Source organism: Pseudorca crassidens, chromosome 2 (genome assembly GCF_039906515.1).
Source record: "Pseudorca crassidens isolate mPseCra1 chromosome 2, mPseCra1.hap1, whole genome shotgun sequence".
Lineage (NCBI taxonomy): Eukaryota > Metazoa > Chordata > Mammalia > Artiodactyla > Delphinidae > Pseudorca > Pseudorca crassidens.
Genome location: NC_090297.1, coordinates 19,159,792 through 19,290,352, shown reverse-complemented (window position 1 = coordinate 19,290,352; position 130,561 = coordinate 19,159,792). Strand labels below are relative to the sequence as shown.

The 130,561-nt window shown below is 40.6% G+C and overlaps 1 protein-coding gene across 2 annotated transcripts; it reads right to left on the bottom strand.

Moving 5' to 3' along the window:
• Positions 1–40,917: 40,917 nt before the first annotated feature.
• CLIC4 (chloride intracellular channel 4) lies at positions 40,918–127,139 on the bottom strand. 2 transcript variants are annotated; one of them, XM_067724516.1, is made up of 6 exons: positions 126,881–127,139; positions 84,214–84,323; positions 67,163–67,288; positions 59,697–59,803; positions 45,181–45,362; positions 40,918–44,482 (listed from the first exon to the last, which is right to left on the bottom strand). In XM_067724516.1, the coding sequence occupies exons 1-6, from the start codon at positions 126,950–126,952 to the stop codon at positions 44,318–44,320; spliced, it is 762 nt and encodes a 253-aa protein (XP_067580617.1). In that variant the 5' UTR covers positions 126,953–127,139; the 3' UTR covers positions 40,918–44,317. The 2 variants fall into 2 exon arrangements, with proteins under 2 accessions (XP_067580617.1, XP_067580628.1); XM_067724527.1 differs by lacking the exon at positions 126,881–127,139 and adding an exon at positions 110,376–110,397.
• Between the last annotated feature and the right edge of the window lie 3,422 nt (positions 127,140–130,561).

Sequence of the window (130,561 nt, the reverse complement as noted above, 5' to 3'; positions counted from 1 at the left end):
AATTCTTTGAGAAGCTGCCATAGTGGGGATGGAGGGGGTGGGTATTTTTTAAGTTGATTTACAATATTATATTAGTTTTAGATGTACAAAATAGTGTTTCAAAAATTTTATAGACTATACTTCATTTAAAGTTATTATAAAATATTGGCTATATTCCCTATGTTGTACAATATATCCTTGTAGCTAACTTATTTCATTAAGCATAATACTCTCCAGGTCCATCCACGTGGTTGTAAATGGCAAAATTTCATTCTTTTTTATGCCTGAGTAGTATTCCATTGTATATATACACCAAGCCTCCTTTATCCATTCATCTGTTGGTGGGCACTTAAGTTGCTTCCATATCTTGGCTGTTGTAAATAATGCTGCCATGAACATTGGGGTGCATGTATCTTTTCGAATTAGTGTTTTCATTTTCTTCAGATGTATGTCCAGGAGCAGAATTGCTGCATCATATGGTAGCTCTATTGTTAGTTTTTTGAGGAGCCTCCATACTGTTTTACACAGTGGCTGCACCAATATACATTCCCACCAACAGTGTCCAAGGGTTCCCTTTTCTTCACATCCTTGCCAATATTTGTTATCTGTGGTCTTTTTGATTATAGCCATTCTGACATCTGTCAGGTGATATCTCATTGTGGTTTTGATTTGCATTTCCCTGATGGTTACCATGTTGAGCATTTTTTCATATTCCTGTTGGCCATCTGTATGTTTTCTTTGGGAAAATGTCTAGTCAGGTCTTCTGCCCATTTTTCAATCGGGTGTTTTTGTTTTTTTTTTTAATTGAATTGTGTGAGTTGTTTATATATTTTAGGTATTAACCCCTTAGCAGTCATATCATTTGAAAATATGTTCCTCCATTCAATAGGATGTCTTTTCATTTTGTCAACGGTTTCCTTTGCTGTTCAAAAGCTTTTAAGTTTAATTAGGTCCCATTTGTTTACTTTTGCTTTTGTTTTCTTTGTCTTAGGAGACAGATCAAAAAAAATATTGCTACAATTTATGTCAAAGAGTGTTATCCCTATGTTTTCTTCCAGGAGTTTTATGTCTTACATTTAGGCCTTTAATCCATTTTTAGTTTATTTTTGTATATGGTGTGAGAAAATGTTCTAATTTCATTCTTTTACATGTAGCTGTCCAGTTTTCCCAGCACCACTTACAGAAGAGACTATCTTTCTCCATTGTATATTCTTGCCTCCTTTGTTGTAGATTAGTTGACCATAACTGTGTGGGTTTATTTCTGGACTGTCTAGTCTATTCCATTGATCTATATGTCAATTTTTGTGACAGTACCATTTATTTTGATTACTGTAGCTTTGTAGTATAGTCTGAAATCAGGGAATGTGATACCTCTAGCTCTGTTCTCCTTTCTCAAGATTGTTTTGGCCTGCCATACTGTTTTTCACAGTGGCTGTACCATTTTGCATTCTCACCAACAGTGAACAAAGGTTCCAATTTCTTCACATCCTCACCAACATTTGTTATTAAAAAAAAATAAAACTATCACTTTTGAGACAAAAAGAGAGATAACTCTGCGGAGGTTCAGTCTGCAATGCAAGCTGCCCTGTTATTTAAGTCATGTAACTAAGAAGATTCCACGGTGCTAGATAAGGATATTGGGCAGAGTCTTTGGCAATCCCCAGTAGAAGAGTGCTGGTGCACACTCCTTGGGTTTTCTGCAGCAGAGAACTACTCTTTTTTTGTGATAATTTCTGGCATTCTCCTGGATCCTAATAGAGACTGCATGCCTGACCATGAGACACCCAGCAACTATACCATCTGAGCTCCCCTTGTGAACTGGGTATTATCAAATCCACCAAGTCATAATATTAGGAGGGCCCAGCATCAATCCATTATAGAATGGAAATGGTATATCTGGAATTGGGACTGATCAGGTCCCAAAGATCCAAGCAGGTTCCATGAAGAGGTGTGCCAGGCCCATGCTGCCCACTTGTGTTGCATCTATACCTGTCCCTCCACACACTCCTGTGACTTCATGGTCATAGTTCCCTATGGTCAACTGTCAGAAGAGTCAAGGACTCAAGTCTGGGTCATGGGCTGGCACACAGCAATGAGCGATGCATGTGGTTGTCCCCTTCATGTGGAGGAAGAAGGACTACCCGTTGGCACTAACTCCCAAGCTGGGTGGTCAGCAGCCTGAAACTGCAAAATTAGAAGATCTCAGATGGCACGGCTGGGAAGACTGGCCTGAGCAGGATGTGTGGAAGACTCCTCAGGGGCCCCAGTGGGTGAGTCCATTTACAAAGCGTCACCAGCCACAAATCACTGGATCTTGGGACCCTGTGAGGTGGGTCCCTTCGTGGCTCCCCTGGGCTGGGTTCCTGCATCAGTCCTGGCCACAGCAGGCTCAAGGTATGGGTACTTGTCTCAGGTAGGGCTGCCCAGAGTAGACTTTTAGAAGAGGTTCTATGTGCAAGTGAATTTCTTAAAGAAGTGCTCCCAGGACAAGCCATGAACAGAGTGGAGGTATCTGGACCTGGAAAGTGAACTAGTCAGCTCAACCCTGACCTATGGAGGCCTCTGAAGTGTCAGCTGCACCTCAGAGTTTGTTCCCAACTGGAGGCCAGTGAACTGGGCTTTCATACTCCTGCATGAGGACCAGCCAGTCATTATCATGCTAAGGCTGCCCTGGGGACAAAAATGCCCAGGCACTTCTGGGTGTGTGTGTGTATGTGTGTGTGTGTGTGTGTGTGTGTGTGTGTGTGTGTGTGTGTGTGTACGTGTGTGTCAGCAAAACAGCTCTAGTAGCTCAAGGGGAGGCCCCTGAAGAGAGCCACAGGTGCAGGCTGTTAGAAGCAAAGGCACCCGGGAGGGTCACAGAAACAGAATGTCAGCTCCAGCCTCCTTCCCTGTGTCAGCTCTAGCCAGCTTCCCAAGAGCGACAACTTCTCACCTCAAGCATTGGGTTTCACGGTGTCCCTTCCAAAATTCATGTCCTTCCTGGAACCTCAGACCTTATTTGGAAACAGGATCACTGCAGATGTAATTAGTTAAGACGAGATGGTAAGATCTTCATCAGATGAGTAGGGTGAGCATTTCATCTACTATGACCGGTGCCCTTATAAGAGGAGAAAAGACACAGAGACAGGGACACAGGGAGAAGAGCAGGTGAAGATGAAGGCGGAAATTGGAATGATGCATCTGCAAGTCAAAGGACACCAAGGCTCGCCAGCAGCCACCGGCAGCTAGAAGAGAAGCACGGAACAGATTTTCCCTCAGAGCCTCCAGAAGGAACGAACTCTGCCAACAATCTGATTTCGAATTTTTAGTCTTCGAAACTGTGAGAGAACACAGTTCGGCCGTTTTAAGCTACCCAGTTTGTGGTCCTTTGTTACGGCGGCCCTAGGAAATGAATGCACCTGGAAGCACCTGGGTGACGGGCAGCAGAAGCAGCACATGGAAGCCCGGGGCTTTGATGAGGAGGCCAGCAGGCCTGCACTGTCATCATCTGGCCAGAGAGACTTGGAAAGAGACTTACGTTCCAAAAGCAAAACGAGCAAAGGAAAAACCACACGCTTCCATCACCTTCCAGGAGGTGAGGAACTGCCACCCCACCCGACAGGAACCTGAGTCTGAGCTGTGGACAGGAGCACCATTAGTCTGGGCTGGAAACACATCCAAATGCTCCTGAGGTTGTTTTTGGAACTACATTGGCCAGATGGGAGAGGTGCTGGGCCTGGCAGCTGGACCAAGGCCCAGTTGGGGGAAGAGGAGGGAGCAGACGGGCACCTGGTGAGCAAGCAAGAGGGATGGCTCTTTGTTGCTCCTGGAGACCCCTTGTCCATGAATGCAGGTCTAGGAAGAGCAGGGGAGGTGAAACCTGGCTGGGACCTTGCCAAGTTGTCCCTCTGGGTGGGAGACCAACAGCCCTATCACCTCAGACCTGGCATCTTTCACTAAACAGAGCATCTTCCCAGGCCAGAGGAAATCTTCAAGGAACAAAAATCCACTAGAAACAGCATCTCCCAAACTTCACTCACTCAAGTATTGTCTCTCCACTTTTTCCCATATCTGGCCCATATCAGCTACACAGGTGTTTTACTTAACATTTTTCTTTAAAATATTGCCTTGGGGCTTCCCTGGTGGCGCAGTGGTTGAGAGTCCGCCTGCCGATGCAGGGGACACGGGTTCGTGCCCCAGTTCGGGAAGATCCCACATGCCACGGATCGGCTGGGCCCGTGAGCCATGGCCGCTGAGCCTGCACGTCCAGAGCCTGTGCTCCGCAATGGGAGAGGCCACAACAGTGAGGAGCCCGTGTACCGCAAAAAAATAAAATAAAATATTGCCTCTTTCTAGTCTCTTCAACACATGGTGCTGGGACAACTGGATATCCGTATGCAAAAGAATGAAGTTGGACCCCTACCTCACATCATATACAAAAACCAACTCAAAATGGATCAAAGACCTACATGTAAGCACTAAAGCTTATAGAGGTTAAATCTTCATGACCTTGAATTTAGCAATGACTTCTTAGACATATGACACCAAAGCACAAGCAACAAAAGAAAAAAGTAGATAAACTGGACTTCTTCAAAATAAAAAATGTTGTGCATCAAAAGACACTACTAGGAGAATAAAAAAGCAACCCACAGAATGAGAGAAAATATTTGCAAATCACATATCTCATAAGGGATTAATATCCAGAATATATAGAGAACTCCTAAAACTCAACAACAAAAAGACAAACAAACCAAATCAAAAATGGGCAAAGGACTTAAAAGACATTCTTCAAAGAAGATATACAGATGGCCAACCAGCACATGAAAAGATGCCCAACATCAAAAATCATTAGGGAGGGCTTCCCTGGTGGCGCAGTGGTTGAGAGTCCGCCTGCCGATGCAGGGGACACGGGTTCGTGCCCCGGTCCGGGAAGATCCCACATGCCGCGGAGTGGCTGGGCCCGTGAGTCATGGCCGCTGAGCCTGCGCGTCCGGAGCCTGTGCTCCACAATGGGAGAGGCCGCAACAGTGAGAGGCCCGCGTACCGCAAAAAAAAAAAAAATCATTAGGGAAATGCAAATCCAACCCACAATGAGATACTACTTTACATCCACCAGAATGGCCAAAATGTTTAAAAAAGAAAGAAAATGGCAAGTGTTGACAAAGATGTGAAGAAATTGGAACCCTCATACATTACTGGTGAGAATGTAGAATGGTGCAGCCACTTTGAAAAAACAGACTGGCATTTCCTCTAAAAGTTGTACACAGAGTTACCACATGCCCCAGCATTTCTGCTCCTAGATGTATACCTCAAAGAATTGAAAATAGGTATTCAAACAAGTACATGAATGTTCATAGTAGCACTATTCACATTAGCTAAAAGGTAGAAACAACCCTAATGTCCATCAGTGGGTGAATGGGTAAACAGAATGTGGTCTATCCATACAATAAACTATTATTCAGCCATAAAAAAGAGTGAAGGACTGGCACATGCTACAACATGGATGAACCTGAAAACGTTATGTTAAGTCAAATAAGTCCGACAAAGAAGATCGCATATTATATGATTCCTTTTATATGAAATATCCAGAATAATTAAATCCATAGAGACAGAAAGCACACGAGTGGTTGCCAGGGCTTGGGGGGGAAGGACTGAGGAGTGACTGCTTAGTGGGTACAGGGTCTCCTTTGGGAGTGATTAAATGTTTGGAACTAGATAGAGGTGACGGTGGCACAACCTTGTAAATGAACTAAATGTCACTGAATTGTACATTCAGTATACAATGAAATTAACAAGAAATGGAAACAATCCAACTGTCTATCAGTGGTTGAAAGGATAAACAAAATGTGCTGTATCCATACAATGGAGTATTATTTGGCCATGAAAATGAATCACGTACAACATGGAAGAAGCTTGAAAACATTATGCGCCAAGTAAAACAAACCAGCACATACTATATGATTCTATTTATCTGAAATGTCCAGAAGAGACATTGACATTAACGTTGTCTATTGTTCACAATGTTTAGAAATGTCTATCCATAGAAACAGAATAGATGAGTGGTTGCTAAGGGCTAAGAAGAAAGGGGGATGGGGAGTGACTGCTAGAAGGTACATCATTTCTATGGGGGGCAATGAAAATATTCTGGAATTAGTGGTAATGGCTGCATGACTGTATGACTATACTAAAAACCACTGAATTGTACACTTTGTAAAAGGGTTAATTGTATGATATATGAATCATAGCTTTTTTCAGAAAAGTGCTTTTGAGTCTGGAAAAACTGGGGACAATCTGGCATGACTGAGGCTTCTACTCTTCATGATAACAGCACCTACCTCACAGGAGGGATGGGCAGGCTGATAAGCTAATGCCGTGATTCTCAAATTTTACATTTTAGCAGAATCTCCTGGAGAGGTTGTTAAAATACCAACTGCTGGCCACATTCCCAGGGTTTCAGATTCCGAAGGAGCCCAAGGATGTGATTTCTAACAAGTTCTTAAGTGATGCTGATGGTGCTGCTGTCCCTGGACCACACTTGGAGAAGCACTGAATTAATTCTTGTAAAGCGCTCTGGGTCTGGCCTCTGAGCAAGGACTCACTATCACGTAAGCGCATTTTAATTATTCCCATAACCATAACTGGGAGGTTTGCAGGACCAGGGCTATTACCGTGGTGGTGAAATTGAGGCTTAGAGAAAGCAGTAACCACCTGGAGTCATGAGGACTGGAGGTGGCAGGACTGGGACTCGAGCCCAGATATTCTGGTCCGTGTACTTCCCTCTGAATTCCCCACAGTTCCTGAAGCACATGCTAGGTCCGTTCCAGACTCCCAGTGATCCAATCCACTCGCTCCATCTTCAGCAAACTTACTGCAATCTCCCTGCTATTCTGGGGTTTTATCTAAACCCTCTGCTCTCGATCCCCTTCAATCTGGATGCTGCTTCCGGCCACCGCCTCTGCCAGCTCCAGACCCGGTCTCAGCCTTATCCTCCCTGCCCCACCCACCAGAGACCCAGTCCTTGGTCCCAACAGGCAGGGTTGGGGTAGGGCAGCCTGAACCAAGTCACAGAAGGAAGGGGTGGTCCTGAGGTCTCCAAAGGGGTCACATAACGATGCTCTCAGTGAACCCCTCAGAGTTCCTGCGAAGCCATGTTGCATGCCATCCTAGTCGCTCCTGTCAATTTCACAAAAAGGGACTTTCTCAAGGGCAGGGAGTCAGGCAGGCTACAGGATGTAGGATGACGTCCCTCCACCAGGGTCTGTCATTGGCTCATTCATTTAAATATTTCCGGGGCACCTGCTCCGTGTCAGGGGTGTGCTGGGTTTTTTTGTTTGTTTGTTTGTTTTTGTTTTTGTTTTTTTGCGGTACACGGGCCTCTCACTGTTGTGGCCTCTCCCGTTGCGGAGCACAGGCTCCGGACGCGCAGGCTCAGTGGCCATGGCTCTCGGGCCCAGCCACTCCGCAGCATGTGGGATCCTCCTGGACCGGGGCACGAACCCGTGTCCCCTGCATCAGCAGGCGGACTCTCAACCACTGCACCACCAGGGAAGCCCGGTGCTGGGTTTTGAGGGAACACAAAGTTGCAGAAGGTCACAGCCAGGTTGGGAAGACGACACTGACCCCGAAACAGTCATTAGAGGGGTCTGTCTGAGGTGAGACCCCATAAAGAACACCTTGAACCATCCCCAGAGAGCACAAGCCCCACCTTCGTCTGCACCCAGAAAAGATGGTCCAGAAGCAGCCTGGTGTCAGAGCCACGGTTTCCCTCTCTTTCCAGGTCAGGGCCAGAGGTAGTAACACCCTGGAGATATGGGCAGATGCCACCTGTTTAGGGATGGGATGACCAGTGAGACTGCTGGCCGTGAGGAAACGGAGGCACATCTGCTTTACGGAGCTTAATCATCAAGACGAGCTGCTTCTCAAAGGAAACTGCTTCAGCAAGGAAAGATGTTCAAAAGTGTAACAATACACTGTAACTCAGCCATTCTAAGAGGCATGGTTTTTCACATTTTAATAGCTCTGAAATGAGGGTGCGTCTCTCAGTATCTGCTGGCCGGGGGCCCTCTGGATGGAGTCATTATTGCCTGCCCAGCACTCTGGTATGGGTTTCTGCGGCTTAGAAGAAAACCCTAGAGACAATAAAAGAGTATTCTTTTAACCTCTAGGAACCAACCGGTTGTGGGTAGAGGGTGGAGGAGTCAGTAAAGCAGACGTGTTCAGCCGCATTCCTCACACGGGGATCAAATGTGGGAAGAGCCACAAAGGCAAGGCCAGTGTAAGGACCCTTGGCTTTCAATTTATCTGTGAATTCTTGTAAGAAATGCTGCTTCAGAGAGGCTCCTTGGCGGAGGTGGGCTAGGGAGAGCACAAAGGGGCCTTCTAGGCTGCTGGAAAACTCTCTCCTGACCCCTACAGTGGTCACACTCAATGAGGTGCTCGTAAACCAATCTCTGAGGGGGGGAGGGGAGACCCTGAATTGTAGCGCTTGCCAATTTCCATGGTGTAAATATTTTCACCATGGCTCATTTTAAGTGACCAAGAGTTTAAAAACCAGTGTGCAAAATTCCTAGATATTTAACCATGAGCCCACCACTGATGTATACATACGTGGACAAAAACTCATCAGATAATCATATGGTTTTTCTTCTTCAATTTGTTAATATGGTGTATCACGTTGATTGATTTGCGTATATTGAAGAATCCTTGTATTCCTGGAATAAACCCCACTTGATCATGGTGTATGATCCTTTTAATGTGCTGTTGGATTCTGTTTGCTAGTATTTTGTTGAGGATTTTTGCATCTATGTTCATCAGTGATATTGGCCTGTAGTTTTCTTTCTTTGTGACATCCTTGTCTGGTTTTGGTTTCAAGGTGATGGTGGCCTCGTAGAATGAGTTTGGGAGTGTTCCCTCTGCTATATTTTGGAAGAGTTTGAGAAGGATAGGTGTTAGCTCTTATCTAAATGTTTGATAGAATTCGCCTGTGAAGCCATCTGGTCCTGGGTTTTTGTTTGTTGGAAGATTTTTAATCACAGTTTCAATTTCAGTGCTTGTGATTGGTCTGTTCATATTTTCTATTTCTTCCTGATTCATCTTGGCAGGTCGTGCATTTCTAAGAATTTGTCCATTTCTTCCAGGTTGTCCATTTTATTGGCATAGAGTTGCCTGTATTAATCTCTCATGATCATCTCAATAGATGCAGAGAAAGCTTTCGACAAAATTCAACACCCATTTATGATAAAAACTCCGCAGAAAGTAGGCATAGAGGGAACTTTCCTCAACATAATAAAGGCCATATACGACAAACCCACAGCCAACATCATCCTCAATGGTGAAAAACTGAAAGCATTTCCACTAAGATCAGGAACAAGACAAGGTTGCCCACTCTCACCACCCTTATTCAACATAGCTTTGGAAGTTTTAGCCACAGCAATCAGAGAAGAAAAGGAAATAAAAGGAATCCAAATCGGAAAAGAAGAAGTAAAGCTGTCACTGTTTGCAGATGACATGATACTATACATAGAGAATCCTAAAAATGCTACCAGAAAACTACTAGAGCTAATCAATGAATTTGGTAAAGTAGCAGGATACAAAATTAATGCACAGAAATCTCTGGCATTCCTATATACTAATGATGAAAAATCTGAAAGAGAAATCAAGAAAACACTCCCATTTACCACTGCAACAAAAAGAATAAAATATCTAGGAATAAACCTACCTAAGGAGACAAAAGAACTGTATGCATAAAATTATAAGACACTGATGAAAGAAATTAAAGATGATACAAATAGATGGAGAGATATACCATGTTCTTGGATTGGAAGAATCAACATTGTGAAAATGACTCTACTACCGACAGCAATCTACAGATTCAATGCAATCCCTATCAAACTACCACTGGCATTTTTCACAGAACTAGAACAAAAAATTTCACAATTTGTATGGAAACACAAAAGACCCCGAATAGCCAAAGCAATCTTGAGAAAGAAAAACGGAGCTGGAGGCATCAGGTTTCCTGACTTCAGACTATACTACAGAGCTACAGTAATCAAGACAATATGGTGCTGACACAAAAACAGAAATACAGATCAATGGCACAGGATAGAAAGCCCAGACATAAACCCACGCACATATGGTCACCTTATCTTTGATAAAGGAGGCAGGAATGTACAGTGGAGAAAGGACAGCCTCTTCAATAAATGGTGCTGGGAAAACTGAACAGGTACATGTAAAAGTATGAGATTAGATCACTCCCTAACACCATACACAAAAATAAACTCAAAATGGATTAAAGACCTAAATGTAAGGCCAGAAACTATCAAACTCTTAGAGGAAAACATAGGCAGAACACTCTATGACATAAATCACAGCAAGATCCTTTTTGACCCACCTCCTAGAGAAATGGAAATTAAAACAAAAATAAACAAATGGGACCCAATGAAACTTAAAAGCTTTTGCACAGCAAAGGAAACCATAAACAAAACGAGAAGACAACCCTCAGAATGGGAGAAAATATTTGCAAATGAAGCAACTGACAAAGGATTAATCTCCAAAATTTATAAGCAGCTCATGCAGCTCAATAACAAAACAACAAACAACCCAATCCAAAAATGGGCAGAAGACCTAAATAGACATTTCTCCAAAGATATAGTGTGCCAACAAACACATGAAAGAATGCTCAACATCATTAATCATTAGAGAAATGCAAATCAAAACTACAATGAGATATCATCTCACACCAGTCAGAATGGCCATCATCAAAAAATCTAGAAACAATAAATGCTGGAGAGGGTGTGGAGAAAGGGAACACTCTTGCACTGCTGGTGGGAATGTGAATTGGTACAGCCACTATGGAGAACAGTATGGAGGTTCCTTAAAAAACTACAAATAGAACTACCGTATGACCCAGCAATCCCACTACTGGGCATATACCCTGAGAAAACCGAAATTCAAAAAGAGTCATGTACCAAAATGTTCATTGCAGCTCTATTTACAATAGCCCGGAGATGGAAACAACCTAAGTGTCCATCATCAGATGAATGGATAAAGAAGATGTGGCACATATATACAATGGAATATTACTCAGCCATAAAAAGAAACGAAATTGAGCTATTTGTAATGAGGTGGATAGACCTAGAGTCTGTCATACAGAGTGAAGTAAGTCAGAAAGAGCAAGACAAATACCGTATGCTAACACATATATATGCAATTTAAGAAAAAAAAATGTCACGAAGAACCTAGGGGTAAGACAGGAATAAAGGCACAGACCTACTAGAGAACGGACTTGAGGATATGGGGAGGGGGAAGGGTGAGCTGTGACAGGGCGAGAGAGAGGCATGGACATATATACACTACCAAAGGTAAGGTAGATAGCTAGTGGGAAGCAGCCGCATAGCACAGGGAGATCAGCTCTGTGCTTTGTGACCACCTAGAGGGGTGGGATAGAGAGGGTGGGAGGGAGGGAGGGAGACGCAAGAGGGAAGAGATATGGGAACATATGTATATGTATAACTCATTCGCTTTGATATAAAGCAGAAACTAACACACCCTTGTAAAGCAATTATACTCCAATAAAGATGTAAAAAAAAAAACTCATCAGATATACTTCTGATTTGTGCATGTTATTATATGGAAGCTTTAGTGCAGTAAAATGTTTTTAAAAATAGAAAGAGAGAGTGAGGTCTGCGTCACCAGCGCTGGCCGACACAGAGGATGATGTCGTGTGAAAAAGCACCAGCCTTGGCCACTCTGAGTCAGAGTCAGATTTTGAATGTGAAGAAGTTTATTTTCACATAAATTTAGTTTCATATAAATTTCCTTTTATTATGCACAAGAGTGATATGTATATATATACATATATATGATATGCATCTAAGTCTAAAAGAGCTCTTTTACTAAGTAGGAAACAAAAAAATCCTAAGTGATAACGTATTGTGTCTTGGTTTAACTGACAGCATTTTTATATCCTAGGGTATATAAAATACTGATGTATCTATGTTCAATGATGTTGTGGATTTACTGAAATATAGTAATGTATTTTTTTCAGTTTTATAGCTGTTCTCAAGAACTGTTTAGAGCACAGGGCCAGGAATCAAGAGATGAGGTCTAAGTCTGGATTTGCTGCTTTGGGCAAGTCAGTTATCCTCTCCAAGCTTCAGTTTCCATACTTCTAAAATAGGGATGATAATATTGTCTACCTCTTCCAGCTGCTGGGAAGATTAAAGGAGATGCTGTGTGCAGCATGATTGAGCCTCATGCTTTTAGTGAGGCATAAAAGAGCTCAACAAAGGGCAGCAAATTGATGTCATTGTCATTTCTTAGCTTCTCTGAGCCTCCATCTATCAAATGGGCCCAAGTCCCAGGTTTGCTGGGAAGATCCCCTGAGCTGTTGCATATGTAAGTGCTATGCAAACTAGAAAGTGTTCTGCTAACGAGAAAGATTGTTAAGAACAGTCTAAGGAGTGTGTGCAATAGACATGAAACACATCAGAGCATCAAGACCACGACTGGAACACATCACCCAAGGGAGAGAGTGAAAAGGGAACCGTGAAAACACACGTCAAGGCTCAAACTCACTTCCACATGTGGAAACATCTGTCAATCTGTGGTTAGACCTCCCGTCCCAGCCTGGTCTCTTGGTCATTTCAGAATGGAGAAGTGGCCATGGGAACGGCCTCCTCGTCTGTAAGGGACTGACGTAGGGGCTTGGACAGAGGGCGGGGAATGAGGCACCAGAGATGAACTGAAAACGTTCCCAGGGAGGCATCCCATGCATTTCCGCCCCACTGCCCAGCTATGCTGTGCCAAGACCATGTGGACTGGCCCCAGGTCTTCACAGCCAGGGAAGAGGGTTCAAATCCCTGTCTGCCCCCCAGAGCCGAGTGGGCTTGGACCCTCTCCTCTCTGAACCTCAGATTCTCCAGCTGAGACATGGGGATAATAGTGCCTAAGTTCAGGTTATTGGGAGAATTAAACAATGCATGCAAAGCATTTAGTAGGTTAGCACTGGGGAGGCAAAGTCGTGTCCATCAAGCTCTGTGCTCCGCTGAATCAGGTGGACAAACGTGGAAATTCATGTGTGATGTGATGCAATTAGTGCTAAGTAGAGAAGGAGGCACGAGGTGCTTTGAACAGGCACAAGGGTAGCGTCACCCAAGATGGGTGTGCAGGGAGGTTTCCTGGAAGAGCTGAATCTCATCAGGTGGGCGAAAGTCAGCTGAGCAGTGGAGGGTGGGAAGGGCATTCCTGGCAGCTATGACAGCATGAGCAACGCCGGGAGGCATGAGGCGACTGTCTTACACAAAGGGCTCCTGCTCCAAAGACAAACCCTCATCTTCAGGGTGGGAGTCACAAACGTCTTTTCCTTATCCTGAGCCAACGTTCATACTCAGCAGGCAGTGAAATGAGCTGTTGCTGCTCCCTCTAGGATTAGAGAGTGAGCTCCCCAGCACCTGAAGCATTTAAGCACAGATAGTCACAGGCCAGTCCTGGGCTTGCATTCTCAAATACCTCCCTGTCTGTGTTGCATGGGCTGATGCCTGCGGGCTGCATTGCCCAGGCTGTCCTGCCAGCCGGTTTCCAGTTGGGTGAGGACCTGGAGGAGGGGGGCGTGAAGAGAGAAGCTGGACTATTCCTCCCCCGTTCAAGTCTGCCCCAGGTGGGGTCACTGGCGGCAGCTGCTTTTCCTCTGTGCTCCACCCAGCAAGGTTCCAGCTGGCACCAGGTAGCCCAGGATCCTGGCTTCTGCCCACCCCACCGCCTCCCCTGGTCCCTCCACCCCTGGGTGGTGGCAGTTTCCCACGGTGGATGACCTCTGGTTTGACTCATCACCCCTCTGGCCTCTCGGCTCTCCTATACACCTGGGTGAGCAACTCCCTGTTTTAAGTCCCTCTATCTGAAATACCTAGAGCGTGTCTGTTACTCGATTGGTCTGAAAGGACACAAGTCCTTCCTGAAGCCACAGGAAGAGCCTTGTCCTGACAAGTCATGGACAGAGGCTGAGCCGGGAGGTCCTTTGTAAGCCTGCGACTCTCACCCAGGAGTCCACAGCCCCCTGCCCGTCCCAGTGCCCACTTCCCTCTGATGGGGCATTGGACAGGCTGGCTCCACCCAGAGAGGTCCTAGAGCAGAAACGGAACCACCCCCAAGCCATCAAAAAGTCCAGTAGCCTTTCATTGTCACCAGAGCAGAGAGAGTCCTTTCGGATTGCAGGGAAGAATTGCAGGGCGCTGGAGAAGAGTCCTTGCCACGTTTTGTGGACTGGCATCTGATGCAAGCCAAGAAAGGCTGCCTGTGCCCTCTGGCCAGCATCCTCTTTTGAGGTAGAGGAAACAGGCTCAGAGAGGGGAAGTGACTCTCTAAGAGCCCAGGCCTCCTGACTCCTGGCCCGGGACTCTTTCCCCTCCTACGTCATCCTGTTCCCAGCCACCTCCCAGGAATCAGGGTCTCAGGTCTGCTGGTACCCTGATTGTGACTGGCGATGCTGTGGTCCGGCCAGTCCACCCTTGGGAAGGTTTCCTACGCCAGCCTAAGCGTATCAGTGCAGTGGGGTCACTGAAGCCTTGTTGAAAAGTGAAAAGCTGAAGATAAGCTAAGTGACATTAGTAGGAGGTCGGTCACAGAGCATGGCACGCCCACACTTAGCCCCCCGGGGTAGCCGTTAGACCAAATGCAGTATGACCTGCCTTCCCCTGTGTGTTTGGGGGTTCAGAGAACGCATAGCAGGGGTCAGTGTGGGGGGTGGGACTGAAGATAACTCGTTTTTCACAGTAAACCTTTCATGCTATTTACGTGGCTGCCTCAGGCACAGCATTGTTCTAAGAAGAGTTAATAAAGTTGTTTTTCATATTTCGTTTAAAAAATAAAAAAGAATGAGGTTGCGCTCTATGTGCCGACATGGAAACCTGTCCCTGATAAATGAACGATCACTATGTGTAGTGCTACCTTTGGGAGGAAAAAAGGTTCTCCACGTGGAAAGAAAAATGCCTTGAAGGAGACTCACCAATCTGTCGACAGAGGTTAAGATTTGGGGAGAGAGAGAGCAATGAAAAAGGGCTTTGCTTTTTACTCTATACACTTTGGAATTGCTTCACATTTTTACAGTGAGCTTGTTTCATTTTTGTCATTTAAAGATGAGAGGAAGGACTTCCCTGGTGGCGCAGTGGTTAAGAATCCACCTGCCAATGCAGGGGACACAGGTTCGAGCCCTGGCTGGGAAGATCCCACATGCCACGGAGCAACTAAGCCTGTGCACCACAACCACTAAGCCTGTGCTCTAGAGCCCGCGAGCCACAACTACTGAGCCCACGTGCCACAGTTACTGAAGCCTGCATGCCTTGAGACCATGCTCCGCAACAAGAGAAGCCACTGCAATGAGAAGCCCGCGCACCACAACAAAGAGTAGCCCCCGCTTGCCGCAACTAGAGAAAGCCCGCGCGCAGCAACGAAGACCCAATGCAGCCAAAAATAAATAAATTAATAAAAATAAAGATGAGAGGAAGAAAACATGTTTTCAGTTAAAAATGACGGTGGTTTGCCAGGGTCTCCTCTGGTCTCTGGGCACAAGGCTGACTCAGCCTGACCCTCCTCTGGCTAAGACCTCCATGCCTCAGACAGCTGTACCTGTGCTTTTAGGACGCCCAGAGAAAGAAAAGGATGAGAGCGAGAGAGAGCTGGCAAAGGTCATGATGTCAGGTAAGCCCACCTTATATGAGGATGCTGGAGGCCCCTGTATCTTCTCTGCATCCTGCAGCCAGAGTCTTGTGCTCAGCCCTGCATGGAAGAAGGATCTGGACAAACGAGAAGGGTGGGAGGTGGGAGATAAGAAGAGTGGGGGGCCTGGAGCATCCTGATGGAGAATGGCTGGGGGGACCAGAGAGCAGACCCAGATAACTGTAACTCGTACGTGGATTAGACGTGCGATGTGCTCCATGCGGTCCCAAGAGAAAGGACTGGAACCCATGGGAGGAGACCCCCCAGGGTATAGAGCTGGGTTCCACATCAGGAAGAACTTCCAACAGACCTGCCTAAGATGGAATACACTACTTTGAGGGGTGGGGAGTGAGCATCCTGTCATCAGAGGAGATCAAGCTGAGGTTGGCACTGCCCAGCCGGACACCACAGAAGTGATCAATTACAGGATGGAGGGGTGGATTCTTCGACCTTCCTTCCACCCTGAGGGTCCGTGATCCTGTGACTGGAGGACCCAGGGCCGGGACAGCCCCCTTTGCTGCTTCCTCACTTTGGCCCAAGTGCTGAGCAGCGGGCTGTGCAAACACTAGCGCCTCAAGCCTCACAGCAAAGCTGCGGGTGGGATGCTACTGCTTTCCTGTCTTCCAGATGAGGAAACGACTCAGGGAGCCAGAGTGGCACTGTCAGACTCCACCCCTGCAGGGCAGTGGATGGTACTAACCACCTTCCTGAGACGTCCCACGGGCACCCCTAATCAAACCAATTGCCCTGGGGAGAAAATGACATTTCTGGAAAGATCCATCTTGCTAAGGATCATGATCAGTGGCTGGGCATTAGACGTCTGCCTCTGCCCAGGGCACCTGGAAACCTGCCTTGGAGATGTGTTCCAGAGCCTCCCTGGGCACCCCCCGGACCCGCCTCTGGACCGCCGTGGGCTCCGCTCTCTGGGCTCCCCTCTGGGCCTGTGCACATCTCCCCACATCTGGGGACATCAGGCTCCTCTTGCGCCTTGATCCCCCCTGCTTTGCTCCCAGGCCCCATTTCTGACATTTAATCCTGCCTGGCCTCTCATCTTCCCACTGGAGCCGCTCCAGGGGACCAGGGGCTCTGGGCAGGGGCCTCCTCCTCCCGCCTCCCCAGGGGCCCTGCCCAGGGCTCCTGCTTTCTCCCCTCTCTGAGTGGGGAAGCCTCTCTCGGCTTCAAGGAAAGGACACATGTCCTCTGACACGTGCCCGCCTCCTGAGACGTGTACACAGACCCCACCAGATGGGCCCCCGGCCGGGCGGCGTGAGAAGTCACGTGCACAGCCCTGGGAAAGCCACCTACTGTCTTCAGGAGTCCTTCCGACTCCTTCCCAGCTCTCGCCGCCCTGGCCTTCCTCACCCCTCAGCCACGCCAGCTCTTCCCTTCCTTGGGGCTGTCCCTCTGCCCAGGGCACTTCCCCTAAAGAGCGTGACACGTGGACCTCCCACGTCTTGGCCGCTGTCAGATGTCACCTCCCCAGAGAGGCCTCCACCAGCCACCCGCGCAGGGCCCAGCCTCTGAGGCGGCTCCATCCCACCAGCACCAGCCCTCCGCCCCCCGCCGTGCCACCACCCATGAATCCTCTCACTGGTTTCCCTATTGATTGTCTGGTTCCAGCCCTGTAGGCCACCTTGGGGGACCAGGACCTCGTCTGTCATGAGAAGGGCCTGCCTGGCATGAAAGCAGGTGCATTATAAATGCACTTCTCGGGAATGAATAAGCAGCACTTTACAGTTTACACGGTGTTGTCATGTCCACAATACGTTCAATCCACAAGAGCCTGGCAGGTAGGTGGTTTCTCACCCTCTTTCGAAGATGAGCAAATTGAGGCCCAAAGAGGTGAAGGGACTTGCCTGAGGTCACAAAGCCAGGAAGTGGCAGAGCTTGGACACAAGCATGTCTTTCTGACGCCAAAACCCTTGCTCTTCAACACGATGTCATAAATTCTGTCCCTGGTAACATGTTCTTTGGGCTGTTTCTCCCCTTGTGTGAGGAGGCCGCTCTGCATCCTGTCCTACCGAGCCAGTTGCCCAGTGGCTGTTGTGATCAATATCTACTAAGGGACTAATAATCTCCCACAGGTCAGCTGTGCTTGGGGTCAGAATCGGCCTCAACCTTTCCTGGCTGTGTGAGCCTGGGCCAGTCACCCACTCCTCTGGGCTTCAGTTTCCTCATCTGTAAAATGGGCATCTTAATGATCCTCACAGCCTGCTACAGAGCCAGAGTTCAATAAATGGAGACTATTATTGTTATTTATTCATATACAAATATATTAAAATATTTTCAATACAAAAGTAGAACCTCAGTACATTTCTGTTACAAGAATATTAAAACATTGTAAATAAAGCTAAAGAGCTCCTAGCAACCGCCGTTCGTTTGGTGAGAAATTTCCAGACACTTTTCTCCTCACCTGGAGAGATGGGACGGGGTGGGGGGGGGGACAGTTGAAATAATGAACATCACCATCCTGTGTGGCTCAGCCTGAACTTGATTTTCCCATCAGCACTTCGTATCAGAGACGTCCTCATGCTTCATCTTTCATGGAGTGTTTCCCTCCCACCTTCTACCTTGAACTTCACAGGCCTGTGATGGGAGCTGGGCAGGCAATATCCCCATTATGCAGGTGAAAAAACTGAAGTTCCAAAAAGTAAATGACAATTGCCCCAGGTCACACAGGAGGAAGGAGTGGGGCCACATCCCAAAGCAGGAAGGCTGAACAGGTGCCTCCTGAGATGAACCACCCAGGCGGGGACAGACTGCTCAGCACATCTTCATTCACTCATTCGTTCACTCATTCATTCATTCAGCCTTTACCAAGGGCCTGTCACAAGCCAGGCCTCCCGCTGGGGTAGGGATTCCAACAGGGGCCTCGAGCAATTTCCACTCCAAATGAGGGGTGAGAAATCCATAGCCGCTCCGGAGACAGTGCAGGCGATTCAGACAAGAAGAGGCGAGGACCTTCGTGTCTGTGCCGTTTACAGTCTTAAAGACAAACACACATTTCTTTCGTTACTTGAAAAAAAAAGCAAGCACAAAGTGGGCGGAAGTCGTGACAGAGGTTCAGCAGGTAAAGCCGGGTGAGAAATGGGTGACTGGAGGACTCCGCGAGGCGCCCCAGAGCTCCGGGCTCCCAGCAAAGCCTTAGGTGCTGAGCAGGTAAAGCCGGGAAGCGTGGAGCTGTCAGCGGGAGCTCAGGCGCCATTAAAAAGGCCCCCAGACCCGAAGGTCATTTCCTCCTGTGCAGTAGATGTATTTATTTTATGGAGCTGGCCAAACGCAGGGGAGAAACCGGGCTGCCGAGCGGAGGGGCTGAGAGAGAGTCAGGGGGGGAAAGAAAACATCGTGTTTTACAAGCGGCATTAAATCCCCTCACACGATGAAGCACGCAGCCGCTAAGAAGACGACTCCGGAAAGTCTAGGGGACGGAGTCGGGGGAGATGCAGGGAGTCGGGGGAGATGCAGGAAATCGGATCACGGTGAATACAAATGCACATGTGCCACACACACGTATCTGCTCCGAGAAAAAAGGGGTTGGGGAGACAACACACCTGCAAGGTTAGAACTCTGGAACCATCCCAGCAGAGTCCCTTTGTTAGAACCCTCCAGGGTCATGGTCACCTGCGTGGAGCACCGGGTCTTACTTTATCGTCCTCCTGCCCCTCCCATAGGGCGTAGGTGTTGGGCCTGGCTGAAGACACATCTCTCCTTCACACTTGCACACTCATTTACACACACACCACTTTCATTTCTTTTCCTCTTGGGGGAAACATCTTGACCAACCATCAAAACCATCAAAAGGTCCTCCATGGGGGTGGGAGTGGGGCAAAATCGCCAGCGCGTCCCTCCCTCCCCCTCCCCCTCCCCTCCCCCCTCCCCCCTCCCCCTCCCCCTCCCCCTCCCCCCTCCCCCTCCCCCTCCCCCCTCCCCCTCCCCCTCCCCCTCCCCCCTCCCCCCCACCGCTGCAGGAAGAGACAGTTTTTCCCCACGTGGGGTTGGATGAGGGCCCGATGAGGCTTGGAAGAGCTTAGCACAGGGCTACGTACAGTCTTGGTAAATGGGAGGTATTATTTTTCATGTCATGTTATTATCATTAGCAGGGACCTTGGGAGAGCCTGTGTCGGGGGTCGGGAGTAAGGGGGAGAGAAGCAGAGGACCAAGGAAGCTGGAGCAGGCGTGGTCGGGGAGGGACTGCCGAGCAGTGTCCCGCCAGAGAACAGGCCTGTCCCGAGGGCCCGAGCTAGGGTCTGCAGTAGGGTTAGGGAGCTGGTGTGAGGCCAGAGTCACCGAAGGTCACCCAGACTGGCAGTCAGAAAGGAAAACTGGATGTGAATGAGAGCAGGGACAAAGCGGGTCCCCTGAGGATGGGGTCTGAGCGTCTACCACTGAGCGTGGGCGGGGGGAGGGGGGAATATGGGCTCTGTCACCAGGAGGAGGGACAGGGGGTGTCCTGGAAAGATGCCTGGTGTCCACTCAGTTGTACATAGAAGCTTTGCCTCAAACTGTGTGACCCTGGGCTCACCCCTGACCATTCTGAGCCTCAGTTTCCTCTCTGGGAATCTCAGGATCCCGCCTCCCCACAGATTTATGGCTCAGTCTGACGCTGCCCACTGGCCCCACCAAGAGTGTTCCCTGCACCCCCTGCCTCGCCCTGAGCCTCTGTAGCTCAGGCAGCGGCCAGGAAGTTCTACTAACTGTCTCTCCCTCCAAAACAAACCAGAAGGAGTCACGATCCAAGCGCGCTTTGGGTCTGCTGCTGGTCTTCCTGAAGCCCTGCCCGATTTCCTTGAGGCCCAGTTATACAAAATGCTACTTTATCTGACGATTGAGAAAGAGAACCGGGTTCTGATGTTTGTTGCAGACAGCAGGTAATCTGGCAAGTCGTAGACTGGTGAGTGCAGAATTGAAATTATTCAAGGCCGCACCCCAACCCTAAGCCCATACCCAGACTGTGGAGGGCCCGTAGTGAATGCGTCAAAGTTAACAACGGGTTCTGCCAGGAGGGAGTGCCCGTCAGAGCCCGAAGCCCCGGGGCCAGCTTCTGGGCAGGTGGGCGGTAAATTGTCCATTGTCTGAAGGACGGCTTGGGGGTGGTACCAGGGCCGGAGACCTCCGCACCAGCCCCGCCTCTATGCTCTCCTGCTCCTTTAAGTGTTGTGAGCTGGAGGCTTCAGGAAGCCCTCCCATCGGCCCCCACAGCTCCACCAGGGCTCCCCAGACCCCAGCTGTGGTCACGGCCAGGGTTAGGGAAGCCAGCAACATCACCCCGTTTCTGGGGGAGCCCAGGGCAAGTCATGTTCCCCAGTCCATTGTTATCGACCAGGGTTCTTGGCCTCCTTAATCAATAGAAATTGATCAGAAGCCAGACAAGAAATTCCTGCAAGGCTTTACTGGGGCCTCTGCAGCAGCGGCCGGGAGAGAGAACAAACAACAGTTTCCCTTGGTTGCTGGCTCCCCGATGCGGGGGCGGGGGGGGGGGCAAGCTTGTTCCTTATATGGGGTGAGGGTAGGGGTGTGTCCAGGGGTCTGGCCGGAGGGGTGGCTTAGGGGGTTTGCCCACCTGTTTAGTGGTGGTGTGTGCAGGGGGCATGCGCAGTACCCTGCTTTTGCTCCCGACCCCCTGCTTTTGCTCCAGGCTCTTCAAAAGTTGCAGTTGGGTTTTTTGGTCTCTTTGTATGTTTTGTCCAGAATTTGCCCCAACTGCGCATGCACACAGTTATTTTTAGTCCCATGCAGTTTCTTTGTATTTTGTTGCTGGAGGAGAGGTGCGTTCAGGTGCAAGCGCTGAAGCAAAGTGTTCCAGGTTCCAGCTTGTCTCACCATCAGGGGCTGCTCAGCTGGCAGGGTCGCCAGGACAGCTGGGTGCCTTTGTGGGTCACACCCAACCTTGCCTCCTTCCTGCCAATGCTGCCCCATGTCTGATGCCCCAGGGAGGGGGAGTGACAAGACTGGGGCCCTTGGTGGCTGCAGTCACAGAATTCCCAATGCCTCCTGATGCTCTTTGCACCTCCAGGTGACGAGACTTCTGCCTTGGGAACCTACAGGTCAGCAAACAGCCATCAACAGTGGCCAAGAGAGGGCTGGGGCCCTGGATTTCCGGATGCTCTTGCCACCCAGTGGTTACTAACGGGTGTGCGGTGAGTGACACATCAGGAACCAGGATCCCCCCAGGGTGGCTGGGGGACTCATTTGAAATTTGACTGCTCAGACCCCACTGCAGATCTACTAAACGAAACCCCTGATGCCCTGGCCCTGAATGGGGCTCCTAGGCCCCCTGACAATGCCATGTGGGGCACAGTTCTTAAGGTACAGTCCCAAGAACCAACAGACTCAGGGCAGAGCCCTGATTCAGCCCCTTATGAGCAGTGCAGCCTTGAGCAAATAACTGAACCTCTCTGAGCCTGTGTTCTCATCCCTAAAGTGAGGATGCTACTGGCACCAATCTCACCTCGTCGTGAATAAAACACAAGAGGATTCAAGACAGCACTCAGTGCAAGACTCAGCACAGAGTGATGCTCACTGAATGCCACCGTTGTCATTGCTGTTGCTGGGTGACAGGGAGCCCACTGTGAACCACTACCTTGCTCGCTTTCAGGCTGGAATCTCTCTCTGCCCAGCCTTGCTGACCAAACTGCCCCTCCCAGTCAGGGCTGCCAAATGTGGTTGCCTAGTCTGTGCACTGCACAAAGTGCTGTCATTGGCATTGGGGTTGAAATCCAACCTGACTCCACTAAGCCAGGTGCACTGGCATGTGAGCTGTGCCCACAAGGGGCACGTTTTCTAATCTGCCCAGAAGTACCACACAGGCAGTGAGGAGTTTTACAGAGCCCTGGCCACTTCCCGTCAACGGACCAGGATCAACGTTTGTCAAGGACTGTCATCCAGCCCCAGCTCACTGGAGCCTGGTTTGTAAAAACTATATATATATATGGAGGACAACTTGGGAAATTTGAAAATCCATTTATTATCAGATGATATTAGGAAATGCGTGTTAATTTTCTTAGGTGTTGAGCCTAAGAAATTATTGAATTATTTATGAGGGATATGGCATGAAGTTTACAACTTACTTTGAAATGTTCTAGCCAAAATATAGGGCTAGAGATAGAGAGATAGAGATATCATATAAATGGGTAAAACACACGTGGCCAAGTGTCAACAGCCATTACATCTAATGGTAGGTATATACCTATACATTGGACTAGTCTTGCATCTTTTCATTGAAATTTTTTATAATAAAAATATTTAATAACAATATCTTTTAAAAGGCAATGGTGAGAAAGGGGCTTCAGGGTCATCTGAGTCCCCATTTTCCTGTCTCCAAGGTGCACTGCTATCTTCACCTCCAGGAGGGAACCTCCTGGGCAGACCCCTGCCTCCTTCGGGGCTATCTAGGGGGTCCTCCCAGGGTGACACGGTAGAGCCACTCAGAACCCTCACCATCTCTGACTCGACCCTCCCAGGGTAGCGACAATACTCCTTGCTGTATTTGCATAATCAAAAAAAATGGAAATAGCCTAACTGTCCCTCACAGGGAGTTGGAGGTATACATTTAACAGTCATATATCTGCACCTTGTGACATGAAAGTATGTCCATGATATTCTGAGTGAAAAAGCAAGTTGCAGAGCAATATGCAAGGTATCATGCTTTTAAGAGAAAACACTCCCTATATATGCTCATCATGTACTTCCAGAGAAAGATCTGGAAGGTGGCCCACTGAACTATTCTCAGTGGTTACTTCTGGAGTGTGAGAATAGGTGACAGAGGAGAAGCTCACTTTTCATGTCAATCACATTTGCATTTTTGGAAACTGCTTACAATTCGACATAGCGCACATCTCAGAGCACTTACTACCTTCTGGACGGTGTAATAATACCACTACCCACATAGCCCTTACCACGTGCCAAGGACGTCATGCAGCTTAACTCAGTTAATCCACATACAATTTAGTCCACACATTATCATCTTCATCTTTCCCAGTTTAGAGGTGAGTGAGGCACAGAGCTTTAAGGAAGTTGCCCAAGGTCACACAGCCAGTTAGTGGCAGAGCTGGGATTTGAACCCGTGCAGTCCCTTTTCACCGGTGGTGCCATAACAACTCGATTATATCCGCACAGAGGCCTGTACACGTGTTGTTTCATTTCCTCCTCATGAAGCTCTCAGAGGGGCTCCTTGCCCGACTCGAGACTCCCAAGGAGCATGACCCGAGATGGCCCGGGTACTACCACGATCCGAAGCTGTGGGAGGCTCATCCCATCCTAAGAAGGAGAACGTGAGGGCACCTGAGAAATAAAGAAGACGTGGGTGTATACAGGCTACACAGACATCTCTGGGGCCGCACAGTGTTAATCCTGCAAATCGAAGCCCAGATGCTCATTTGACAGATGAGGAAACTGAGGTCCAGAGACAGGAAGTGCCCAAGCCTGGATGAGTTTGGTCAGGGCCTTGCAAGGGAAAGGGGAAGAATGAAGACAGTCCTTCCCACTGCAGGGTTCCTGGTCTTGCTCTCCATAGTCAGTGAGGACAAGTCTTGAAATTCTATCTGCTTCCCACGTGCAGCAAAAGGTGCGGCCGCCTGGGGACCCCATCACAGCTGGGACCCAATGGCTCCAGCACGCACCCTATCCAAGACATCACTGGGGCCTGGACAGAGGTGTCCACTGGCCTGGAACCACACCTTAGAATTCTGAAAATAAAAAGTGGCCCAGATATAGCCTCATCCACCAGAGGGCAGACAGCAGAAGCAAGAATAACTACAATCCTGCAGTCTGTGGAACAAAAACCACATTCACAGAAAGATAGACAACATGAAAAGTCAGAGCGCTATGTACCAGATGAAGGAACAAGATAAAACCCGAGAAAAACAACTAAATGAAGTGGAGATAGGCAACCTTCCAGAAAAAGAATTCAGAATAATGATAGTGAAGATGATCCAGGACCTCGGAAAAAGAATGGAGGCAAAGATCAAGAAGATGCAAGAAATGTTTAACAAAGACCTAGAAGAATTAAAGAACAAACAAACAGAGATGAACAATACAATAACTGAAATGAAAAGTACACTAGAAGGAATAAATAGCAGAAGAACAGATAAGTGACCTGGAAGACAGAATGGTGGAATTCACTGCTATGGAACAGAATAAAGAAAAAAGAATGAAGACAGCCTAAGAGACCTCTGGGACAATATTAAATGCAACAACATTTGCATTATAGGGGTCCCAGAAGGAGAAGAAAAAGAGAAAGGACCTGAGAAAATGTTTGAAGAGATTATAGTCAAAAACTTCCCTAACATGGGAAAGGAAATAGCCACCCAAGTCCAGGAAATGCAAGGAGTCCCATACAGGATAAACCCAAGGAGAAACACACAGAGACACATAGTAATCAAGCTGGCAAAAATTAAAGACAAAGAGAAATTATTGAAAGCAGCAATGGAAAAATGACAAGTAACATACAAAGGAACTCTCATAAGGTTAACAGCTGCTTTCTCAGCAGAAACTCTACAAGCCAGAAAGGAGTGACATGACATATTTAAAGTGATGAAAGGGAAGAACCTACAACCGAATTTACTCTACCTGGCAAGGATCTCATTCAGATTCGATGGAGAAATCAAAAGCTTTACAGACAAGCAAAAGCTAAGAGAATTCAGCACCACCAAACCAGCTCTACAACAAATGCTAAAGGAACTTCTCTAAGTGGGAAACACAAGAGAAGTAAAGGACCTACAAAAACAAACCCATAACAATTAAGAAAATGGTAATAGGAGCATACATATCAATAGTTACCTTAAACGTGAATGGATTAAATGCTCCAACCAAAAGATACAGACTCACTGAATGGATACAAAAATAAGACCCATATATATGCTGTCTACCAGAGACCCATTTCAGACCTAGGGACACATACAGACTGAAAGTGAGGGGATGGAAAAAGATATTCCATGCAAATGGAAATCAAAAAAGCTGGAGTAGCAATACTCATATCAGATAAAATAGACTTTAAAATAAAGAATGTTACAGGAGACAAGGAAGGACACTACATAATTATTAAAGGATCAATCCAAGAAGAAGATATAACAATTATAAATATATATGCACCCAACATAGGAGCACCTCAATACATAAGGCAACTGCTAACAGCTATAAAAGAGGAAATTGACAGTAACACAATAATAGTGGGGGACTTTAACACCTCACTTACACCAATGGACAGATCATCCAAACAGAAAATTAATAAGGAAACACGAGCTTTAAATGACACAATAGACCAGATAGATTTAATTGATATTGTGAAAATTGTGAAATAACATTGTGAAAATAACTCTACTACCCAAAGCAATCTACATATTCAATGCAATCCCTATCAAATTACCAATGGCATTTTTTACAGAACAAGAACAAAAAATCTTAAAATTTGTATGGAGACACAAAAGACCCCGAATAGCCAAAGCAGTCTTGAGGGAAAAAAAACAGAGCTGGAGGAATCAGGTTCCCTGACTTCAGACTATACTACAAAACTACAGTAATCAAGACAATATGGTACTGGCACAAAAACAGAAGTATAGATCAGTGGAACAGGATAGAAAGTCCAGAGATAAACCCACGCACCTATGGTCAACTAATCTATGACAAAGGAGGCAAGGATATACAATGGAGAAAAGACAGTCTCTTCAATAAGTGGCGCTGGGAAAACTGGACAGCTACATGTAAAAGAATGAAATTAGAACACTCCCTAACACCATACACAAAAATAAACTCAAAATGGATTAGAGACCTAAATGTAAAACCGGACACCATAAAACTCTTAGAGGAAAACATAGGAAGAACACTCCTTGACATAAATCACAGCAAGATCTTTTTTGATCCACCTCCTAGAGTAATGGAAATAAAACCAAAAATAAACAAATGGGACCTAATGAAACTTAAAAGCTTTTGCAAAGCAAAGGAAACTACAAGCAAGACAAAAAGACAACCCTCAGAATGGGAGAAAATATTTGCAAACAAATTAACAGACAAAGGATTAATCTCCAAAATATATAAACAGCTCATGGAACTCAATATTAAAGAAACAAGCAACCCAATCAAAAAGTGGGCAGAAGACCTAAAGAGACATTTCTCCAAAGAAGACATACAGATGGCCAAGAAGCACATGAAAACCTGCTAAACATCACTAATTATTAGAGAAATGAAAATCAAAACTACAATGAGGTATCACCTCACACCAGTTAGAATGGGCATCATCAGAAAACCTACAAACAACAAATGCTGGAGAGGGTGTGGAGAAAAGGGAACGCTCTTGCACTGTTGGTGGGAATGTAAATTGATACAGCCACTATGGAGAACAGTATGGAGATTCCTTAAAAAACTAAAAATAGGATTACCATATGATCCAGCAATCCCACTACTGGGCATATACCCAGAGAAAACCATAATTCAAAAAGACACATGCACCCCAATGTTCATTGCAGCACTATTTACAACAGCCAGGTCATGGAAGCAACCTAAATGCCCATCAACAGATGAATGGATACAGAAGATGTGGTACATATATACAATGGAATATTACTCAGCCATAAAAAGGAACGAAATTGGCTCATTTGTAGAGACATGGATGAATCTAGAGACTGTCGTACAGAGTGAAGTAAGTCAGAAAGAGAAAAACAAATATCGTATATTAACACATATATGTGGAACCTAGAAAAATGGTACAGATGAACTGGTTTGCAGGGCAGAAATTGAGACACAGATGTAGAGAACGAACTTATGGACACCAAGGTGGGAAAGCGGTGGGGTGGTGGTGGTGGTGGTGGTGTGATGAATTGGGAGATTGGGATTGACATATATACATGAATATGTATAAAATGGATAACTAATAAGAACCTGCTGTATAAAAAAATAAATTAAATAATTGGCATCGGAAAAAATGTTATAATAAAAATGCATAATAAATTAATGCCAAAATTAACTTACTCCACCTGTAATACAGGCTAATTTAGTACTATGTATTTCCATGTTGGCACTTTTATCTTTATATATTAATTTCAAAAAGTGGCTTTATATACTTGAAATAGTCACTTTCTAGTATTATTACTATTATTTAGACAAGAATGAAGATTCTTGCCTTCCTAAAATAAGGCCAGTAGAAAAGATTTTGTGAAAATAAATAAATAAAATTAAATAATAAAAAAAAAAAGTGGCCCAACACCCCTGAGGACACACCCAGATGTTCGCAGTGGCAGATGTGGGGCGTGAAATTGCAGGTAATTTTTATTTCCTTCTTTGTACTTTCCCACAGTTTCCAAATTTTTATTCGATGAACACACATCACTGTTAGAATTAGAAAAGAATTACCATGTTTCTTTTTTTCCCTCCAGGAGAAACCAAGGACATATCACACGAAGTATTTCAGCCAGTGAGGGTAACACATCCTTGTTAAACCAAGAAGAGGAAATAGGAGCAGGAGAGAGGGGGCGACCAATGTCTGTTGGGTGCCTAGCATGTTGCAAGCATGGTGCTAGGAACATCTCCTCTATTATCTCTTCAATCCTCACACCGACCCTGGCAGTTTGGTGCCATGATCCCCATTTTACAGATGGGGACGCGGAGAGTGAAAGCAACTGCTCTTTCCACTCACCATGCTGCCTCTCCACGAGGTGGCAGAAAACGCAATTTCAAGACCAGTTTGATTTACAGACATTCAGAGTACCTGTTATCTGGGGCTTCTTAGAAAAGAGTCACCAGTTCTTCACGATACAGCTGCCCCTCCAGGCATCACAGTATTGTATCCCAGAACAGTGACCGGTGTCTATTGTTTGCCATTTTCTTGATGACAGAGTGTCTTTTTATGTTCCGTGTACAATGTTTTGTCTGGTGGTGTTAATGCCTAATGTAGATAAAGCTGCAGTGGACTCCGTCTACCATTTGGTTGCCGGTAGCACTGAAAATCGGAACAATCCTTTTGGAAGCTGTAAGTGACAGTAAAGCAAGAGTCATAAACAGGTTGAGATCTTTTGACTCAGGAATTCCATTCCCAGGGATGTATTTCTAAGAACTACTTCAGCAGAAAAAATAGAAAGTGAGTGACATGCATAAATATGTTCGTGTCGATATTAACTACAACAGCAAATAACTTATAATACAACAATGTGATGGGAGATGCTATGAAAAGTGACCTTTTACAATGGATAGTTTATCCGTGTGTAGTAGCCAGCTTCCAAGGAGCCCTTCATGATCCTCACTTCCTGGTAGTCATGCCTTGGTGAAATTTCCCTCTCAATGCTAAATAGAGCTGACTTGGTAACCTGTAGGGTCGGGTGGAAGTGATCATGTATGACTTCCAAGGAGACGGCCTAGAAGATGTTGTAGCTTCTGCCTTGGTCTCTTGATCATTCACTCTGGGGGAAGGCAGCCACCACGTCATAAAGAAGCCCAAGCCCCAGAGAGGCACTGAGGCCTCTGGCTAACAGCCATGCAAGTGCACAATCTTGGGAACAGATGTCCAGCCCTGGTCAAGGGTTCAGATGACTGCAGCCCTACCCAATGTCTCAAGGGCAACCCCATGCAAGTGCACCATCTTGGGAACAGATGTCCAGCCCTGGTCAAGGGTTCAGATGACTGCAGCCCTACCCAATGTCTCAAGGACAATTCCATGCAATTGCACCATCTTGGGAACGGATGTCCAGCCCTGGTCAAGGGTTCAGATGACTGCAGCCCTACCCAATGTCTCAAGGGCAACCTCACAACAGATCCTGAGCCTGTACTACCCAGCTAAGCTGCCCCTGATATTCTTAACCCATAGAAACTATGAGAGATAATAAATGTCATTGTTTTAAGTCACTAGGTTTTGGAGTAGTTTGTTCCAAAGCAATAGACAACCAACGCCGCCCACGATGGAATACCATGCAGCAGTGGAAGTGAAAAGTGAATGAACTACTGCTACACACACAGTATGGGTGAATTTCACAAACATGATGGTAAGCAAAAGAAGCCAGATACCAAAGAGGATATTCTCTGTGATTTTATTGGCACAGAGATCCAAAACACTCAAGGTTAATCTATGCTATCCGAATAGAGTTCTCTTTGGGAGGCGGTTGGCGATGGTGACCAGTCAGGAGGGGGCCTCCGGCTGCTGGTAATGTTCTACTCCTCGATCTGGGAGCTGTAGAGTTTAGATCAAGGGTGTGTTTTGTTTGCAAAACTTCATCAAGCTGTACGTTTATGATTTGTGCTCGAGTCTGTATGCACACTCTATTTCAATACGAAATGTCTTAAATGATCATTTTATGGGCACTGTTTGAAATCTAGACACCTATGATCAGGCTCTGGTCCACAAAAGAGCAGAACCTCAGGAGAGCCTGTGCAATGATTTGCAGCCCTGTAAAATGCACACGCGGGAGACAGGATGGGAAGAACCCGAAATGTTTGTGTTGGGAGGCAGGGATTCTGGGTAACTTAAACATCTTCTAAGTATTTCATTTAGGAATGGGTTATACTGTCTTGTTGAAGAGAATGAATAAAGGGCCGAGAGGTATCATACATTTTCACAGGGTGTCTAACCAGAAACCAAAACATGGTCTTCTGAGGAGTAAGCTTTCTATTCACCAAAAATTTGGCCACCCAGAATAACTCCTTCCCAGAAATTTTACAAATTGCTCAAGTGCGGTTTCTCTAGCAGAATCGGGTTATTGAAACTGCCGTTTTCATTAAGCAGAAGAGTGGAGGCCTGCTCTCGAGGTTCGTGGTCCAGCCGGGCTGGGAGGGAAGCCACGGCAAGCAGAGAGGGCATGTCAGCGACGTGCAAACAGAGCGGTAAGTATTAACTTGCTGGGAAGTAAGGAAATGTGCGGGCCTGGAAGGGCCCTCTCAATGCTGATAGTATCAGAGCAGAAACATCACCCTCAAATCCCCAAACAGCTGCAGATTCAGAAGACAGTGGAGAAAATTCTCAAGTTTCACTGAGCTATAAACTTCGGATTTCCCATAACAGCTTTCCAGAATAGGTTCCACATTGTTCTCGGTAGAAATCACACATTCCAATATTCAGGTAGCATCTTGAAGACACAGACTCTGTTTGGCAAACTACTTCCATATGCCACCTCCCAGCTCAAAAACGGTCAGTGGATCGATCCCCCACCTGTAACCACGAGCCCAGCCTTAAAAGGTGTCCCTGATCTGGCCTCAAGTGACAAAGACAACCCATGCACCCCAGACTGTGTCACCTCTTGCCACCTGGCCAAGGGCCCACTGTATCCATCACCTGGGAACTCCCTTCACCAACTGATCTTTACATGGGGAAGGGCTTTCTAAGCTTCAAAGCTGTGGAAGAAACCACAAAAGAAATGCTTGACAGTCCCGCACTACATTAAAACAAAAAATTCTGGTGTGATTAAAAAATTCAAGCAAAATTAAAAGACAAACAACTGGGGGAAAATGTTTGCAGCAAATACCACAGACAGATGGTTAGAACCCTTACTTTATAAAGAACCAACATAAATCAATATAAAAAAATACAAAGATGCTCACAGATAAAAGGGCAAAGGACGTAATAAAAAGCAAATATAAGTGGCCAATAAACATTTTGGGGGAAAAAAGAACGCTCAATCTCTCTAAAGGTCAAAGAAATGAAAATAGAAATAAGATAGATTAAGTTATCCAAGACACTGCTCCCTGCTAGCTGAAGCACAGAGGGATGGCATTCGTGCACAGGCGCTGGCGGCGTGTAAATTCATGAGATATTTCTGGCAAGCCACTTGGTGATTATCAAAAGCCTGGAAAATGTTCCTACTTTTGGTTCACATTTTTTTTTTACCATTTCTTTAGAAACTTTTCAGCAAATAATTTGGTGATATTTATCAATCTTCTTAAGATGTTTGTACTTTTGACTCACATTTCTGATTATTTTCTCCAAAACCTAAAAGTTGAAATTCAGCCGAAGATGTATGTACGTAAAGAGATGTTTTCTGCAATGCGAACGTTTAATAATGAAAAGCTGGAAAGAACCTAAATGCCCTACAGTCCAGGAGCTGTTGAGTCAATTACCGTGTGTCCATATGACTGAAAGCATTGGGTAAAGAGCCATGTAATAGTCAAGGGTTCCAGATGACGTAGGTAAATGCTTATGATGTAATCGGTTTGCAATGGGAAGCAAGCTCTAAACTTCCTAAAGAAACAAATTTTAGCCAATAGACTGGAAAACACACTGCCTCGGTGGTGAATTTGGGGGAAATTTGTGTACGTGCTTCTTTACCCTTTTCTGTACTTTCCAAAATTTCTACAATGTGCAGAATTACTTTGACAATCACTTAAGCAGTTAAAAACCTGTAAAAAAAATTATTCTTGATACACTCTCAATTTTCCTAGTGAAAAGTAATTGTTCCCTTTATGAATCGGCACAAGGTAGGCTCAATAAAGTGAATGAATGAATAGTGCTTTTAAGTCTCTTGTGAATTGTTTCTCACCTTCTGCTTTTATTGCCTGGTTATTTGTGTTTATGTCTTTCTCCCTTGTGATCCTGGAAGTTCCCAGAAGGTAGAAATCACGTGTCTCCATTCATTCACATCCAGCCAGTGCCTTGCATCCAGGAGGAGCTCAAAGTGTTATTTTTTAATGAATGGAGCATCTCATAAGTTAAATGTGTTTTAACATGAGATAAAGATTCTGGATGCCAAGGACTATGTTAAACCCATGTCTTATGAAGTAAGGGGACTCCCTGAAAGCCATGGACAAGGGGATCAAGAAGGGGTTTTAGTGGCAACCCTGCCCCTATCTGGTAGCCATCATGTGTTTATGCCAAATCTGCTGTCTAGTCCTGAGAGCACTGTCCTAGGAGTCCCCATGCCGCAATTAACTACCTATGGGGTCTTGGGCAAGTCACTCATCCTTAGTTCATTCAGTGATGAACCAAAGGTGCTGGAGTATTTCTAGCACTGCTGTCACCATGATTTCTAAAATGCATCTGATAATGAAAGTTGGTTTGGAATAGCAAGGTGAAAGGTATCTTCAGAACATGGCAGAATTCTTCTTAAAAAGAAACCAATAACCCTCTGTTGATAATCAAGTCAGTAATGTGCATCTGTGAGCTGGGCTCCGCTTCACTTACATTTTGTCTTTATCTTCAATTTTTAAAATAATTCAATTAGGCAACCTTAAGGTTCTGGTAAGGTCCATGGGATTCCTGGAGCATCTGTGGAGATGAGGAACAATTCCTCTACAGTAAACGATTTCAGAGAATGAGATCACATCGCTGAAGTGCCAGTGAAGGCAGGGAATGGAGAGGGTCCTGGGCTCTTCTTCTCCAGCCCCTTCCTTGGTGGGGAAACCTCCCGTTCATCCACAGCAGGGTGACCTCTGTAAGGGTGACCTTACAGTGACCTCTGCAGACAGCAGGGAGTTGCTGCACATCTGTCTCTGAGCCAAGGAGGTGGAGAGCCCCTTCTGCTCTCCCTAGCTTCCCAGAGTCCCCCTCTCACCAAGCAGGACCCTCCTTATTACACAGAAATGGAGCGCCGGTCCCTGCACTTGGTACGTGGTATTAGAGCCCTTAGCTCTGCTTGCCTCGTTCCGACTTCCCTGTGCGCTTGGGAGGCTGGAGTGGGCATGGTGCAGCCTTCCTACTGGAAAAGTCTGCTTGGGGAGCTCCGGGCTGCTTCCACCGCTGGACCAAGAAACCAGCCTTCCTGAGTCCCCAACTTGAGCCCCTCCCAGCACAGGAGAGGTGACAGCACGGAATCCAGCTCCCTGATGGTTAAGCTCTGGAGCCAGACGGCCTCCATGCATTCCTGGCTGCGTGAGCTTGAGCAAATTACTGAACCTCTGGACGCTTAAAGTTCCTTATTTTTAAAATGGGGGTAATAATCATCCCTACCCCAAGATACAATTGACAAGATTAAAAGGCTTGAAACAGTTATATATTTTAAAACATATTTATACCTACATGTATATAAACTCAGTACGATAACTGGCGCATAGTGTTTAAGGAAAATCATTTATTTTTACTTGATTGAGGAAATCAGAGAACGAGGGAAAAACGGAAGCATGTTCATTTCTTATAAGAAATGGGATCAGAAACGAGTCACTGGCTTTCCCTTTTTTGTCCCCCAACGACAGCTCGCCTCCCGTGAGGCCACTCCTCCCTCCAGGACCGTCTGCAGAGGGGAACCCCCTCCTAGCTGTCACGTTCAGCTCACTGCGCAGGGCCCCTCTCGGGGAGGCGTGCGGGCGGTTCTCTTCCACGCCGGTGGCGGTCAGCTGGGCGCCGCACGGGGCGCCTTCGGGAGCTCGGCCCCGCGGCCCCGCACCTGGCGCGGTGGCGGCACGCGGCCGGCTGTGGCGCGGGCGAGGCGGGGAGGAGCCCCGGGACTAACCGCGGCAGCACCTCTTCCCCCCTTGTGCCAACTGCCACCAGACCTGTTAGTTTTGCTTCGGAGGCGCTTTCTCCAGCCGCCTCGCGGGCCAGCGAGAGCCGAGCGCGTGCACAAGTGCGAAAGGGCTGCGAAAAACGGGCGCGCGCGGCCCTGGCCAGTTAGGGGGGAAGCCGGAGCCCCCGGCGATCTGACCTCAAAGCAGGGTCCCGCCCCCGAAAAAGGTGCGAGGGGGGCCGGCCCGGCCTCCGGCGGGCTGCAGTCGCCGGGGTGTAGATTAGCGGCTTCGGGGGGAGCGTCCGTTCGCCACAGGAAGGAGGGAAGAGGCCGGAGGTGCCTTCACAGCGCAGCAGCCCTGACAGATCTGATAAAGAGGAAGGAAGCCCTCGAAGTGGCTGAACCGAGCTGCCGGCTCCCCAAACGGACGAGGTCCTGCAGCTGTCACAGCCCTGCTTGCACCCGCGGGGCAGAAAGGAGGGGAGCCTGCGCCTCCTGCCGGTCGTTTTAGAACGACCATCCCGGGCAAGGAAAGCCGGCAGGGCTTGGGGACGCGGCGCGGCCACTGCCTCCTGGGCAGGAGGTGGTAACGCCCTTGGGATGGTAAGTCCCCAGGGGAAGGCGGGGCTTGTCTGGGCCTGTATCCTCTACCTTCGCAAGAAACCTGCCCCACAGAAGAAACACAAGAATAGGTTTGCTCCAGATGGGCTCCGCTTACCTGGCAACCCAAGTCCACCCTAATGAGAAAAGTATCAATAAAAGCACGTCTCAAGATTGCAGAGCACGATCTGCACAGTGCTATATTTCTTGGCCTCTAATTTTGCTGTCACTCACTAGCTTTGTGACCTTGAGCAAGTTTCTTAACCTCCCTATGCCTCAGTTTCCTCATTCATAAAGTGGGAATCATAGTCTAGATCTCACAGGATTGTTAGGAAGACTGAGTTAATATATGTAAAGTGCTTAGAATCGTTCCTGGCTTACCGAACATATGTCTGTTAAATTAAAATGTTTAAATTTCACTGTAGGGTGTAGGCTTGTTGCACATGCTGTAACTGATTCCTTATTCTGGGGATTTTCTTGCTGTCTTTCAATCATACTGATTTCTAGTTCAATTCCACTGCAGTCAGAGAACATACTTTGTATGATGTCACTCCTTTGAAATTTGTCGAGACTTGCTTTATGGGCCAGCGAATGGACTACTTTGCTAAAAGCTCCATGTGCACTTGAAAAGAATGTGCATTCTACAGTTATTGGATGTAGTGTTGCAATGTCAATTAAGTCAAATTACTTAATTGAGTTATTCCTTACTGTGTGGGGGGGTGGGGGGTGGGTCTGGTTTATTTCCTGCTCATTCTGTCAGTAAGAGAGCTATGTTAAAAATCTCCAGTTATGGGCTTCCCTGGTGGCGCAGTGGTTGAGAGTCCGCCTGCCGATGCAGGGGACACGGGTTCGTGCCCCAGTCCGGGAAGATCCCACATGCCGCAGAGCGGCTGGGCCCGTGAGCCATGGCCGCTGAGCCTGCGCCTCCGGAGCCTGTGTTCCGCAACTGGAGAGGCCACAATAGTGAGAGGCCCGCGTACAGCAAAAAAAGAAAAAGAAAAAAACTCCAGTTATGATGGTGTATTTGTCTATTCCTCCTTTCAGCGTCATTAACTTTTGCTGTATGTATCCAAGGCTGTGTTATCAGGTGCATATAAATTTAGGACTGTTATATCTTCCTAATGAATAAAACTTTCATCATTATAAAAGTACATTATACATGGCTGTATTATAAAATGTCCTTTGTCTCTAGTAATACTTCTTGCCTCAAAGCCTGCATTTTATGGTAAAGTTACATCTGCTCTCTTGTGCTGTGTCAATGAATTAAATCCTTTAATTTCAACCTTTCTATGTCCTTATAAAGTTTGTTTCTTGTGAATGTCATATATTAGGCTTTGATTATTTTAAATAGTTTCATACTCCCTTTTAACTGGATTGTTTTGCACCCTTATATTGAATATAATTAATGGTGTAGGGTTTATAGCTAAACTTTTGCTGTTTTTCCAAGTTGTCCTGTCCTTTGTTCCTTTAGTCCTTTTGTCCTTTCTTTCGTTTTTTAAATTTTATTTATTTATTTTTGGCTGCATTGGGTCTTCGTTGCTGCGTGCGGGCTTTCTCTAGTTGCATCAAGCGGGGGCTACTCTTCGTTTCTGTGCATGGGCTTCTCATTGCGGTGGCTTCTCTTGTTGCGGAGCACAGGCTCTAGGCATGTGGGCTTCAGTAGTTGTGGCTCGCAGGCTCTAGAGCGCAGGCTCAGTAGTTGTGGCGCACGGGCTTAGTTGCTCTGCAGCATGTGGGATCTTCCCAGACCGGGGCTCGAACCCATACCCTCTGCATTGGCAGGTGGATTCTTAACCACTGCGCCAGTAGGGAAGTCCCTGTCCTTTCTTCTGGATTCATTGTTGGTTTTGTTTTAATTCCATTTTCCCCTTGAATCTTAGATTTTTAAGTTATTCTCATAATTATCTTAATATTACCTGTTTCCCTAGAGATTACAGTATTTATCTACAATTTATTCGTTTTCTTGAATTAGTACTTTTACTGCTTGCCAAATAATGAAAGGATCATACAAGTACATACACTTAAACCTTTCTTCCACCCTTCCATGGTGTTATATACGTATAATATATAGCCACAGTTATGTATTCCACATTATATATTTTTTAACAGTATATATCTTCAAGACATTACTGCTGCTTAAGTAGTCAATACTCTTTCATATTTGCCCATATATTTACCCTTTCCATTGCTCTTCATTCTTCCTTCTGGTTCTATACTACCATCTGGGGTCATTTTCCTTTGGGCTGAAGTACTTCCTTAAGTATTTTTGTAGCACAGGTCTGCTGGTGCTTAATTCTTTCAGCTTTTGTCCGTCTGAAAATGGCTTTATTTTTCCTTCCCTTTTGAGAATATTTTCACTAAGTTGGCAGATCTTTTTCAGTGCTTTAAAGATTCTGGCTTCCAAAGTTTCTGCTGAAAAGTCAGCCATCGCTCCTTCAAAGGTTACATGATATTTCTCTCTGGCCGTCTTTAGAATTTTCTGTCTTTGGTTTCCAGCCGTTTGACTATGATATTCTTAGGTGTGTTGTGTTTTGTTTTGTTCTGTTATTCCATAATGAGTTTGCTGAGTTTTATGAATCTGTGGGTTGATGTTTGTCAACGGTTTTGGAAAATTCTCAGCCATTATTTCATCAAATATTGCTTCTGCTCCATTCCCTTTTATGTCTGGGACCTCAATTACATGTTTCTTATGCTCTTTTGTTTGTTTTGTTTGTGCATTCTTTTTACTCTCTGCTTGGATTTTTTCTATTGGCCTATCTTCAAGCACTAATCCTGTCTTCTGCTGTGTGCACTCTGCTGTTAGACCCAGATGATGAATTCTTAATTTCAGATTTGAGCTTTTCTTTTTTTTCTCAAACAGCTTTACTGAGGTATAATTTACAAACTGTAGAATTCACCCATTTTAGATGAACAAAATTAAATGATTTTTAGTAAATTTATAAAGTTGAGCAGCCATTAGCACAATTTTTTTTTTCCTCTTTCCTCTTTAAGAAAATATTTTGGAAAACATTTAAATTGAACTTTAATTCAAATACAAGGGAAATCGACATCACTAACTTTGCTAATCAACCTGTGTATACACTGATTATCCAAAAGTTTTAAGCAGGCAGAATTGCCCCCGTTGTAATTTTTTTTAAATTGAGATATAACTTATATATCATAAAGTTTACCCTTTTAAAGTATACAATTCAGTGGGTTTTAGTATATTCACAAAGTTGTGCAATCATCACTATTGGCTAATTCCAGAACATTTTCATCAGTCCAAAAAGAAACCTGTACTCACTAGCAGTCACTCCCCATTCTCTCCTCCTCCAGCTCTTGGCAACCACTAATCTACTGTCTGTCGCTATAGATTTGTCTATGCTGGGCATTTCATATAAGTGGAACCATAAAATATCTAGCCTTTTGTGTCTGGCTTCACTAAGCATAATGTTTTCAAGGTTCATGTTGTAGCTTGTATCAGTACTTTTTTAATGGTCATGATATGGGTATGTTTATCCAGTCACTGGTTGATGGACATTTAGGTAGGTTATTTCCATTTGGGGCTACTATGAAGAATGATGCCATGAACATCTATGTACAATGATGTAGTTTTCATCTCTCCTGGTTATAAACCTAGGAGTGGAATTGCTGGATCATAGGGTAGCTCTATCCTTAACTTTTTGAGGAACTGCCGCACTGTTTTCCAAAGTGGCTGCACAATTTTACTTTCCCGCTAGCAATGTATGAGAGTTCTAATCTCTCCACATCACTGCACTTATCTGTCTTCTTAATTATAGCCATCCTAGAGGGTGTTTTTGATTTACACTTCCCCAATGACTAATAATGTTAAGCTTCTATGTATTTATTGGTCATCTGTATATCTTATTTGGAGACATGTATATTTAAATCCTTCCTTATTTTTTAATTGGGTTGTCTTTCTATTATTGAGTTGTAAGAATTCTTTATATGTTCTGGATACTAGACCCTTATCTACAATCCATGTTTAAAACAGATCACTCACGTCCATTTGTGGTCAATTCCCTCTCCCACCCCTAGTGACTGGCAACCACTAAGCTGCAGCTGCTTTCGGTGTGTTTCAGGTAAGCCCTCCCTCTAATGAAATTCTGTCTCCCAAGTATTGTGTCATCGTGGGAGATTTCACTATGCCTCTTGGAGGCCCTGGGCTTAGCTTCTAGCATGGCATGTAGAGCTCTGGAATTCAGCAAATGTCCTGTGAGCAAACCAGTCACATATTTAAGATGTCTCCGGTTTCCAGTATGCCCTATCACCAAGAGCCTTATGATTTTCTTTTACCCAGTAAAGCCCTCTCCATGGGCCAAACCCAATCCTCACTTCAGGGCCCAGAATCAGGAAATGCCCCCAAAGGAAAAAATGGCCAGACCATCAGTTCACCTCAGAAAGGCTTTCTCCTCTGAAATCCAATTCATTTAGTCCTTATTGCTTCCAGTTTTCTGATGTTTAAGAATAGTATTATAGTGTTTTAAACCAGTTTTTTCTGGTAGTTGCAGCAGGAGTGCTGTGTTTGTGTGACTTACTATATCCTACCCAGCAATTACTATAAGCTTTTAAGACTTTATATCTTGTCAAGCAAGTTTCCTTTCTTTCCCTCCCCCCTCCAGATATATGTTGGCTATTTGGGGGCCACACTTCTTCCATATGAATGTTTTAAATCCATTTATCTGTGTTCCCAAAAAGTCCTCTTGGGATTTTGTTGGGAAAATATATTGCATTTATAAATTACTTAAGACAAAATTGAAATTCTTATACTTTTACATTCTCCATCCATGAACATGGTACACCGGTCCACTGAGCAGATTTCTATTAGGTCCTTTGATAATATTTTGTACTTTCCTCCATAAAGGAATTGCACATTCTTTATTAGACTTGATCCTAAATATATTAGATTATCTTTTAAAACATTTCTAATTTTTTAGAATAGGTAATATATTTATGGTACAAATTTCTAAAAGCTCAAAAAAGTATACACTGACAATTTCCCATTTTTCTCAGTCACCCAGTTTTCTTCCAGAAGAAACCAACGTTACTAGTTTATTTATTTTTTTAATAAATTTATTGATTTATTTATTGGCTGTGTTTGGTCTTCCTTGCTGCGCACGGGCTTTCTCTAGTTGCAGCGAGCAGGGGCTACTCTTCGTTGTGGTGCATGGGCTTCTCATTGCGGTGGCTTCTCTTGTTGCAGAGCATGGGGTCTAGCCATGCAGGCTTCAGTAGTTGTGGCTCACGGGCTCCAGAGCACAGGCTCAGTAGCCGTGGCGCACAGGCCCAGTTGCTCCACACATGTGGGATCTCCCCGGACCAGGGCTTGAACCCGTGTCCCCTGCATTGGCAGGCAGGTTCCTAACTACTGCGCCACCAGGGAAGCCCTAGTTTATTTTTAATGTAGTTAATATTAGTATATAGAAATTACATTGATTTTTGTTCCTAAATCTTTTATCTAGTAAGCATCTGAATTTTATTATTATTTTTTTGGCTGCACTGGGTCTTCGTTGCTGCGTGCGGGCTTTCTCTAGCTGCGGCAAGCAAGGGCTACTCTTCGTTGTGGTGCGCGGGCTTCTCATTGCAGTGGCTTCTCTTGTTGCAGAGCATGGGTTCTAGGCACACGGGCCTCAGTAGTTGCAGCCCACAGGCCCTAGAGCGTGCGGGCTTCAGTAGTTGTGGCACATGGGCTCAGTAGTTGTGGCTTGTGGGCTCTAGAGCACAGGCTCAGTAGTCGTGGCGCACAGGCTTAGCTGCTCTGCGGCATGTGGGATCTTCCCGGATCAGGGATCGAACCCATGTCCCCTGCATTGGCAGGCGGATTCTTAACCACTGTGCCACTAGGGAAGCCCCTGAATTTTATTATTTCTAATAGTAGGTTATTTTGAATTTTTTATATATGCATCATCTGCAAAGAAGTCATTTGGTCTATTCTTTTCCATTCCTTATTCTTTTTACTGATTTTACTGCATTGGTGTAGGATGCCTCTAATAAAGAAGCTATGGAAAATAGCTGAATAATAGCTGTGACGGAAGGCAATCCTGTTTTATTTCTGACTTTAATGAGAGGGCTTCTGTTTCATATTTATGTATGAAATTTGCTGTAGGTTCTTGGCAGATGTCTTTATTGGGTTAAAAAAAGTTAATCTCTGGTCCTATTTCGCTAAGAATGGGTAGCATGAAAGTTTTTATAAATTATTTTATGCACCTATTGAGATGAACATATGGTTTTCCTCCTTTAATCTACTAAATGTGCTGAATCGCCACTCATGAAAAAAAAGTAGTCTCAAATAAAACACTTTTACCCCAAATTGTTATTTATTTTCATGAGGGGGTAAAAAAGAACCTTTTATGATAGTGAAAATATACTTTATTTTTTAATACAATAGCTGCCAGCAATATACTGGTTCCAGAGACAGAAAAGAAAATACAAGCATTCTATAAGCTTTCATTTTCCTTTTCAACTAATTTAAAGAAAATACTCCAATTCTGTTCAACATTATGATTTGGGGGATTTGAAATTTTTTTCCATGATAAAAATATAATTTTGAGCCCCAGCCTTAGTAATTTGTAAAGGATGGAATAAAAAAAACCATATATTATAACAATAATGAATGCTTCCCTCTCTTTGAATCAAATACTGATTATAACCAGTGTAAGAAATTGGTTAATCAACAAACTTGATGAAACGTGTATCAAAATGTTCATGAAAAAATACATTTCTATTTCTTCTCATTTTTACCATGTAGATATTTTCTAAATGGATATTTTAAATGCACAGAAACAAAAGCTATCTACATGCAACTCTGGAGAGATTCAAAACAACAGAAGTAAATATGCCTAAATTCAATCAACTGAGTGTAAGAATAAATGTCAGAAACCTCTTCATTGTATACAGATTGCTCAAGGGTTTAAAGACAGTTGTATTAAAAAATAATAATAATAAAGGTAGCTGTATAAACCAAAGTTACCAAGAAATAAAATCTTATATGAATTTTATCACTAAAGTCAACAATCCTAGTAAAAGAAAATAACAGAACTGTATAGAAAATCTGCATCTACATTTTTTAAAAAAGGAAGTTACATCAACTGAAACAGTAGACAGCTTTCCAAATGTTGAACACAAAAATTTCTCAGAATCCCTTGGAAATTAGTAAGATCTTCCATTCAGAGTCTAATCTTGTTTAAATGGAACAAAAGGGGTTTAAATGAAGGGGAAAATGATTCAGTAGTTGTAGAAATAATAACATAATTTCTACTGTGTCAACCCATATACCACATGAACTGCCATGAAAACTTTCGTGTCCCAAATCTCCCAAGACATGAAGCTATGATCTTTCCACAAATGTAAGATGGGGTAAATAGCATATTCTAGGATCATCTTTCTTAGTAGCTTTCGTTCATTTGCCAATCTCAACCTCATCTAATTTCCCTGATAAAGTAATAAGATTTGTCTTTCAACAGAAAAATAATTCCGCCTTCATCAAAATTATAACAGATAGACCTTGCCTTCCTTGGACATCCAGAGAGACAGCCAAGTACAATCAGGGGATAGATTTTTAAAAAGGAGAAGAAGAAGAGAATAAATATCCAAAGTGGAAAACACTTCACAACTGAGTTTCAGAATGTGCTTTTTCATCCTTTTTGAGGACTGTAGCTCTTTCCTCATTAGCCTTCTACTCTGTACCACTTAGTCCACTGTTCACTTGAAATAGACACCCCCACTTCTCTTGAATCTTTTCCATGCTTTAAGCTATGAGGCAAGATTCAATATCACCTGATGCCAAGTTACCACTATCGTAAAAGTAAGTGAAAAGTGAAGACGGCTGTCTGTGTATTGGTGCAGAGGTGACATATTCACCCACGGAAGCTACTGCTATAGAATTTCTCAATATATAACCTGATAATGCTTCTTCCTGGAACAAGATAAATCATCATCCAACATTTTATTACAAAAAGGTGGGTACCCAAACTTTTGATCAGCAATAAGGAGTTCTAAGAAAGGTAAAGCAAAGAAATCTCCCTGAGCCAAATGGACACAATATGGAGTTTTTCTTATCTTTCTATACCAAGCTAGTCACTGATAGGTTTAAAAAATGCAGAATGCTTATTAAAAAATCAAGCTGCTTCCGTAAAGCCAGTGCTTACTAAATGTTAGCATATCATAGGGAAGAAAACACTGCCATTTTAAAGCAATATACTTAAAATTTCCAAAAGCAGCCTATGAGAAATAGCATTTCTTAAACAGGTTAGTTATAAAAATTACCAAAACATTATTATAGTCACAATCACAGTCTTTGGAGTAGTAAATAGAAAGTCTTTTTTTTTTTTTAATGAATAAATACATAGCAAACTTTTGTTTTATTTTCACCAAGTTCATCCTCCCTTGTTACAACACAATTCCTGGTTTAGGACTTCAATTTAAGAAACAAACAAACATGAAGACTGCTATTCCTCAATGTGGCTGTAGGAAAATTTAACTGAAGGAAGTGCAATGATTGAGATTAGGCAAAACTGCAGTCAATGTGTAGTCACCATCACAACTATAGTTTAGTCCAAAGAAGTGAGCCATCCTCTCCCCAAAGTCTAACAGTAAATGGGGGTGGAGTGGTAATCTATGTGTTTTATCTTGTTTTTAATATAGGATGGATAATGCAGTCTTTAGATTATCCACATTAAATGTGCTTTAGAAACAAAATTCTACTTGATATTTTGACAAACCCACACTACATTCCTTAGGTTAGTTTTTACATTACTAACCATTGTACTGCTACAGCTAAATCAACTAAATATCAGTGTACGTAGTGTTGCTCAAACGATCTACAAACAGCAAGGCCGAGGCCTACCTAAAATAAGGAGCATTTTTAAAATAAAGGAAGAAAGTAATAATGTTCCAAATGAATGGCACTGGGCAAAATACATATAACCAGTAACATATTTAGACAGAGAGTATCGTGTGCCCATTGGTTTCTCTTATATGCATAAAAGGCTTGAAGAAGATCTTGCAAACATTGTTCCTCCCTCTAGACTTTTAGCTTCTACGTAGTGTCAGATATTATAATTGATATGAAGGATAAATGCGTTTAGGCAAAAGTAAAAATCCACATACAAAGTAACATAGCAATATCTGTAGTGACTTTCTGGAGAAGGCTCTCTTCTCTGGTGGTAACATCCTTTAGTACATATCCAGGATAGACTAAATTGAAACAATATTTTGATACAGTAGCAATCCTTTCATATACTCTTACTAAATATTATAAAATTCCAAAAATACATAAATATTCCTTGTACCGTGCATTATGCACCAGTTTGGGCCTGATGAGGTTGTGATTACTATTTTAACAGTTAAACAGTGCACCTCAAAAGTTCTGCCATCTGTACACAGTGAATGGAGACAGTGGTGAGGGCTCTAGAGAGATGGCAAACTGCCTTTAAAGTGAAAAGTTTTTATGGAGTGTCTCCAAATTAGGAGGATACGGGGTAGGGGAGGTAGGCAGGGTAAAAGAATTTTCAAATAATACTGCTTAGGAGTATATATTTAAAGATAGCTACTATACCTTGTCTATCCTTTATCCTAATCTGGAATAACTGCATGTTTGTGCAAAATAAAGTTTCTATTTTATAGGAAGAGGAGCAGTCTGTTAGGAAAAGCATGTTCTTAGGGGAAGATGTGAAGACATCTCTCTCGTAAGTGTTATTTTATTTGGTAAGTCTTTTGGCTACATCACTATATGCTATTTCAACCTCCTTATCACTGGGGCAGGTATTGGTGAACTCATCCCTACTATATGCGTTAGTTAAGTATCTCCAGATGCCGGTCATTCCTTTTGGAATATCAAAGTTGCGATATTTTTTGGCCACCACCTGAAATACAAAGAGATCAAAAATTAACATTTATATGCCATGTCTTATAAACCACACATATATCTGATTTCAGGGCAAATTAATTCTGTGAATCTCTGAAAACTGCTTCTGCCTGAAGTCTGTCACCTTCATTCTAACTAGACTTTTAAATAAGGACTGCACGCTACACCAGAGACTGAGAAGTGTGACAGTCATCGCAGATGCCTGCCTTGGCCATCCAGAGAAACAGCCAAGTATAATCACTGGATAAATACTTGAAACACACACACACTAGATCTCTGTTTTTCTTGATCTTGATCTTTACTGCACAACCATCCTATACAGCATAGTGTTTCACACAATAAATGCTCAATAAATATTTTCTGCCTTGAAAAGAAAAAGCCAGGTGATCAGAGAACAAAGTTTGATGCTATAAGTCAGTGTAGCCACCACTTCAAAGTTACCTGTTACATCTTTGAATTTTTCTGCAGTCGCAGAAAAAAAAAATCCTATTTCTCATATGCCTTGATTTTAAGACATAATTTTCCATTTAATCAACCCTAGGGTGTTTCAACTATTGCCTGAACAACATTAAGTTACACTATTTGGGGGGTGCTAAATAGTGCGTGTCAGAAGGTCAGCCAAGTTTTACACAGAGGAAGTGCTGCCTTAGTAAACAGATACTAGGTGTAATAGTGCCCCACATCCTGCAGGCCTACCTTGACAATGTGCAGTTTGGGCAGCAGGTTGCAATCAGCTAGTGTCATTTCATTGCCATCCAGAAATTTACGTGTGGAAAACTTAATGTCCTCCATACTATTCTCATCAATTTCATCGGGGAGGGGAGAATTCAGATATTCATCCAGTTTCTGCAGTGTTTTCAAGAGACCCCTCTCCAATGCTGAAAGAAAAATGGAAATACTCTAAGAAGAAAAACCACCCAAGCCCCAAGTAGAAGCATTACTCCTTCAGTCAATAACTATTTGTCAAATGTTTCTCTGACACAGGAGGACGAAACAGACAAGGTTCCTGCTCTCATGGAGCTTATTTACTTGGGGGAGAAAGATAAGACAAACAAATTTATAGATAAAATTATAGATAAATATTTTAAAAAGCATGATAATTTCAGATAGTGGTATCTATAAAAATTTGTTAATAACTAAATGCCCCATATACAAACACATCATGGCCCAATACAGTTGATATTTAAACTGGGGGAAAAAATGGGTGAGAAAAGGCAAACCTATTATTTCAAATCTAGGAAAGAAAATCTTGCCAAGACAGATTCTTGCCCTCAATTTTAAGTCCTGCTCCTGTAAACATATTTGGATTTATATCCATGAACTGTGTTAAGAAACTCCAATCTAAGCACTCCACTCCAAGCAGAGAAGCCTGAAGTTTTTGCACTGCCTTAATATTCGTAAGAAGCCAAAAATAGCACTATCTTATAATAACATGAAAAATAGAGGTCAGATTAGAAAGTTCAATTTACAATCTGAATTGGAGGCCTCATTAGCAAAATAGATCAAGATACTATATGTTATAATTCAGAGAGAAGCAGGATGCAGCCACCCTGTATATCTAGAAAGTCAAGGTTAGTGACCCTTAGCAAAGAGGGGATGCGAACATCATTAGAAAGGAATATGAAACTAACGTTAAAAAGACAGATCCTCCCTTATCCCTTTTTGTCTTTTATCCTCTCAACCCACCTTCACCTCCCACTCCCAGAATAGATGAGTTCACACTGATGAGTACAGTACTTGGCCATAAAAGAAAGTTAAAATCATGAGGTGACACTCCATATTAGTTATAACTTTGAATAAAGTTGGATCCATCACAGAAAAAGGCAAAGTTTTACATGCTGTATATTAGATATTTCACCAGCAACATAAATGTCCTAACCTTATACCTCTTCTTCCAAACTGCTCCCACTGACTCATCCCTTGATCCCTTCAAAGTAGTCCAGACAACAGATGGTAGTCTTAGCTAGGTAGGGGCTGTAGGCATTACAAGGATTTTATAAAGTACTGAGGAGATAAAAACCTACCGAGCTTGGAAACCAAACTGAATATGGAAAAAGGAGGATAGAAGTATTCAACAAAATACAAATGGAGGCCCTAGTGCATGCCAAGTTTTGTACCAAGCATCGTTAAATTCACTACTGAATAAAACATAAAAGGTTCCTACTCTCAGTTTATATTTTGGGGAATGAAAGTAGTATAGAGAAGCTCATCAACAAAAGATTCCCAGGGTGAACGCTGGTACCATTGCTGAGACATGTACCTTCCTAGAGGAGAAGCAGATTCAGGAAATGTGGAGATGAGTTCAGTATATGCTGACTTTGAGATGTCTGTAAGACACCTGAGCAGCGATGTCCACAGACAGTTGAGTTCTAGTCTGGAACAGACTAGGCTGGGGCAATATATTTGTACGTCCTGAAAGCACAAATGAACGCTGAAGCCATGGAAATGAAGGAGAAGCAGAGGGCCTAGGACAGAACCCTAAGGAACATCACTGACGGTGTTGTGTGAGGCAGATAATACATTTTTGTCATTATTTGGCATTTCATTATATGATTATAGAATAAATACGTATCCATTCTACTGTTAATGACATTTGTGTTGTTTACAGTTGGGGCTTCTTGTGCAAATCTCTTGGTGTGCATCTATTCATATTCCTATCAAAAATGGAGTTGTGGATGAGATATCTCATACCTGTTAGAATGGTCATAATCAAAAAGACAAGAAATAACAAGTGTTGGTGAGGATGTGAAGAAAAGGGAACACTTAGGCACTGTTGATGGGAGTGTAAATTGGTACAGCCACTGTGGAGAACAGTATGGAGGTTCCTCAAAAAATTAAAAACAGCACTACCATGTAATCCAGCAATATCAATTCTGGATATTTATCCAATATGGAAACAACCTAAGTGCCCACTGACAAATGAATGGATAAAGAAAATGTGGTGTGTATACACACATACACACACACACACACACACACACACACACACATCACATGCATACAATGGAATATTATTAAGCTACAAAAAAGAATGAAATCTTACCATTTGCAACAACACAGATGAAACTTGAGGGCATTATGCTAAGTCAAGTCAGTCAAACAGAGAAAGACAAATACCATATGATCTCACTTATATGTAGACTCGTAAAAGACAAACAAACAAGCTCATAGATATAGAGAACAGATTTGTGGTTGCCACAGGCAGGGGGTGGGCAAAATGGATGGAGTGACAATGATGTAATGTATAGCATGGCGACTACAGTTAATAATACTGTACTGCATATCTGAAAGTTGCTAAGAGTTGTAAATCTTAAAAGTTCTCATCACAAGAAAAAAAATTTGTATCTACATGTGGTGATTGATGTTAACTAGATTTATTGTGGTCATCATTTCACACAGTATACAAATATCAAACCATGCAGTACATCTGAAACTAATAAATGTCAATGATACCTCAGTAAAATTTTTTTTCAATTTTTTTAAAAGGAGATGTAGGTTATAGGGTATGTGTGTGTTCAGGTTTAGTAGAAACTGTGATCAGTTTTCCAAGTTCAGCACAGCAAGCAGCAGTGTATGGATGTTCCAGTTACTTCACATCTTCAACAACATTTGGTATTGTTGGTTTCTTTAATTTTAACCATTCTTGGGTATGACAAATTCGGTTTAACATATTTTCATATTTATTGACTCTTTGGATATCCTCTTTTTGTAAAGTGCTGTTTGCTCATTTTTCCTTTGGACTGTCTGTTGTACTGACTTGCAGTCTTTTTATATATGCAGATGCAAATCCTTTGTGGTTATATGTATTATGCATACCTTCCCCCTTTTCACTTGCTTAATGGTGACTTTTGATGAACGTTAAGTTACTAAACCTAATGTAGTCCAATTTATTTTTTTTCTTTTATGATCAGTACTTTGTGTTCAGCTTAAGAAACCTTACCTACTCCCAAATTATGAAGCTATTCCCCATTATCTTCTAGGAGATATATTATTTACCATTCATATTTATATCTACAATCCACTTAGAACTGATTGTGTATGGTGTGAGATAGGGATATTTTCTTGACTCTATATTCTGTTCCACTGTTCTATTTGCCTACCCTTCTGTTAATATCACACTGTTTTAACTATTGTACCTTTATAACAAGTCTTGATATCAGGTAGTGGAAGTTTTCAAACACATCTTTCTTCAAGATCATCTTGGCTATTCTTGGCTCCTTACATTTCCCTAATAAACTGTACAATTAGCATGTTAATTTACACACACACACACGCACATGCTGTTGGACTTTGGAATAATCTATAGATTCAACACAACCCCAACTTGAAAACTGGCATCTTTATAATTTTGAGTCTCCCAATCTATGAATATCATTTATTTCTTCTAAATTTTTCTTTTTATTTTATGAAATTGAAAGAAATTTCAATTTCTTTTGTTTTCTATGTAGAGGCCTTGCCCATTTTTGTTAAATTTATTCCTAAATATTTGACATTTTTTATTGTATAAATATTTTTATCACATTTTCTATTGTTTCTTGCTAACATGCACAAATACAATTGATTTTTATAATAGCCATATGCAACCACCCTGCTAATTCACTTTTTTTATTCTTATGGTTCATCAGTAGATTATTTTAGGTTTTCTACATGTACAATTATATTAAGAATAATGACAAATTTATCCCTTCTTTTATAAGTCTCATAGCTTTCATTATAGCTTTTTCTTTTTTCATTATAGCATTATAGCTTTTTCTTGTCTATTATACTGGCCAAGACCTCCAGTACAATGCTAAATAGAAGTGCTGACAGTAAGCATCCTTCTTCAGTTCTCAATCTCAAGAGGAAATCTTTCACTACTCCCCTATTATGATGCTTGCTGTAACTTTTCTGTAGATTCTGTCAGATTAAGGAAATTTCTTGCTGTATCTTTTTCGCAAATTTTTAAAAAATAAACATCTTAATCATAAGCATTAAATTTTATCAAGCACTTTTTCCGCATCAATTGAAATGCGGAATTTTTCTTTTATTTAATTTTTTTTATTCTATTACTGTGATAATTCGAATAGATTTTTGAATGTCCAAACAATCTTCCATTCTTGAATTAAACTCAACTTGGTTATGTGCATTATCTTTTCTCATATTGCTGGATTTGGCATATTTTGTTTTAGACTTTTACATCTATGTTTCAGAGAGACTGGCCTGAAAGTTACTTTCTTTTGATGTTTTTGTGTGGTTTGACCTCAAAAAGCAAGTTGGAAAGTATTTCCTCTTTTCTGTTTCCTGGAAGAGTATATGCAAGACTGATGTTACATCTTTCCCAAATGCTTAGAAGAGTGAAGCCATCTTTGTGAGACGGTTTTTAATTATAGATATAAGATGATTCACATCTTGAATCCGTTCTTGCAACAATTTTCTTACACTGTACTTTCTATAAATTTATGCAACAGTGTTTTCAAATTTATAAGCATAGGGCTTCCCTGGTGGCACAGTGGTTAAGAATCCGCCTGCCAATGCAGGGGACATGGGTTCGATCCCTGGTCTGGGAAGATCCCACATGCCGCGGAGCAACTAAGTCTGTGCGCCACAACTACTGAGCCTGGGCTCTAGAGCCCGCAAGCCACAGCTACTGTGCCCACGTGCCTAAAGCCCGTGCTCTGCAACAAGAGAAGCCACCTCAACGAGAAGTCCACACACTGCAATGAAGAGTGACCCCCGCTCACCGCAACTAAAGAAAGCCCAGGCGCAGCAACAAAGACCCAACGCAGCCAAATACAAAAATACATTAAATTAATTTTTTAAAAAAATTTATAAACATTGTCATAATATCTTCCAAAAGTCATTTAAATGCAAGATCTGTAGTAATCCCCTTTTATTCCTAATATTGGTTATTGCTGCCTTCTCTCACTTTTCTTAATTTTTCTTGTCAAGGATTTATCAATTTTCTTATTAGACTTTTCGAAGAACTAACTTTTAGCTTTCCAAATCCTGTCACATTTGTTTTCTTTTCATAAATTTCTACTTTTAGTATCTCATTCCTTCTACTTTCTTGATTTGCTGATATAACTAAACCCCTGAGGTGGATACTTTAAGGTTACCAATTTTTAGCTCTTCTTTTTGCCATTCATTCATTCATTCATTTGGCTGCACCAGGTCTTTGTTGCAGCAGGCAGGATCTTTAATTGCAGCACACGGAATCTTTTAGCTGCGGCATGCAGGATCTAGTTCCCTGACCAGGAGTCGAACCCAGGCCCCCTGCATTGGGAACACGGAGTCTTAACCACTGGACCACCAGGGAAGTCCCTTCTTTTTTCTAATATATGCATTTAGAGCTATAAATTTTCCTCTAAACACAGCTTTAGTGGTAGCATATAAATTTAGACACACTATATTTTCATCATGTTATTCTTCAACCTATGGGTCATTGAGAAATGCACTTCTTAATTTTCAAACATGTAGAAATTTTCCAGCTGTACTTTTGTTACTGATATCTAGCTTTTCTTTGTGGTCAGGGAAAATATTCTATATGATTTCAATTTCCATTTTTTGGAAAATTTTTCAGATTTGCTTTATGGCTCAGCTTTACAGTCAATTTTGTGTTCCATGTGCATTTGAAAAACAAGGGTATATTCTGCAGTTGTGGGGCACAATGAGATTAAAGTTATATATCAATGAGATTAATTCTTTCATTGTATTATTCAATTCTTCTGTATTCTCACTGAATTTTTCTTTTTGGCAGATTCTAAGTTACTAAGGGAGTAAGTTAAAATCTCCCACCGAGATTGTGGATTAGTTTATTTCTCTTTTAGCTCTGTCAATCTGGTTTATATATTTTGAGGGTAGTTATTTGGTTACACAAATTTAGAATTATTTTATTTTCCTGGTAGGTTCATCTTTTTAAATCAGTCTGAAACATGTTTCATTATCTCTTGCAATGATTCTTTCCTCAAAGTCTACTTTGTGCAATGTCAGCATAGTTTTGCCAACTTTCTTTTGGTTAGTATTTACACCATTTTACATTCAACTTTCCTGGGTCGGTCAGCCTATCTGTCTGTCTATTTATCTATTGGTGTGTATTTCAAATGTGGGAGGGAGGGAGGGAGGGAGGGAGAAAGAATTCCTTCTTGTACATAAGCAACACATTTTTAATGCAGTTAGGAAACTCTGTTTTCTACTTGGAGTATTTGAATCATTTACATTTAACGTAATGACTACAAACTTTGGTTTAGAACTGCCATCATATGTTTGTTTTCTATTTGCCCTCCTGTGTTCTCTTCTTCTTTCTTGCCTTCTTTTGGATTAAGGTTTTTTTTAATTATTATTCATTTCCCCCTCTACTTGTGTATCATACATTTTTTTCATATAATTTTTGAATTTTATTTATTTTTTTATACAGCAAGTTCTTATTAGTCATCATTTTATACACATCAGTGTATACATGTCAATTCCAATCGCCCAGTTCATCACACCACTATCCCCACACCCCCGCAGCTTTCACCCCTTGGTGTCCATACATTTGTTCTCTACATCTGTGTCTCAATTTCTGCTCTGCAAACCAGTTCATCTGTACCATTTTTCTAGGTTCCACATATATGCCTTAATATACGATATCTGTTTTCTCTTTCTGACTTATTCACTGTATGACAGTCTCTAGATCCAACCACATCTCAACAAATGACCCAATTTCGTTCCTTTTTATGACTAAGTAATATTCCATTTTATATATGTACCACATCTTCTTTATCCATTCATCTGTCGATGGGCATTTAGGTTGCTTCCATAACCTGGCTATTGTAAATAGTGCTGCAATGAACATTGGGGTGCATGTGTCTTTTTGAATTATGGTTTTCTCTGGGTATATGCCCAGTAGTGGGATTGCTGGATCATAGTATCACACATTCTTTTGCTAGACTTTGTTTCCTTGACTTACTAAAGCTTAATTATAACTTTTACCACTTCCAGGATAATGCAAGGACCTTAGAACACTCTAACTGTATTTGATTTCCCTCCTGTCTCACATGCTACTATTGTTTTGTGTATTGACTTTTTTTTTTTTGGACTGCATTGGGTCTTCATTGCTGTGCACAGACTTTCTCTAGTTGCGGTGAGCAGGGGCTACTCTTCGTTGTGGTGCTCAGGCTTCTCATTGTGGTGGTTTCTCTTGTTGTGGAGCACGGGCTCTAGGCACGCGGGCTTCAGCAGTTGCAGCACACGGGCGCTACACGGGCTCAGTACTTGCGGCTTGTGGGCTCTAGAGTGCAGGCTCAGTAGTTGTGGCGTATGGACTTAGTTGCTCTGTGGCATGTGATATCTTCCCAGACTAGGGATTGAACCCATGTCCCCTGCACTGGCAGGTAGATTCTTAACCACTGTGCCACCAGAGAAGTCCCTGGACATATATTTTAAATCCCAGAAGACACTACTGTTCTATACAGACAGTATTCATTTATATTTTATATTTATACTACTCTTTGCTTTCCCTTCCTTCCTGCACCTCTGGGTGTTCATCTGAAATCATTTTCCTTCTGCCTGAAAAACTACTTTTAGTATTTTGTTTAGTGTGAGTCTGCTGAGATGAATGTTCAGTTTTTGTTTATTTGAAAATGTCTATTTTGCTTTTACCATTTAAAATTCATAAATAAAAAACTAATATATTAATCATTACATTCTTATAGTAATTTTCAGTTGAAAAACTTGAACATATGTTAAGAGAACTGATTTTCAGAGCAGCCATGGGACATAGGATGGGTAGATATTATCCTATCTTATAGATACTGAAATAAAGAAGAGACTTTGCCTTTTCTCAAAATCAAAGAAAGGAGATCTGACATCTTGGAATTTGACTTGTTACGACTACCTGAAATTATAAATTGAACCGTGAATTTTAGAGGCTCACAGAAGAGGCAGTAAGAGAAAGCTGACTGGTCAACAAGTATACGGATCCAGGGCTGTAAATATAAATGTCACATCTTGAGGCAAAAATAAAATATTTGGATGTGTTTGCTTTCACTTTTGGAGGGTATTTCATGGCTTACAGAATTCTAATTCGTTTTCTTTTAACTCTTTGAAGATCTCATAACACTGTCTTCTGGATTCACTGTTTCTGTTAAGAATCAGTGCTCAGTCTTATTGCTTTTACCTTGAAGAGCTTTCTTTCTCTCTGCCACTCTTAAGATTCTACCTCTGGTATTCAGCAATCTGACTATGATGTATACAGGTATAGTTTTATTTGTCCTGCTTGGGTTTTGTAATGCTTGACTCCATGGCTTGTTATCTCTCATCAGTTTGGAAAATTCTTGGCAATTATCTAGCTACAGCTTCAATTCCATTTTCTCCTCTTATTCTGGGATTCCAGTTAGACACATGTCAAACTTTTTTTATTGTGCCCCACATGTCTTGCACTCTTTTCTGTGGTTTGTTTTTTTTTGCTGGATTTGTCTTTTTATCTCTCTGTGCTTCCATTAGCTACTTCCTTCTGACCTATCTTCATGTTCACTAATACTTTCTCATCATTGTCTACTCTGTTAAATTCATCTATTGAGTTCATAATTTCAGATATTGTATTTTTAAATTCTAGAACTTCCATTTGATTCTTTTTTATAATGTCCAGTCCTTTGCTGTAATATTCACCTTGTTCTTTTACTTTTGAATATATATAAGTTATTTTAAAGTATCTGATAACTGAATACCTTGTAGTTTTTAAAATGGTTTCATAAAATGTATTAGTTGTATTCAGTCCTTGATATGGGTACTTTCTATTACTATTAGATTTTTAAAGCTGATAAATTTTTAAACTCAGGGCTGGTTTATATTAAAATGATAGTCTACTAAGTCATGAACTTCTTTCTTCATATTCTTGTTAAAATTAATGCATCGTTCTTGCTCCCCAACCGTACTATATGTTCTTTGAAGGTAAAGTCTGTGTCTTGTGCTTTTTCTTCTGCATATCCCCTTAAATTCATGGCACTTTACCTCAGCATATGGTGGACACTTGGTCAATGTCTGGAGCAGACTGAGAAAGGCCAATAGTTAAGTATAAGAGTTTTGAGTTTCATAAATGTATGAAGTTCAAAAGGCAATTAGGTGAAAATGTAGAATAGACACTTTTCAAGTCAGATGATTGAAGATATTTATACTTGACTTTTATATCTTCGTGGGAAGCTGAGAATAAGGTATGTACTACATATTGCTATAGAGCACGTAGCCATTTAAAAAATGTAAAAAAGAACTGGTAATATTTTTTACCTAGGTAAATATCAAACAAATTGGAACGTGTTATGTCAAGTGATAGACAACAAGATTAAGATCAAAGAACTACCTGTTTTATTAATAGAAAGTCGCTCTAGCCATAGCCAGGATCAAGCTAGTTTATTTCTTAGAGAAAATAGTTAAGAAACAGGACAATAGAACCCAGTAAAATAAAGTTGACGAGTTAGGGGAGCTTAACTGCAACTGGGGAAGTGACAGGGAATCAAGCCATTTAAAGATAAAAGATCAAAAATACAAAGGCAATAAATATAACCTTTTATTAATTACATACAAGCTGTTAATAATGCATGCAGTCAGCTGAAATGTAAAGGTTATAAATTAACAAGAAAATGCAATGTGAGAAACAGCTACGTTAGTAAGGAGTCCAGGGCATGATGGAAAATTTTCACGGTTGCACTTAAAAAGAAAAAAAGGAGACAGCAGAATCTTAGGACTGTAAAAGAACAAACTTTTAAAGATTCAATATGCTTCCTGTCAAAAGCAGTGAATACAAAATAAACACATATTAGATATAAGGACTTGTTCTTTGATCAGATTACAATGAACAGGATCATGACCTATAATGAAGACAATACTGAATTCAAACACTGAAATAATGTCTCAAATGGCACTTGAGTGGTATAACAAGTGCAAGCAAGTTTATGATCTCTGATCTACTGTAAATTAATCCTTTTCCTGAATTAACTCTCAAAAGTATCCAATAGAGAAATAAAATATCCTAAATTTCCAAGGTTTATAACATACAACGCTTACGATCCTAGCTGTAAGGCATGGACTAAAATTCAGAAGCTAGCAGAACATTACAATTACTGCTCTATAATTTTGGACGTAGCAAAGTACCTGCAATGAAGTTGAACTGCTGTACTCGACCAGAGTGTTAGTGATTTTTCATAGTTAAGAATGTCAGGAAAAAAAAAAGAATGTCAGAGTAAAGGGTATATTAATGAAAACAAAGAAATGCTGAATTAGTCTGATACAATTTTTATCAAACTAAGGAATGGACAACAAAACAAAGAAAAACGAGGTAACAAAGTCTTAAAGACAAACCATCACAAAGGAATGTGAAACTGGTTAAAATAAAGAAAATGTCAAGATTAACCACTAGACGGCAGTAGCAGTCCATCAAAAAGTAGCTCTTTTTTTTTTTAGCTCCCTTTTTTTTTTTTTTTACATCTTTATTGGAGTATAATTGCTTTACAATGGTGTGTTGGTTTCTGCTTTATAACAAAGTGAATCAGTTATACATATACATATGTTCCCATATCTCTTCCCTCTTGCTAGCTCCTTGTCTTTTGTAATTAAAAAGTAGCACTATTATTCTCTAATACCCCTACTGTAGTAATGCTGTATCTCTAAGGAGGTATTTCAAAAGTTCTCAAAAAAATTACTAAGTACCCCAGAGGCCATACAATCAGTTTTTAAATTAACTGTGAAAATCAAAATATTAACATATACTCTCTCTCTCATACACAGACACACACAAACACACCAGGGTCAGAAGTGTGGGGAAATGAATACTTTCACATTAGTGGGAATAAAAACTATTATAGTCTTTGGAGAACAAAACCTTTTGACCTATTTGAAATCTAGCACAAGGACACTGGCAGCACAGTTTGTCATAATAAAAAACTTGAGGCAATCTAAATGTCTATCAGTAAGGAAATAGTTAACTAAAAATCCATATTATGGAATATTAAGCAGCATTTCTAAAAAATGAGGAAGATCTACATTTTGATATTAAAGTATTTCTACCATATAGTACATGATAAAGATAACTGAAGAATGTGTGTGTGTATATATATATATATATATACACACACATAAATACACATTTAAGTACAATGTGTGCATAGAAAAAAAGAAGGATACATACTAGCTGCTGGGGAAGAGTTTATATGATATGACTAAGAAGGGGCACTGAAATTTTATTAATTTCTGTACTATTTTAACTTCTTCAAAAAGCATGCATTATTCTACTACTTGTATAATTTGAGTAAAAGCGCAAGGCAAAAAGCATTAAATGTAACAAGACAGTTACTGTTGTAGAAAAACAATATAATTTACAGTGAAGAAAAAAATTATGAGCACTTACATGGACAAAACTATATTTTAAAGCTACTGCTAGTTTTAATAAAAGGGTAATCTTACACAAGCAATTTTTAAATGCCAGGTAACACATCAGTGGAAAACAGGGAGAGGTAATAAGTATTTAAACATGATTAAATACCCAACGCAGTTTCATTGCTACAATGATGAACAACCATCCTCTGATTCCACACACTTTTCCGGAGAGAGACAGAAAGAGAGAGATGGATGGAGAGAGGGAGGCAAGTAGGGAGGGAGGATAAATCTTGAATAAAAAGGAACCGATCAGAATCTAAAGATTCCTTGCCTCCATTTAAAAGTGGGAATTGGGACATTATGAAATATGCCTCGGAGGCTATAATGGCAGATTTCATCACTGCTAAATTCACTGATCTCTTAAGAATATTATAAACATCAACAGACTAATAAATTATCTATTAGTTACATTTGGGAGCTTAATAAGTTATATAAATGAATGAAATCACAGAACTGAAAAAAACTTAGGAGATCTGGGACAGGTCATAATGAACCCATCCCATAAAAGGAATTACCCATTAATTTCTCTTTTAATGCTTCAAAAAAAACAAGCTGTTACTCCCAATCACCTCAGACATGTTACCGAAAGAATTATATGTTTTATCTATCTATCTATCTATCTATGTTTCCTTTCATTTATTTTATTCTTTAAATCATACTTGCTTACTCTGTACCCCAACATAAGCATTGGCCCTTCTCTTTCACTTTCACTAGCCCAATTGCTACAGCATCTAGGCATCTAATCCCTTATTTAGATAGACTTAGCTCTTAAAAGGTCTTAAAATTGTCCAAACACATTGGATTTTGTAAAACATTTAATAGGTTTTTAAAACTAATCAAAGGCTTGCCTACTCTGATTTACCATGTAAAATGACAAATCCATCTTCATGTAAGTTGTTTATTGTTTGGGGGAATTAGGAGGTGGATGACTAAGACTTATTTAAGGCATTTAATTGCACTAAACAGACAGATAAGAGACCTGCAACAAACATACATAAGGGAGACCCGTTAAGCTCCAAAGTGATTTGGAATACTGTTTTCTAAAGTCCCAAGGCAGTGACAGGCCACTGTGGGGGGAAGTTGCTTGGTAACTGGAATTCTTATTTACCAATAGGTAATTTAATGTAAAAAGCCTTCTAAATTCTGCACTGTGTAATCCATTATGTTGTTTGTTCTTATTGGTTACAGCATTCTAAGGACAGTAAGTGTAGGTGGCTACTTAAGACAGTAACAAATTGATAGGAAAAAATAGAAGACAAAGTTATACTTAAATGAGTCACTTTCTCCCCTATTCTCTACCCCCATCCCATCCCTCAAAGCAATTGGTTTTGTTGGGTTTTTTTAAGCAAACACATTTTATTTCCCTCTCCTCCCCACCAAGTGTCAAAATAAATTCAACCACCCTCTAGTTTCCAAAAGCCACACAGAGAAATAAAAACATTATGACTTTAACTAAGAGAGTTCAAAGAATTATGCAGCAAGAGCATCTGGGTGTAAAAAGAACAGTCACCTGCAGGAAGGAGGGTAGAACAGAAAAGATACTGTCTGTGGATAGGAGGGGCTCCAGTATAACTGTTTACCTAGTATATAAAATTCTCAGACAGAAACAGTAGTCAGAATGAAAAGCCAATTACTGAGGAAAATTGCTCCCAAACTAAGGCAGCTACTGAAACACACTTAATAAGCCAGGCCTGAGCACTAAGGTTTTCCCTTTTTTCCCTTCGCTATAGAAAAAATAAAAGCCTGAATAGCTTGGAAATCTACCCACTGAAATAACATAAGGAAATCAGCAAATGTTTCAATTTTTTAAAATGTTTATTCTTGCTTAACCAGCACTGATATTTTTTCCCCTTTGGTATTCTTGCTCATTTGCTGCCATAAACTCTACCCAAAGAAATCCACCCAAGCTACCAAAGAGTCTAAAATTATGATGGATTATAATGTCTTCAGGAGTTGGCTCTTTGGTTATTATTGTTACTTATAATTAAACACTAATGCTCTCTATATATAGTTTTCCCCAGGAAGAACAATGCTTAACACCCTAAAGAGAAGAAAAGGGGAAATGACTGAATGGTGTCATTAAGACAAGGTTCATTAAATGGGACCTCTTTCTAAGAGGCTTCCCTTTACTATATGTAAGTTTGGTAAATGAAATAATAAGATAACGTCTTTTAATAAATAAAAGAAGGAAGTTGCATCTGTACTACCTAAACAATTCTCACCATGAAAATATGACTTGAAACTAAAATCTTAATTGTAGGATATGGAGAAATTTGGAAGGCTGGTGAGTCCAAATCTCTCTTAGAGCAACTCCAAAAACTGCTCTTAAGGGTAGTTAGCACACAAATCCACCCAGGCTGACTTCAGGTTGCTGGCACAGATAATAAACAAAGATTTGGAAACAGTTTAAATTGCACTGTATCCACCTATTCCAACCTCCTCAACCACCCAGGCCACTGTTCCTGAGGCCGTAGTTTTCTGTATAGCTCCCTTAGTGGTAACTTCTCAGAAGAATATGAGAACAAATTTATTCAATAAACATTTTATCACACATCTACTTTATGCTAGGCACGGTCCCACTAGCAAGAAACAGAGAAAAAAGCAATTTAAGGACTTACCCTGGTTTATCCTCAAATCTCTGATCAACTCTGAAAGCCAGTTTTTGATACTTATGGGAATGTCTGGCCTCCAAAGTAATCATTTATAATCACTGTCATAATAGGGGTTTTTGGTCTTTGTTCCTGTTTTTGTTTTGTTTTGGGGTATTTTTGCGGGGAGGGGGGAATGGTTCTACAGTGCTAATTCAATCATTTGGTTTTTTTTACCTTCATTAGCCTCTGGCCTTGAATTCTTGATATATGCAGAGAATTTGGCAAAGATGTCCATTCCAGCGGTATTTGATTCTGGGTGTTTTGGTGAAAGCTTTAAGTACCTAAATGAAAAATGTAATAACGGATTATAGATCCTCCAAAGATACATTAGCATAAATTCTCTCAATCAAACCATTGTGCTAGCAGTTACTAGACATCTTTTAACGATTATTACTCTAAGAAATGCCATCATCTGTTTTCCATGATATTTTTAAGATGTGTTTTTTCTTTAGGAAACAAAGTGCTACACAGTGTTTTTGTTCACATATTAATATTCTTGGCAACCAAAGCTCATCCACACTCCACCTCCATTTTATAAATTAGAATGCTGGGGAAACAGTCTACTTGTTCAGACTTGTGCCAAGCCCATGGGCGTCTTAGAAAGAGAACTCTAGAGCAGCGCTGTCCAAGAGAACGTTCTGTGATGATGGAAATGTTATATATTTGAATTGTCCAAGATGGTAGCCATTAGTGACTTGTGGTTATCTGAATATGAATTTAAATTAATCATAATAAAGTTAAAATTCATTTCCTCAGTTACACTAGCCACATTTCAACTGTAGAGCCTTCTCAAATAGGAATGCCAAACAGACAGATCTTGGGTATGCCACACACTGAGCCAGCCATGTAAAGCAGTACCACAGAACCCTGACAGGAGGAAGAGTCTAAGCTGCCCAAGCGCAGATTAAGGACAAAAACAGCAGGAGGCCGATCATTCACTTTCCTACACTCAGGATTTTCCAAAACCTCCCATATATTAAATATTGTAAGGGTGACAATGAGCAACAGAAAAATAAGACATCAGGAATTTTGCTAACAAGTGCTCTGTTGTGTTGTTACAAAGTCTTTCTACTTTGAGAAGAGACATTCATGACACAACAGCTTTTTTAAAAAAACACAAATGTGTATGTCATATACTTAAATTTTCAAACACACATACCCAATGTTTATTTCTTCCTCAAATTGGAAAATACATGTGAAAAAGCCCAATTCTTTACTTCGCCCTTCAGCAGAGCTTGTATCAGCTCCAGGGAGTCAGGACTAAAGTCCAGACTCTTGAGCACCACTTTAGGGAAGACTGATCAGCTTAAAAGCCCTGCAAAATGGGCTGGGGGCCGGTAAGACTACGGAAAAAATCTTACATTGAACTAGTTTAGATTTATTCATATATTTTAAGATGCTGTCTTACTACTTTTCTTTAAATTAAAAATGAAAGTGAGGTATTTTTAGAAAAAAATTTGTTCAGTTGTAAGCTGTAGTTTCAGGTTAGTTTTTATATTCGTAACTTTTACGTTTGCAATTTTAAATTCAAGAAAAGATATATCTTCTAAATTAGACATAGTACTATATTGGTAAGGAGAATATAAAATATCTATTGAATACCAACATGCTCAAGTTATTTTCCTGTTTAATATCTATTTTTAAGCTTAAAGAGTTCTTCATAATTAGAAATGAAATTAATTACATAACAAGCTTTTCAGTGAATGATTATAGTAAATTTCACCTGTGTGTGTATGTATGTGTATATTATATATATGTGTATATGTGTATATATATGTACTTTTTTTCCTGCTAACTATAGAAAACTTTACCTTCTCTTTTTATTTTCCCTGCCTGAGCTGAAACAGTTAATTCCAGCTTCAACATTCCTGAATTTCCCTTGACTATGAAAACAACCAGCCTCTAATCTAAATGTTTCCACCGCTTATAATACAGTACCTTCACTGACTCATTCCAAACAAAAAATAGTGCAAGGAACAAAATATACTGAAGTGCCTCTTCAATATATCTATGACTTTCTCTAGCCAAGTTTCCAGATTTACTCCTTTTCCCCAACCAATATTTAGCAGTACCAACTTTTTCTAATGAAGTTAACTTCATAATTCTCATAGGTTTGAATTACAGAGTATTTATATATCCATTATTCATGCATATATTCATTTATTCTAATTATTAAGTATCTACCATGTGTCAGGAATTGTACTAAGTACTGGGGTTGTAATGATCAACACAAAGAAGCATGCTTACTAGAGATCTGTTTTAATGAACAGGTAAAAATCAAAGACTTGCAATCAGCATATCCTTTATTCATATGGAAATAGATGTTGTTACAATTCTTAAGAAAAACAGTGTTCTCTAAAGCAGGTTAAACATGCCCTATTCTCCTCCTCCAAGACAATTAAATTTGTACTATTAATTTAATGCATACAATACTATAGTTACAAGAGACCACTCACCTCAATCTCTCATTTTGCCTAAAAGGAAATAATATTCCAGAAAGCTTACATATTTGGCCCCAAAATCACTGGACTAGTTAAAAGTATTGTCAAACTGAAACTCACATCTCCTGTCCCCAGGTCCAGTGTCGTTTTGTTTTTGTTTTATTAAAGATCAAGTTCTAAAAGATAAATCAAATGCTAAACTGGTAGGTCCAAAATCAGCTGTCAACTCTTTTTTGCATTCCCCCCAAACATTGGATTTTAATAATTCATTATTAGTAGTTTTAGCAAACTGCTTGATAAAGCAATACTTTTCAATTATTATGAGCATTCACTTAAACATTTAACAAAAGGAAGGCAAATAATTAATAAAAGGCTATGTGTCAACAACGGAATAGACATGCGCATCCAGGGTAGACTTTCAGATCAGTCCTTTATCACATCCTGTATTACATCACTGACTATTAATGGTAGACTAGCTAAGAATACTTCCATCCTTTAAGAAAGATCTCAAACATTTTCTCCTTCCTTGTGTTAATGAAAGAATAAAGTGTGGTTACACAGTCTATTAAATTATCCCTGTAAACTCAAGTTTCGTTATATTTCTCTTTAAAAAACAAAAAAAAAGGCGGGCTTCCCTGGTGGCGCAGTGGTTAAGAGTCTGCCTGCCTGTGCGTCCGGAGCCTGTGCTCCAGAACGGGAGAGGCCACAACAGTGAGAGGCCCGTGTACCACAAAAAAAAAAAAAAAAAATGGCTTAACAATAGTTTATAGAACTCTTCTCCAAAATTATCTAGCTTCCTCTATCCTTTTATCAGTAAGTTAGCCAAGTATACAAGCCTGCTTCAGTTAAAAACCCAAATTTCAAAGTTTTTTTGAAAGCTTTTTTTGGGCAAAGTAGTTCCTTCTTTCAAGCAAGGGGAACTGAAAAAAATATCCCTAGAAGAGAAGATAGTTTCTTCTTTAAAACCTATAGTTACCTAGACCAGCAAAAGTTCCTTGATGTTATCTTTTCATTAGTCTCTAAATTCTAAACAACTCTAGAATAGACAGTTGCCTGTATTTGTACTTGTCATGATTAAATCAGAAATGCTCACATAAAAACCCCTCTGTTCTCAGTATCATCAAATGCCAAAAACATGTTATTAGAAATGCTAGATTCTAGTCCACCAGCTTGTACAACTCTTCTGTCTTTTGTCCTCATCCTATCTGGAATCAAGAAGGCTTACAATCAGTGTGAGTAGGGTCAGCTAAGGACCTGAAGACCTCCTTATCCTACAGAGAAAAGGCAGACAGTCCCTGGCTGCCCTAGAACAGAAGAAAGGAAGAAGAATGTATGTGGTGGTCCCAGAAACACTTCCTCCTCTCATCCTCTAGAAGCAATTCTGCATGACAGAGAATATGCTGTTTGATCCGCATTTCACATTATGTGTTACAGAGCCCACTAAGGGCAAGGTACTCCCAATCCAAACATGCTGTTCCAATGCATATAAATAAAAACTCAACAGAAGTTAAACCTCATCTACTTTTAAAAAAGGATTCATTAAATTAAGTTTGAAAAACACCTTCAGTCCCACTTGGTCATCACAGTAGAACAAACTACCTTTGCTTTCTATATTACCCTTCCTCTAAACTTGAGCTAGCCTGCAATTTTGTACTCACTAAAGCACAATTACAATTGAAGACTCACATTTTACCTTTTATAAAAGTCAAACATAGGTTTTTGTTTTTACTTGGCTTTGAAAGTAAGTATGCCAGCTCTGCCACCATGAACTGTGAAATCTTGGACAAATTATTTGGATTACTCATCTTCAGTTTTTTCATAAAGTCTCTGAGAGAATCCACAAAATAATCCACAATGCACAGTGCATGGCACACAATTAGCACTTGAAGGTTAGTTAATAATAGCAGAGGCATAAGTAACATCAAAAATACTCCCTTCTATATAAAGTAAAATTTTAAACTTTATTTAGAAACGCTTCAGAATATAAACTTCAACATAAAAACAAGGAAAATTAACCACAGAGAGAATTTAGTGGATTATGAACCCTTTTATAACAGAAAGATCTCCAAGTTTTAAATTAAATTATTTAAACCAAAAGAAAAGATCATTCCTGGTTAGAGTATCTCTATGAATATGCCCAAATGAAATGAAGCTAAATTTTCTCTATATGAAAAGCAAAATGAGGGAATTCCCTGGCGGTCCAGTGGTTAGGACTCCATGCTCTCAATGCCAAGGGCCCGGGTTCAGTCCCTGGCTGGGAAACTAAGATCCCACAAGCCACACGGCACAGCCAAAAAAAAAAAAAAGAAAACAAAAAAAAGCAATGTGAAAATGTTTATTTTCAAGGTCCAATTCAAAAAGCTATGGTGTCTTACAGAGTACTGGATGCCAAAAAAATTGAATATTTTGATATTAGTTCTACTACTTCTGTTAATATTTATTCCCTCTGAGAAAAATAAGAAAGAATAATGAAAATTATTTTTGTTGCTGTTATTGCTGCTATTGTTGAAGCAGAAGGCTAGAAGAGAATATGAGAAAATGCCCATTTTACTGAAATGGTATATAATGTTATCAGCATACTGATTTCAAAAACGTAAATATCCTTGGAAGGATTTACACAACAAACATTTTAGACAATGCTTTAAAACAACATACAACTTCCTTCACAGAGAATGAATGTCATTCAAACTGTTTCTCTATTTTTTTTTTTTTTTTTTTTTTTTTTTGCGGTACGCGGGCCTCTCAATGTTGTGGCCTCTCCCGTTGCGGAGCACGGGCTCCGGACGCGCAGGCTCAGCGGCCATGGCTCACGGGCCCAGCCGCTCCGCGGCATGTGGGATCTTCCCGGAGCAGGGCACGAACCCGTGTCCCCTGCATCGGCAGGCAGACTCTCAACCACTGCGCCACCAGGGAAGCCCTGTTTCTCTATTTATAATTTAATGTTGATACAATGATCATCAGTTATGAGAGGACGATCACTTCCATTAGTGTCTGAGGATAAGATGGCAAATATGGAGCTGACAGACTTTAAGAATAAAAAGGGTAAAATATATATACATACATAAAAAGAGTAAAAGAGATCCAGTAGGTTCTATGATACAAAACAATATCTGAAAAGTTATTTCTACTAAGCTGAATGCATGTTCATAATAGTTCCTTACTTATGTGTGTACAGCTTCAATTTATATTTTTACAAGGATCCCAGTTTCAATTTATCAGTATTCTAACTATATACATGGCCTGGAGGAAAAGACAAATATGGTTTTATTAATGTTGGTCTAGAGAAACTTTACTAGGGATAGAAGGAAGGTTAGGACTCCTGGACAGTAGAGATAAAAAAGTTTTGAGGCTTACATATGGCTGAGTCACTTCACTGTACAGCAGAAACTAGCACAACATTGTGAAGCAACTACACCCAAAAAAATAAAAATTTAAAAAAAAAAGAAGTTTGAGGGTCTTAGAAAGACAGGAAGGAAGGCAGAGAATAAGCTTTAGAATACACGATTAAGAAAATGAATTTTGGGGCTTCCCTGGTGGCGCAGTGGTTGAGAATCTGCCTGCTAATGCAGGGGACACGGGTTCGAGCCCTGGTCTGGGAAGATCCCACATGCCGCAGAGCAACTAGGCCACATGCCGCGGAGCAACTAGGCTCATGAGCCACAACTACTGAGCCTGCGCATCTGGAGCCCGTGCTCCACAACAAAAGAGGCCGCGATAGTCAGAGGCCTGCGCACCGCAATGAAGAGTGGCCCCCGCTTGCCACAACTAGAGAAAGCCCTCGCACAGAAACGAAGTCCCAACACAGCAAAAATAAATAAATTAATTAAAAACAAAAGTACCAATGCCACCGTGGATGTGAGGATTAAATTAGTCAATGCTTTAAAAAAATAAAAGAAAATGAATTTTAAGCTTAGTATAAGATTGCTAAACAGAGGGCAATTCTGTTCACAATTGAAGATGGGCTAGTTGTAGACAGAGGTGTCATTATTCATATGTCTCCTGGCAGCCTTCCTGCCTACCATCCCCAACCCTGCATGCTATGCTCCAGCCACAGCTTTAGGTCCCCCAAAGAAACACTATTTATTCAAAATTATTTTTCTGCTTGGAACGTCTGTCATCCCTTCATTCACCTGCTAAAGGCCACTTTTTTTTTTTCAGTTAAAGCTCAGTTCAAGTGTTATCTCTTTCTATAAAGCCTTTTCTGATTCTACTCACTCTCCCACGGCACCACTATCTCTTCATATGTATTTGACTGCACTTCTTGAGAGCAGGGACTATCTTATTAACTATTACATCCATAGGGCTTTGTTGCCCAGTAACTGTTTGCAGGATAAACTAATGAATGAAGGAATGAATACTGATTAACTATTATTTTAGAACTCTCTGACCCATTAATCCCAATTCAGGGAAATTTATCTGTATATATGGAGGGTGAAAAACAACTAACAAGAAAAGGTTTGGGCCAGAAGAAACATTCCAGTTTTCAGGATAATGAAACTGGAAAAGCCTAGAAGAAACCAATGATGCTTTGAATCTATGCCAAGATTACATTATGATGAATAGTTGCAATTTAGGTAACTGTCATTACAGTACATCTATTCCTCAACTACACCTCACAATATAGTAAATAGTTGAGTACTTTAAAATCATTAACCATGTGGGCTAATATGCAAGACTGTGGGATCCAGAATACCTCAAAGAAATACATAAATAAAAATGGAATCCCAGGGACACAATCTAAAAAGTTAATTCCCTGGGGTGGTAGCTTCAGAAAGTTACCTTTAAAATGGCCTGATAGGAAATCTCCAGCAACCTGTACCACACTCCTGCTTAGATATTCTGGCTGGGTTCAGTTCAGTCTTTCCCCATCTTTTCTTCTCCCTAAACTTCTGTCTCATTTTGGGACCTCAAATAACCAGTCTTTCCTGACCTATCTCATGTGTCTCAAACCTACTTTCACAAGGTATTCTATAGCTTAATCAGATTCCTACCTTTCTTAGTGTGGCTTACTGGCCTACCTGGCAGCCAATTCTGTCATTTGTGTAGCACTATAATGTATGAAGAGAAGTGCTAGTCATTCCAACTTAATGCTGTGACAATTTAACTCAAGTACAATCAGGAGAAATGTCTCTAACGGCCAGATAAGACAAACTTTAAAGAGATGGCAATATTTCCATGCATATTTTCTTCAATACTCACTTGGGGGGGCATAAGACTTCTTCAAGAAATTCTTCAATCTTATTTACATCCGTTTTGACCTCATTGTTGAAAGTTATAAATGGTGGGTGGGTCCCCGGAGCCAAGTTCTGCAGGTCTGCAGGCTTCCTGTTAGACAAAATAGTGGTCAAAATGAGGTCATTTTTTACTCTAACTGAGAAGCAACAATACTTTACATTCTCAGAGTGATTCTAAATTTTAAAATATATAAAAATGAATAAGAAATAGTATTTTTTCCACTAAGTATAACAGCCACAATAGTACTCTAGTAAGAAGCAAACATCCACAAAGCACATAATTTAGGATAAAAAAATTAAAAGTCTTTGATTTTAACCAAAGACAAAGTTCTTCATTCTCATTCCAAATGTAACTGAGGTACTTATTAGAAATGGAGGTGGAATGAGGGGAAGAAGACTTGGGCAGGTCAGTCTCTAGTCTCAACTCTGGCACCAACTCACTGTGTAAAGACGGGCAAACTATAACTTCTCTACTTCTCTAGGCCTTCCTTTTCTTTTCTTTTTTTTAATAAGGAAGAAGAGCAGCTGATTCCTACAGTCCTTTTCCATAAGATTTCAAATTCAAATGCTACTTCTCCATTTTCCTATAAGTCCAGACTTAACAATGAAAAAGATTACGAGATTTGACTATCTAATATCAAAATTACTTCAATATATAAAAAGTAGCACAAACAAAGGTAAAAAGCAACATAGAATGGAAAAAATAGTAAATAAGAAGGATTTTGTCCAAATTCATCAAAAATTCAAGTAGGTATGGGTGAAAATAAATTGATAAGCAATAGATAAGTGAACGCGTGGAAAAGTGTCCGAGAACCCAATCATCAAAGAAATTCAAAATTAAATAATGAAGAAATTTTCCTCCTATGAATTAGGAGAAACTGAAAATACACAGAACACTGATAAAAATGGTGAAACTGTATGCTACCCTATTAAAAAGCAAAATGGCTCACCTAAGCCTACCAATGAATCCTAGAGTCAGTAACATGACAGATATGGTGTGCATCCTAATGATAAAATATGAGGCATACATCACCACCTATGAAACATTCTTACCAAATAAGTCAAACCTGACTCTAAAATTAAGTCTCCTTGGGCAGCTGTCTCTAAAATTGTGATCTAGGGGACCCTTTCATCAGATGGTCCATGAGGTCAAAACCATTCGCATAATACTGACATCGTTTACCTTTTCCACTCTCATTCTCTCATGCCTGTACAGTGGAGTTTCCCATAGGCTACTTGGTGTGTGTCATCACAAGGTAACATATACAGAAGCAGATATGAGAATCTGTCTTCTGTCAAGGCAGACATTAGATAGGTACAAAAATATAAAACAATGCCACTCTTCTCACTAATTTTGTTTTGGAAAATACAGATTTTTTAATTCTTAAAAAATTTTGTGATAACAATGAGTTCATGATTGTTTTACTTAAATGAATTAGTAAATATTTTAAATTTCTCAGTTTTAATTTCTAATATAGTAAAATCAATAATAACTGAAAGCTCTTTGAGGTCCTTAATAATTTAAGTGTATAAACGGGTCCTGGGACCAAAAAGTTCATTTACAGGAAACACAAGGAGTTACAGAACAAAGTTAAATGATACCACAAGGAAGCAATCAGCCAACTCCAGAATTTGGGGCAGTCTACAGTTCAACTAATTAGATTTCTACCAGTCAATGGCATGGGGACAAAAAGCCACAAATGGGAGTTTGAAGGGACTGTTGTGGATTAAGAAAAATTTAAGAGACATAACAACCAAATATGAATAGAATTCGTTTGAATCCTAATTTGAACAAACCAGCCAAAGATAAGATATTTTGGAGACAACTGGGGAAACTGGATTGTATACTGGGAACTAGATGTTATAATGGCATTGTGGATAGTTAAGGACCTGTCATTATTGTTTGGAGATGTACACTGAAATGAGTAGAGGTGAGATGACAGGATTCCTGGGATGTGCTTTAAAATATTTCAGGGAAAAAAAGAAAAGAAAAGAAAGAACAAGAAGCAAAAAGGGACAAAGCAACTGGGAGCAAAATCTTAACAGAACTGAAGTTATGGGGAAGTTTATTCTTTCTGTGTGTATGTTTGAATACTTTCATAATTAAAAAGATGAACTTAAAAAACTTAAACTTAAAAAAAATATTATAATAAAATATATTGCTTCAAAGAACTTTTCCCCCTACTACAGACCTTCCTGCCTTCCATCCTACCACAAATGCATGGAATTTGAATAAATAAAGGATATTTTTAAGTGTATCATGAAGGTGAAATACTTTGTCATTAAAAAGAATTTTTAAAATAGAGTGTACCCTAAAACTCTATACTCAGCCCAGATTTTCAATTATGGTCTTATTCATATCAATTCTCTTTCTCCCTTTCTTTCCCTCCCATTGCCCTGCACACAGCCCCTTGTCTCTCTCTCAATTTAGGTTTGGAAAGTGCCTCATCTATTACTACATTCCAATCAAATATATAAAGACTTATTAATTATCCAATTAGTCCAAATGTTCTAACTCAGAGCCTCCCCCTACTCAAGTTCTAGAGCCTATCTCCTTCCCAAGCCAAAGAAAAATAAGACTATCTATCAACTGCTACAAATACCTAAGCTCCCAAAGAGAACTTTTTAAAGTCAAAATCTGATTTGATTTTCAACTCTTGATTCTTTTACTGAGCATTCCTTCGTTGGACAAGGTAAAGTTGAGCACGAAATGATTGGAATACATGAAACTTGAGTAAGTCTTCCAGATGCACATTTATTTAAGTAGTGAGGTATGCCTATAAGGTTTCAGTAACTTTTATAAGTATTCAGCTCCAAGTCAGAACTAATCCTGTTCTGTTTTTCATTTCACTGTTTTTCTCTCCCTGCCTCTGGCCATACCATGCGGCTTGCAGGATGTTAGTTCCCTAATCGGGGACTGAACCTGGGCCCTCAGCAAGGAAAGTGCGCAGTTCTAACCACTGGACTGCCAGGGAATTCCACATTTCATTGGTTTCTTTTTGTTATTCCTTCTTACTCATCATCTTAACCACCTGTTCTTTGATCACTAAAGGGTCCAGCATGCCCAAGACCACAGTCATCTCTAATCTTCAAGTCACCCACTCATGTTCTCACTCAGACTCACATTTGTTCCCACTTATAATTTACTTCCTACTCAACTCAGGAAGACCTTGTACATAATCAGGAGTCTAGAAGTCCTAACAGTTTAGGCTTTATATATTTATTTTCTAATCCTAACACTTTAAAGTTTAAAAAGGTAGCACAAAGGTAAGCAAGAACAACAGTATCTCACCACAGCAAGTAGGGCTAATAAAACTCTATAAAGTACACAAGAGAAAGAGAACACACACATTTCCCATCAACGCCGGTGATGAATAAGAATGTTCTTTAATCTCATCATACACAAACTGTGATCACCTGGAAGACACTTTTCTCATTCCAAAGTTATAAACTATATTCACCAACATTTTTATGACTAACAGTCCATTAATGCCTAAATATAAGGTAATAATTTTTTCATGAACAGGGTGGATTTAGGTAAGGGAGAAGAAAGAAATCAATGCTTTAAAATAACCCATAAGGGAGGGCAGCAAAATAAATAGCAGCTATTATTTCTATAATAAATTATGACAGCTTTCAAGATCTCAAAACAAAAGTATTTATTAGAGGAGGGATACAGTTAGCATGGTAGAGAAGAAAGAACCAAAGACTGAATAAAAAAGGACCTGGTTAAAGTCCCAAATTGAACAGTTCTGCCATTCACCAGCTATGTGACTACGTAAATCACAACCTCTTTGGGTCTAGATTTCCTCATTTGTACTATGGATATAAGACTGGCTCTGCCTGTAAAGATCAAATCAAATAATGGGTGTGACAGTGAACTAAACTTTATGCAAGTGATGAAATTGCAGTTTTAAACTCTATTTGAGTCTGATGGTTCAAAACCGGTTATCTAGCATTAACTGGTAATAAGAAATCTGATTAATATAGAGGTATGTAAGTAAAGTGAAACCAGGCATATGTTTACCAATTTTCCTTAATATTAATGACTAGCGAATAGTTTTTCTTGTTTCTGCTAAAAGGCTATAAAGATTTTTTTTTATAGATGATAAAACTATTTTCAGGATTAACTGCTGAGATAAAGCACAATCATGTTAGGTCCTTACTCCAAGTGAAAGTAAATTTGAGAAGAAACTTTAATGCCCCTAACAGATCAGTAGACGTCAAATAAATGGACAAGTTGTACGCACTGAAGTGACTCACTTAGAAGTTGTTATCAAGTCAGCAACCAGATAGAATCTAAGATTCTTCAACTTCAATTCCTCACTGGCACTCTAAGGTCTCAGGTGTTTCATCTGACCCACAAAGGCTCATTTTTACAGATGCTTCGCAGAAACTTAACATTTCAAGAACTGCAGTGTGAGAAAAATGAAACTGAGTAAGCAATGGCTAAAATTTTCAGGGCATCTTTGGTTTTTTTCATAAAAGGTCTTCAATAAATATTCAAGAATTCATTCAAATTCATTCAAATGTTTCCCTTAAGTGATATCTAGGAAAAACAAAATGCATAGAATTCATGCCTTGAGATGAGAGCATGAATATTCTCCAATATTTTGGGGGCTTTTTATTTTCACCACTACTTACCAGTTTGTTTCTAGATGAAGAAAAGGAAATATATAAAGAGAAAAAACTAGGGGGGACCTTCAAGATGGCAGAGGAGTGAGACGTGGAGATCACCTTCCTCCCCACAAACACATCAAAAATACTTCTACAAGTGGAACAACTCCTAAAGAACACCCACTGAACGCTAGCAGAAGACCTCAGACTTCCCAAAAGGCAAGAAAATACCCACGTACCTGCGTAGGGCAAAAAAAAAGAAAAAACAGAGACAAAAGACTAGGGATGGGACCTGCACCTCTGGGACGGAGCTGTGAAGGAGGAAAACTCTCCACACACTAGGAAGCCCCTTCACTGGTGGAAACAAGGGGTAGGCGGCGGGGGGGGAAGCTTTGAAGCCACGGAGGAGAGCACAGCAACAGGGGTGCAGAGGGCAAAGCAGAGAGATTCCCGCACAGAGGATCGGGGCCAACCAGCTCTCACCAGCCTGAGAGGCTTGTCTGCTCACCCGCCGGGGCGGGTGGGGGCTGGGAGCTGAGGCTCGGGCTTCGGAGGTCGGATCCCAGGAAGTGGACTGGGGTTGGCTGAGTGAACACAGCCTGAAGGGGGCTAGTGTGCCACAGCTAGCCGGGAGGGAGTTCGGGAAAAAGTCTGGACCTGCCGAAGAGGCAAGAGACCATTGTTTCGGGGTGCGGAAGGAGAAGGGATTCCTTTTCCGTGTGCCCACAGTAGGCAGAGCACCACCTAAGTGAGCTCCAGAGACAGGCGCGAGCCATGGCTATCAGCTCGGACCCCTGAGACGGGCATGAAACGCTAAGGCTGCTGCCACTGCCAACAAGAATCCTGTGTGCAAGCACAGGTCACTATCCATACCACAGCCCCCGGAGCCTGTGCAGCACGCCACTGCCAGGGTCCCGTGATCCAGGCACAACTTCCCTGGGAGAACACACGGTGCCTCAGGCTGTTCCAACATTACGCCGGCCTCTGCCGCCACAGGCTCGCCCTGCATTCCAGTTATGACTACCATACCCCTCCCTCTCCCTGGCACGAGTGAGCCAGAGCCCCCTAATAAGCCGCTGCTTTAACCCTCTCCTGTCTGGGCAGGGAACAGATGCCTGAGGGCAACGTACATGCAGAGGCGGGGCCAAAACCAAAGCTGAACCCCAGGAGCTGGGCAAACAAAGAGGAGAAAGGGAAATTTCTCCCTGCAGCCTCAGGAGCCGGGGATTAAATCCCCACAGTCAACCTGAGGTACCCTGCATCTGTGGAATACCTGAATGGACAACGCATCGTCCCAAAATTGAGGCGGTGGACTTTAGGAGCAACTGTAGACTTGGGGTTTGCTGTCTGTGACTGATTTGTTTCTGATATTTATGTTTATCTTAGTTTAGTTTTTAGCACTTGTTATCATTGGTGTATTTGTTTACTGGTTTGGTCGCTCTCTTCTTTTTTTTTTAAATTTTTTTTTATGTTAATAATTTATTTTTCTTTCTTTTTTTCTCCCTTTTCTTCTGAGTTGTGTGGCTGACAGGGTCTTGGTGCTCCAGCCTGGTATCAGGCCTGAGCCTCTGAGGTGTGAGAGCCGACTTCAGGAAACTGAAATCTCCTGGCCCCACATAATATCAATCTGCAAGAGCTCTCCCAGAGATCTCCATCACAACGCTAAGACCCAGCTCCACCCAACGGCCAGCAAGCTCCAGTGCTGGATGCCCCATGCCAAACAACTAGTAAGACAGGAACGCAACCCCACCCATTAGCAGAGAGGCTGCCTATATTAATACTAAGTTAACAGACACTTCAACACCAGACACAGCCCTGCCCACCAGAGAGACAAGATCTAGCCCCACCCACCAGAACACAGGCACCAGTCCCCTCCACCAGGAAGCCTACACAAGCCACTGAAACAACCTCACCCACTGGGGGCAGACACCAAAAACAACGGGAACTACGAACCTGCAGCCTGCAAAAAGGAGACCCCAAACAGAGTAAGTTAAACAAAATGAGAAGACAGAGAAATATGCAGCAGATGAAGGAGCAAGGTAAACACCCACCAGACGAAACAAATGAAGAGGAAATAGGCAGTCTACCTGAAAAAGAATTCAGAGTAATGATAGTAAAGATGATGCAAAATCTTGGAAATAGAATGGAGAAAATACAAGAAACGTTTAACAAGGACCTAGAAGAACTAAAGAGCAAACAAACGATGAACAACACAATAAATGAAATTAAAATATCTCTAGAAAGAATCAATAGCAGAATAACTGAGGCAAAAGAACAATAAGTGACGTGGAAGATAAAACAGTGGAAATAACTACCGCAGAGCAGAATAAAGAAAAAAGAATGAAAAGAATTGAGGACAGTCTCAGAGACCTCTGGGATAACATTAAACGCACCAACATTTGAATTATAGGGGTCCCAGAAGAAGAAGAGAAAAAGAAAGGGACTGAGAAAATATGTGAAGAGATTATAGTTGAAAACTTCCCTAATATGGGAAAATAAATAGTCAATCAAGTCCAGGAAGCACAGAGAGTCCCATACAGGATAAATCCAAGGAGAAACATGCGAAGACACATATTAATCAAACTATCAAAAATTAAATACAAAGAAAAAATATTGGGCTTCCCTGGTGGCGCAGTGGTTGAGAGTCTGCCTGTCGATTCAGGGGACACAGGTTCGAGCCCTGGTCTGGGAAGTTCCCACATGCCATGGAGCAACTGGGCCTGTGAGCCACAACTACTGAGCCTGCACATCTGGAGACTGTGCTCCGCAACGAGAGGCCGCGATAGTGAGAGGCCCACGCACTGCGATGAAGAGTGGCCCCTGCTCGCCGCAACGGGAGAAAGTCCTCGCACAGAAACGAAGACCCAACACAGCCATAAATAAATAAATAAATAAATTTTAAAAAAGAAAAAAATATTAAAAGCAGCAAGGGAAAAGCAACAAATAACATACAAGGGAATCCCCATAAGGTTAACACATGATCTTTCAGCAGAAACTCTATAAGCCAGAAGGGAGTGGCAGGGCATATTTAAAGTGATGAAAGGGCAAAACCTACAACCAAGATTACTCTACCCAGCAAGGATCTCACTCAGATTTGACAGAGAAATTAAAAACTTTACAGACAAGCAAAACTTAAGAGAATTCAACATCACCAAACTAGCTTTACAACAAATGCTGAAGGAACTTCTCTAGGCAGGAAACACAAGAGGAGAAAAAGACCTCCAAAAACAAACCCAAGACAATTAAGAAAATGGTAATAGGAACATACATATTGATAATTACCTTAAATGTAAATGGATTAAATACTCCAACCAAAAGACACAGACTGGCTGAATGGATACAAAAACAAGATCTGTATATATGCTGTCTACAAGAGACCCACTTCAGACCTAGGGACACATACAGACTGAAAGTGAGGGAATGGAAAAAGATATTCCATGCAAATAGAAATCAAAAGAAAGCTGGAGTAGCAATTCTCGTATCAGACAAAATAGACTTTAAAATAAAGACTACTATAAGGGATCCATCCAAGAAGAAGATTGCAAATATTTATGCACCCAACATATAGGAGCACCTCAATACATAAGGCAAATGCTAACAGCCATAAAAGGAGAAATCAACAGCAACACAATAATAGTAGGGGACTTTAACACCCCACTTTCACCAATGGACAGATCATCCAAAATGAAAATAAGGAAACACAAGCTTTAAATGACACATTAGACAAGATGGACTTAACTGATATTTATAGGATACTGCAACCAAAAACAATAGAATATACTTTCTTCTCAAGTGCTCATGGAACATTCTCCAGAATAGATCATATCTTGGGTCACAAATCAAGCCTTGGTAAATTTAACAAAATTGAAATCGTATCAAGTATCTTTTCTGACCACAACACTACGAGACTAGATATCAGTTACAGGAAAAAAACTGTAAAAAATTCAAACACATGGAGGCTAAACAATACACTAGTAAATAACCAGGAGATAACTGAAGAAATCAAAGAGGAAATCAAAAAATACCTAGAAACAAATGACAATGAAAACATAATGACCCAAAACCTATGGGATGCAGCAAAAGCAGTTCTAAGAGGGACATTTATAGCAATACAATCCTACCTCAAAAAACAAGGAACATCTCAAATAAACAACCTAACCTTATACCGAAAGCAATTAGAGAAAGAAGGAAAAAAAACTCCAAAGTTAGCAGAAGGAAAGAAATCATAAAGATCAAATCAGAAATAAATGAAAAAGAAATGAAGGAAATACCATCAAAGATCAATAAAACTAAAAGCTGGTTCTTTGAGAAGATAAACAAAATTGATAAACCATTAGCCAGACTCATCCAGAAAAAAAGGGAGAAGACTCAAATGAACAGAATTAGAAATGAAAAAGAAGTAACAGCTGACACTGCAGAAATACAAAGGATCATGAGACATTACCACAAGCAGCTATATGCCAATAAAATGGACAACCTGGAAGAAATGGACAAATTCTTAGAAAAGCAAAAGCTTCTGAGACTGAACCAGGAAGAAACAGAAAATATAAACAGACCAATCACAAGCAGTGAAATTGAAACTGTGATTAAAAGTCTTCCAACAAACAAAAGCCCAGGACCAGATGGCTTCACAGGCAAATTCTATCAAACATTTAGAGAAGAGCTAACACCTATCCTTCTCAAACTCTTCCAAAATATATAGCAGAGGGAGGAACACTCCCAAACTCATTCTACGAGGCCACCATCACCCTGATACCAAAACCAGACAAAGAGGTCACAAAAAAAGAAAACTAGAGGCCAATATCGCTGATGAACATAGATGCAAAAATCCTCAACAAAATACTAGCAAACAGAATCCAACAGCACATTAAAAGGATCATACACCACGATCAAGTGGGGTTTATCCTAGGAATGCAAGGACGCTTCAATATACACAAATCAATCAATGTGATACACCATATTAACAAGTTGAAGGATAAAAACCATATGATAATCTCAGTAGATGAAGAAAAAGCTTTCAGCAAAATTCAACACCCATTTATGATAAAAACTCTCCAGAAAATAGGCATAGAGGGAAGCTACCTCAACATAATATAGGCCATATATGACAAACCCACAGCCAACATCATTCTCAATGGTGAAAAACTGAAAGCATTTCCGCTAAGATTAGGAACAAGACAAGATTGCCTACTCTCACCACTATTATTCAACATAGTTTTGGAAGTTTTAGCTACAGCAGTCAGAGAAGAAAAAGAAATAAAAGGAAACCAAATCAGAAAAGAAGAATTAAAACTGTCACTGTTTGCAGATGACATGATACTATACACAAAGAATCCTAAAGATGCTACCAGAAAACTACTAGAGCTAATCAATGAATTTGGTAAAGTAGCAAGATACAAAATTAATGCACAGAAATCTCTTGCATTCCTACACACTAACAACGAAAAATCTGAAAGAGAAATTAAAGAAACACTCCCATTTACCACTGCAACAAAAAGAATAAAATACCTAGGGATAAACCTACCTAAGGAGACAAAAGACCTGTATGCAGAAAACTATAAGACAATGATGAAAGAAATTAAACATGATACAAACAGATGGAGAGATATACCATGTTCTTGGATTGGAAGAATCAACATTGTGAAAATGACTATACTACGGAAAGCAATCTACAGATTCAATGCAATCCCTATCAAACTACCACTGGCATTTTTCACAGAACTAGAACAAAAAATTTCACAATTTGTATGGAAACACAAAAGACCCCGAATAGCCAAAGCAATCTTGAGAAAGAAAAACGGAGCTGGAGGCATCAGGCTCCCTGACTTCAGACTATACTACAGAGCTACAGTAATCAAGACAATATGGTGCTGACACAAAAACAGAAATACAGATCAATGGAATGGGATAGAAAACCCAGACATAAACCCACACACTTATGGTCACCTTACTTTTGATAAAGGAGGCAAGACTATACAGTGGAGAAAAGACAGCCTCTTCAATAAGTGGTGTTGAGAAAACTGGACAGCTACATGTGAAAGAATGAAATCAGAACACTCCCTAACACCATACACAAAAATAAACTCAAACTGGATTAAAGACCTAAATGTAAGGCCAGACACTATCAAACTCTTAGAGGAAAACATAGGCAGAACACTCTATGACATAAATCACAGCAAGATCCTTTTTGACCCACCTCCTAGAGAAATGGAAATAAAAACAAAAATAAACAAATGGGACCCAATGAAACTTAAAAGCTTTTACACAGCAAAGGAAACCAGAAACAAGACGAAAATAGGAGAAAATATTTGCAAACAAAGCAACTGACAAAGGATTAATCTCCAAAATACATAAGCAGCTCATGCAGTACAATTTCAAAGAAACAAACAACCCAATCCAAAAATGGGCAGAAGACCTAAACAGACATTTCTCTGTCAAAGATATACAGATTGCCAACAAACACATGAAAGGATGTTCAACATCACTAATCATTAAAGAAATGCAAATCAAAACTACAATGAGGTATCACCTCACACTGGTCAGAATGGCCATCATCAAAAAATCTACAAACAATAAACGCTGGAGAGGGTGTGGAGGAAAGAGAACCCTCTTGCACTGTTGGTGGGAATGTAAATTGACACAGCCCCCACGGAGAACAGTATGGAGGTTCCTTAAAAAACTAAAAATAGAACTACCATATGACCCAGCAATCCCACTACTGGGCATATACCCTGAGAAAACCATAATTCAAAAAGAGTCATGTACCACAATGTTCATTGCAGCACTATTTACAATAGCCAAGACATGGAAGCAACCTAAATGTCTATCAAGAGATGAATGGATAAAGAAGATGTGGCACATATATACAATGGATTATTACTCAGCCATAAAAAGAAACAAAATTGAGTTATCTGTAGTGAGGTGGATGGACCTAGAGACTGTCATACAGAGTGAAGTAAGTCAGAAAGAGAAAAACAAATACCGTATGCTAACACATATATAGGGAATCTAAAAAAAAAAAAAAAAATGGTTCTGATGAACCTAGGGGCAGGGCAGGAAAGGAATAAAGACACAGATGTAGAGAATGGACTTGAGGACATGGGAAGAGGCAAGGGTAAGCTGGGATGAAGTGAGAGCGTAGCACTGACATATATACACTACTAAATGTAAAACAGATAGCTAGTGGGAAGCAGCTGCATAGTACAGGGAGATCAGCTCAGTGCTTTGTGACCACCTAGAGGGGTGGGATAGGGAGGGTGGGAGGGAGACGCAAGAGGGAGGGGATATGGGGATATATGTATACATATAGATGATTCACTTTGTTATACAGCAGAAACTACACAACATTGTAAAGCAACTATACTCCAATGAAGATGTTTAAAATTTTTTTTTAATTTAAAAAAAATTTAAAAACTGGATGGTGAATACTCATCAAAAAAAAGAAAAAACTAAAATAAGATACAGAAAGAAAGGGAAAGACAGGAATGAAAAGGAGACACCTTATAGGAGCTAATACTTTAAGCAACTTAAGTGGCTTAATTGCAATTAAAATTTAATTCAGCACAAACAATTGGAGGCCCTCGGGCTGGTGGCTCGGTTCCAGCTGCTTGGTATAAAATGAGTACAGCACAGCCACAGGACTCTGGAGCTGGTCCTTAAAAATGACTTACTGTAACTAGTTGACTCACTAAATGGAGAGAAAAAAATACGAAGTATGTAGACTTACACGTTAATTGAGTTCCCTTTTAAAACTTTAAAGGTGTTGATTTTCAAGGCATAGAATTATTTCATACAAATCAAGAGAATGCTGGACACCAGATGGCAAATAAGCAAAAAAAGGTAACAACACAAATCTTTGGTTTCAGATCACTTTACTCCTATTAATTATCCTTCACTAGATTTGCTATATTCTGACTAATACTAAAGTCACTAACTGAATGACTGAACTGTGAACATCAAACCACACACACCAAGGTCCCAGTTACTAAGTATTCTGTCTGTGTGTCCTGTTCAACCAGTTAAAGGATTTTATTTATTGTGATTAAATGTGGTATACTGCTGATCTCTGTCTACTTTAATGTCAACTTGTGGAGCAATCATTTTAGAACAAAATAGCACCCATGGAAAGGTATCAAATTCAGCTTTTATAATACTCAACAGATTTTATTTATAGTTTATAAGCAGAGTTTATACTGACAACAGGTTTAGAAAATCTTTCACTAACAATCCATTTTTCTATTTCAGCTCTTAGTGGCCCCAACAGGATATTTCATCTTTGAAATTATCTTGAAAAAGAACATAAAGACATGTGGCAGTGGCAGTGAAATTCTGTCCGTCTCTGTCTCTATCTCTCTCTGTCTCTATCTCTCTCTGTCTCTCTCTCACACACACACACACAGGGTATGTATACATGTGATTCAAAATGCATTCATGAGACCCATATCTTGAATTGTAGGACCATTCTAACAAGGTCTTCACACAGCCCAAGTCAACTTTACAAAGGGGAAGAACAGAGTCTGTACTTTCCTGACTGACCAGCAGCAGGAAATGATTTCTCTAAAAGGCTGGCCTGTTCCACTCCACTTAGTCTCTCTGTATGTGTTATTCATGCTGCTGTGTACTGAAGATGTACCTGGAACTCAAAACTGATCTCTCAACTTGCTGAAGACTATTTTCAGAAGGGTAGAACCACAGAGACATGATAATGAAAGCAAATTACCTGAAGAATCTATTTGGAAATCAGATTTTGTTCTGAGTTTATAACTCCTTTTAAGATATACAGAACTATCAGTTTTATAGTTCTGCTGTAACATTTTAAACTATAACAAAATTGTTAAAGTTTAAACTATTATAATAATAATGCAAAACCTTATGCCATGATCATGGCAATTTACTTGTGGGTCTGACTCATACAATGTTACAAATGGTATGCTGACTTCTGAAGCAGAAAGAACTGGTGACACCACAAAGGATGAGACAGTTTCAATGTTTAAGGTGGGAATGGGAAAAATGAAAACAAATATTTCCCAGACTTTTAAAGTGGTCTTCTCCAATTTATCTATTTTCTCAGAGAATATCATGGAGGAAGAATTTTATTCACTGGTAATATAGCAGATATCACTGCTTTTACAATAAAAAGCTTATTTCTTAAAGTTATCATTTCCACTCTCATTTCCCAAAACCAGAAGAGTTTACCGTAACAACTATATGGCCACACTCAGCTATATCCAAGTCAATGTCTCAGTGTGTATATGTATGTGTGTCTGTCACTCTCTCTTATTACTGTTCTCACGCTTCCTTCTTTCTCTTCCCCCAGCCTACCTCTCAGGCTTATCTGTGCTCTAATGATGCTGATCTCTGATTTAAGAACTTCTGAGCATAATGAAGATAATGGAAGTCTTCAAATAAAGTTCTTGATCACTGCCATGAACCTGTCAGCCACAAAGGCCCTGTAACACCAGTGTGATAAAAATAATAAATTCTATTCAATAATAGGTCTGAAAATGGTCTGATAACAGTAGTAAAAAGTACCCTGAACAGTGTTTAGCACGTAATAGACAATGAAGAAATGTTAGTTTATTTTTCCCTTCTTTCTTACTGAGATTAAAAATGAGGTAACTGACCTCCAAGAAGATGAGACAGCTTGCCCAGCGAAATCAGAGACAGGGCTCTCTCCACACAGAACCAGGTCTCTACCCTTAACACTTTCTGCTATGCCATGGTTGCTCCCCTTTTGATGACACATGATAACATCCTGAAATGTGTCCCATATTTTAATATTTTCACTTATATTTACCTGAAGCTTTTGTTCAAATGGCAGTTGATATAAACCTGAATTCCTAAAGCCTAGGAACTATTTTTTTTTTAATCTGAAAGTTCTGTAATACGACTGCAGCATAAACAAAAAATTAGGTTTAGAAATTACTCCCACAAAAGTATGAAGGCAGCACTCGCAGGAAGCAATGGGAGGTTGTTCCAAGCCTCACAGGGGCATATGCATACCACCAGCATAGTCACTAACACCGACTGAGCTTCAAAGAGAACGTGTTACACACTGCCGGAACTAGAAACTGGCTTGTTCTTATGGATGAAATGTCATTTAACAATAATTTTTTCAGAGCAGAGAGTGGGCTTCTAAAAAGCTCTCAGTAGAGTTCTATTGCTCTCCGCCAGTTTGTTCTGGGATCAGTACATTTCACTAAGAAATTAGGCAATTATCAGGAAAAGCAGGAAAATAAGCACTATAGGCACCAAATCTTTCTCCCCCACAGCTTTCTAAAAACAATCATATTTAAAGTTTTAAAGTTAAGAATATATTATGAAAGGTACTTTTTACTACAGCATGTTTTAGTCCTCTGTGACAACTTTATTTTATTTATACTGGTTTTTTTTTTTGAGCCAACGTTCACTCTCTTGGGGTACCTTCTCTTTGAAATCTTACTTAAGACTATATATATAAGCATGTAAACTCATAGAAAAGGTCTGGAAGGATGGTAAAGAGCAAACCTAAATGCAGTTATCTCTGTGAAGGGGAACCTGATGACCAAGGTTAGGGATGAAGGGGACTCATTATCATGTACTACTTGTACACTTTTAATTGACCTTAAGAAGGAATTTTTTATATGTACTGTAGACCTAAGACTTTTAAAGAAAGCTAAAGAATATAGGCTCCAGTATTAAGTGTTCTCTGTAGATTTTACACAAAGCTCTAGGAAATAAACACATGTCTTCTTTGAGTAGCAAATTTTCTAATTAGGAGGCCCTGAATCTTTCATCCTATTTCCCATGTGTCACCTTTTACATGTAGGGCACATTACTCCTAAACATATACAAATCCCCAAATATCAATCAACTTCCAAGAATAACGCCATCAAAACTTTGTAAACGAAAAGTGAAACAGATGACTTAGAAACAGCCGTTATGAGTTCACTTCCTTTTCTGAACCAGATTCCCATTCCCATTCCCATGGTTCTATTACTGGTGTGCACCACAATCAAGCACTGTATTGAGCTGTTCAAAGAAGGCTTTTTCAAAGCATGTTAGTCACCTCACTTGCTCCAAGCCAAAAATGGAATAGGAGAAATCCAAGTATTTTAAGACACACTAAGGGTGTGTTCTTGGCGGCACGGTCTATTTTTAGGAGTTATATTGGGAAACTCCCTTTGTGAATGCATGTAGGAAAAAAACAGTAATAGAAGGGTAACTATATAAATTATTTCATTCTTACAATAGCTCTGTCCAATATGAGCTAGGTATGTCTTCAAATGAGCCTGTAGTTCTTACAATTCCCAAAGGCTTATTTCTACATTCATATATATAACCAAAGGGGTTCCTGGAAGACTTTATGGCTTATTTTCAATAAATAGATTTTAAGTCTGCAAAATCTCAATTAAGTGAAGTAAAAAATAAATTTTAAGGAACTGACAGGGGTCCCAGAGAATGCTAACCTAGAACAGGGAATGGGATTACAGCTGTCAGGTAATTCTCACATTGTGATGCCCAGAAGGAGAATGTTCATGAATTCTGCTCCCCATCCAGTGATAGCCTGTCATTATTTTTTCTTGGACACTGCACATGTCTAATAAGCTTAAAAAATAAGTAGCAAAGCATTTTTTGCTTTGTGGCATTTGTGTCAAGAGGAATACATTTCCACTGCCAAATCCCAGATTCTCTATTGGTAAAAATGTTCTCAACCCTTGGGTTAAATCTTTTTTTTTTTTAAGTATGAATGTTCTTTGCCTCAGACCTGTTTGCTAAGGGAGAATAGAAGTTACTGAGTAAAAAAAGCTTACTGCTCTCAGGGCTCTTCTCAGCCCTCTCCACTTTGGTCTGTAGAGAGAAAGTCAGAAACAACCCTTCACCTAGCAAGAACAATCACAGGGCCATAGATAACTGCTCTTATTCTATAATTGTATTTAACCAAATATGGTTAAAATCATATTACAGAAAACTCCCATTATGTTTTGAAAAGTAGATGAAATGAAAAAGACCACAGCAGTAATCAGCCTCCAAAAATCCCACTCTTGGTTTTAAAGATCCAGATTGTATAGGCCATGTGTCTACGAGCACATTTGAGGAGTCGTCTGCTTAGAAAGTTCTGCATAGTTACATGTTTATCTGTAAAGTCAAAGATTTCACTGCTTCTACCCTAAAACAGCTCCTGGTGCTGCTCTTGATATTATAAGGTAAACATACAATAAGCTCCTAAAAAGACTGAGAGGCCACAAGCAATATACTTACATTGTGAATTATCCATAATACTTATACAAGTTAAATGTGCCCATAAATCAGCTGAACTTTAGTACATTTCTTTATAGAACATATGCAAGCAAAGTGAGGGATGAGGAGAGGATCAAACTGAGAACATCAAGTTGATCCCCAACTACAACCAAATCTTACCTTTTCAGGTCAACAGTTGTGACACTAAACACAACTCCTTTGAGCCAAAGAATCATGAAGAGCCTCTGGGAAAAGGGGCAGTTTCCTATGCTTTCACCATCACTGCCAGCCTGGAAACAGAAATAAACATTAAAAAACAAGGCCAAAGTGATGATACACAAAACAATAGACCTTTTCCTGAATTTTAGTCAAGGGTACTAGGAGACAGGAAAAGTTGCATTGTGGAAGGAAGAAATTCAGGTCTTTCATTTGCCTCTTTCTCTTTTTTTTGTTTTGGCCACACTGCACGGCTTGCAGGATCTTAATTCCCTGACCAGGGATTGAACCCAGGCCCTCGGAAGTGAAAGCACAGAGTCCTAACCACTGGACCACCAGGGAATTCCCGCCTCTTTTTCTTAAAAATGGCCAGTCTAATATAGCGCTGTCCAAGAGAGCTATCTGCAATGATAGAAATGATCTGAATTATCACTGTCCAATACAGTAGTTATTTGTGATATATGGCTAATGAGTACTTAAAATGTGGCTAGTTCAAATGAACTGAATTTTATTTACTTTTAATTAATTTATATTTAAACAGCCACACGTGGCTAATGGCAACCTTATTGGACAGCACAGGTCCAATCAATCCCTAGGGGGTACATATATCCTTTCGTCAGGGCAAAGACTATCATAGGTTTTATGAAACGTAAGTCATTTCTTGTTCTATGAAACAGTATTCTTTACAGGGCAACATGAAAAGGGAAACGTGTGCCTCTCTCCAAAGGGTAAAATAACTGCCAACCTCCCCCACATTAAGCAAAATTATTCATGGGACTTCCCTGGTGGTCCAGTGGTTAAGACTCCACACTCCCAAGGCAGGGGGCCTGGCTTCTATCCCTGGTCAGGGAACTAGATCCCGTACGCTGCACTAAGAGCCCACATGCCGCAACTAAAAGATCCCATATGTCACAACTAAGACACAGTGCAGCCAAACAAATAAATAAATATTTTTTAAAAAAGTATTCATTATAAAAATCCCATACCTTGTTTACACATTCCTTCAGGGAACAAGAAAATAACAAAAGATATCTTTATAATAAGTTATTTGTAATCCTACTTAATAAATGAAGCAGTTGACTTCCCTGAGCTCTACGATAACACAATTTTCCTAAAAATTAGAGTGGGACAAATCTTGAATTCCATCAAGTATGCCCCCCAAGTTTAAAAAGGAGGGAAGGGGGAGGAGGAAATGAAAAGAGCGAGCAAGCAGGCTGGAAGAGAACATTCTGACACTCACTAGCAGCCAACACAGCCCTCTTCACCATAAAGTCTATGAATAGAGCCAGAAACTAACTTTCAACAAGTCACTCAAAGATGCTGGTAGAAGTACTGTTTATTATCCTGAAGTAAGTCTCAAAAACTTCAGAAGGCATTTCAGTAAAATGCTACATTAGTAAAGTCATTAATTCTTAAACTACTGGGGAAATGGAGGGAAGTTAAAAAAAATAAAAGCAGTTACCTGATTAAATATAATACAGGGGACTCCCCTGGTGGCGCAGAGGTTGGGAATCCGCCTGCCAATGCAGGGGACACAGGTTCCAGCCCTGGTCCAGGAAGATCCCATACGCCGCGGAGCAACTAAGCCCATGCACCACAACTGCTGAGCCCGTGTGCCACAACTACTGAAGCCCACGTACCCTAGAGCCCCTGCTCCACAACGAGAAGCCACCAAAATGAGAAGGCTGCACACTGCACCGAAGAGTAACCCCTGCTCGCCACAACTAGAGAAAGCCCATGTGCAGCAACAAAGACCCAACGCAGCCATAAATAAATAAATAAATAAATAAATAAATAAATAAATAAATAAATAAATAAATAAATAACTTAGCATGTGCACCCTTCAGGATAAATCTGGAAAACGCCTTTGTATTAACTGCTCTCCTAAAACTCATGACAATTCAAATAAGAAGTACTGCCATGATTAAGTTTTTCCAAAGTCATAACAGCACCAGAAAATTGGCAGCTACTAGCCAGATGATGTTTTCATAAAGTAGAGTGAAACTGTGGAAAAACTCGGATGTCCAGTAGTCATAAATCAAAAACTCCCTCCTTTAATCCAAGTTGTACTAATAAAATTCCATTTCAACAAAGTTAAAGAATCAAAATTACTCTCTCCAGTATGAATTACAATAAATACAACCTATTGGTACAACTGACTGAGGAGGTGAGGAGGATATTATGGTATAATGGAAAGCATACTACACTGGGAATCAGGGTATCTTATTCTGCATCCAGTTTTTATTAATGTTAAAAATGAACACATAGCATCTAAAAAAAGTATGCTTTTTTTTTACTGCTTCTAACAGTAACATATACACTCATTTAAAATTTTTTTTATTAAATGAAATTCTTTAAATTCTATACTGCTTTAAAATTTTCAAAAATTTCACACACATGATTTCATATAATCCCAAAATAACCCTTTTTTACTCCTACCACTCTATTGCCCCTTCCCCCCCCACTAGTAACCACTAGTTCGTGCTCTATATCTATGAGTCTGCTTCTTCTGTTTTATTCACTAGTTTGTTGCATTTTTTAGATTCCACATGTAAGTGATATCATACAGTATTTGTCTTTCTCTGTCTGACTTATTTCACTTAGCATAATGCCCTCCAAGTCCATGCATGTTGCTGCAAATGGCAAAATTTCATTCTTTTTTATGGCTCAGTAGTATTCCATTGTATACATACACCACATCTTCTTTATCCATTCATCTGTTGATGGGCACTTAGGTTATTTCCATACCATCACAATTGTAAATAATGCTGCTATGAACATTAAGGTGCATGTATCTTTTTGAATTAGTGTTTTTGTGCTTTTTCAGATATACATCCAGGAATGGGACTCCTGGGTCATATAGCAGTCCAATTTTTAGTTTTTGGGGAAACTTCCATACTGCTTTCCACAGTGACTGCACCAATTTACATTCCCACCAATAGTGTCCAAGGGTTCCCTTTTCTCCACATCCTTGCCAACATCTGCAATTTGCGTTCTTTTTGATGATCGCCATTCTGACCGGTGTAAGGTGATATCTCATTGTGGTTTTCATTTGCATTTCCCTGATTATTAGTGATGTTGAGCATCTTTTCATGTGCCTATTGGCCATCTGCATTTCCTCTTCGGAAAAATGTCTATTCAGTTCTTCAGCCCATTTTTTAATCTGATTGTTTTTTAATGTTGAGTTGTATGAGCTGGTTATATATTTTGTATATTAATGGATATTAACCCCTTATCGGTCATATCATTTGCAAATGTCTTCTTCCATTCAATAGGTTGTGTTTTCATTTTGTCATTGGTTTCCTTCACTGTGCAAAAGCTTTAAGTTTCATTAGGTCCCGTTTGTTTATTTTGCTTTTGATTCCTTTGCTTTAGTAGACGGATCCAAACAAATATTGCTGCAATTTATGTCAAAGAGTGTTCTATGTGACTTTTAAGTTAATCTATATCAAAGGAAGCCATTTTATAAATTTAGACAGCTAATTTAGATAGAATCCATGCTAAAGGTAAAACTTTAAAACCTCACTTATCTATGTTTTCCTCTAGGAGTTTTATAGTATCTGGTCTTACATTTAGGTTTTTAATCAATTTGAGTTTATTTTTGTGTATGGTATTAGAGAATATTCTAATTTCATTCTTTTACATGTGGCTCCAGTTTTCCCAACACTATTTATTAAGAGACTGTCTTTTCTCCATCGTATATTCTTGTCTCCTTTGTCGTAGATTAATTGACCATAGGTGAGTGAGTTTATTTCTGGGATTTCTATCCTGTTCCATTGAACTATAAGTTTGTCTTTGTGCCAATACCATACGGTTTTGATTATTATAGCTTTGTAGTATAGTCTGAGGTCAGGGAGCATGATTTCTCCCCCTCTGTTCTTCTCTCCAAGATTGTTTTGGCTACTTGGGGTCTTTTGTGTTTTCATACAATTTTTTTAATTATTTGTTCTAGTTCTGTGGAAAATGCCATTGGTATTTTGATAGGGATTGCACTGATCTGTAGATTGCCTTGGGTGTTATGGTCATTTTAACAATATTAATTCTTCCAGTCCAACATGGTATATCTTTCCATCTGTTTCTGTTGTCTTCAATGTCTTTCATCAGTGTTTTATAGTTTTCTGAGTATAAGTCTTTTACCTCTATTCTTTTTAAAATAAAAACTGAAACACTACAGAAAGTCAGAGTTCCCCTACCCTTGAACCATTCACTAGTTATTCTTCTAGATTTTTATTTTCTGTGTACACACTACTTTTTTCTTTTAAACGTGTGATCACACTATACAGCTTTTTAAAATATTTTATTCCCAAACTAATATAATCAACCCTCTGGAGGCTGTAATGCCCCCACCAGGATGGTATCAGAGAAGGCCAAAGAGGGAGCCAGGCTTTAAACCCTGCCAGCCAGTAATGAGAAATCCCCCTTTTTCTTGGTTGGAAGAGAGGGAAGCAGAGGGGTGTCAGAGGAGGAGGCCTAGTAGAGTAGTTAGGACTTTCAACATCAACCAGCTGTAATGAGGCCACCTCGACTGGGGTGTCAGTGGAGACCACATGGGGAGCTGGAACCCTCACCCTTGCCCAACAATAATGAGGAGACTTCCCACCTTGGGTATCAATGGAGGCCGAGTGGGGCACCTGGACTTCTATCTCCACTTGGATGTCTATGTCCATCTGGCTTCTCCTTCCCACTGCTGTTCTTCTCTCCCACCCCCCTCCAGAGCAATGTCAGAGAAGTCTTATTTGAGTGTCAGAGAAGTTTAAACAGAAGGTTTAAACAAGATCCAGAGTTTCACAACATAATAAGAAAATGTTCAGGTTTCAACTGAAAATCCCTTGTCATACCAAGAACCATATCAAACTGAATGAAAAAATGCAATCAAAAGACGTCAACATCTGAAATCAAGAAAACACTCCCATTTACCATTGCAACAAAAAGAATAAAATATCTAGGAATAAACCTACCTAAGGAGACAAAAGACCTGTATGCAGAAAATTATAAGACACTGATGAAAGAAATTAAAGATGATATAAATAGATGGAGAGATATACCATGTTCTTGGATTGGAAGAATCAACATTGTGAAAATGACTCTACTACCCAAAGCAATCTATAGATTCAATGCAATCCCTATCAAACTACCACTGGCATTTTTCACAGAACTAGAACAAAAAATTTCACAATTTGTATGGAAACACAAAAGACCCCGAATAGCCAAAGCAATCTTGAGAACGAAAAAAGGAACTGGAGGCATCAGGCTCCCTGACTTCAGACTATACTACAAAGCTACAGTTATCAAGACGGTATGGTACTGGCACAAAAACAGAAAGATAGATCAATGGAACAGGATAGAAAGCCCAGAGATAAACCCATGCACATATGGACACTTTATCTTTGATAATGGTGGCAGGAATGTACACTGGAGAAAGGACAGCCTCTTCAATAAGTGGTGCTGGGAAAACTGGACAGGTACATGTAAAAGTATGAGATTAGATCACTCCCTAACACCATACACAAAAATAAGCTCAAAATGGATTAAAGACCTAAATATAAGGCCAGAAACTATCAAACTCTTAGAGGAAAACATAGGCAGAACACTCTATGACATAAATCACAGCAAGATCCTTTCTGACCCACCTCCTAGAGTAATGGAAATTAAAACAAAAATAAACAAATGGGACCTAATGAAACTTAAAAGCTTTTGCACAGCAAAGGAAACCATAAACAAGACCAAAAGACAACCCTCAGAATGGGAGAAAATATTTGCAAATGAAGCAACTGACAAAGGATTAATCTCTAAAATTTACAAGCAGCTCATGCAGCTCAATAACAAGAAAACAAACAACCCAATCCAAAAATGGGCAGAAGACCTAAATAGACATTTCTCCAAAGAAGATATACAGACTGCCAACAAACACATGAAAGAATGCTCAACATCATTAATCATTAGAGAAATGCAAATCAAAACTACAATGAGATATCATCTCACACCAGTCAGAATGGCCATCATCAAAAAATCTAGAAACAATAAATGCTGGAGAGGGTGTGGAGAAAAGGGAACACTCTTGCACTGCTGGTGGGAATGTGAATTGGTTCAGCCACTATGGAGAACAGTATGGAGGTTCCTTAAAAAGCTACAAATAGAACTACCGTATGACCCAGCAATCCCACTACTGGGCATATACCCTGAGAAAACCGAAATTCAAAAAGAGTCATGTACCAAAATGTTCATTGCAGCTCTATTTACAATAGCCCGGAGATGGAAACAACCTAAATGCCCATCATCGGATGAATGGATAAAGAAGATGTGGCACATATATACAATGGAATATTACTCAGCCATAAAAAGAAACGAAATTGAGCTATTTGTAATGAGGTGGATAGACCTAGAGTCTGTCATACAGAGTGAAGTAAGTCAGAAAGAAAAAGACAAATACCGTATGCTAACACATATATATGGAATTTAAGAAAAAAAAAATGTCATGAAGAACCTAGGGGTAAGGCAGGAATAAAGACGCAGACCTCCTAGAGAACGGACTTGAGGTTATGGGGAGGGGGAAGGGTGAGCTGTGACAGGGCGAGAGAGAGTCATGGACATATACACACTAACAAACGTGGTAAGGTAGATAGCTAGTTGGAAGCAGCCGCATGGCACAGGGAGATTGGCTTGGTGCTTTGTGACAGCCTGGAGGGGTGGGATAGGGAGGGTGGGAGGGAGGGAGACGCAAGAGGGAAGAGATATGGGAACATATGTATATGTATAACTGATTCACTTTGTTATAATGCAGAAACTAACACACCCTTGTAAAGCAATTATACCCCAATAAAGATGTTTAAAAAAAAAAAAAAAAAAGACGTCAACATCAAGATGACATAAATGTTAGAATTAGCTGACAAAGATCTTAAAGCAGCCGTGATAAAAATGCTTCAATGAGCAATTATGAACAGCTTAAAATAAACATAAAAATAGCCTCAGCAAGGAAATTCAAGATGCAAAGAAGAACCAGAAATTTAAGAACTGAAAAATACAATAACTGAAATAAAAAGCTCAGAGGGTGGGCTCAACAGCCAATGGAGAGGACAGAGGAAAGAATTGGTGAACTGAAAAACAGAATAATAAAAATTACCCAATCTGAACAACAGAAAGAAGATAGAAAATTTAATACTTCTTATATATTTCCATATTTTAATGTCATCTAATGGTCATTTTTGAAGGCTTCACTGTATGCTATTGACCCAACAATTTCATGTCTAGAAATTTATTCTATAGAAACACTTATACAGATGTCCAAGGATACAAGAGGAAGGAAAAATAAAGTGCTGTTTATAATAGCAAAACACTGGGGATCTCCCAATGCCCATCAGTAAAGGATTTGTTAATTGACATCACACCACCAGAGGGTGGAGTCAGGGCTAACCCATTCGGCCTTCGCTGGCATGGGTGGAAAACAGGACCATAGATTTTTCCTGTGGTGTTTGGAATAGAGCAGCTATTGTCTGAAAGTTTTCTGTCCTGCTTAGGCTGCCCCTTTTCCTGGTTTTTTGGCTAGAGAGAGCAGCCTTTTGTCAGAGTTTTTGTTGTTGTTGTTTCTGTCTACAATTGTTGGGAGTTTCTGGGTTGCTGGGTTCTATAGTGCCAAGTCTGGGATGTATGAAGCAAAAACCCAGGAAACTCACCACCACCATCTAATCCATCTTCCCAGGTGGAGGTTTCTCAGATATATTAAATTTGAAAAGCAAAATTAATACAATGGATTATTACTAAACCATAAAAAAGAATGAAATAATGCCATTTGCAGCAACATGGATAGACCTGGAGATTATCATGATAAGCAAAATAAGTCAGAAAGAGAAAGACAAATACCATATGATATCGCTTATATGTAAAACCTGAAACACAACACAAATGAACATATCTATGAAACAGAAACAGGCTCACATAGAGAACAGACTTCCGGTTGCCAAGGCAGGGTGCGGGGGAGGGAAGGAGTGGGAATTAGCAGATGCAAACTGTTATATATAGGATGGATAAACAACAAGGTCCTACTATACAGCACAGGGAACTATATTCAATATCCTGTGATAAACCATAATGGAAAAGAACATGAAAAAGAATATATATATGTATAACAATAATTTTGCTGTACAGCAGAAATTAACATAACATTGCAAATCAACTATATTTCTATAAAATTTACAAAAATTAAAAAACAAAATTAAAAATATATGAAAGGTGATATATATACATAAAATGGAATATTATTTGATAATAAAAAGCAATACATTACTGATATATGTTATAACTTGTATGAACTTTGAAAAATTATGCTAAATAAAAGGAACCAGTCACAAAAGGTCATATATTATATGATTCCATTTATATGAAATGTCCAAAATAGGCAAATCCACAGAGACATAAAGTTGATTAGCAGTTGCCTAGGGCTGGTAGAGGGGAGGAAAGAAAGGGGAGTTGGGAATGATTGCTAATGGGTAAAAGGTTTCTTTTTGGAGTGATAAAAATGTTCTAAAATTAGACTGTGGTGATGGTTGCATAACTTTGTGAATATACCAGAAAAACACTGAATTGTACACTTTAAATGGCTGAACTGAATAATATCTGAATTATATCTCAGTAAAGCTGTTTTTAAAATACATAGACTCAGGACTTCCCTGGTGGCACAGAATCTGCCCACCAACGCAGGGGACACAGGTTCAAGCCCTGGTCCGGAAAGATCCCACAGGCCGCGCAGCAACTAAGCCCGTGCGCCGCGACTACGGAGCCTGTGCTCTAGAGACCATGAGCCACAACTACTGAGCCCGCGTGCCACAACTACTGAAGTCCGTGCATCAGCCTGTGCTCCGCAACAAGAGAAGCCACCGCAACGAGAAGCCCGCGCACTGCAATGAAGAGTAGCCCGCGCTCGCCACAACTAGAGAAAGCCCGCGCAGCAAAGAAGACCCAACTCAGCCAAAAATAAATAAATATATATATATGATTTTTTTAATCTTATAAAAAAATAAATAAAATACATAGACACAGATTACAAGTATAAATATCACATACTGGACAAAATTTTAATTTGCAATACATAGTTTTTAAACTATAACTTCGTATTACAGAAAACATACTTGTCTATATTTCTTAAAAATTAGAAAATCCAAATAATCAAAGCAAAAACATGAACAATACCACTGACAGAAATAACCACCAATTCCAGACAAATAATGAATCTTGGCATTCATTTAGGTTTTGTTCTTACAAAAGGGGTAGTTTTGTTTAATTTGCTATCTAGGGTTCTTCTCATACACTCACTGTTCCGCACCCTTCCCCTGCCCCACCTCTGTTGTAATTCTTGACTTGCCTAATACCACTATTTATTCAGAAACTACTTGATTAACTCCTACATTGAAGAACAGGGGTCAGTGGTAGGTGCCATAAATATTTTAATGTTTTACTAATTCAAGGTTAAGGAACTGCTCACTTAGAAAACCCAGTTTAATCAGTTTTCAGAATAGTCAGATTTTAAAACACCCTAGAGGGGCTTTCCTGGTGGCGCAGCGGTTAAGAATCCGCCTGCCAATGCAGGGAACATGGGTTCGAGCCCTGGTCCCAGAAGACCCCACATGCCATGGAGCAACTAAGCCTGTGCACCATAACTACTGAGCCTGCGCTCTAGGGCCCGCGAGCCACAACTACTGAAGCCCACGCACCTAGAGCCTGCGCTCCGCAACAAGAGAAGCCACCGCAATGAGAAGCCCATGCACCGCAACCAGAGAAGGCCCAAGTGCAGCAACAAAGACCCAACGCAGCCAAAAATAAATAACTAAATTAAAAAAAAAAAAAAAACACCCTAGAAAGAGAGCTTTAACTTGGTCCTCTTTATTTCTTTGTGTTTAAGGGACTGGGGGTGAGGGATGACTATGACTAGGGGAAGAGAAAGAGAAGCTGGGAACTGAAGGTAAGAATGGGCTCCTGACCATTAACTTATCAATATTTTCCTTGACATATTTTCAAGGGAAGGTATGAGAATAGTGTGTAGCTGAAAGAATGAACTTTAAAACTTTAAGAGCTCACTTACCTTTAACGTGGTTTCTATCTAAATTAGCTGTCTAAATTCACAAAATGGCTTCCTTTGATTTAGATTAACTTAAAAAGTCACAAAACAACACAATAAATGGGCGAAGTCACCTGGCTTCTATTATGTATTTCTTCAGAGTTTTTGCTAAACATGCTGGAACCAAGGTTTAGAGTCCACACGTTTAATAAGCTGTTATCCTTCTACAGGGTCTGCAGAGTATGGAGGAAATAACAATGTTTAGATTAAGACATCTGGATTTGAATCCTGACTTCACTAAGTATTAGCTGTGTGACCTTTGGTAAAATACTTAACATTGTGAAACTTACGTGATATCATGAGGATCAAATCAGTTAAGGTACACACAGTTCCTGGCACATGGTAAGAGTTCAGTAAATGTTACCTGACGTTAAAGATACTTCGTGCACAGAACTCAAGGCCTAACAACAGGTTCTTCAGTTCTAGCACTGTCATTAGAATCCCTAGGTTCTATCATTTAGAAAATAAGAGAAGGGAATGAATCTAAGTATTTTCTACGTTAAGTTCTTCCAAATGACATATATTATGCCCTAATGCTTTAAGAAATATGGTCTATATAAAGTTTAAATACTCCACTAAATGGAGTTCAGCAAAGATATCCTCTATTTGAGAAGGTGTCAAAAATCTCTGGCCATGTAAAGAATGTATCACTGTTTCCTGGCCATAACCATATCATAGAAATAATTCTATAAATAAAGCAAAGGATATGTAATGGAAGAATTACCGTATCCCAAGCTCTGCCTGGGATGTATTTTATGTAAATAAAAGACAGACAGCCAATGACAGGACACTGAAAGGACCTCAGTTGCTACCATTTTCTTGTTCAGTATCACCAATTCATGAAGTCTACTCTCCAGAAGAGAGCCTGTGCAATTTAGAGAACTGATTAGTTCGAAATTACATAAGGATTAGATACCAGGCTTAGATGAAACTCCAGGGTAGGCTGTTACAGTTCATATGAAACATTTACCATGTTGAAGATGAACTCTATACTCTCCCAAAACAAGCTCTTCACATGTGTTAATCTAGTTAATCCTATATCCTCTCACTCAGCAGAGGATGGTGGTTAAGAGTTAAGAGCCAGACTCCCAGACAATTCCAGCACTTCCTAGCTGTGTGACTTTGAAAAAGTGATTTAACCTCTCTGGGCCTGTTTTTGTCTTCTATAAAATGGGAACAGTGACATGACCTACCTCACTGGATTGTTTGGAAGAACTGAATGAATTACTATATTAAAGGGCTTAGAACAGCACAATGCTCTACAACAGGGGAACGGGGAGGGAACTGTGCATTGTATACACTTTCATACTTTTCGATATTTGTACCACGCACGTGAATCTTTCATTTAACAACAAAAAAGCAAGCAATCAAAAACCTTCCCACCCTAAACATATGAAAATTAGGTAAAACACAAGTTATAGAATGAATGTGGAAAAGCCCTGAAAACGAAAGACACCTACATAGGAGCAGGATTCTAGAACTCTTAGGATACATAAAAATCCATAAGGAAATGGGTTTAAAACACAGATTACTAGGTCTCACCTCCAGACACTAATTCAGTATGTCTGTGGTAGGGTTCAGGAATCTGCAATTTTTAACAAGCTCTCCAAACAATTCTAATTCTGATGCGTTTGGTAGGCAGACCATATTTTGGTAAACACTGACATGGAGGAAAAACATGCCAAAAAATAAAAAAAAAAAAAGACTGGAAAGATGTTTACTCCATGGTTAAACTCTGAATTCCTCATGATGCCTTCTGGACTCTGCTCTTTGTAAGCCAGCAACCTAGTCACCATTTGTTAGGGTCAGTTTTGATAAATAACAGCCTCCTCTCATACTCTTAAGTAATGCCACACTATGCTACCTTGCCTCACACTTGGCAAAAGCCAAGTTACTTAAACCAAACTAGCCTAGAGCCCCTTAAAACCTAGACACTCAAATTCAAGAACACTCTCATTCCACAAAAACTAAGGAGCAGAGGCAAGTACCTTTTAGTGCAAAACAATATAACATTAATGTTTCTTTATTTTTTTTATTATTCTTTCTTTTTTATTTTTTACTTATTTATTTTTTTTGCAGTACGTGGGCCTCTCATTGTTGTGGCCTCTCCCATTGCGGAGCACAGGCTCCGGACGCGCAGGCTCAGCGGCCATGGCTCACGGGCCCAGCCGCTCTGCGGCATGTGGGATCTTCCCAGACCGGGGCACGAACCCGTGTCCCCTGCATCGGCAGGCGGATTCTCAACCACTGCACCACCAGAGATGCCCCAGCTTATCTTAAGACCAAATACAATGTCAAGGACAATTATGATGACCCAGAGTCCTTTATAGATCAAGTCCTTTATGCTTGCTGCAGGATGGCTATATCTGGTTTTAGAAGAACAATTATAAATTTTAATTAGTTTATTATACTGTTAAGTGATTTGACTTGTCAAGAGAAAAAAGAAAAGATACTGCTGTGATTTAGGGATGAGAACCAATACTTGACTTGCAAAATAGGCTGCATTTTCCACTGAGAAACTATATAACCATGGGTAAATCACTTAATCTCTTTGGGTCTTAGTTTCCTATTCTGGAAAGGGGAGGTTGGGGGGTATGGTGGAGACTGATTTACAGAGTTAATAACTGTTATGCTGTAATACAAGATATATCCCTACTCTTAGGGAATGCACACTGAAGTATTTAGGGGTAAAGGGCTACAATGTACACAACTTACAAGAGAAAGAGTAAATAACAAAGCAAATGGGGTAAAATGTTAACAATAGGTAAACCTGGGTAAAAGGTGTCTTTGTACTGTTCCTATTCTTATAACTTGTCTGTAAGTTTGAAATTATTTCCAAATAAAGTTTTTTTCAATTATTAATCTAGTTTCCACTTCCATTCTAAATAGTTTCTAACTATATTAAAACCCACTTTTATTATGTCATTTATGTATTATCTCCAAGGGCAGATAAGTCTTTTTTAATTAAAATTTTTATTTTTTAATCATTCATCAACCAAGTGAGGACCTACACTAAACAATGAAAATCCAGTGATAAACAAGAAAAGACATGGTTCCTGCTTTTGTATTACCTGTGGTCTACAAAGTTTAATCTGAATAATTTAAAAATTTGAGAATACACAAAGTAAAAATGTCACTATAGGATACAGTGAAACTCAAAATATACCCCCCAACTTTATCACAACTGTAATAATACTTGTTTAGCATTTTCTCATAAACATCCCCCAATAAATCATGATTTTGTGAGTTTTAGTCTTAAGGGCTTGCCATGTCTCCTCCTCTGAGTTGGTGATTCAACTTATAACAGGAGACTTGATGTTCTCTTGCTTTAGTCTAAATCACTGTGAATTGAGAAATCATTTAAAACTATACAAATATGTCTCTTCACTTTATTCTTAAATTTTAAACAAGGAGGGAACAATTAAAGGACAGCCAAAATTTATCATGCTTACCTATCTGAAATAACCCACTAAAATCTATAGTTATTACTAAAGTCATCAAGATGCAAAGTTACTTGAATGCTGTTAGAAGAAATAGTTAAGATACACAATTTAGCCAATTGTTTTAGCTAAATGTCAAGGTTTAGTGAAAAAGCCCTCCCACAACTATCCACAGTTAAACCTGTCAAATGGGAGTGACAATTCAATTCCAGAAGTTTCAAAGGTTGCTTGTTTCTGTTTCCTTCAGTAAGTGATCAAATTATGATTCAACTAATATACCTAATAATTTAATTTTTTTAACTTGTAAACATGTACAATAGCCTTTAAAAATGAGGTCTTGAAAAAGGTCTCTCTCCTCCTTTCCTATTGCCTTCCCCACCAATATCCTTGAGTGTCCATACTACTATTCCATTATCCCCTCCCATTCATCCTGTACAATAGTCAGCATAAATCTGGACACTTTTGTGACTAAAATCACATTATCCTCCAACTGAAATGCCCCTGCTGCACCTGCCCTTCTGGTCAAGCTCAAGCCTCTCCCCCAAGAGAACTTTCTAAATCACTCTAGCCCAAACCAATTACCTGTCCAATTACCCGCCCAGCTTTTCAAACCCTGATTGTCAACATAAATCAGCAGAGGATCTTGTTAAAATGCAAATTCTTATTCAGTAGATCCAGGGTGAGGCCCAAGATTCTGCATCTCTTACAAACGCCCAGGGAACAGCAACTCTATGTTATTTTTTAAAAATTAATCATGGGGGCTTCCCTGGTGGCACAGTGGTTGAGAGTCCGCCTGCCGATGCAGGGGACACGGGTTCGTGCCCCAGTCCGGAAAGATCCCACATGCCGCGGAGCGGCTGGGCCCGTGAGCCATGGCCGCTGAGCCTGCACGTCCGGAGCCTGTGCTCTGCAACGGGAGAGGCCGCAACGGTGAGAGGCCCGCGTACCGCAAAAAAAAATAATAAAATAAAAAAAATTTAAAAATCATGACTTGCCTTGTGATCTCTTAAATCACTACTGTGAATTATTACTTTAATATTCATATCTCTGCACTGTATCTCCTGAACTAGACTACAAACTTATCGACACCCCGTACTTTTTTTTTCTTTCTATAGGACTTCATCTACTGCAGATGCCTTACTATTTATTAGCTTTCTGTTGATTACTAACAGTGAAAGCCTTTGAATTACAAAAAAAGGTTATCAGTATAGAAAAAACTTATTAAGTTAAATCTTTCTGATTTAATAAGTTTTCTCAAAAAATTTAATTAGGTCTCCAAATCACCTTGGGATAGAGCTAACCAACCACAGAAGCCACACAGCAAAATCTGATAGTTGCCTGCCCGAGAGCCATTCTCCCCTTTCTTTTGCTGGTAGAACTTGCAACTTTTTTTTATCAGGAATCCATTCCTCCCTCCCCCAAGTGATACAGGAGATGATAACCCAATCCCCAATTCTAGGGGTAAATCTTGACTGATTCTAAGCCAGTCATGATAGTTCCAGTCCTCTTGCCAGTGACAGACCTACTGTAATCATGTGACTCAGTTCTAATCGACAAAACAGTCCCCTGAGAAAAGTTTCTCACTCTTAAGATAAAGACAGCAGAAGAAGAAACCCTTCGATGAGAAAACTGTGGCTGATGTGGCCAACTTGATACTGCCTGAGGCTGCAACCAATACCAAAAGAGGACAGATCCAAAAGAATCACAAGGGAGCCAGTCTTCCTATTAGACTTCTTTCTTAGATACGCTGCCTTAGTGGTTCAAGACAATTTGGGGCAAAGTTTTCTGTTACTTACAATCATAAGTATCCAAACCAATATCTCTATTTGTCTCCAATTAAGACTAGCAGGAAGAATGAAAATATGTAAGTGTGGTAAGGAATGAAAAAGGAAAACTCTCAATATAAGTGAAAGGAGGTATAATAACCAGGGCTCTGGTTTGTCTACAATTAATTCTATTTTCATAGGCTGCCATTTAGACTTCACTCTAGGATTTCAGTAGTCTGTGTAGTACTTGCCACTGAAGTTCAAGCTATGGGCTGTATTTCCTCATTCACAGAACACCTTTTATACACCTCCTTGCCTAGGACCCAGGTATATTTATTCAACATTCAATACATATTTACTGAGGACCTACTATCCTCCCAAGCACTGGGAGCTGGCACTGGAGAAACAGCTGTGAATGAGACAGATAAGACCTGACTTCATGAAACCTTCATTTTTATGGAAGAAACAGATAATAAATATATCAAGTTAAAAACTTTAAACTGCAGTAAGTGCCTAAAGGGAAACAAAGTACTAAGAGAGATGACAAGCAGCACCCACTTTAGATAAGATGGTCATAAAAGATCTCTTAGACCTAAAGAATGAGACGAAGCCAGCCCCGCAAAGAGCCGGTATGACTAGATTGCTATAAGTACTAGAGAAAGTGGTATTGGGAGGGGCCAGATCATGAAAGACTTTCTAGACCAAATTAAGGAGTTCAAACTTACATTCACAGAGGGAATAATTTTTCATTCGTTTAACAAATGTTTACCAAGTACCTACTATGTAAAAGAAATCATCCAACACAATGGTTAACAGCAAGGATTCTGAAGGCTGAAAGCCTGGGCTGATATATGGGTTCATCTTAACCACCTGTATGATATTGGGCACTTAACCTCTCTGGAACTCAGTTTCCTCATATGTAATATGGGAATAATACCTACTTCACAGAATTATTATGAGATTAAATGTTAATATATCAAAATCTCTTATAATATTGCTCAGCATGTGGTAAGTGCTTGGTAACAAAGTATGTGCCAAGTAGAGAATATATTCCTTACTTCACGGAGCACGCACATGCGTGCGTGCATGTGTGTGTGTGTGTGTGTGTGTGTGCTGGGAGGGGAGAATATGCCACAGAATGGGATAATGGGATACCCCTGAAGGGTTTTGGTGGGCGGAGGTATATGAAGGTAAAATCGGATTTCAATTCTAAGACAATAAATAACACTTGCTACCATATGGAAAACAGGTTGGGGGCATGGAGCTGATGAATAATGGAAGCTGGGATGCCTACTGTAATAGTCCCAGTGGAATGTGGCTTGGATTAGGTAGAGGCAATGAAGATAGAAAGAAATGCATAGATTACATTGAACTGGGAAGGGTATAATCCTAAAGAGTTGTGGATGGTTTGGATGTGGTAACTGAGGGAAAGAAAGAAATCAAGTACCTCCTAGATTTCTGGTTTGAGCAACTAGGTAGAGAAAAGCCTCAAGATGGAGGTGAGGGTTTGTCTGCCTATATTTTGCTGAAGGAGAGAAAGAGAAATCCCTTCAAGAGATAACTACAGAGCTATAATCTTGGCTTGAAAATATTTCTCAGGTGTGGGAGGCTACAAACCAAAATTAACATTGCTTATATCTCAGGACAGACTTGGGGAAAGGTAGAAACAGGGGTATTAACTTTATAGACCTCTGTACTGTTTTGTTTTTTTTTAGATTTAAGAAAGTTTTTAAAGAAAATGTTTATACATGATAATCTTATTCCTGCCCCAATCACTGTCAAAATATTAAGCTGTTTAAATACGACAGCATTTTTTTCAAGCACTATGAAGAATTCAAAAGAAATTCTGAATACAAAGCTGTTACTCAAAAACTACTAATGGAAATAACATAGGGAATTAATGACAGTTGAAAAAGATTCTACTAAGTACTACTTTTGTTCTCTGTTACATATTTGAACTGTATGCTGAAAATGAAAACAAAGGCTCTAATCCATACTAAAATCAAATCTGAAATGTTTCAGCCAGAATCGTTTGTTAAAACTAAGTGCCAGATATACAATGACCGGACTTTCCACCTAAGCACAACAGAACCATAATGGAAAAAACAAGCTCTGCTGGAATGTTTACATTCACTCATCAAAAGCCTAAAATAGAAGGAACAAAGTCTATTACCTCTTCAGAACAAATTATAACCCATATAACTAAAAATACTGCACGATAAGAAAGAAAAAAAAGATAGCAAAGGTATAACCCTTTTTATTGTCCAGATCGACCTTGACTCTACTCCCTATAAGAATCAACTACAATAAATGAAAATGCTGCCAAAATTGCCTGCAAACAAGTTAATAGCCAGTGTTTAATTTAGCAGCTGATTTCTCACTCAACATGCACTATTTGAAAGGGCTTTATATAGATACATTAATCCTCACAATACCCACATGAAGTTAGGTATTGTTTTCCTCATATTTCAAACAAGGAAACTGAGATTTAGAGAAACTGAGTAACCTGCCATAGGTCACACAACTGAGGAGTGGTAAAACTGAAGTCTGAACTCTAATAAGTCCGTGCTGTTAACCGCTTTTACGGTTTCTAACGCCAAGATAAGAAGGAAATGCTGGAATTGTACCTGTTAGTCTCATGATTTGTGTGGTACAACCACCAACTCACACAGATGGACACGACTATTATCAAGTAAGATAAGTTACCTGAACCACAACCATTACAATGTGATCCAGAATTGTTATTTAAATTTTCTAGCAGCCATATTTTAAAAAGAAAAAAAAAGTGAAATTAATTTAAATATTTTATTCAATATATCTAAAATATTATCATTTGAACATATAATCAACATAAAGTTATTACATTCTTTTCTTTGTACTAAATCTTTGAAATCTGGTATATGTTTTATACTTAGAGTACATCTCAATTCAAACAAGCACTTAATAGCCACATATGGCTAGCCACATATCATAGTAGACAGCACATGGCTAGAGGAAAAGCCTCTGAACAACAAACACTAACGTATGTCACCAAGACCATGTACTAAAGGTCATGTACCTGACTCATCAACTCAACATTCAAACTCTCAGAAATTATTTACTCTTATTTCAAACAAACTTTAACAAGTTTGTTTATCTGGCTTACCCAAAGCACAAAAGATTACAATAGAAAATTAAAGGAAATGGGCTGCATCAATAGAGACCAGTTGACAAAGGAAGACAGAAAACACACAGAAACACACACGTACCCATGCATGCATACACACAGGAGATTCAAAAAGCACAACCGCTGAGGCCATTTAGCAGAAAGGCAAAAATAGTCTTACATACCTCAATAGTTCCTTAGGCCATCATTGCATTACTGAATTTGTATTCAGAATGCTGACACTGACAGTTAAATTCAGCATTTTAAGAAGTCAAGGAAATATTAGTATATTTTAGAAATATTTTCATTTAAAATCAATTCGAGAACTCTACACTATTTTTGCAAATATTCTATAAATCTAAAACTATTCCAAAATTATAAAGTTAATTTTAGAAATCAATTTGAAGCTTTTAGTATGGCCAAGTAGTTCCCATAAGATCAACCCTTTGCCCCCATAAAAATGATAACATCTAGACAAAAAAAAAACCACTTGGGGTGAACTACACTGGAGAATGAACATAAGCAAGCAGATGTTGGATGGAGTTGATAACTGCAAGGGAAATACACTGGACAAGTTTCCCCAATTTTTATCTTTTAACCTTGTGCCATGCAGGGCAGCTAAAGTTCCAATGAACGATTCACAGTCCTGCTGGCTTGAAGAACCAAAGGACAGAGTTTAGAGAAACCATCACCACCAGAAAATAATGTCGAACACCACAAAAAAGAGAACCAGAGAGGGGGAGCCCTAAAATCTACACAAAACTCTCTCCAGGTATCTGGCTGATCCCTGGCGTACATATGCACAGGGCAGATTCCAAGTAGGCCAACTAAAAGAACTGAACTGAAATTTGAGCTGCCACCCACCAGAGAAGAGAGAGTTTTTCAGTTTGAGTTCAGGAGAGGGAGAGGGAGAGAGAGAGAGAGAAAGAGAGAAAGAGAGAAAGAGAGAAGAAAGAAAGAAAGAAAGAAAGGAAGGAAGGAAGGAAGGAAGGAAGGAAGGAAGGAAGGAAGGGGAAGAAAGAAAGGAAGGAAGGAAGGAAGAACGAAAGAAAGAAAGAAAGGGAAAGAGAAGGAAGGAAGGGAGGGAGGGAGGGAAGAAAAAGAAAAGGGAGACAGAAAGAGAGAGAAAGAAAGATAGATCAATACTCTTCAGAAGAACATAACAAAATCCAAAGTTTCTACTGATACAACTTATCATTCACAATATCAGAATACAATCCAAATGATTCCCCATAAAAACAGGAAAACATGACCCATTCTCAAGAGAAAAAATAATCAAGGAGATACACGCTAAACAGACCTAGATGCTGCATTTTGCAGACAAGGATTTTTAAAGCAGTTATTATAACTATGTTCAAGGACACAAAGGAAAATAAGCTCATGATAAAGAAAGATAGGAAATCTCAGTAGAGAGAAACCACAAAAAAAATAAAATGTAAAATTCTAGAATTAAAAAATGCAATATCTGAAAAGTTTTAAAAACCACAAGATGAGCTTAACAGTAGAATAGAGTCTATGAATGTGAAGACAGATGCAAGAAACTACTCAATCTGAAGAAGAGATAAAAACAAACAAGTGAAAAAATCAACAGAGCCTCAAACACCTACGAAAAGATCAAAAGGTCTATATATATATATATTTTTTGGCGGTACGCGGGCCTCTCACTGTTGTGGCCTCTCCCATTGCGGAGCACAGGCTCTGGACGTGCAGGCTCAGCGGCCATGGCTCACAAGCCTAGCCGCTCCACGGCATGTGGGATCTTCCCGGACCGGGGCACGAACCTGTGTCCCCTGCATCGGCAGGCGGACTCTCAACCACTGCGCCACCAGGGAAGCCCTCAAAAGGTCTATATATTTAAATAGAGTCTCAGAAGGAGAGGAGAGAATGAGGCAAAAAATTTTCAAGAAATAACAGCTAAACTTTTCCCAAATTAAGACAAATTTACAGATTCAAGAAGTTCCATTAACATCAAGTAGGAATAATATAAAGTAAGTCACACCTAGGTATATCATAATTAAAATGCTTAAAAAGCAAAAAGAGACAATCCTAAATGTAACTAGAAAAAAAAACTACACTGCATACAAAGGAATAATGATTCAAATGACAGCTGAATTCTCATCAGAAATAATGGAGGCCAGAAAACATGGAACTACATTTTTAAAATACTGAAATAAAAACAACAACAAAAATCACCCCAAAATCTTACATCCCACAAAAATATCTTTAAAGAATGGAAGTGAAATCAAGACATTTTCAGATAAAACTATGTAGAATTTGAATGTGTGACATTTAAATGAGTTAATTTCAGGAACACAGAAAACTAATTAATGTTTATTATATTAAGGCATGATTATATTATTTAAAAAAAGAAACAGGTGCCCTGTACAATTACATATTCTCACTTTGGTCACATACAAAAAAATGTATCTCAAACTTTTTCAATGGCTAAGCCTCATTCTTTTAACATCTTCTAACCAAAGATAAACTCACTAACTGCCAGCGTTCCCCTGCTTATCAGCTGAAGACAAATATGTTAGAGCGGGTCGGTGAGTGAAATTCTTATGCAAGGCAAAATCCAGCAGCCTACCTCCCCTAAGGGCAAGTTAAAAATATACATGCTGTAGTATAAACTAAATTCAGAAAGAGTCCTGGGAGAGAAAGAAAACAATTAAGTGTTCAAAAAATACTCCTCCTCCCCAATCTGTGCTTACAGCAACTACCTAACTTTAGCGCGGAGCTATTTCTCTTTATCAACAAGTTCCCAGACCAAGCAGTTTTAACTAGAAATTCCATCAAGAGGTCAGCAGTAGAGTCAAAAATTTCTCCCTCTGTAAAGAATCTAAATTCTCCAGAAAGTTTTTAAAGAGATTACACTTCAGGTAAATAAAAGGAAAATGAAGAATTCAGAGGATAAATGAGATTTGTGAGGGACTTTAAAAACAATTACATGGGGACTTCTCTGGTGGTCCAGTGGTGGAGCCTGTCTTCCAATGCAGGGAACGTGGGTTCGATCCCTGGTCGGGGAACTAAGATCCCACATGCCGCAGGGCAAGTAAGCAAGCGTGCCTCAACTAGAGAGCCCACATGCTGCAAACTACAGAGCCCATGCACCCTAGAGCCCGCGCGCCACAACTAGAGAGAGAAAACCCGCATGCCACAACTAGAGAGAAGCCTGCACACCACAACTAAAGATCCCGCATGCCTCAACAAAGATCCTGCGTGCCTCAACAAAGATCCTGCGTGCCTCAATGAAGATCCCGCATGCCTCAACAAAGACCTGATGCAGCCAAAAAAGAACAATTACATGACGTGGTTATGCACAGAAAAATGGCTATAAAGATACACATTACAGCACTGGTGGTTTTTTTCTTAAGCTATTTATTTATTTTTGCTTTTTTTTTTTTTTGTAATTGAAGTACAGCTAATTTACAATATTGTGTTAGTTTCAGGTGTTCAGCAAAGTGATTCAGTTATATATATATATATCAATATTTCAGATTATTTTCCATTATAGAATATTACAAGACATTGAATATAGTTCCCTATGCTATACAGTAAATCCTTGTTGCTTATATACTTTATATATAGTAGTGTACATATGTTAATCCCATACTCCACCCCTCCCTTTCCCCTTTGGTAACTATAGATTTGTTTTCTATGTCTATGAGTCTGTTTCTGTTTTGTAATATATAGATTCATTTGTACTATTTTTTAGATTTCACATAAAGTGATAGCATATAATATTTGTCTTTCTCTGTCTGACTTACTTCACTTAGTATGATAATCTCTAGGTCCATCCATGTTGCTGCAAATGGCAGTATTTCATTCTTTTTATGGCTGAGTAATATTCCACTGTGTGTGTGTATGTGTGTGTGTGTGTGTGTGTGTGTGTGTGTGTGTACCACATCTTTGTAAACCAATCATCTGTTGATGGGCACTTGGGTTGTTTCCATGTCTTGGCTGCTGTAAATAGTGCTGCTATGAACACTGGGATGCACATATCTTTCCAAATTAGAGTTTTCACCTTTTTCAGTTATATGCCCAAGAGTGGGATTGCTGGATCACATGGTAGCTCTATTGTTAGTTTTTTAAGGAACCTCATACTGTTTTCCATAGTGGCTGCACCAATTTACATTCCCACCAACAGTGTGGGAGGGTTCCCTTTTCTCCACACTCTCTCCAGCATTTATTATTTGTAGACTTTTTGATGATAGTCATTCTTACTGGTTTGAGGTGATACCTCATTGTAGTTTTGACTTGCATTTCTCTAATTAGCAATGTTGAGCATCTTTCCATGTGCTCATTACACTACAGTATTGTGTTTTTTAATTTAATTTTTATTTTATATTGGAGTATAGTTGATTTACAGTGTTGTGTTAGTTTCAGAGGTAAGCAAAGTGATTCAGTTACACATATACATATATCCATTCTTTTTCAGATTCTTTTCTCATATAGATTATTACAGAATATTGAATAGAGTTCCCTGTGCTAAACAGTAGGTCCTTATTGATTATTTTATATATAGTAGTGTGTATCTGTTAATCCCAATCTCCTAATTTATCCCTCCCCACTACCTTTCCCTTTTGGTAATCATAAGTTTGTTTTCAAAGCCGGTGAGTCTGTTTCTGTTTTGTAAATAAGTTCATTTGTATCATCTTTTTAGATTCCACATATAAGTGATGTCATACGATATTTGTCTTTCTCTGACTTACTTCATTTAGTATGATAATCTCTAGGCCCATCCATCCATAATGCAAAGGACATTATTTCATTCCTTTATATGGCTGAGTAATATTCCATTGTATATATGTACCACATCTTCTTTATCCATTCCTCTGTTGATAGACATTTAGTTTGCTTCCATGTCTTGGCTATTGCAAATAGTGCTGCAATGAACACTGGGGTGCATGTATCTTCTCGAATGATGGTCTTCTCCAGATATATGCCCAGGAGTGGGATTGCTGGATCATATGGTAACTCTATTTTTAGTTTTTTAAGGAACCTTCATACTGTTCTCCATAGTGATTGTACCAATTTACATTCCTACCCTATAGTGTAGGAGGGTTCCCTTTTCCCCACATCCTCTCCAGTATTTATTATTTGTAGACTTTCTATTTTTTATTTTTTTTTGGCCACACCGCGCGGCATTCAGGATCTTAGTTCCCCGACCAGAGATCGAACGCATGCCCCCTGCAGTGGAAGCGCGGAGTTTTAACCACTGGACTCCGCCAGGGAAGTCCCTATTTGTAGACTTTTTGATGATAGCCATTCTAACCAGGTTGAAGTGATACCTCATTGTAGTTTTGATTTGCATTTCTCTAATAATTAGCGATGTTGAGCATCTTTTCATGTGCTCATTACACTATAGTATTATTTTAAATTTTGGACCTCTAAATGACTAAGAACAAAGGATTAATAACAACAATAAGCAATGCAAAACTGAAGTCATAAAAATGCTATAGACTATTTTAATATAAAATACTCAAACACAATAAACATATGAATGAATGACTCTGGTATTTTATTTTGGATTATCTATGTTTAAATTTTTCATTAAAACATATTACAAAATAAGTTTCTTTTAAAACTGTATATGCAACAACATACCGCAGCTGTGAAAAGTTACTTACCATTTCAATGCACAGGTGCCTTAAATATGATAAAGGCAAATTTTAACTTAAAACAATGCTTTATCTGTTTTATTTTAGACACAACAAAATATTTATCTTTCAGGTAGTTCATTTGGAAATACAGTATCTTTCTAGTCAAATAATTTACTCTTGAAATATTTTTCATTTCTCTGGCAAACTGTCCCCATTATCACTGATAATTTTTTTTTTTTTTTTTTGCGGTACATGGGCCTCTCACTGTTGTGGCCTCCCCCGTTGCGGAGCACAGGCTCTGGACGCACAGGCCCAGCGGCCATGGCTCACGGGCCCAGCCGCTCCGCGGCATGTGGGATCTTCCCGGACCAGGGCACGAACCCGTGTCCCCTGCATCGGCAGGCAGACTCTCAACCACTACGCCACCAGGGAAACCCCACTGATAAATTTTATTGGCTCCATTTATATTTGTTTTCTAATAAACTGCTTCCAATTATGAAAATTTAATTATCTGGACCTGACTTTGAAATCTCAAGTCTCAACTTTCTGTGTGGGTCTAAACACCCAAGACTCAGGCTACTTTGGGTACATAAAATAAATCCAGACTAGAATGTTCATCACTTCTAAGAAACACACCCACTTTACAGATGAGAACAACAACTTAAACCTGATCTTTCAGTTATATAATTTGAAGATTCTTGACCTCTAAACCAATCTGTTATTAAGTTTAGATCAATGGCTATCTATCTAGTGAGCAGCTTAGTCATAAAACCTAAATTACAAGTCTCAAATTCAATAACTGAACACTATTTTTATTTCTGGTATTTTACTATGCGTTAATATAGAACACAGTACCAGAAACAGACTTAATACTCTCTTACTTGCTTCTGTTCCCAGACTACAGATACCAATTTGTCCCAAAACGTTAACAGATACTTACTGAATTGATGAGTTATCTCCTATATGACAAGATTTGTGTTAGGTGAGAAATAAAAGATGAAGAAAATAATCCCTGACCCCTCATCTCCTGGAATTCACATTCTAACCGGAACAATGATATGAAGGAAAATGATTCAGATGAGTGACAGAACATGCAACTGCACGGTGCTCCAGACAGATGGTAGGAAGGGTTAGCTCTGCTGAGGAAGCACAAAGATCAGAGAAGGATTCAGAAGATACCTGAACTAAACCTTGGAGAGCATTTGGTTTCATGAACTAAAACCCTTGAAATATGTTAAGATAAACTTTTTACAGAGTTAGTTGTATTTTAAAATATTTCTAATAAAGATATGCTATAAAGGTAGATCATTCTTCTCTTCAGCAGCATAGTACATTGCTAAGTGCCTGAATGTTTTGGCATGCTTACAAAGGGCTCTGTGGAGGAGCACAAGAACTGAAAACATTTATTGTGGGTAAGAATGCTTTGGGGGGACTTTTAAAAGTCCTTATTGAGGGGCTTCCCTGGTGGCGCAGTGGTTGAGAGTCCCCCTGCCGATGCAGGGGATGCGGGTTCCTGCCCCGGTCCGGGAAGATCCCACATGCCGCAGAGCGGCTGGGCCCGTTAGCCATGGCGGCTAAGCCTGCGCGTCCGGAGCCTGTGCTCTGCAGCGGGAGAGGCCACAACAGTGAGAGGCCCGCGTACCGCAAAAAAAAAAAAAAAAAAAAAAAAAAGTCCTTATTGAGAACGACCTGTGCTTTCGGCCAGAAATGGGAGATTTCTTCATTCTGTTCTACTACAATACCTGTTCTAACCAACCAATCAGAAGAATCCTATTACTACCTGGCCACACTGAGATCTGACTTAATGATTAAACACCAAATAAACCAAGAAGATACTAAGTAAAACAGATGACAACAAGACAATAAGAGTCTAGCCTCACAGTAAAAATATGTGTGAAAAAGACTTAAGGGTAAAACTAACTAAACAAACAAACAAACAAAAAATAGAGATAGGAAAATAACAAGAGGGTCAAGAAACTAAAATATTTATTGCACCCCCTCAAAAAGAGGCTTAAGCGCGAGTTCCCTGGTGGCCTAGTGGTTAGGATTCCAGGCTTTCACTACCATGGCCGGGATTCAATCCCTGGTCAAGGAACAGAGATCCGCAAGACCCGCAGCGCACCCTAAAAAACAAAAAAAGAGGCATAAGTAACTATTCCTTATACACAAAGCAGAATAGTTTAAAGTTATGTTTGCTTAAAAGAAGATTCCTTATTAAAAAAATTCTTAAGGGACATGGAAGGCTGACCATAGGACTAATCAGTTTGGTAACCTTTTAGTGAGCCAAAAATTAAAGGAAAAAACCCAGATCCAAAAGCACTGGCTGATCTCATTAGCTCTGCTTAAGAAACTTTATAGATGTGACTTCACTCCTGGAATACACATCTATATTTAGTTTATACCTAATATGGATAAAGTCCTGAACTAACAGCCATTTCCTCTCTCCACAAAAAGAAACTTCCTTGCTTTTTTTCTGTCAACAATGCAAAGATTAGTGTAGGCTCCTCTGAAGGGAGAGGTTAAGAAAGAAAAAAAAAACAGTAAAACTAACAATTTAATACATGATTTTTGTTAAACTTGGAACTGTTTGACACTTCTAAATTGGAAAAAACAATCCTAAAATCAAATATGTGATATTCAAGTCAAGTCCCTCAACAAGTTTATAAATAAACCCTTAAGGTACTTTTAAAAATACTAATTAACCAGGCCCCCAAAATGCAAAGAGATGAGGTAATGGAAAGTTTACAGTTTCCTTTCAAATTTAACCAAGAGAACTGGAAGCACCAAACTCATTTAACAACTATCTAGGCTCACCGGTTGTTAGTGTTCTCGAAATATTCTTAAACATTCTCTGAATTCTTTCTTTTTTATTTTTCAGGGTGACTGAAAACAGCAAATAGTGAAAACAAAACTCTGTTAGGTAAAAATTCAAGTTTCAAACAGAGAAAAAGAATATAAACAAATAAAAAAGCTCTCAGCGGTTAAGAGTCAGTCTCTCTGAATCACAAAGACCTAGGTACAAATCCCAGTACTGCTACTTACCAGCCCTGTGAGCACATACAAGAAATGACCTAAACCTCATGTGTAAAACAGTACTGATAGTTCCTATTTCTGAGTTTATATGAGGATTAAATTACCTAACATATGTAAAGGGCTTGGCACACTGTGCCTGAACCACAGTAAGCACTCAATGCTACCTATTATCTTACGACTATTACTCTGACTTTAATAGGAAAACAAAAACCTACTGCTCATTTTTATATACCAGTGTACTCTATCTTATATAGGAATAAATTAAGTAGTTTCAAAATGCTTATAACATTATAAAATGAAGGATTTTTAAGTCACTTTATGATCCTTACATCATCTATCAATTACAGCCATGCCAAAGTTTACCAAAAAAATCAAAGAACAGTGAAATGTAGTAGCACAGGGAGCTAAGTGAAACCTATATATATGCCAAGATCCATAAGTCAAAAGTACTTCTGCAGAACCACTAGATCCTATATGTTTTAGATTATCCCTCTTTATTTCTTTTATGCTCTCACAGAAAAGAATAAGAAGAAAAAGAAGACAAAACAAAGAAATAAAAAACAAGAAAAACACTCTTGATAATAATGGACTCTCAGCTTTAGCTACAAGTCCAGAAAGAGCTGCTGAGGCAGATGTTCTAAGATGGCAGAGTCCAATCTGACTGTCCTTTAGTTACCTAACAAGTGTCAACAGGATCATGGTTCACTGAAGTTAATTCAGGAATAAGTTCAGGTCTAATCTTGGACTTTTTTTTTGTACTAAACCTGCTCTTCTGATAAACAATGGAAAGTTCCCCACCTATTTGTAATGGCAGACTGGCAGATGCTTCTCACAGTAACATCCTGGAGGTTGAAAGCATATATGTTAAACATACAAACTATCCATGGGCAGTCTTAACTCAGCATTCCCAAAGGTCCATGGGATGACAAGCAAACAATGCTTACTGTGTCAGACACTAAGTGCTTTTCTTATATTAACTCTTTTAATTTTCACAAAAACCCAAGAAGTAAATACTATTACCCCAGTGGAGACACTAAGGCACAAAGGGAGAACTAGGGTTGAAACATTGCTCCAGAACCTATGCTCTTAACAACTACCCTACAACAACAATGTAACACAAAGATCCAGTCTTCCAAATGACACCTCAATTGCCTACTTGAAGTATTAATTCTAATTATCTTCAATTCTGAAATAGACTATTTCAGTACCTACATAGGGAATACAAATGATACTTCAAGTCCACAATCATCCCCGGGGTCTGACTTTGGGATCTCGAATCTCAAATATTACACAGGACAGAAAGAACCTTTACGAACAACACTGAGGCAACACCATAATCTAGCACACGGGTCCCTGCTGAGTCATCAGGAGAATGACAGCAACTCTTGGGGCTTGTGGGCTGTCAAACCACAAACTTAGGGTCAGAACACAGCTGTGGACTCTCCCTTCAATCTTTTTTACTTTGCAAGGAAAAAAAGGTAACTGTTCATTTCAATCTAAAGTAACAATGATTTTGAGGCTCTAAATCAAAACTGCAAATATGAACTGAGCCCAGTGATTTGCATTCTACTCCCAGCTTATTTCTCTGGCTTCTCTATATGAAGGTTTCTGTGAATTTAATAGGCATCTGCTTTTCCCCAATAATGTGATCTTTTATTTCTTCTTTCCCCCCCAGTCTCCTCTGGAATCAACTCTGTTCATGGGAAGAGGGAAAAAAAAAAAGCTTCTGTATATTCCTTCAGCAAATACTTTCTTGAAGAACAATCAAATGAGTTAATACATGTAATGCAGTAAACAGTGCCTGGCACATAAAAAGCACCTCGTAAATATTTATATTAGTTCAAGTAAGTATGAAATACTCTTCTATATTTCTATCTCATGCATTTGGAAAATGCAACAGAAAAAGTCAGTGAGATTAAGCATCTATTCTAAATATACACAAACCAGATCTTCCTTGCAGTAAAAAGTTCTCCCAGTCAGTGAATTATGATGATTCTCATGGGAAATCTTTTCCCCTTTAAGATGATGGTGTAAGTGTTCCTTCCTACATTATAGCTCTTACAGCTGATACTTTTTTTTTTCTTAAAAGCCTTCCCTTGACATGTATCCCCTTCTACCTACCAACCTGTCTCTTCTACACAGCCAAGTTTCTTGTTAGAATTTGGCTTTACTCATTGACCCCACTCTCTTACTTCCTCTTCACTCTTCCACCCACTCTATCATGGCTTCCCCACCACCACTCCACCAAAGCTGTTACTACTAAGGTTACCGATGACTTCCAGGCTGATAAAGCAAACACACTCATCTGACTTGACACAACTGGTCGCTTCCTCCTTACAAACTTCTCCTAGTTTCCTTGGTGCCTGGCTCTCATAGTTTTCCTCTTCCCACTACCGCTTGATTGCAAGTCCTCCTAGTTCTCCTTTTCCAGATTCTCAATTCTACAACGCCTTAGTGTTGTGAGTTCCTCAGAACTTGGTCCTGGGCATTCTCCCTATTCTTCACTCCTCCACAGAATGATCTCACACACTTTAAATACCACATAAACAAACAAACAACTAAAGTATGTGTACACACACACTCACACACACACACACACACACTCAAGTCCCAAATCTCCCTACTCTGCCTAGACTTCTTTCTGAGCATCAGGTCTGTACATCCAACTTTCTACTAGACATCTCGGTCATCTCAAACTCATTAAGTCAAAAACTGAACACTGTCTGCTCCTCCTCCATCTCAATAAAAGGTACCTCCATCAACCAGTGATTCTACTAAAATACCCAAGTCATTTTTCACACTTCTCTCTTTCTCAGAACTCCTTTTTCAGTATCTTCCTATGTACTCCACTTCCAAAATTTATCTCAAATCCATTCTCTTCTCTCCATCACCATCCTAATCCAAACCACCACCATCATCTTTCTCCATCACAACAGCCTGCAAGTAGTGTTCCTTGTTTCCACTCTTGCCTCTCTTCATTTTCCACAGAACGGCTGGACTACTCATCCTAAAATGCAAATCAAATCATGACACTCCGTTTGAGAACTTCCTTTTTACTAAGGATAAAACTCACATGACGGGACTTCTCTGGTGACGCAGTGGTTAAGAATCCACCCGCCAATGCAAGGCACATGGGTTCGATCCCTGGTCCAGGAAGATCCCACATGCCGCGGAGCAACTAAGCCCGTGCGCCACAACTACTGAGCCTGTGCTCTAGAGCCTGCGAGCCACAACTACTGAGCCCATGCACCACAACTACTGAAGCCCGCGTGCCTAGAGCCTGTGCTCTGCAACAAGAGAAGCCACTGCAATGAGAAGCCCGCATACCGCAACGTAAAGTAGCCTCCACTCGCTGCAACTAGAGAAAGCCCGTGCGCAGCAATGAAGACCCAACGCAGCCAAAAATAAATAAATAAAATAAATTTATATTAAACTCACATGACACACAAGAACCTCCATGATGTAGCCTGTCTACCTCATTCTACACCTCAGTCTTGTTCTCTCTATTCCAGCCACACTCTCAATTTGTTGAATACTTCCAGCCTTTACATATGCCAATTCCTCCAGTCTGGAATGCTCTTCCTCTCATTCTTCCCCTAATTACTATTCATCCTACAAGTCATTTTCTCAAAGAAGTCCTCATTAAGCTTCCATCTAAATTGAATTTCCTGTCATTCTTTCTCAAGACACCCTGTTCTTGTCCTTAATGTAATTATATACTATATTTGTGTATTTTTTTAACATATGCCTCTCTCACTAGACAACAGGTTCCATGATGTCTTAAAATATTCAAATTTAACACATCGCAAACTAAACTCCTGATCTCTCCACCAGAACTAGCCCTTCCCAAAGGCTTCCCCATCTCAGTTAATGGCAACTCCATCATTCTAGTTGTTCAGAACAAAAATCTCAGAATCATCTTTGACTTCTCCTTCTTTCACGTTCCACATCCAATCCATCAGGAAATCCTGTGATCTCCATCTTAGAAATATATCCAGAATTAGACTACTTCTCACCTCAGTCCAAGCCACCATCATTTCTTACCTGAATTACTAAACAGCCTCCTATTGAGTCTCCCTGATTCTGCCCTCGTCTCCCTATGCTACTTTCTGCAAGGCTACATACTCAACAGAATGTTCTGTTAAATCGAAAAGAGCACACCCCCCATCATTCTCTATACTCCTTACCCTATTTCATTTTTCTTCATAGCACTTTTCACTAGTAGACATACATTTATTTTTTGCCTCCCCCAACTGAATATGAATGCCATAATGTTCTTTGATGTATCCAAGTCCCTAGAACAGTGCTTCAATATTTGTTAAACGATTGAATGAAAAAAGAACAAATACTATTCTGGCAGGCAGAAATTGAAGGTAGGAGGAGAGGCTGGCAAAGCCGAAGATATTTCAACCGAAAGAAACAAGAGCAAAAATCTTCCATGAAGGCAGAGTAGTACAGGGCATGTTGAGGACCAATCTGCCTAGAACATGAGGTATATTTGCAGCTGCAGTGGGGGAAAAGACTGAAAACACAAGTCAGGATCATGATCTGAAAGACTATGAATGCTAGATCATGGAGTTTGTATCTAATCCAATAAACAACTAGAGAAAGTAGGATCCATTTAAGATTTATGGCAAGAAGTATCACAGTTTTATTTTAGACAAAATTACAGAATATAACACAACTAATTATTGAGGGAAAGGATAAAAGTTTCTCCAAACTGATAATATATAGTACTTGGTAGATTCAGTAATACTAACTACCCTTCATCTGTTAGAATACAACATAAACATTTCACTCATCTCTAAGTCAATTATGTCATGTAGGTTGCCACATAAATCATTTCTAAAGGTCTTAATTCAACTGGACTTTAAAAAGCATATGAGACAAAAAGTCACTGTATTACATGGGAAAAAGCCATCATCAACCATGGCTCATTTACTCATCCTCTGTCCATTAAGCTGTTCTGTAAGCTCCTTGAAGACAAGGGAACCTGTTCTTATTTCTTTCCCTCTCCAGCACTTAGTGCATGGAAAGTATTCAATATTTGCTTCTATAAAGATCCCTATACTGTACTCGACTGTTCCTAGACAAAGATTGCATCTTATATCCTCCAACTATAAAATGGGCATACCTCACCTACTAGACAGTTATTGAAGGGGAAAATTAATACTAAAAAATAATTTGACTTTTCAAAACAGGTTTCTCCTAAAGAGCACAAAGGAGGGCCTACCTTCAAACCATTTAATCAATTTCTATACTATGAGCAATTCTAGGTGTTGGCAGATTTCACAACATAAAAGCTTCCCTTCTTCAAGCAAAGATCAATCAGGATAAATGTTCTTTTAGTGCCATTAGGAAGGTAAATCCAATCTGAGTTTCTCTGATAAAACCTAAATAAATTAATTTTCTTTAAACCAACTCACATAACTCAATACATGTTACATATTAGATTGGGCTTCACTATGCATTCTTCCAAGAATTCTGCTGTCATGAAGAACATTAAAACATTATACATAAAATGTCATCAATAATTCACGCAAGTTTATGAATAAGATTAGGACACATAACAAAATAGCAATAGCAGTCATTTCAAGAAAAAGGGGATATAAATAATTTTTATTTTATGGTGATTTTCTCTGTTCTAAGTTGTCTACAGTAAACAAGAGTTTTTTTTTTTTTTTTGCAGTACGCGGGCCTCTCACTGCTGTGGCCTCTCCCGTTGCGGAGCACAGGCTCTGGACGCGCAGGCCCAGCGGCCACAGCTCACGGGCCCAGCCGCTCCGCGGCATGTGGGATTTTCCCAGACCGGGGCATGAACCCGTGTCCCCTGCATCGGCAGGCGGACTCTCAACCACTGCACCACCAGGGAAGCCCAAGAGTTGCTTTTATTAACTGGAAAAAAAACATTTTTTTAAAGCACAATACATACAAATGAATATACTAGGAAGCAGAAGGAAAATGACATTACTTTTCAAATTGAGGGCCAATATTTAAACTAAAACAGACTACGGTTAGATACTATTTATTCTGAGTCACTTTTTTTAGGTACATTTGCAATCAAGGGTCCTGCTGACAATTACAAAATGTAAATCAAATCTATGTTATTGATGGCTAGCAACAGTTTTTACTTGATATAATGAAGAATCAAAAAGCCCTCAACATTTTTAAATCAAAAATGTAGATTCCTGACTTAACTAAAATATTCTGTAACTTAGAAGATCAAATAATACAAAACTTCATACTCTTCATAAGTTTATGTCTCTGCAAATTTTTCAGTTAAGTCTTGTGCATATGTATATTCAAAGCCAAAATTTCATTTAAGTCTAACCATCTTCTTTTTCTCTTGATTAGTCTATGTAGTCTGGTCTCACCACTCTTCCATTTCCCTACGTAGCACAACGGCCTGATTCGGTTGTCTTTAGCTTTTAATGAACTTTCACTCTAGCAATCTACCACCCCGTGTCCACCTCCATAATAAAGCAACTGGTTGTTAGCTGAGGAAAACATGCATAGAACTCACATATTGTTAAAAAAGTTCTTAATTACTTCAGCTTTCATCTAACTGTTTGTTTTTGTATTCTCCAATGTTTGTTCAGATTCTCCTTCTCCCTTCTCTCACACATACAAATAAATAGCTATGCTGCATGATGGTAAAATTCAATACTTAAATTATTACAGACGATTGACATTTTTACTATTCTAATGAAAACTTAATTCTTTTCACAAAAATGAATTATTTCACCTGTAAAGTTGGAAGTATAATTTTATTACCAAAAAAGTGTAAAAAACCTGTTACACCTCTTGCTTAGAGTTACACTGTATTTCAGCTCTAAGCAAAGCAAAAAAAAAAAAAAAAAAAAAATCTACAGAACAAAATCTATGCTCTGAGGGTCAATACATGGCCCTGGTTCTAATATTGTTACTTCTTCAAAATAGATTTTTTTTAATTTATTTGTTTATTTATTTTTGGCTGCATTGGATCTTCGTTGCGGTACACGGGCTTCTCATTGCAGTGGCTTCTCTTGTTGCAGAGCACGGGCTGTAGGCGCACGGGCTTCAGTAGTTGTGGCTCGTGGGCTCTGGAGCATAGGCTCAGTAGTTGTGGCGCACGGGCTTAGTTGCTCCGCGGCATGTGGGATCTTCCCGGACCAGGGCTCGAACCCGTGTCCCCTACACTGGCAGGCGGATTCTTAACCACTGCGCCACCAGGGAAGCCCTCTTCAAAATATTGATATTAAAATATAAAAGACTCCTAGGCCATCTTTGGCACAACTTTCAAATATAGTATCATTTATCTACATAAGTTATTTTCATAAATTTAGACTAATACAGTCTCCTGGTTTTATATTTTAAATAAAGGAAAATAACAGAAACCAAACAAGGTTAACTGATATTCCTTACACCATTTCTTGGTACTGAGCACTGATAGATAAAAGTCAGGTCTCCAAAAAGACAAAAGGATTAAAACTTCCAAGAGAATTCACAAACTTATGCCCTGAATTAAGTTTAGATTTCTGTTAAATCATACTTGAACAGTTTGTAATCACGACCTTAATGCTATTTTCCTTCAGAAACTCCCTTTCCATTTTCTACAGGAACCTATACAATGGGCAAACCTATCCTAACTTACTCCACTACTTGATCAAAATCTTAATTCATGCCTTAATCACACTTCCCATCCTGACTAACAAATTTCCCTTTTATAGACTCACTAATTCCCTATTCAGGAGACATTAGAACACTGAGGCTCCATAGTGCCAATGAAACAGGAAGTGGGAAAGTCTTGCTCACCATCCTTTTACCAGCTTCCAGGCATCTCTGTAAGCATCCTTCCAAACCAACTCAGATTTTTAGTGACAGCCAGGTCCTCCGCATTGCCTCTTTCCTATTATTATTCATACCATTAGGCTTTTTTTTTTAATTGATGTATAGTTGATTTACAATGCCATGTTAGTTTCAGGTGTACAGCACAGTAATTCAGTTTTATACACACACACATTCTTTTTCAGATTCTCTTCCTTTATAGGTTATTATGAAATATTGAGTATAGTTCCCTGTACTATACAGCAGGTCCTTGTTGGTTATCTCCTCTATATATAGTAGTGTGTATATGTTAATCCCAACCTCCTAATTTATCCCTCCCACCCACCCGCCCCTTACCGTTAGACCTTTCATGTGTTCAGCCACCTTGTCTCAGAATCCTCCCATCTCTTACCCATTTTGGACCCCTTTCTCTCAGAATTTTACATTTAACCAAAATTATCACCTTGGCCTTTGCTCAGAGAGGCACTGTTAGGTCTTCAAGAACAGCTCAGACAAAACATAATAAGAATAGAGTTCCCATTAACTTCACATTTTTACATTCATTTCTATCTCCTGAATTTTCCCCTATGGAAACCTCAAATGAATGTCAAACCAATTCATCCAATGTAACACTGTCTTGAAGTTGAGTTAGTTTTTGTTCAATTATTAAAACAAAGTTCTCAGCATCATTGCCTTTAGAAAATTTATTTCATCTGTCTGTGTTTTAAAAAAAAGCCTGCGTTCAAAACAAAATATAAAGAACTCCTGGGCTTCCCTGGTGGCGCAGTAGTTAAGAATCCGCCTGCAAGTGCAGGGCACACGGGTTCGAGCCCTGGTCCGGGAAGATCCCACATGCCACGGAGCAACTATGCCCGTGCACCACAGCTACCGAGCCTTCGCTCTAGAGCCCACAAGCCACAACTACTGAGCCCATGCACCACAACTACTGAAGTCCACGCCCCTAAAGCCTGTGCTCCGCAACAAGAGACACCACGGCAATGAGAAGCCCACGCACCTCAACAAGAGTAGCCCCCCGCTCGCTGCAACTAGAGAAAGCCCGTGTGCAGCAATGAAGACCCAACGCAGCCAAAAATAAATAAATAAAATTAATTTTTAAAAAAAGAACTCCCATTTTATACTGTAAAAAAACAGCTGAGAGTTTGTCCATCTGTACAATCCATTTGCACCTTCCCAAATGCTGCTGGGAAGTTGTTGAATAGACAGCAATCCAAAAAGTAGGGAAGTGTTGGGAGGACAAACAAGACTAAAAGTTAGGTTTTTTTTTTTTCTTAATTTTATTTAATTTTATTTTTTTTGGTACGTGGGCCTCTCACTGTTGTGGCCTCTCCCGTTGCAGAGCACGGGCTCCGGACGCGCAGGCTCAGCAGCCATGGCCCACGGGCCCAGCCGCTCCGCGGCATGTGGGATCCTCCCGGACCGGGGCACGAACCCGTGTCCCCTGCATCGGCAGGCGGACTCTCAACCACTGCGCCACCAGGGAAGCCCTAAAAGTTAGGTTTTAAAAGTCTCATTCTCAACTTTTAAATAACTTCTCTCCCTGGCACTATGGGTTTGAATCATTGCTGGGTCCTTCTTCTTCAAAAGTATCATCCGTCTACTGTTTCCTGCATAAAGAGTTTACAAATGATGTCAAAACTAATATTCCCATTCTTGGCTATTCCCAATTCACTTATTCCAGCCACTTTTTCAAGGTCAAGTTAAAGCTTACTTCCATCTTTCCCCATATGTCCTGGCCCAACTTAATGTGAACCACACTTGGCTCGTTAAGCACGTACCATCCTGTATTGTTTTCTTTCCAATAAAATTTATAAACCTAAAGCTGGAAAATGTTTAATAATTTCTTATATCTCCCATAATTTCTTATATCTCCACTAGTACCTAACTCAGTATTAGGCACTTCCTTCATGACAACAAATGCTTTAAATCACAGATAATAAAATGGAAGTGACTTTAACGATCATGTAGCCCAAACCTTTCTTCTATACCTTGCCTGTATGAATTATGTTCGACACTCAGAATGCCACCATTTAGAACAATGGTTCCTAACCCCCCCAAAAATAATGGTTCCTAATCCCCCCAAAAGAAGACTAATATAGAATTTTAAATGTAATTTCAAGGATTTACAGAATCCCCTGAATTCTATTAATGAAGCCCACATTTAAGAATAATATTCTACTGGAGGGGGCTTCCCTGGTGGCGCAGTGGTTGAGAATCTGCCCGCCGATGCAGAAGACACAGGTTTGAGCCCTGGTCTGGGAAGATCCCACATGCCGCGGAGCTACTAGGCCCGTGAGCCACAACTACTGAGCCTGCGCGTCTGGAGCCTGTGCTCCTCAACAAGAGAGGCCGCGATAGTGAGAGGCGCACGCACTGCGATGAAGAGAGGCCCCCCTTGCCGCAACTAGAGAAAGCCCTCACACAGAAACAAAGACCCAACACAGCCAAAAATAATAAATTAATTTTTTTAAAAAAGCCTATTTAAAGAAAAGATATCTATACAGATAGATATAGATAGATAGATATAGATAGATAGATACTATTGGAGGGGGGACTTCCCTAGTGGTCCAGTGGTTAAGAATCCGCCTTCCAATGCAGGGGATGTGGGTTTGATCTCTGGTCAGGGAACTAGGATCCCACATGCCGCGGGGCAACTAAGCCCGCACGCAACAACTACTGAGCCCTCGGGCCACAACTAGAAAGCCCGCATGCCGCAACTGCAGAGCCCATGCGCTCTGGAGCCCGTGCACCACAACTAGAGAGAAGCCCACACGCCACAAGGAAGAGCCCACGTGCTACAATGAAAGATTCCCTGTGCTGCAATTAAGACCCAACACAGCCAAATAAATAAACATATATATATATATATTTTTTTTTTTTTTAAAAAAAAAGAATAGGGCTTCCCTGGTGGCGCAGTGGTTGAGAGTCCACCTGCCGATACAGGGGACACGGGTTCGTGCCCCGGTCCGGGAAGATCCTACATGCCGCGGAGCGGCTGGGCCCGTGAGCCATGGCCGCTGAGCCCGCGCATCCGGAGCCTGTGCTCCGCAACGGGAGAGGCCACAACAGTGAGAGGCCCGCGTACAGCAAAAAAAAAAAAAAAAAGAATAATATACTTTTGGGAATTCCCTGGAAGCCCAGTTAGGACTCTGCATTTTCACTGCCAAGGGCCTGGGTTCAATCCCTGGTCTGAGAACTAAGATCCTGCAAAGCCACACTGTATGGCCAAAAAAAAAGCAAAAGAAAAAAAAGAATATACTATCTATCATCAACAACAAAAATAGGTGTCTACTGTGTGCCAAGCACTATTCCTAATACTTTACATAGCGTGATATATGGTTAGATCATATTTCCCAGCACTCCTTGCAGTTAGACGAAACCATGTGATTAAAGTTCTCCCCATTGGAGTATGAAAGGAAGTAACAGGTAGAAGTTCTGGGCTGCGGGTCTTGAGATGAGCCTCCTCCATACTCTTCACCTCCCACTGCTGCAACCAGGACTTCTCAGCAACCAGCTCTGTCAACTGTGAGGATGACAATGCTATGGGGGTTGGTGGAAAAAGAAGCTGGAAAGACTTTGGTCCCTAATGACTCTACGGAGAAAAGCCACTAACATCTAGAACACCCTCCCTGGGCTGCTAAGTGAGAAAGGAAATAAGCTTCCATTTTGTCTGAACCACTGTTTGAGGCAGATTACAGTATTTCTTACAGAAGCTTAGACTACCCTAATTAATAGACGTAGATCACCAGTTAATCCCCTCGGCAACCCTATAAAATTGTGTTATTATTATTATCCTGATATTAGAGGTCAAGAAACTGAGGTACTGAGAACTGAAGAAACTTCCCTGACACACTACTAGAAGCCAGATTCAAGCCAAGCAGTCTGGCTCCAGGGTCCACACACATTAAAAATCCTGCCAAATATCTGAAAAGAAGCATTCTTATGTGTTAAGCCACTCTGCACCAGATTAACTTTTTACACCACCCCAATTCTAACAGTTTAGGGATGACTGCCAACAGTGAGTGTCCCAATGCAAAATGGCATGCCAACAACTTTAAATTCCAACCAATAAAACTAAACTCTGCAAAGGGACTCCTCCTAAACCAAAATCAGAAATACCATCACATCATACCAAAGATTCTAGTGGGGGCTGGGGGGAAGGCAGCAGCGTCAATAGGAGTTAGGCATATGCAAGGAAAGGAAAAATCCAAAAATTCAGTCTCTTCTCAACTTCTCTCATTTTGTTGTTCAACACAATATTTACTTTTACCCAATACAGAAATCTTGGCTTCCAAATTCTGAACGTAACCAAGAAGAAATATTGGTGGAAAATGTATGGCAGATACATGAAAAGCTCAGAAGTACCCAAAAAATGGAGGGGAAAAAAGATAGATAAAACTACACAGAGTTTCGGAGGCTGGAGGCTAGGCAAAGTTGAACAAATGAAGGACCAAGGTTTGAGAGTCAGATTACCAGGTTCTAATAAGTAAGTAGCTCTCAATTCCGAAGCATGCCAGATGCATATATTGACACCAAAATGCTCAGAAAGAAGGAAACAATCTCATTTCAACTATTTGGTACCCAGTTTGGTACCGACTCAGAACAATATACAGACCTTACCCTCAAGGAACTTACCGCCTATCTAGCAGGGGAGATGAGCATACAAATAAGTATATACAAAATGACACACAACTAGCATTTATTTACTTACTGTATACTAGACACTATTCTAAGCTTATTATCACCACATATATTAACTAATTTAATCCCATGAGGTTGGTCTATTAATATCCCACCTATGCAGATGAGGCAGAGAGGTTTATGCGTCCTGGGACACACAATTAGTAAGTGGACAAATTGGATTAGAAACCCGACAGCAGATAAGAGACCTTATGACCTTGCTAAAGGGTTTGAACTTCACCCTATTAATCAGTGGTCCCCAACTGGGGCTGGTGTATCAAAATATATACATCTACTAGGCCCCGCAGGGTAGGGAAAGAGGGCATTCTAACTCTTGAGGATGACTGCCTTTGTAAGCCTCTTTTACTATTGGGAGGGTACCCTATCCTATAGGTGTTGCGGTAAACAAACAAAAATGGAGCACTGCTGTTATACAAGTGATGAGGATTCACTGGGCTCATGGACAGACATCTCCAAAGACAATACACACAAGTAAAGAAATGTAGCTGTGAGTCCAGTCACACTAGTTGGGAAGGTCCTAGCCTATTTCTGTTCAATGTAATGCTACCTAAACAGGTGGCACTTTTAAACTCATTTCTTTTAAGTGTAGATAATAGGTTTCTGATACAAACTCAGATATCTCTTGGCAGAATAATTAACACTGCTTAACACACCACACTGGACAACCACAGCCTCTGCCCTTTCACTGCTTTCAAAATAATTGTATTTACAAGGGGATTTTCCCCCACTTGCATTTCCCACACATAGATTTTAGAAACTATAAGAACACTCTTTACTACAATTTACCTGGCCCCTTTTTCCCCTTTGAAACAGCTATCCTGATTTACATCAGTATAAAGTTTTGCCTATGCCGAACCACAGGACAGCAGAAAACATTTCATTTCTTACTCCACAAAGGAGGAAAACAAGTCTCAGAGAGGGAAAACAACTTGCCCAGGTTAAACCAGCCAGTGAGTGCAAAACTGTGACTTGAACCTGGTTCTCTGCCAACAAGCCCAGTGACAGAGGCTTACAACTAGTGATAAGCAGGATGCTTTTAGGTGGCTCACGAACATTTTTTCTTTTAATAGTTATGCACGCACACACACAAAAAAAAATAGTTACGTACATAAGAAATATAGTCACCACACCTAATCCACATTTTCACAGGTATTGCTTAGGGCAATGTGTTTATGTTTTTTAAAAAACGGGCTGAACTTAGTAAATAATAATACCAATTCAACACATATATGGAAAACTAAGAAGGGGTATGCAAGTGACTAAAGTTTGGGAAACACCTCTCTCCTTCTAACAAAAGTTAAATTAATAGTAAGTAGGGCATTAAGCATTGATCTACTCATCTCTAATTCATATACTTTATTTCTTTTTCTTGTCTTATTATATTGGCTAGACCTCCAGTACAATGCTGAAAAGAAGCCATTACTGATAGTACCCTTATCTGACACTAAACTTAATGATACTTCTAAAGTAACATGTTTAAGTAACATGTTTTTTAGGTGTTTAGTAGATACACTGTTTTTGAATTTATGGAAATTCATTCCTATTCCTGGCTCAGTTAAAACTTTTTAACATTTATCTCTGACCCACTCTTCTCCCTTCTCCATGCTGTCTCCCACTCCTCTTCCTTTTTCTTATTTCAGGTTTCTTCCTACATTCCCTGCATCTCAAAGTACTATATCTGCCACTCGAAGCAACTGAGACTCTTTGAAGATATTCTGGGGGTTCTATACCTGTCTGTTGTTTCAGTTCCCTGAATCAAATGTTTCTATAACTGATAACTGAAAGAAAATCCTAAAACAAACACTGTTTCCATCACTTGCAGATCATTTCTTCGTTCCATGTCTTAAACACACCCTTCAGTGTCTCCCGTTCTTTAAAATAAAAACTCAGGAAAAAAAGAATAAAATTGTTCTGGATTTCTGTTAAACTCTCCAATTCACCTGGTTCTGAAAGAGCCTGCTTAAGTAAGTGACTAAGAAAGAAAATCTCGAGGATTTTAAAGAAGTTTTGAGGGAGGCAGTTGAATCCAGATGTTCATAACTTCTATCTTTCATCTTTGCTAAAACGAAAAATATTAAAGAAAAAAGGAAAGGGCTAGAGGTAGTACTTGTCTACAAATATGGTAGTTTCAGGATATATAAACTGAAAAGACCAGAAGGGAAAAATCAACCCTTTAAAGCCAAAGCAAGTGAGGAGTTCTTTCCCTCATCAGTTTTTCTTTCAAAACAAAAGGGCACACACAATCTTTCCCGAGGCAGCAACACCGAGGGGAGCAGCCAAAATGTTGCATCATACAAAACACTCGCGCTTGAGAAACAAGAAAATCAGATGGTGGTAAAATAACTAAGACAGAAAAACCCAAGTTGGGAATCTCGGCCTTTTCCTGAGGCCCAGGAATGTCTGCTCGTTTTAAAAAATTGTTTCAGATGGAATCGAAAATTAAAGTTACAGTTTCCTACCAGCCGAGAGCGAAACGCTCAGAAAGCACTCAAAGAAGTTCAGCTCATCAGCTCACGACGGGTTCGAGGCTTCGCCTCCCGGGCTGGGGGTGAACTTGGGAGAGCCGAGGGCTGGGGTGGGGTGAGGTGAGGTCGGGCGTCCGGGCGGTGGCGGGGGAGAGGGGGTGACAGGACACAGCCGTGCACGGGTCCCACGGGTTGGCGGCTTCCGGGGCACCCGGCGGGAGGGGGGCAGCTCGTCCCACCCGCACGCGGGACAACGGTGCGGCGTCCGCCGAGGCCAGCGCGGCGGGAGGCGGTGCCCCCCCCGTCCAGCAGTGCTGTCTTTCTGGGGTCCCGGTCCCAACCCGGCTCCCTCGACGGGCCTCGGTGGTTGGAAGGCGCGGGCGGCCGAAGACAATGGCCCGGGGGCGCGGGAGCGGCGCTCCCCCTCGGCCCGGGCGCGGGGCGCCGCGCGGGGTCGCTGCGGCTAAGGAGCGCCCAGGGACGCCGCCCCCCGCGGCCGGGCGAGCGCCGGGGGCTCGGAGGGGTGGGACGGAGGCGAGCGCTCACCTTGACGAAGAGCTCGATGATGGGTTCTTTGTCCTCCTCCTTCAACCCGTTCAGCGGCATCGACAACGCCATGGCCGGTTCGGCTGGACTCCGCGGTCGGCGGCGGCTGCTTCTGCTCCGGGGCTGCTCTAGCTACGGACTCCTGTCGCGCAGCGCCTCCCTGGACACTCCCGGCGTCTAACTCGCCTCAGCCTCGGCGCCTCAGGATCTACTCCTCAGCACCGCCCCACGCCCAGCGCGCGACTCTTAAGTGAGCCGCAGCCCCAGCCTTTTCAAGTCGCTGGGCGGAGTAGCGGGGGCGGGGCCCCGTTGGGGGCGGGGCCAAAGCTCGGCGTCTCGGGACTCCGTGAGGAAAGAGGACAGCCCGGGATCGGGGGCGTGGTCTCGGGTGAGGGAGGTGGACGGACCGCTCTGGCTCCTCGAGGCAGCTATAGCGGCTTGACCTAGGCTCGGGGGAGTGGCCTTGGTGGGGACCGAACGAAGCCAAGGCTTGGGCGGGCGGTGGGCGGAACTCTAAGCCTCGCCTCCAGAGGAGACGGAAGGGAAAGTCCCCCGGGGACCAGCGCCTGACACCGCCTCCCGCCGAAGCGCGGGCGCGTCCTCGCAGCTGCTGCTGGCGCTGTGCCAGGTGACCTCAGCTTTCCGTCGCCTGGAGAGGCAAGAAGGCGCCTCCCGTCTTCTACCCCGCTGCAGCCCCCAGGACTCATCGCCCTTTCCCGCATTAGTCGCCTCCGCAACGCCCTGTGTTAGACGGAGCTCCCTTTTCCCTTTTGGGAAAGTTTTCATCCCCTTAGAAACACCGTTTTTTCCCTCCTCTGACTTCTTCATTTTCCCGTTTGACTCTCCCGTCACTTCTGCCTTGGGAGCCAGCGTATTCACAAATATTTATGAGGCCCTACAGTGTTCCGAGCCCCCGGTGATAAACAGCACGGACGCGATCCCTCTCCTCTGAGAGCCTACAGTCTTGAACGGCGACCCCAGTGCCTGAAGGCTACAACGAACTCCCCAAGCCGTTGTCGATACGGTTCCCCTTTCCTGGCGTGATTTCTTTCCCCATTCACCTGGCAAACCTGAGTGTGGTTTGCCAGACCTGCTTTACCCAATTCTCTGATTCTCCTCCGGTGGGGAAGGAAGAAATTCACATTTTAACAAGCACCTGGACTTCTTTTTTTTTTTCACTGTTACTTGGTACTGTTGCTCTAAATCTACCTACACTTTCAATCTTAGTCAATGAATACGTTTGGCTGATTAACAACAGAGTCTACTGTTTGCTAAAGATAGCACCAGGACGTTTTTGATGTAGGTGGTCCTCAAACTGGAAAAACTGAACTGGGGTTTGAAGCCGCTGAGGACAGGGGCTGTGATACTTTGAGCCAGGAACCGGGTCTGGGTTTGCTACTGTTGAATGCCTGGGGCAAATGTCACCCCCTCTGGAAACAGTTACTTGTCCCCTCTTCTGACTTTCGGTAATACATGACTCAGCTTCTCCTCACCTTCCAGGTTAAGTTGAAGTCTGAGTCCTGAGAGGGCCAGCCCTAGGTTTGTCTTTCCACATCCTCAGTGCATAGCACATGTCAGAATGTTTGAACAAACTGAAGGTATGCGTGAAAATACAGTGAAACCTGCAGTTTCTCCCTCTCCCAGTCTGTAGCAAGTTGCTCAAATATTCTTGCAGGGACTCTGTTAAAGAAGCACCCTACCCCAGAGCACATGATCTGGAGTCAGACTAAGTCCTGAAACTGCAAGATCCTGAAATCCCTAAGCCTCAGTTTCATTCTCTAGATGGGGGGTGGGACTGTTACTGGTCCATGCCTTACCACACATCCTGCTCAGTCAGTGGTAGCTGTTATCACTGCACTGGGCCTTGTACTGTCCCTGTCCACCCCTGTAGGCTAGGATGGCATCATATTCAAGTGCCTCCAAGACCAGCTTGTTTGTTGGAAAGAAGTAAATGCCAGGAGGCTGTCAGGGAAGCCCTAAAGTGAATATCTTAATAAAGCAAGTCACACAGATTTTTTGGTTTCCCTGTACATATAAAAGTTATGTTTGCTCTATACTGTAGTGTATTAAGTGTGCAATAGCATTATGCCTGAAAAAATAATGTACATACCTTAATTTAAAAATAATGCTTTTGGGGCTTCCCTGGTGGCACAGTGTTTAAGAATCTGCCCTGCCAATGCAAGGGACACGGACACAGGTTCTATCCCTTGGCTGGGAAGATCCCACATGCCACAGAGCAACTGAGTCCGTGCGCCACAACTACTGAGCCTGTGCTCTAGAGCCCGCGAGTCACAACTACTGAGCCCACGTGCCACAACTATTGAAGCCCGCACGCCTAGAGCCCGTGCTCTGCAACAAGAAAAGCCACCGCAATGATAAGCCCATGCACCGCAACAAAGAATAGCCCCCACTGCCTCAACTAGAGAAAGCCCGCACGCAGCAATGAAGACCCAACACAACATAAAATAAATTTATGTTTAGAAAAAGCTCTTTAAATAAATAAATAAGGCTGTTAAGGAATTCCCAGCGGTCCAGTGGTTAGGACTCTGTGCTTTCACTGCCGAGGGTGCAGGTTTGATCCCTGGTTGGGGAACTAAGATCCTGCAAGCCGCGCGGCACAGCCAAAAAAAGTTAAAATATTTGCAAATGACCCGCCAACAAGGGATTAGTCTCCAAAATCTACAAACAGTTCATGAGACTTAATATCATCAAAACAAACAACCCAATCAAAAAATGAGCAGAGGGGGCTTCCCTGGTGGCGCAGTGGTTGAGAGTCCGCCTGCCGATGCAGGGGACACGGGTTCGTGCCCCAGTCCGGGAAGATCCCACATGCCGCGGAGCGGCTGGGCCCGTGAGCCATGGCCGCTGAGCCTGCGCGTCCGGAGCCTGTGCTCCGCAACGGGAGAGGCCACAACAGTGAGAGGCCCGCGTACCGGAAAAAAAAAAAAAAAATGGGCAGAAGACCTAAATAGACATTTCTCCAAAGAAGACATACAGATGGCCAAGAGGCACATGAAAAGATGTCCAACATCACTAATTATTAGAGAAATGCAAATCAAAACTACAATGAGATATCATCTCACACCAGTCAAAATGGCTATCATCAAAAAATCCACAAACAATAAATGCGGGAGAGGGTGTGGAGAGAAGGGAACCCTCCTACACTGTTGGTGGGAATGTAAATTGGTGCAGCCACTATGGAGAACAGTATGAGTTCCTCAAAAAACTAAAAATAGAGCTACCATATGACCCTGCAATCCCACTCCTGGGCATATATCCAGAGAAAAGCATGGTCCAAAAGGATACATGCACCCCAGTGTTCAATGCAGCACTGTTTACAATAGCCAAGACATGAAAGCAACCTAAATGTCCATCAACAGAGAAGTAGATAAAGAAGATGTGGTACATATATACAACGGAATATTACTCAGCCATTAAAAAGAATGAAATAATGCCATTTGCAGCAACATGGATGGACCTAGAGATTGTCATACTGAGTGAAGTAAGTCAGACAGAGAAAGAGAAATATTGTATGACACCCCTTATATGTGGAATCTAAAAGGAAATGATACAAATGAACTTATTTACAAAACAGAAACAGGATCACAGACTTAGAGAACAAACTTATGGTTATGATTATGGGGGTGGGGGGGAAGGGTGGGGGAAAGGGATAGGGAGTTT

Excerpts from the sequence above, each read along its gene's own strand:
- CLIC4 (XM_067724516.1), bottom strand. The coding sequence starts at position 126,952 with ATGGCGTTGTCGATGCCGCTGAACGGGTTGAAGGAGGAGGACAAAGAA. Across the intron at positions 67,289-84,213 it reads ACAACTGTTGACCTGAAAAG|GAAGCCTGCAGACCTGCAGA; the intron begins GTAAGATTTGGT and ends TTTGTCTAACAG. Across the intron at positions 59,804-67,162 it reads GAAGTCTTATGCCCCCCCAA|GTACTTAAAGCTTTCACCAA; the intron begins GTGAGTATTGAA and ends TTTTTCATTTAG.